The sequence below is a fragment of the Rattus norvegicus genome, chromosome 19 (genome assembly GCF_036323735.1).
Source record: "Rattus norvegicus strain BN/NHsdMcwi chromosome 19, GRCr8, whole genome shotgun sequence".
Classification (NCBI taxonomy): domain Eukaryota; kingdom Metazoa; phylum Chordata; class Mammalia; order Rodentia; family Muridae; genus Rattus; species Rattus norvegicus.
Window position 1 is genome coordinate 67293280 of NC_086037.1, and position 123174 is coordinate 67416453.

The 123174-nt window shown below is 51.5% G+C and overlaps 6 protein-coding genes across 16 annotated transcripts in view; 3 read left to right on the forward strand and 3 right to left on the reverse strand.

Moving 5' to 3' along the window:
* Zfpm1 (zinc finger protein, multitype 1) overlaps positions 1–5870 on the forward strand; it is a 56228-nt gene extending 50358 nt beyond the window's left edge. For 2 of the 5 annotated variants that reach the window (XM_039098006.2, XM_008772649.3), the window contains 6 exons: positions 902–1001; positions 2376–2582; positions 3039–3269; positions 3544–3639; positions 3713–3871; positions 4043–5867. In XM_039098006.2, coding sequence (XP_038953934.1) covers positions 902–1001; positions 2376–2582; positions 3039–3269; positions 3544–3639; positions 3713–3871; positions 4043–5808 — 2559 coding nt within the window. In that variant the 3' untranslated portion in view covers positions 5809–5867. Of the gene's footprint in view, positions 1–901; positions 1002–2375; positions 2583–3038; positions 3270–3543; positions 3640–3712; positions 3872–4001 lie in introns of those variants that run through there. The other 3 variants (XM_039098007.2, NM_001242627.1, XM_039098008.2) reach the window with 3 other exon arrangements.
* Positions 5871–23989: 18119 nt separating this feature from the next.
* Positions 23990–47229, reverse strand: Mlnr (motilin receptor). Of its 4 annotated transcripts, none has more exons than XR_010059959.1 (5): positions 35959–47229; positions 33474–34600; positions 31448–31832; positions 24783–30247; positions 23990–24300 (listed from the first exon to the last, which is right to left on the reverse strand). XR_010059959.1 is itself a non-coding variant. In XM_063277788.1 (5 exons), the coding sequence occupies exons 3-5, from the start codon at positions 33830–33832 to the stop codon at positions 29933–29935; spliced, it is 1059 nt and encodes a 352-aa protein (XP_063133858.1). In that variant the 5' UTR covers positions 33833–34600; positions 35959–44710; positions 45531–47229; the 3' UTR covers positions 23990–29932. The 4 variants fall into 4 exon arrangements, 3 of the variants coding, with proteins under 3 accessions (XP_063133858.1, XP_017456665.1, NP_852029.3); XM_063277788.1 differs by having other exon boundaries at positions 23990–30247; positions 35959–44710; positions 45531–47229; XM_017601176.3 differs by having other exon boundaries at positions 23990–30247.
* A 3913-nt stretch (positions 47230–51142) lies between these two features.
* On the forward strand, positions 51143–95121 carry Zc3h18 (zinc finger CCCH-type containing 18). 4 transcript variants are annotated; one of them, XM_006255758.5, is made up of 19 exons: positions 51143–51276; positions 59245–59846; positions 62998–63082; positions 63838–63909; positions 75185–75333; positions 75549–75641; positions 76280–76437; positions 78663–78780; positions 80187–80455; positions 84796–84987; positions 85681–85806; positions 88702–88806; positions 89105–89248; positions 89472–89537; positions 90796–90956; positions 91072–91271; positions 91672–91765; positions 93856–93952; positions 94248–95121. In XM_006255758.5, the coding sequence occupies exons 1-19, from the start codon at positions 51183–51185 to the stop codon at positions 94444–94446; spliced, it is 3024 nt and encodes a 1007-aa protein (XP_006255820.1). In that variant the 5' UTR covers positions 51143–51182; the 3' UTR covers positions 94447–95121.
* A 5034-nt stretch (positions 95122–100155) lies between these two features.
* Positions 100156–101435, forward strand: Il17c (interleukin 17C). The gene is made up of 3 exons (NM_001191115.1): positions 100156–100182; positions 100401–100723; positions 101174–101435. Exons 1-3 carry the CDS (start codon positions 100156–100158, stop codon positions 101433–101435), a joined length of 612 nt encoding a protein of 203 aa, NP_001178044.1.
* Positions 101436–102863: 1428 nt separating this feature from the next.
* On the reverse strand, positions 102864–110935 carry Cyba (cytochrome b-245 alpha chain). Its single transcript, NM_024160.2, has 6 exons — positions 110845–110935; positions 105930–105999; positions 105464–105538; positions 105191–105274; positions 104279–104360; positions 102864–103159 (listed from the first exon to the last, which is right to left on the reverse strand). Exons 1-6 carry the CDS (start codon positions 110900–110902, stop codon positions 102950–102952), a joined length of 579 nt encoding a protein of 192 aa, NP_077074.1. The 5' UTR covers positions 110903–110935; the 3' UTR covers positions 102864–102949.
* A 696-nt stretch (positions 110936–111631) lies between these two features.
* On the reverse strand, positions 111632–121695 carry Mvd (mevalonate diphosphate decarboxylase). Its single transcript, NM_031062.3, has 10 exons — positions 121542–121695; positions 118236–118306; positions 117664–117778; positions 117182–117328; positions 115859–116058; positions 115448–115522; positions 115044–115262; positions 114418–114533; positions 112787–112895; positions 111632–112139 (listed from the first exon to the last, which is right to left on the reverse strand). Exons 1-10 carry the CDS (start codon positions 121612–121614, stop codon positions 112059–112061), a joined length of 1206 nt encoding a protein of 401 aa, NP_112324.2. The 5' UTR covers positions 121615–121695; the 3' UTR covers positions 111632–112058.
* Between the last annotated feature and the right edge of the window lie 1479 nt (positions 121696–123174).

Sequence of the window (123174 nt, forward strand, 5' to 3'; positions counted from 1 at the left end):
GCCCAAATGGCTGGGAACAGCCCCACAGGCGGGGAGCTGCCCTGGGGGGCAGTAGTAGTCACCCACCCTCCAAGGACAAACAGGACTGGGCCTCTGCTGTCCCTGCCTGCCACCGGCCGTATCTCATCCTCCAAGTGAGACCAAATCACAGCCTTCCAGCCTTCCAGCCTTCCAGCCTTCCAGCCTTCCAGCCTGGGCTGCACAGAGACACGGCCACGTGCGCTTCCTCTGCTGCTGGGCCGACAGCCAGGGTATGGGGGCAGGAAACAAGCAGCTTTGGTGGCCCTGGGGGGCTGAGCCCAGAGCGCTTTCCTTCCAGGTTCAGACTGAGCTGCAGAGGAAGTGTGCACAGCTTCTACCCCGGCCCCTACCCTTCCCCCTGCCTCAGCTTCCTGGCCAATAGGATGGCGAGGAGGGCAGACAGCCTCAGCTACCCACCACCCCTCAGTCCCCAGCAACACAGATGGTCTGGGTTGGGGCAGCCAAACCCAGGGAAAGGCCAGTGCTTTCAGTGAATGGATGGGGTAAAAGTACTATACGAAGATAGTCTCTGTGTCTGTCTGTCTGCCTATCTGCAGGCATCCGGCAGTTGTGTGACATGGGCCATGCCCTTGGTGCCAGCAGCCCTGTGCTGTGGCAGGAAGGGAACACACATCTGCAGGCGCTAGATGCACAAGATCCCCCCTCAGTTATCCCTGCCAGTTCCATGCTGGATCTCTCTGGAGCTTTGCCCCCAGAGGAGACTAGTACCTAGCCTTGAAAGCACAGCTCCCCGCCATGCCTCCAGACATCAGTGTTTGAACTGCACAGGTCCTGCTGCTAAGCCACCACTGCACAACACAGCCAAGCCCATGACACACTCCTGCATAGGCTGATCCTTCCCTGCCCCTCTCTTCCCTAGGGCCCGGCACTGACCCTGATGGTGGATGAGAGCTGCTGGCTAAGGATGCTGCCCCAGGCCCTAACTGAAGAAGAAGCTAACTCCGAGATCTACAGGAAGGGTCTGTGTCTCATGTGCCTACCTCCCTCCCTCCCGTCTAAGGTCTTTCAGAAGTCAGGGTCACTTGACTCTGTCTGATGCAGATCTTAAAAGGACACCAGCTTATCTGGGTGACAGTGACAGTCAGACTGCTTGAGCGAGCGCCCTGAACCCCATCTGAGAGGATGGTGGACAATCTTAGGAGCTGCAGTCCCAGGTGCATCACATCCACTGACACGAGAGCTAGTTGTGGGACTTGGGCGAGTCCCTTGCCTTCCAGTTTGTTGCTCCATATAGGAAATGGGGAAGAGGCTGTGGCCAAATGATTTCATCCTATTTGACACGTCGCCCCCACCGTCCAACCTTCTAAGAGTTAGGGTGCAAAAGGGGTCTTCCCTCAGCTCATTCTGTTTGCTAAAATAAATGTTCTGGAAGTTTTGTCCTTGAAGTCAGCTCCTGAGTAGCCCCTCAGCGGAAGCAGAAGGTATTGAGGGTTGAAGTCAGGTTCATGGCACCTTGGCCAACACTGCAGGGCACAGGGGTCATGTTCCCAGTCCTACCAATGGATGCTCTAGGGACCAGAGACAGCAGCCAGAAGGCAGCCTGCGATAGGAAGGAACACTCCCCGACACCAGATTGGATATGGGCAAGCAATCTGCCCTGTGCACAGTTCTGCCCAAGCAGGCTGACCACAAAAGACAGAGGTTCTTATAGGGCTGATGCTGATAAAGGTGGCATGACCTGGGTGTGGTCTGCAGACAGGGTCATAGTGACCACAGAAATCTTGTGGACATTGATGGGTGGTTTTTCCTGTATCACTTGCCCCAGAATGGGACTTACACAGGCTCTACACTACAGCCCAGCTCCTACTGCCACCTTAGGACACGCATACTCTCCTTTCTTTTCCCACCTTCTGCTGGGAGTGGCCACTGGCTTGGGACTGAGGCCAGCAGCCTCAGGGTTCCAGGCCACAAAGCAGAACTGCTGGCCCAGGTCACCTGGGTTTTGTTGATTGATGCTGCCTTCTACAGGCCACTATGGGAACAGCACCTGGCCCATTCCCAACAGGTTGAAAGCCTGCTTGTTCTGGAGGCCCCTGTGTTGGGACAGCCCTCCACCCCAACCAAGTGGTTACACAAGATCCCCCTCAGTTATCCCTGCCAGTTCCATATCTACCCTTTTACTGGATATGGGAGCTTGCCTCAGACACAGGCTAGCACTCCACAAATCCAGCCAGCCATGACTGTGAACCTGAATGCAGCCACCTCCTGCCCTTTGCCTGGCTTCACCCATCCCTGGCAATATGGTGGGGCCCCAGTATGGGAGATAAAGGGAAGGACCCCATTATAGGGCCAGAATCACTGGAGCCAGCATCATAAATGCCTGTACCCTACAGATGATGCCCTCTGGTGCAGGGTTACCAAAGCAGTGCCTTCTGGTGGACTACTACACGTGCTCCTTGTGGCCGAGCCCCACGGTACTCCCAAACACCCTGTGCAGGAGCCAGAGGAAGCTGGAAGCTCAGGTCCAGTGCACACCGACATCCAGCTGCTGCCCCAGCAGGCTGGTATGGCGTCCATCCTTGCTACTGCAGTCATCAACAGTGAGTATGCGACTCCCTGGGGCAGACTTTGGGTGACACTGAGTCAGAGGGCAGGGCAGGTCCTAGGTGTCAGCATTCAAGAGGTCCAGTTTACACACACACACACTCTGCAGATGAATTCTGCTCCAGTCAGACACTGAACTGAAGGGCAGCACCCAGCTAAGGCAGGTGACCTGAGTGCTAGAAGATTGCACATGGCCTGCTACCACAGGGAGGGTGCAGGCCAGATGAGGAACATGCAGCAGAAAGAGAAGGTGGCGGCGGGTTTTGGGTAATGCATGCCCAAAGGCAGCAGCAGGAGCTGAGTCCCCACGGCCCCTGTGCAGGCACAGGGGAATCCCCAGAGCCTGGTGAGTCCTACAACAAGACAGGGCCTTCAGGGACACAATGAGAAGTCAGTACCTCAGCCTGGGGCTATCAAGGTACCTCATGCCCATGTGTACCCTGCCCTACCAGAGGACGTCTTCCCCTGCAAAGACTGCGGGATCTGGTACCGCAGTGAGCGGAACCTGCAAGCCCACCTGCTCTACTACTGTGCCAGCCGCCAGCGGGCCAGCTCCCCTGTCTCAGCGACTGAAGAGAAGCCCAAGGAAACCTACCCCAACGAGCGCATCTGCCCCTTCCCCCAGTGCCGGAAGAGCTGCCCCAGCGCCAGCTCGCTGGAGATCCACATGCGCAGTCACAGCGGTGAGTGCCTGTGCCTGCTCCTGGCCTCGCTGCCCTGGCAGATCCAAGCTGTGCACCACGCTGGTGCTCAGGAACGCTTATTCTGCCACTCACGCCACGCAGCTCCCCTGTCCCTCTCTACAGCCTAGCACAAGGCTTACCTGTGGCTACATGCACACTTAATAAAGGGCTGGGTGTGTGCCTGGACCCTGGGAAGCATGTGGCTGATGTGAAACAAGAAGGGCCAGGGCCCAGTGTTCCTTCCTTGTCACTGGGACCCATCTCTATGTTCCAGGAGAGCGCCCCTTCGTGTGCCTCATCTGCCTGTCAGCCTTCACCACCAAGGCCAACTGTGAACGCCATCTCAAGGTGCACACGGACACACTCAGCGGTAGGTGGGCTGGAGAGGGCTGGGATGGGGTCTCTGGGGCTATACTTCAGCCTCAGGAACCTGATCACAACAGCGTGGCCTACAGGTGTCTGTCACAACTGTGGCTTCATATCCACCACAAGGGACATCCTCTACAGCCACCTGGTGACCAACCACATGGTGTGCCAGCCAGGCTCCAAGGGTGAGATCTACTCACCAGGGGCTGGACACCCAGCAGCCAAACTTCCTTCAGGTAAGCAGCCATACTGGGGCCTCACTGCCCCTCTGATAAGTGGGAGGGGAGGGGGCTTGTCCATAGGCAATACATGGTGTCCTTGTCAACCCTGGTCCTAAATCCCTTCTGCCTACCACATCCTACCTAGGGCCTGCCCTGGGCCTGACATGCAGCCCTGTGTTCTTATAGACAGCCTGACAGGCTTCCAACAGCATTCGCTGAGGCACAGTCCCCTGGTTCCCGCTGACAAGGCACCCACCCCATCCTCAGGACTGGACAGTAAAGCCTTGGCCGAAGTCACCAACGGAGAGACCAGAGTGCCCCCCCAAAATGGGGGCAGCAGCGAGTCCCCTGCAGCCCCCAGGACCATCAAAGTGGAAGCTGCAGAGGAACCTGAAGCCGCCCGTGCCTCAGGTCCGGGAGAGCCAGGTCCCCAGGCTCCGTCTCGGACGCCTTCACCACATAGCCCCAATCCAGTCAGGGTGAAGGCAGAACTGTCCAGCCCCACGCCTGGCTCTAGCCCTGGGCCGGGAGAACTAACAATGGCCGGGACGCTCTTCCTGCCACAATATGTGTTCGGTCCGGACGCGGGCACAACCACTGTCCCTGCAGCACCACAGGCTTCGGAGATCCTGGCCAAGATGTCTGAGTTGGTACACAACCGGCTACAGCAGGGCGCAGGGAGCTCCGGAGTGGCGGGAACGCCCACAGGCCTCTTCCCGGGGACTAAGGGCGCCACGTGCTTTGAATGCGAGATCACCTTTAACAATATCAACAACTTCTATGTGCACAAGCGTCTCTACTGCTCGGGCCGCCGCGCGCCCGAGGACCCGCCCGCTGTGCGCAGACCCAAAGCAGCCACAGGCTCGGCCCGCGCGCCTGCAGGTGTCGCTGCAGAGCCAGACCCGCCACGCTCATCGCCCGGGCCCGGGCCACGAGAGGAAGAGGCGAGTGGCGCGACCACTCCTGAGGCCGAGACTGCGGGCCGGGGCAGCGAGGGCAGCCAGAGCCCGGGCAGCTCGGTAGACGATGCAGAGGACGATCCCAGCCGCACGCTGTGCGAGGCCTGCAACATCCGGTTTAGCCGCCACGAAACCTACACTGTGCACAAGCGCTACTACTGCGCCTCACGCCACGACCCTCCGCCGCGCCGGCCACCCGTACCCACGCCGGCTCCGGGACCCGCGGCTCCCGCGCTGACAGCTCCGCCCGTGCGCACGCGCCGGCGTCGCAAACTGTACGAGCTGCCCGCAGCCGGTGCCCCGCCCCCAGCAGCAGGGCCGGCCCCGGTGCCGGTTGTATCCTCCCCTACGGCGGAGCTGCCCTCTTCTCCCAGACCCGCGAGCGCGAGCGCTGGCCCAGCCCCCACGCCCTCTCCGGGCCCAGTCCCCGACGGCCCCATTGACCTGAGCAAGCGGCCGCGTCGCCAGACCCCGGATACACCTACTGCTCTGCCCGCGCTGGCCGACTACCACGAGTGTACCGCGTGTCGCGTAAGCTTCCACAGCCTCGAAGCTTACCTGGCTCATAAGAAGTACTCGTGCCCCGCCGCACCTTTGCGCACCACCGCCCTCTGCCCCTACTGCCCGCCCAACGGGCGCGTTCGCGGCGACCTGGTCGAGCATTTGCGCCAGGCACACGGCCTGCAGGTGGCCAAGCCCGCGGCCAGCCCAGGCGCTGAGCCCCGCACAGCTGCGGAGCGTGCTCCGCGCGACAGCCCAGACGGCCGCGCACCGCGCTCTCCTTCCCCTGCTCCCGAGAACACGCCTTCTGACCAGGCCGATCAAGGCGCTCGGACATCCTGCAAGGGCCCGCCTGCGCCCGCTCCTGCACCGGGTGGTGGTGGCGGCCACCGCTACTGCCGCCTGTGCAACATCAGGTTCAGCAGTCTGTCCACCTTCATCGCACACAAGAAGTATTACTGCTCTTCTCACGCTGCCGAGCACGTAAAGTGAGACTGTGGGGCCGCACCACCGGGACCCTTGACACTTAATAAAGACGTTCAGTGTGCTAAGTTCGCTGGCGGGCCGCCCTGTTGTCTTAGATCTAGTGGGCTTCATTCCATACCCCAGCTTGTGCACCCCACCGTTTATTTCCTCCAGGACCTAGCCCATTCCAGGGGCTCAACCGCCCTATGTAGAGTTCTTTCTCTCTGCTTCTAGCTCACCCGTAGCCCTGCCACTATGCTGGCCAGCTGTTGGCATGTTTGGCAGAACCCAACCAACGGCAGTCTAGCCATTGCTTTGCCACTTTGCTTGGTCCCCTGAAAAAGTAAAAATGCCTGTTCTCCAACTCTGTAACTCTTAACCAGAAGCTATGGAGGCTGAAAGTGAACTCTGAAAATACCTCTGGGCACCTGGCCCCTGCTGGCCAGTCTGCCTCACCCAGCCTTAGAAGGTGACCTGCTAATTAATGGGTCTGGGTTTATACGAGAATAAATGTTCCTGAGAGTCCATTCACAGGCCCTGCCCAATTTACCACAAGGGGTACAGTAAAAGCCATACCTTTTTTTTTTTTTTTTTTTTTTTTTTTTTTTCTTTTTTTCGGAGCTGGGGACCGAACCCAGGGCCTTGTGCTTCCTAGGCAAGCGCTCTACCACTGAGCTAAATCCCCAACCCCAAGCCATACCTTTCTAGTAGGTGTTGCTACGAGCCTCCAGGTCAACTAGATTCCAGGGAATTTTGGCCCGCAAAGGGCCCAGAGAAGTCAGGCAGCCTCTTCTTGGGTCCTCTCTTCACAAACGCCAGCCAGATGGGAAGTCCACAGAAGCCACAGACCCTCTCTGTTCTGCCCATCTGCATTATCTGTGACTATGTGCAGGGAGGGCTCTGGTTCCCATTCAAAACCTGATAAAAGGCAAAGGCCTCCAAGTCTGCACACACTGCTCTCTAGCAGTTTAAACAAGTTTTACCTTGGTGTGTGCGTGAAGTTGTTTAAAGGTGATGGGGACATCAGGGAAATGGGCTGGGGAGTAATAGATGCTTTAATGAGAGAAGGCCCAAGATGACGGCCAACCTCGCCCTTGGCCGCATTTCGTATACACTGCCACAGGCTTACCGTCTCATCCTGCCCTGCCTCAGTTTCCATGCCTCTAAAATAGGATTCTGAGAATGAAGGGACCCTGTGACTGTCACCCAGGCTGAGCCGGAGGTACCCTGGTACCGGGAAGTCCCTCTTGTGCTCCGCACCTTGGGATGTAAGAGAGCTACCATGTCTCGGGCAGTGCTGTGAGCAAACACACCCATACTTAGAACTCACTCGGCCCCAGCAGACTTCCACAGATGTCAGCAATCGCTGTGTGCCCTCATGACCCATTCTTCCCCCCAAATCCCCTTGGCCCAAGGGGTTTCCAGCACCTGCTCTATGACCTATGCCCCTCACACATGTGGCCACCAGAGCAAGACAGCCAATGGACACTTCTCATACCTCCCCTGGGTGTCTGTCCTGCTCCCAGGGTGGCTATACTCTACATGAGAGACCTGTCTCAGCCTCCCTTCTAAAGGTTTGCAGGGGCCGTGGGCACTGGGACACCCCTGAGTTTGTCACAGGTCTGGCCATGCCTCTTGACTTCCTGCTGAGAGATATTACCCCAACGTTTCCCTGGGCATAGCCCCCCCCACCATGTGACCCCGCTGCCCCTCGTGCTACAGTGAGGAAGGCACTGGCCCCACCCAATGCACTTTTGTGACTCGCTGTTAGCCTACATCTCATTCCCCCAGTCTGAATGTTCCTCCCGGTGTCCTCTAAGGTCCCCATCCCCATCTCCCCAGAATGCCACACTTCCTCCCACCTTCCTGCTCGTGTACAAGGCCTGGCCTCTGGCCTCAGTCGTTCTGTAAACCCCTTTCTCCACTCTAGCAGAGGGGACGGCCCTCACTTGGCTCCACCATGAAGGAGGGACAGGGTCTTTCTCTGGTCCCACTGTCAGAAGCCCAACCCCTCTCAGTCTACTCTCTTCCTTAGCTACGGGTCTCCACAGATCACCAGCTCTTGCCTAACCATCCTGCCCCTCACCTACAGTTTGTCCCCAGACGCAGACCCCGATGGCAGTCACCATGATCCTCCCAACTGCTTGCCTGTGTGTATCCACACAATCACCCACGCCAGTTCCTTGTGTGTGCAGCCAACACACTGCTGCGTCACCACCTGGTTCCTAGGACCCCGCTCGCTAAGCCACAGTGGCTTCCTTCACCCTCCCATCAAGATAGCCTCAGATCACCATGCTCCTCCCAGTGCCCTGCAGGCAGGACACCCCCCCACGTCTCCCTCTCAATACTCCCCCCTCTGCTGTAGACCTGTGCTGGCCAAGCTGCTGGCACTGAAGCTTGATGGAATCCATCTGCCCTTGCACCACCTCACGATGCTTGGCACATGAGCACCCACGAGATGACATGGGGACAACGGCACTGCCCCCCAGCCCCTCATCTCTGCCAGCTGTACAAGGCCTTGTCGTCACCAAGCACTGGGTTTAGTCCACAGGTAGGGACATGAAGCTCAATGGCGCTGAGCCCCTGCCAGAGCACCTCGGGTACAGCTGGGCTTTAGCCATGTTGGCTGGGCTGCCCCCTGCACTGGGGCTCTTAAGTACCATCTTCCCAGGCCCAGCCATTACCACCAGCTGACCAGGGAAGAGTTGGAGTGGGGACCTCATGCTGCTGCTGGCACTGTCTCCCCTCCAAAGACTCCATATATACATGTCCGATTGGGTCAATATATACCATCCATTGGATCTTCTGGGGACCCCCATTTAGAGCCTTCTCCCTTCCCCAGCAGATGGTGACCCCACCACCCACCAAGTCCTGCTCTAGGTTTCAACACTAGTGGAGACTCAGGACAGTAGAGGGCGGTGATGGCTCATGGAAGCACATGGTAGGCCTGCTGCCGCTTAGCTAGTGTGGCCTGCCCACCACTAAGGGATGCTACAACCCCTGAGGTAGGGAAAGGAGCCATGAGAACCTCAAGTGCGCCGACCCCTTCCCCCACCCCCATGGGTGCCTCCCGGACTCCTGAAGGAGCCCTGGGAGACAGATGAGCAAGGCTTGCGGGCCTGAGACCAGAACTGGGAGCCGAGCATGTGGGCTGGCAGCTCCTCAAGACTGGAGGGTGAGGTTGGGCGGATCCTCAGAGCTTCTGTATCCTCTGAGCCTCAGAGAAGAGACCTGGGTATCCGGGCAGCTGCACAGGTGGGCGCACACCGTGAGCGCCTTCCTTGAAAGGCTCGGGAGCAGACAGTGCCCACTTGCCGCACAGACCACCTTCAGCCTCTGGGGGAGGGAGGGGCCGTGCTGAGAGAGGCGGAGCTGAACTCAAACTCTCATCCAAGGGAACCTGGTCCCTTCCATGGTGGCTGCTCTCTGTCCTACTTTGTCATTCACTCGTCCTGGGCGGGAGCACCAGGAGCCTCTGCCCTCACCCTCACAGACCTGCCAGGCAGCAGCAGGCCAACTGAGGCACGGAGCTGATCAGAGTGAGCTGACTAGGGATTACGGGGAGGGAAGAATCACATCTCGAACGTCTTAGAAGCGACCTGTGCATTCCCGTTGCTCCAGGTTGAACCTGAAGTCCCAGGCAGTCAGCGAGCCGCCTTGGGTCCGTGCACAGGATCCTGAGTGGGAGAGGCACTCATGCAGGTAAAAGTTCCTGATGTTGTGGACGGATCTTGTGCTCGGGGCACATGGCGCCTTCTACCCTAACCTCATCCTGAAACCACTAGCACAACCAGCCCCAGAGGTCAAACGGCCTGAACAAGGGTGCACGCATCTAACCTGGGGTGGAACTCAGCCTCTTGTCTCCAGCCACAGTGGGGCTCCCAGGTATTTCAGGGTGCTCTTCCTGCACCCTCATGTCCACTCCATAGTCTGCTGGAGCCTCATGGATCCCATAGACCTGGGCAGGGAAGCTTGGGCACCCTTGGGGCCCAGCATCTATCTGCTTGCCTTCAGTGCGCCCAGTGTCCATGTCAGAACTGGGTGTTCAATCAGCTACTGCTACACTTTAAGTTCCTATCACCTTGATTATACGTCTTTACACCCTGTCTTATGTACATACGTACGTACGTCTGCTTTACCTTGCTATTTTCCTTGGGACTTATTAAGCCCTTTCCCCAGCCTGCTTCCTTAGAGTTTAAATTTTTATTTAATTTTAGATCCTTTTGGATACATTTTGTTTCATGTGGGTGAGTGTTTGGGAGTGACCGATCCTCATGGAGTTGTATGTAGTTGTGAGCCAACAGGTGTATGCTGGGATATAACTGCGCAGCCCTGGCTGGCCTGGAACTTAGTATATAGACCAGGCTAGCCTTAAATTCATAGAGAATTTAAGACCTGCCTGCCTCTGCCTCCTTAGAAGCAGGACTAAATGCACCGTGGCCAGTTAATTTAGGTTTTTTGTGTCCCATTTTCCACTGTGGGGGCTGTTTTAACACTCTTGCTACATGATGCTACATCCTTAAGCTTAAACGCCTGCACCCCTCCATGACAGGAACCCCTGCATCACCAGAGTGAGCCACACTGTGGCGTTATTGTGGTGGGTCTGACTGGTTTGTCTCTGCCCAGTCTGACCTGGAACTCATGACCCCACACCTCAGCCTCCTGAGAGCTGGCACTGGCGATGCTTTGCTATTCTAGCATCTAGGTTTCCATGACAGCATCTAGCTGCCTTCCCCGAAAGGGCCCAGCCCTGTCTCAAGCAGTCTCTGCCTGGGCCCCCAGTGGTCCTTGCACACCCTTGTCCTTCTAGATTGTGGCTCCCACTCTGGAGACACTTTTCTATTCATGGGACTGTGATGACACACAGGTCCTGTGACCTCTTGCTGCTATAGGAAAGATGTCCCCACCCTGCCCCCTAGAGGCAGAACCCCAGCACGTCACTCCAACTCTGCTGCCTTTTAGTGTCATACAGAGCCTTGCCCAGGTGAACTTGTATCATGTCTCTTCTCTCTCTGCCGTTTGTCTTGCTTCCCTGGTCTCACACATCCCCTCTTCCACACCTACTACGTTCTCCAGCTGGCCCGGGAGCAAAGCGCACACACTGACTTTTCTTCGCAGCCTGTTCTGAACGATTTTATTTTTACCACTCATGTTCACGAGGTGAGAAGAGACCTCATGACAGGTCTCCCTCCAGCTCAGACACTCCTGCAGCCCCTGCAGACCTGTGAGCCTGCTGCCTGAGGCGCTCTGACCCCAGTGTAGTGTGGGGCTCCTGTGGAAGGTTTCTGTGGCTGTTTTAACAGAGGCCCCAGACTAATGGCTTAAACAGCACGTGTGAATTCTGTCATAGTCACAATGCACAGGGGCCCAATGCTGTCACAGGGAGTTTAAGGGTCAGTAGAGTGGTTCCTGCCAAAGACTCCAAGGAGAATCCTCTCCTTGATTTCCACAAGCCTCTAGAACAGCCGTTCTAAATCCTTTGGGGGTCAAAGGACCCTTTCACGGGGGTCCCTAAGGCCATGGGGAAACACAGCTAATTTACATGGCAATTCACAACAGTAGCAAAGTTAGTCGCGAAGTAGCAACAAAAGTAATTTTATGGTTGGGGTCACCAGAAGGTGAAAAACTGTCGTTTTTATTCTCCTGTTGTGATTGTCATCTCTGAGGCTTACTAGGCCTACCCTGGAAGCCTCCAGCCTCAGTGCACCTTATCTAGGCCTAGGATGTTCTCAGTCGCTGAGGCTCGCACTGCTGACTGAGTTCATACTTTCTTGTTCTTTCTGAGCTCTGGCTGGCTGGTTCAACTCAGCTGTTCGGGCTCCAACTCCTCTCCAAGCTGACTGATTCAAACTGGCCTCTCTCTCAGCCTCTGGCTGAATTGGTCTGCATGGCCTCATCCTAACCTTGTCAATCTGTTCTGACCTTTTGGCTCCTTCTCGTTCCCTGGCTCACTCTGTCCTCACCGGTGTCTACCTTGTTCTCTCTGCAACCTGTCTCTGTCTCCTGGTAGAACTGCCCCCCCCTCTCTGTGCTACCCCCTTAAGTAGCTTCCCTCTCCCCTCTCTCCTCCCCAGAATTCTGTTAAATCTTTCTCTGATTTGCCATTTTGTCTGCCACTCAATTAGATCTCACTTTCAGACATGGGTGCTTCCTTCTACAAACTTTACCTTCATTGTTTGAGATTAAAGTGTGTGCTAAGGAATGAGCCACCACAGCTAGAAACAGGGTTTTGGTTTTTTTTTTCCAGTAAATGACACCAATTTTGGGTGTTCACAGTGTAATCATATGTCCTGCAATATCTCAGTATTAGGAAGGTTGAGAACCACTGCTCTAGAAGCTTCTACATTCCTTAGCTAGCAGCTACTCCCTCTTCAGAGCCAAGACTGCTCTCTCTCTCCTGCTCCCTCTACTGATAAGAGCCTTGTCACCCCTCACTTGCCCGAGAGTCTAGAACAGCTTATCCCAAAGTCAGCTAAGGAGGAACATCTAGTCTATGTCAACCCAGTTCTTACTTGAGATGAACCATATACATCTTCAAGGTGATTCTGCCACCCACTTCTCTCTCTCTCTCTCTCTCTCTGTCTGTCTGTCTGTCTGTCTGTCTCTCTCTCTCTCTCATACATTTGCTGCATGTGTCTGAGTTGGTGTCTTAGTTAAGGTTTTATTGCTGTGAACAGACACCATGACCGTGGCAGCTCTTCTAAGGACCACATTTCATTGGGGCTGGCTGACAGGTTCAGAGGTTCAGTCCCTCATCATCAAGGCAGGAGCACGGCAGTGTCCAGGCAGATGAGGTACTGGAGAAGGAGCCAAGAATCCTACATTCTGACTGAAGACAGAAGACTGACATCCTGGTAGCTAGGTGGAGGGCCTCAAACCCCACCCCCACAGCGACGAACCTGCTCCAACCAGGCCACATCTCCTGACAGTGCCACTTCCTGGCCCAAGCACATTCAAACCACGGCAGTGGGCACTGGTGAACCTACACGCCCTGGGCAGTGCCATCGCTAAGGCTCACTGGGCTGGGTTGCAGTCCAGGGGAAGGGGGCTGAGCTGGGGCACACTGTGAAGCCGGGTCACTCTCTAGGACTGTACACCCACACTGCTGGAGGGCACTGCGGTCACATACAGAGTTCCCATTTCCCTCCACAGGGATAAGGTCAGTGTCCCTTCCAGTGTGTCTAATACAGGCAGGTATGATGGTGCTGTGTGTGTGTGTGTGTGTGTGTGTGTGTGTGTGTGTGTGTGTGTAGCTCTCTCCCTACTCAGCATTATGTCAAACTCATCCAGAAAGCGCCTGACAGAGGAGGACAGGGGTGTGGCTGGTTTGCTGTGGAAGGTGACTTTCCATCCCAGCTCGCCAGGATGAGCCTGTGTACCTAGCTGAGTGTCTCTGCTCTTCCTACCCTGCCTTGCCACAGACACCGGGGCTCTCTTCAGCCCTCTAAGAATACTCACTGGATAGGACAGGGAGGGCAGGGAGGGCATCAAGAGCCACGTTGTGTTTCTGGAGCACTCTCTTGGAGCTGGTCAGAGGCTTTGTTGGTTCTTCTTCTTTTTTTTAATATTTATTTATTTATTTATATGTAAGTACACTGTAGCTGTCTTCAGACACACCAGAAGAGGGCATCGGATCCCATTACAGGTGGTTGTGAGCCACCATGTGGTTGCTGGGAATTGAACTCAGGACCTCTGGAAGAGCAGTCAGTGCTCTTAACCACTGAGCCATCTCTCCAGCCCTTTTCCCCACTCTTTATCCCTGGGTTTCACCCCCTAACACTAGGTAGAAGGATGGAGGGGAATTGGGAAAATCCCTGAATCTGAGGGGTTTCTTTTTTCCCCCTTTTGTTTCTTCATCGAGCAGAACTAGCAAACCTCATCCAGCCTCAACTCTTGCAGCCCCTACCATTTATAGACCCTTGGAAAAGTTCCCAGAATCCCAAACATCATACAGTCACAGAAACCACCTGCAGCTGGCAGAACCACGCCTCTGCTGGAGCGTGAGGCAGATCACCGCCAGCTGCCGTGGATATTCCGAAGCAGCCCCACGCCCCACACCTGAGGTTAAAACAAAAGCACATTCTTTCTGCTTTTTAAAATAACCAAAATTCTGGGATTTTCAAAAACGTCACCCTACTCTCTCTTCCCTGAGTAGAACCAGAACCAGTTCATCCAAGTACATCCAGGCAGTGTCAGCATCGAGGCTGAAGCTCACATTGAACAGTATTCAGGGTCATGGAGGACAACCCCGGAGTCAGCTGCATGTCTTCTATGGGTCTAATCAAATCCATTCAGCACAGAATCTCAAGACTTAGAAGCCAGCTGGGGGCTCCCGTGAGACACCCGACTTCCCAGAGGAACCTGGCTCCCATCCGGCCTCACCCATTGTCTGACAGACTCCAGCTCCAGTTCTGAAAGTCTGCCCTGGGGATCCTCTTTCCTAGTGCAGCCCCCATTAGCACTGAGAGTCCTGTCTTCACATCTCCAGGGCTCTACCCGCACTTTCTGGGGGGGGGGGGTATTATTCTTCCACACTCCCTAACTCCTCTTTCAAGGCTGAGGCTCACCTCACAGCCGCACAAATGAGAAGGATACCCCCCACCTGGTTCTCTAGCTCTACCACACCTAGTCTACCCTACCACTGTCCGTTTGCACTGTGCCATCTCCTGATGAAGCCCCATTCTCCCAGCTACACGGGGGGCCAAGGAGCACCATTCTTCCGTCTGCACGGGGTTCTGAGAGCGTCAGTCTCCCAGCAGAGAGCTCTATTCTCCCAGTTGCATGGGGTTCCAACACATACACACAACACTCCAAAATCATACCAATGGTTGTGTTCAGATATATTAGTCTTGGTTTTAGCATATTTCCAGAAATTAGCCAGCACCTAAAGCTTTCCGGGAAACCGAGAACAACTGTCCAGTGTTGAACAGTAGCGCACAAACTGAGGACTCCATTAGCAACAGATTCACTGAGGGAGGTGAGGCAGGCTTAGGTCATGGTGTCTGTGTACACACAGCCCTCCGTAAGTTTTCTGAGGCACCTATAACCAATGACTGAAAACGGGGAGTGCTTCTTTGTAGATCAGAAATTTTCATTTCATACTCAAAGTATTGCAGAGCTGTGCGGGCCTCCCATGTCCTCCCCAGGGGCAAGGGCGGGAGGAGGGTGGCAGAGGCCGGTTGGTGGGTGGGGGGAGCAGTGGGGCGGCAGATGCATGTTGGGAGAGCTGGGGCGGGGAGCGGTGCCACTCCAGCTCCTAGAGGACCCAGTTTCCTTGGTCTAAGGCCACATCACTCCTGTCTCTGCCTCCTTCACACAGACCCTTTGAATCTCTAGCTCTCTAGTTCCAACTCTCCCCTTTATAAGGACATCAGTACCGAGTTAGGTTCACCCTTGCAATGTCCTTAACTCCACAACTTCCTCGGAAACTAGATTCCTGGGGTGGGGGAATCTGTCCCCACCCCCACACCCCCCACACCCCCACCTCCACCCACAGTTCCTGGACCCCACCTGTGTGGACTCACCCTGGCAGCCTGCCTCTATCCCTGCAGGCTCTCTCCTGGCTGGCCTGCCTCCTCCCCACCAGCCTCAGATGTAGGACCCACCCTGTTTGCCCCGCCCTCACTCTTGCCTTCATTACACCTGCTAAGTCCACATTGTCGATAAAACCTGGGGAAGTGGGCGAACATGGCTCCTGTGGGACACTACCCAGGGCTTTCTGTGTGCCAGGAGGACATGTCCCATGCAAATGGACACTGGGCATTTGCCCAGCCCACAGCAGGGCCAGGCCAAGACCTGACAGAGGTTGGACATTCTCCACTCCAGACCCCAGATCCCAGACAAGGATATACTAATTCCTCTCCTAGCACAAAGAGCCCTCATGGTGGTGAGAGCCCAGGAGGAGCTCTGTGCCCTGAGGACCCATGGTTCCTGGATGTACAGTGGATGGGGAGAGGTAGCTCAGGAGGGCCCCACAATAACGAGATTGGACCCGCTATGTCTACTCCCCGTGACAGTGGGCATCTGGGCCGTTTAACCAGAGCGCTCTCAGCTGCTCAAGGTCTGGCTAAGTTAGGCATATCGGGCTATTGCTGCAAAGAGGGAGGTGACAAGCTCTGCCTTTTCATGGTCCCTGTCCCCAGCCTCATCAGGGTGAGAGACCCAGCATGCAGAACCCTCTGTTAGGATTAACCTTGGTTTGTTTAGTCTCTGTGTCTCCGTGTCCCAGGTCCAGGAGGTTAAAAAAAAAATAGAAAGGTTCCAAAAAAAGAGAGGCTGGGTAGATATCAGGAGAGGAAAGAGTAAGGAGGAACTGTGGGGGTGAAGAAGATAGAGGAAGGAGGAGGGGAAGGGAGAGAAGGAAGGGGTACGCGCACACGCCCACTCCCACCCCCACATGCACGCGCACCCACACAGAATTACAGCTGCTCCCTGGAGTGATATTTTTAGCTCTGTCCCCAGAGGAAAGTGAGCCCCTGCCTACACAGGGCAAACAGGTCACCTGACTGCTGCTTCCGCACTGTACCTAACCGCACTGTACCTAATCAAGCTTGTGTCTGTCACCAGCCACCCCGTGCCATCTCCTCAGTAGGCCGAGGGAGGAGAGAGGGAGGCAGGCAGGCTGGGCTCTGTGAAGGAAAATGGGGTCCCTCCTGCCCTGCAATTCACAGTGGGGTAGAGTAGGGTGTGGTGCCTTGGGAAAGCCCAGGCCGTGGGAACACACTCCAAACCTCCATGCAGGGGCTGGAGATGGGGCCCGTGGGCTTACCAGCCCAGCTGACTGCTCTGCAGGCTCAGTGAAAGACTGTTGTGAAGAATAGGGTAGGGTGGATATGATCCAAATTTACTGTGCACAGGTAGGGATTTCTCAAAATGTTATGTATAAAAAATAAGGCTGGGTGTGGTAGCACACGCTCAGGGTGCAGAGGTGCACAGGTTTCTGTGACCTGGAAGCCAGCCCAGCTACCTCGAAAGTTCCAGACCAGCCAGGGCTACAAAATGAGAGACCCATCTCAATAGATAATTAAGGGCAAGATGCTTCGGTGGGTAGATGTGCTTGCTACGGAAGCCTGACAGCCTGAGGTCAATCCCTGGAACTCACAGAAGACAGAAGGCTAAAACTGACTCCACTGAGTTCCCTGATGGCTTCCACATTTGCACTATGACCTGTGTGTGCCTATGCACATCACACACACACACGCACGTATACACAGGTGCACACACACACAGAAATGGCCTTGGACATAACCGCATCTTCGTGACATCTGCTTCACCGTTCCTAGTTACCTTTTGCTGCCTGGTAACAGACACAACCCGACCAGCAGGGTCCCAGTGCCCTGGTGTGTGGGCCGGAGTCTCTAACTCTAACTCTCCCAGTGGGGCTGCAAGCCAATGTATAGCTGCTTTTCCCAGAATCCCTACATGACGTCCAGGGCCACTTCTGGGTCTCAAAACAAACAAAGATACCAAAGCAGAACAAAGTGTTCCTTAGTCTAAAAATGCCACCAACTCAGCATTAGTTTCACAAAGGAGCTGCCACGCTGTCATCTTTAAACCTTAGTACCAGAACTGTTGTTTGTTTGTTTGTTTGTTTGCTGAGACAGGGTTTCTCTGTCCTGGAACTCACTCTGCAGACCAGGCTGGCCTTGAACTCAGACATCAGCCTGCCTCTGCCTCCCAAGTGCTGGGGTTACAGTTATCTGCCACCATCACCCAGCGAGTGTCTGAACATTTTTGCTGAGATCTTTTAAGTGCTTAGTTGAGGAGAAATAAGCAAGTCACTGCTGTGTGTGTACAAGTCACTGTGTGTGTACAAGTCACTGTGTGTGCAAGTCACTGCTGTGTGTGTGCAAGTCACTGCTCTGTGTGTGCAAGTCACTGTGTGTGTGCAAGTCATTATGTGTGTGCAAGTCACTGCTGTGTGTGTGCAAGTCATTATGTGTGTGCAAGTCATTATGTGTGTGCAAGTCACTGCTGCGTGTGTGCAAGTCACTGCTGTGTGTGTGCAAGTCACTGTGTGTGTGCAAGTCACTGCTGTGTATGTGCAAGTCATTATGTGTGTGCAAGTCACTGCTGTGTGTGTGCAAGTCACTGTTGTGTGTACAAGTCACTACTACTGTGTGTGTCAGTGACTTGGTGCTGCACTCGGGAGCACTCAGATAAAGACTCGGGTGAGGCACAGTGGGCCACGCCTGTTGTCTAGAACTTGGGAGGTAAAGAGAGGAGGGTGAGGAGCTCCAGGCCAGCATGAGCTCTGTAAGACTTTAATCTCAAAACTCCAAATGATAGGGGCTGAGTGGATGGCTTGTTTGGTAATGTGCTTGCTGCCCAAGGATGAGGACCTGAGTTCAAATCCTCTGCTACACAGAAAAAAACAACTGAGCTGGAGTGTGCCCAGAAACCCAACCAGGAGAGGCAGAGACAGGAGGATCCTTACCCTTAGGGTGTACACACACACTCACTCACACACACACACACACACACGTACTCATACACACATATACACATGCACGCACACACTTCAGGGAATGTAGGAGGTGTTGAGGCCTCTCCTTTAGACACAAGGACAGTCTTCAGTGGGGACCTAGGCTAAGAGCCAAGCCAGCCCGCCACATCTCCCCTCTTATATATAAGTGTGCAAGAAGGTGTGCTGAAGCTTGGGGTGCTGATCCTGGACTCCTAGTCCCTGCCCCACTGTTAGAAGAGGAAAGGTGGCTTGGAGGTCACCTGTGTCTCTCCAAAGTGTCAGATGGTCAGGAAAGTAAGGGCACAGCTGCCTAAGCCCTGACCACCATGATCTTAGCTCTGGCTCCTTGGTGATCACTCCCTTCCCTACCACAAGCTCTTCTGAACTACAGGATCTTCTCCACCTTAGACACAGCTGTGGACAGCTCCTTCCTCCCTGCCTCCCAGGGCCATCCAGCTGCCCACAATTGACATCCACAGGCAAAGATGCCTTAGGACAAATCAGGCTGGCCCAGGGCCAGGAGTTCCGACCCTACCTGAAAGGCAGTGGACAGGGTCTCTGGCTTCTTTCTAGGATAACATAGGCAGAGGACAATGGCCTTCAGCAGTGGCCAGCAACAAGCTGATTCTCAGAGCCAGCTGGTAGCCCTCAGAGGTGGTCCTGGGGTTCATCTCATTCTTACAGCTCAGAGTCATATGACAGTGAACTCGGCCAGAACAGCCAGGCAGCAGGGCTGGCATCCTAAGCCTGAACTTCTCAGAGGCTGAGAGAAGGCAGGAGATGAGCCTGGGCCCCAGCCAAGTAACCACTCTGGGCCATACAATCAGAGAGGCTGCCTAGACGGTGACCTTGGGAGCACCGCCTGCATCTAAAGCTCTGAGCTGAGGCTTCCTGTGTGCAGAGTTTGTTGGGGGCTTGGGTGTGACTCAGTGTCAGGCAGTTGCCAGGCAGCTCAAGAAAGCCCAGGGATCCTGCTCCAGGACCGGAAAAACAAAACAAAACAAAACAACAACAACAACAAAACAAGCTGCAGTGTTTGCAACATTGCTAAAATTTCAACCCATTGTCTTAAGGCTCTAACCACTTTGTCTCAATTTTGTCTCGGTGAGGCAAAGTGCCAACAGGGGTCACCAAATATTGTCACAGGGGCCAACAGAACTGGCCTCAGCCCTGAGCCCACCAGAGAAGCTTGGGTCCCTGAGCTGCAATGAAAACCAAAGTCTTACCAGGGCAATGTGAGGGGAGCTCACAGCTCATGTCCCTCAGCTGTCTCTTGGGGCATCTTGTTAAGTTTCTTGTTGTTGTGATGGTTGATTGGTGGTTGGTGGTTGGTGGTTGGTGGTTGGTGGTTGGTTGGTTGGTGGTTTGTTGGTTTGTTGGCTGGTGGTTGGTTGTGGTTAGTTGGTTGGTTGGTGGTTAGTTGTTGTTGGTTGTTTGGTGGTTGGTGGTTAGTTGGTTGTTGGTTAGTTGGTTGGTTGTTGGTTAGTTGGTTGGTTGGTGGTTGGTTGGTTGATTGGTGGTTGGTTGGTTGGTGGTTGGTTGGTGGTTGATTGATTGGTGATTGGTTGGTGGTTGGTTGGTTGGTGATTGGTTGGTGGTCGGTGGTTGGTGGTTGGTTGGTTGGTGGTTGGTGGTTGGTTGATTGGTGGTTGGTGGTTGGCTGATTGGTGGTAGGTGGTTGGTGGTTGGTTGGTTGGTGGTTGGTTGGTTGGTGGTTGGTTGGTGGTTGGTGGTTGGTGGTTGATTGGTGGTTGGTGGTTGGCTGATTGGTGGTAGGTGGTTGGTGGTTGGTTGGTTGGTGGTTGGTTGGTTGGTGGTTGGTGGTTGGTTGGTTGGTGGTTGGTTGGTGGTTGGTGGTTGGTTGGTTGGTGGTTGGTTGGTTGGTGGTCGGTGGTTGGTTAGTTGGTTGGTTGGTGGTTGGTGATTGGTGGTTGGTGGTTGGTTGGTTGGTGGGTTGGTGGTTGGTGGTTGGTTAGTTGGTGGTTGGTGGTTGATTGATTGGTGGTAGGTGGTTGGTGGTTGGTTGGTGGTTGGTGGTTGGTTGGTTGGTGGTTGGCTGGTGGTTGGTGGTTGGTGGGTGGTTGGTGGTTGGTTGGTGGGTGGTTGGTTGGTTGGTGGGTGGTTGGTGGGTGGTTGGTTGGTTGGTGGTTGGTGGTTGGTTGGTGGTTGGTTGGTTGGTGGTTGGTTATTGGTTGGTGGTTGGTTGGTGGTTGGTGGTTGGTTGGTGGTTGGTGGTTGGTTGGTTGGTGGTTGGTGGTTGGTGGTTGGTTGGTTGATTGGTGGTTGGTTGGTTGGTGATTGGTGGTTGGTGGTTGGTTGGTTGATTGGTGGTTGGTGGTTGGTTGGTGGTTGGTGGTTGGTGGTTGGTGGTTGGTGGTTGGTTGGTTGATTGGTGGTTGGTGGTTGGTTGGTGGTTGGTGGTTGGTTGGTTGGTGGTTGGTGGTTGGTGGTTGGTTGGTGGTTGGTTGGTTGATTGGTGGTTGGTTGGTTGGTGATTGGTGGTTGGTGGTTGGTTGGTTGATTGGTGGTTGGTGGTTGGTTGGTGGTTGGTGGTTGGTGGTTGGTGGTTGGTGGTTGGTGGTTGGTTGGTTGGTGGTTGGTGGTTGGTGGTTGGTTGGTGGTTGGTTGGTTGGTGGTTGGTTGGTTGGTGGTTGGTTGGTGGTTGGTTGGTTGGTGGTTGGTTGGTTGGTGGTTGGTTGGTTGGTGGTTGGTGGTTGGTGGTTGGTTGGTTGGTGGTTGGTTGGTTGGTGGTTGGTGGTTGGTGGTTGGTGGTTGGTGGTTGGTTGGTTGGTGGTTGGTTGGTTGGTGGTTGGTTGGTTGGTGGTTGGTTGGTTGGTGGTTGGTTGGTGGTTGGTTGGTTGGTGGTTGGTTGGTGGTTGGTGGTTGGTTGGTGGTTGGTGGTTGGTAGGTTGGTGGTTGGTAGGTTGGTGGTTGGTTGGTAGTTGGTTGGTTGGTGGTTGGTTGGTTGGTGGTTGGTTGGTGGTTAGTGGTTGGTTGGTTGGTGGTTGGTTGGTGGTTGGTTGGTGGTTGGTTGGTGGCTGGTTGGTGGTTGGTGGTTGGTTGTTTGGTTGATTGGTTGGTTGGTTGGTTGGTTTTTTGAAACAGGGTTTTTCTGTGTAGCCCTGACTGTCCTGGAACCTACTATATACACCAAGCTGGCCTCCAACTCAGAGATCTGCCTGCCTCTGCCTCCCAAATGTACTACTGATGTGTTTATAGAAAGATAAAAGGGGGATATGTTCTATGGAGGTCTGGGGAAAGGGGGTGCCTCAGTGGGCCCATGCTGAGACATCCCTTCTCTCTGAGGAACCAGCTAAATGATGGTATAGTATAGAATAGAGTTTATTCAGGGCATGAGGAGGGAAGTTAAGAGGGTAGGGGGGAAGAGAGAGAGAGAGAGAGAGAGAGAGAGAGAGAGAGAGAGAGAGGAAGAGGAAGAGGAGGAGGAGGAGAGGAGGAGGAAGAGGAGGAGAAGGAAGAGGAGGAGGGTGAGGAGGAAGAGGAGAAGGAAGAGGACAGAGGAGAGGAGAGGAGAGGAGAGGAAAGGAGAAGAGAAGAGAAGAGAAGAGAAGAGAAGAGAAGAGAAGAGAAGTAGAAGAGTAGAAAAGTAGAGGAATAGGAGAGTAGAGGTCAGGTAGGAGAGAAGGGGAAGAAGAATGGGGAGAGAAGGGACGAAGGGGGAAGAGGGAGCAAGAGCAAGAGAGTGAGGAAGGGGCGAACAGCCCCTTGTATAGTGAGTCAGACACACCTGGCTGTTGCCAGGTAACTGTGAGGGTGGAGCTTAGACAGAATGTGCACAACCACCACCACCCAGCAATATACCTTGTTCTCGAGATCAAATTCACAGAATCTCCCTCTCTGCTCTTTAGCACACGCAGTGAGTCACACTTAGTGATTCATGAATTTGTACGGCCTTCCTCTCTAACTAGGTCCAGAACCTTCCCACCACAGCTTAGGGTTGCTGAGCCCTCAAACAGACATGTCTTTTGGCCCTTAGGGCCCTGGAGACCTCTGTGTTCTAGAGGCTTCTGTCATGGGTGTTTCCCGTTGACGGGGTTTTCACCTGCAGCCCCTGCCATGGCTTCTCACTACTGTGCCCTCTGGAATCTTCTTTGCTGAGCGTGCCTGTACCTTGTTCTTTTCCAGTCTGCACGGTTCTCAGCTGCGCACAGTGACCGTGTTCGTCTTGCTGACGAATATGCTGTCAGTTTTTCTTACTTCCTCTTTCGTTTTAGATTAAGGATGTAGGGTCCTGTTCTGCTGCGCAGGCTGACCTCAATGTCTGACCTCAATGTCATGTATCTATGTCTGCTCCCTGACAGCTCTGAGTCCCGTGTCTGCAGGAAGCCTAACACTGTCAGCTCCTGGACTGAGCTGAGCCTGTCCACCTCTCTGGCTTTGCATTGTCCTCCCTAAAATGCAAACTAGAAAAGCCATGCCTGCTGCAAGGATGTCTCATCTGAGGGACAGAACATGACTGTTTTCCCCAAATGCCTGTATGTTGAAGGTTAGGTCTTCAGTTTGAGGCATGTTGAAAATGCTGGGGTCTAGTGGAAAGAAGTTAGGTCCCCGGGAGGGTATGACCCTGTTCTGTGGCAGAGCTGCAGGCAAACTTCCTCTGAAGGCATCAAGAGAGTGTTCTGGCTGAATGTGCCACGGAAACACTGTGTTCCAGTCCTAACTCAGTAACTGTAACTACAACCTCATCAGGAAACTTTGTAGCTGTCATACAGGTGAGAATGGTCCTCAGTCAACATGACAGGCACTCTTTCAAGAAGATAGGGGACAGGGATACACAAGGTGTGACTGTGCCAGGAGAGAAGAGCCTAGAGCCCGGGAGCTACAACTCAGCAGACAAGGAACCACCAGGAGTTCAGAGATGAGATGAAGCTTCCAAGGCTTTCGCAGGACGCATGGCCTCTGCTGGTGCCTAAGAGTTCACACCCTCAGACTGCAAGCAGCACAGGAGGAATGACCTGCTGTTTTAGACCCTGGTTTGTGGCCATTTGTCACAATAGCCACAGGACACCCAGGGCCTTGAAGTTTTCTGCATCGTTGTGGTTCGTGTGCAGCCTTTATTTTGTGCGTCAGAGGCAGGGCTCCTGGAGACACACCCACATCGGGTCAGGGCCCCTGCAGCCTGTACCTTACAAGACCCTTTGGACACTAGAGGACACCAGGTAAGCTGTGTAGTTTGCCACAGAGCCCACATCATATGGAGAGTGAGAAGACACCATGCGTGTTCCCAGCGGCATTAGCATGTCTGTGCCCTGTGCTCGTATGGGCTGGAGGCTGAGGTCCTCCTTAATTACTGCCCAACTGCTGGTTTTTGAGAGCAAGTTATGGATTGACCAGTCCTTTCTCTCTCTCTCTCTCTCTCTCTCTCTCTCTCTCTCTCTCTCTCTCTCTCCCTCCCTCCCTCCCTCCCTCCCTCTTCCCTCTGTCCCTCCCTCTCTCTCTCTCTCTCTCTCTCTCTCTCTCTCTAAGATTTATTTATTTATTTTTATTTTATTTAATCCTGCCTCTCCCTTCCCAACACTGGGATTAGAGATCCACGCCAACATCTCATAAGTGCTGAGAGGCTCAGTCCCTATGCGAGTGCAGTGAGCATCTTATGGACTGAGCCGTCCATCCCCCTAGCCCCTGGAGCCACAATTTTTAGGCACTGCAAGTGTAGGCCTTTCTTCCCCCACAGCACACCCCCCCACACATGTCGCCACCATAAAGCAAATTAAATGGGTGTTTGGGAGGCAAGGACATTCATTTATTCAATAAAGCTGTGCAAATATACATCACCCCAGCTACAATAAGCAAGATGAAAGCGCTTATAACCTTTCAATTAAAAGATAATTTATGTGCATGCGGAATGGATGGCTGTGAGGAGCCCAGAAGCTTAGCTTAGGGGGAGGGTGGGCCAGCAGAGCCAGTGCAGCCCTGCAGGGTGGAGACTGCAGGCTGGAGCCTGGGGTGGATGCAGATGGGGACCTGCGGGACCCCATGAGAAGTGCTCTCTTTTGTTCTTTATCTGGGCTGCGGGAGATGTTTAGGGAGGCCTTGAGAGAGACAGAAAGCAATGTGTCAGCCAGCTGGAGCCTGGAGCGGCTGGTGTGAGCACAGGTGAGGACCGAGGGCCCTTGCGTGCCAACCCTGTCCCTTTTGTGGCACTGAAGCCCTGGTGGCTTTGAGAGAGAGCACTCCTGTCTTCCTCCACACTCCTGGTTCTCCCTCCCCACGTAGGGGATCCCGCCTACCAACTCCTCTCATCCCCTCATTATTTTAAAGTGGGTCCCCTGGTCACTGCCTCACTCCCAAAGCGGCTTTTTCAGTGCTGAATCTAGACAGCAGGACTCACAACTCGGACTCAGTCTGGATTCTGGTTCTTCTTCACTTAACCTAGAAATTCACCACACAGTGAGTCCTGTGGCTGGACCCCTGGGCTCCTCCCACCTTGCCCTCTGCATCCCTCTGGGGCCAACCCAGGATTTGCAATCTTTCCTGTAACCATCTAGAGAGACCAAGAACCCTGATGACTTACAGAAACTATGAGACGTATTGGTACTGTGCAGACGCAGTTCCAACTTGACTAGCAGATGACTCTCTGTGCCCCAAGGTTCCCGGGATCTGGTCATGATGGAGCACGATGGACCATCACTCTTGCAAGCATCAGGCCACGGGAGCCAGGACAGCATTACTAAGCATGTCAAGCAAATCTCTCCTCCTGGGACCTGCGTTTCCCAGCAGAAAAAAAAAAAATGGGGTTGGAGATTTAGCTCAGCGGTAGAGCACTTGCCTAGTAAACGCAAGGCCCTGGGTTCGGTCCCCAGCTCCGAAAAAAAAGAAGAAGAAAAAAAAATAAGAGTTTTGATCTGCCAACATTTGATGCAGCCGGTGTCCTCGGTGGGCATGACCTATGTGAGCCCAGCTTTCTATAGTCTTTGAGGGGGAGCTGAGCCTCAATTCCTCATGCGTCCGTGCCACTCACAAGCCTCTTAGGGGACATACATCAAGTGTCTCTCGCTTCCTAAGCAGCCACCATCCCAGTGGCATCCAGCACAGCCTCTGATCCGAGCTTATCACATCTGCACACTCTGTCCCTTCTTAGCACTCGGTGTGCTTCGAGGACCTCAGTCCTGCGGTGTCTACTGTGGATTCTCCGTGTGCCCCCACCACCTACCTGGGTCCCACTCGACCCCTTGCCACGTGAGGGTCCCCACCACTTAAGTCATTCGGCTCTTCTCTGCCACAGGATGGAGCTCACGGCAAAGGCCGTGCAGGATGTGGAGGACAAACGTCACAGCTGGACCAAGTCGGGTGCCACAGTCCCCATAATGTTGTACCTTATGCTCACTTCTGGTCCTTCCGTGCCTCCCCCAAATCAAATCACCCCCTCCCCCAGTGCAGCAGCTGCTTTGTCTTCTGCTCCAGTTGGTCTCAGTCAAACCAGACAGCACTGCCTGGGGCGGGGCAGCGGAGTGTCCTCTGTGAGGCATCTGCCCTGTGCTTCCTCCTGGGCCACCCTTCCTTGGTCCCCTTTATCTACCACCTTCCCCAAAGTAGCCTAGCAATGCTTTATGAGTGCTTCCTGCTTCCTATCCCCATCCCCAGAGGCAGCCAACTGGAGCAGAGATGGCCGCCTGGCCAGTCATTCTGAGCTTTCGTATTTCCTGTGCCTCTGTTCCTTGACATGAGCCCTCCTCCCCACACCCTGCCAGACACTGTGAGACAGACAGACAGAACCCTAGCATTCGATCGCCCATCCAAAGAGCAGCGCCTAAGTCCTTGAGAAATGCCCTCAGCATAGTCATGCGTGACTACAATCTCAGCACGGGAGCTGTAAACAGGAGACTCTAGAGTTCAAGGTCAGCCTGGTCAAAATAGCAAGACCCTGCCTTTTAAAAAAAGAAAGAAAGAAAGAAAGAAAGAAAGAAAGAAAGAAAGAAAGAAAGAAAGAAAGATTCACAAAGCAGGCACAGAGGGCTGGAGAAGTGGCTGGGCCGCCATTAAGAGCACTTGCTGCGGGGCTGGGGATTTAGCTCAGTGGTAGAGCGCTTACCTAGGAAGCGCAAGGCCCTGGGTTCGGTCCCCAGCTCCGAAAAAAAGAACCAAAAAAAAAAAAAAAAAAAGAGCACTTGCTGCTACTTATGCAGAGGACCTGAGTTCAGTTCTCAGCCCCCACACTGGGTGGCTCACCACCACTTGTAACTTCAGCTCCAGGTGATCCGACACCCTATTCTGGTCTCTGAGGGCACTGAAGTCATGAGCACAACCCTAACCTCGTATACACATAACATATTAAAAACGAAAGAGGGGCTGGAGAGATGGCTCAGTGGTTAAGAGCACTGACTGCTCTTCCAGAGGTCCTGAGTTCAATTCCCAACAACCACATGGTGGCTCACAACCATCTGTAAAGAGATCTGATGCCCTCTTCTGGTGTGTCTGAAGACAGCTACAGTGTACTTATATATAATAAATAAATAAATTTTTAAAAAAAGAAAGAAATTAAGACAGCACAGGAAGAGTATAATATACCAGGCTGTCTAGAATAAAATCAGTAAGAAAACAGAAGGTCCTTGCCCCTTTCCAACTGACAAGAATTAATGAATGAATGAATGCATCCAGAGGTGGCTGAATGTCAGTCACCTTTACCAGACCCATGCCCCGTGGGGGCTACTGGCCTGCCTCATCCCACACCAGATCCTAAGGCCACTGCTCAGAGGAGAAACTCCACAATACTAGGACGCCATCTGCCTAGAGAGCATTCGCCAACCAACCAGCAACTTTACCAAACAGAGCATTCCAAGCCAAGATTGGGATTGGCCGCTGACCTCATGGTCTAAAAAGAGAAGCTAGGACAGGCAACAGCTTTCCAATAAGGTTGTCTCAGAAGATGGCGCAGTTCTGACCTCGAGAGCTCAACCTAGCCACAACCTGACTGGGCCCTACAAGACCCAAGGTCACCCAAGAAAAGTGAGCCTACCAGGCGTGTAGCAACGAGGGGCAAAATCACCGGAGAGTCTGTGTGTCATGATGGGGTGTTTCAGGTTCTACATTTGACAAAGGTTTCTGTCCCAGTGTCCCAGGAGCTGTCTTGTGCACTGTGAGGAGCTCTCACAGAGCTGAGGGTCTGCAGACAGCTGCTTTCTGGGGCTGACCAGTTGAGCAGTCACCTCCTTCCTCCTCTTCAGACATCTACAGACTGATGGCCCATGTCTCTGCCCATACTTGGGGGCGAGCAGAATTCTGTCCCTTGCCCGTGCACAGTGACATTACTGATTATGCACTTAGTCAGACATGAGTGGGACAGGGAGGAGTTAAAATGCAGGATGCAGGGGATGTAGCATTTCGTGCTTACAGCAGCATGGGTTAGGATGCTGCTCCCTGGTGCACACAAGGAACAAGAACCAGATCCAGCAAGCCAGAGCCCAGCTCCTGTGAGTGAAAGCTCAATGAACCATGCAGATTAGCGCTGCCATTCTGACCCTGATGGACTTCGCAGGTAACTTCTAGGCAGAGACATGTGCACTGCACAGCAAGTTATAACATTTTTTTTTTTTGGTTCTTTTTTTCGGAGCTGGGGACCGAACCCAGGGCCTTGCGCTTCCTAGGTAAGCGCTCTACCACTGAGCTAAATCCCCAGCCCCTAGTTATAACATTTTTGAAGTCATCAGACTCCAAAATCCACCTTGGGGTCAGGAGGGGAGAGTTTGGGGCAGTGAAAGCCACCTTCCAGCTCTACACTGGGTGACCTCTCGGTGACCCCTGTTCTGGTAGAGCTCCATTCTTTAAGTGAACATTCTCTGGGCCTGGGGGTCCAGCTCAGTTTAGCTTTTGCTGCTGTCCATGGGCTGCTGGAACTCTTTCCTGAGGCGGTAGAAGAACGGAGGACCCAACTCTCGCTGTGACACTAGGAGAGAGAGGAGGATTCAGGGAGGGCCAGACGCAGGGATCAAGTGCCACTGGGAGGCGCAGGGGGATGCGTATAGAGCTGAGTCAGCGGGCATCGGCCATACCTGTGGGTTCCATCCCTTGGCTGTAAGCATCATGGACTAGCTTAGCTAAAGCGCGGGCCAGTGTGAGCCTGTCACATAAGTGACACAAGGTGATAGCTGCTATAGACCTCCAACAGATGTGACACAGCCGCGTTGGTGACAATGCTGTGCTTCAAGGGAAAGCGAGATAGGACAGGAAAACATTTGGCACGTCTGACATCAGGAGACCCATGAACAAGAATGGTGGATTTGTCCAGGCCACAGCCATAGCAGCTCACACAGGCAGGCGGGACAGCATGGGAGACCATGGCTGTCCCTATCCTGCCATACCATGTTTGTCCCCCACATTTGTGCTCCCCCAACACTACTTCCCGGTGGACATAAGCTCTGATCCCAGACAATGGTGCAGGAGACAGGACAGATCTGAGGGTCATGTCTGTCTGGCTACATCAGCGAGCCTGGTGTGTGAGCTTCTAGAGTGTATGCCACTCAGGCTGGAGGGAATGACATGGGAGGCCAGACATAGAGTTCAGCTGCCCTGGGCACACCCCCACCTTTGTGTGAGCTTTCCTGCCAAAGTTCGAAATACCCACCAGCCAAGACTCAGTAACCAGAGCCCCTAAAAAGCCACATCTATTTTGGAGCACCTGAGCTCCCCAGAGCAGGGATGAGTCACTAGGACCACATCCAGCCAGGAAGCCAGAAACAGCTTGAGTAGGCTGAGTCACCCAGGCCGACCACACACCCCAAAGCATCCATCCCCCCAATTCCTGCCTTCCTGAGGTCTCCCGTCACAGAGCAAACAGCCCTGCTTGTTGGAACATCCTCGCGACTGAGTCCCTCCACCTTGAGGTCTCAGGACCGAGATAGGATCACTGACCACATTTGCAGGGTGGGACCCAGAGGCCTGCTGTCCTCAGGCTCAGCCAGCGACTGGGCTGTCCCTCAGCAAAGGCTTTTCCTGCCGCCTCGTCTCTGAGTCCGCAGCGCGCCTCCAGTAGACGTGGTATGCAGGGCAGCAGCTGGCAAAGTGGGTTCAGAGAGCCAGGCCTGCACATTTGGGGTCGAGGAGGTAGAGGTGGCCGCCTGATGGCCATCGGAAAGACAAATAGTGATCTCCTTCAGGAACATGCACAGTGGTTGAGCTCACTTGGCAGAGTCTCTTGCAGGGCTGCCCACTGTGATGGAGGACTGGAAGGGGTGCTGAGGCTGGAGATGAACCTCATGGAGCAGCCCAGAGTGCGACGTGACTGGCTGGACACCCGTTCTATGTAAACCCCAGGGTCCAGGGTCCCTGTGTGCACGGACTCAGCGAGGGACAGATGCGATGGCAGCATGGAAGGACATTAGGTGACACCCGTGAAAGGTGCTTAAAGCACTGAGTGAACACGGATGAGGGGATTTGATCCCACAGGCGCTGAAGGCTGGGCCTCCAGCTTCCTCTCTGCAGAGAGGAGAATTACCCACGCAGGGTGCAGCTGAGAACATTCCAGCGCCTTCCTCCATGGTAAAGGAACCTCTGGAAACCCATAAGCAAGGAGCTGCCTGCCCCTCTCCTGATGCCTCCCAAATGCCAACCAAGCCTCAAGCGGGGTCAGGGGCCAGGCGGGAGTCCTCAGAGCACACTGAAGTAGGGCTCATGCTGACAGCCCAGGGGACCTGCTGCCGTGGGACCTGAGACCTCACTGGAGCCCAGCTACATCTTCTCAGTTCCTTCTGAGGTCTCCTGGGCGGCACTGTAGTTACTGGTGAGGACGCGTGCTGCCCTCCGCTGTGGCCCAGCTGCCCTGCACCAGCACAGTTTCAGGAAGGCCGCCCGGAACTTCTGTGACATCAGGCTGTAGACGACAGGGTTGACAGCGCTGTTGGTGTAGACACAGGTGCGGCAGAACAGCAGGACCCAGGGGTCCAGGAAAGGCTGGGCCACAAAGGAGTTGAGCAGTACCAGTGTGCGGTAAGGGGTCCACAGCACGGCAAAAAGCAACACAACCACGGCCAGCATCCTGGTGGCCTACGGAGAGGAAAGGGGAGAACGTGACTGGGAGACGCCCACCAAGCATGGGGCGGAGCTGACCACAGGCCTGCCGCATGTGTCAGATGCCAAAATCAGAAGGTTGGGGATCCCTCGGAACTGGGCCTCAGACAGCACCAGGACGGTCACCACCCTTTCCAGTGTCTTCGTGACACAATTCTGTTACAAAGTCCCTGGCCCCAGATAGGGTCCCCATTGAGACTTTGGGCACCCCTACCTCATTTTCAGCCACCCAACCTTCCTCTCCCCAATCCTGAATGCTCCCATTTTATACCTTCAAAGTCCCTTCTCTGCTCAGCCTGCCACCTCACCGCAGCCTTGACTGTTCCTCTCCCTGGAATGTGTCCATGCTCCCAGCTTGGGTTTCCCCCTTGCCAAGCTCAGAGTTCTATCCATTTGTCACCTGTTGGCAAAGTCCCCTGAACTGCCTGTCCCCTACCTGCTGTTCTCCAGCATCACTTTCTCCCTTCCTGCCTGCCTTCCCACAGGCTGGGGTTTACTTGGTTCTACTGTTGTAGTTCAAGGAGGGCATCTGACAGCCTTTCCATGCTCTCCCTCCCTGCAATCCAACACCCACCTGGCACATATGAGGGCTTAACAGGCATTGGATGGATGGATGGATGGATGGGTGGGTAGATGGGTGGATGGGTGGGTGGGTGGATGGGTGGGTGGGTGGATGGATGGGTGGATGGGTGGGTGGATGGGTGGATAGGTGGATGGGTGGGTGGGTGGGTGGGTGGATGGGTGGATGGGTGGGTGGGTAGATGGGTGGATGGGTGGGTGGGTGGATGGATGGGTAGATGGGTGGGTGGGTGGGTGGGTGAGTGAGTGGGTGGGTGGATGGATGGGTGAATGAGTGGGTGGGTGGGTGGATGGGTGGGTGGGTGAGTGGGTGGATGGGTGGGTGGATGGATGGGTGGATGGGTGGATAGATGGGTTGGTGGGTGGATGGGTGGATGGATGGGTTGGTGGGTGGATGGGTGGATGGATGGGTTGGTGGGTGGATGGGACAGATAGACAGATAGACAGACAGCTGGACAAATGAAGGACCAAGCGACTGTTTCACTTACCTGCTTTCCCCATCACACCCTGTATGTTTTATGTTCTTTTACATACCTGTGCCTTTCCCTGTGACTCTTCCCACATGCAACCCCACCTGCACCCGGGAGGACCCCTAACCTGCTTCCTGGAGCTCTTGGCCCTGGAGCAGTTGCCTGGTGCAGCCTCGCTCTGCCCATGGGGCTGCCTCTCCTTCTGCCAGGCTTCCTGGGACAACGGGCTCTGAAATAAAATCCTCCCGATGAGCCCATAGAGCACGAGGGTCACCAGCAAGGGTCCGATGAAAAAGACAGCGAAGTCCAGCAGGTAGATGGGCAGGTAGAGTCCTCGGGGCACTTTGTAGCCACATTCAAGGCGCTGGTTGTCACGGACATTGAGATCCACCAGGAAGAACCAGAGTAGGCAATAGAGGGACGTGACCCCCCAGATGCCTGCGATGATCCGTTTGGCCCGGGCCACAGTGCACACGGTCTGTGCTCTCAGTGGGTGGCAAATGGCTATATACCTGTGGGACACGAGCGAAGCACGTTGGCTCCTAAGGACTGCTTGGCGCAGGTCTGAGACACCTACCTGTTTCAAGCTGAGACTTGTCTAGGTCATGGTGACTGAGCTGTACTTTGGAAGGGCAGACATAGAGGGCTGTAGAGGGTTAGGGCAAGGACGCTTCAAGGACAGGCAAAGCAAAGCCAGCCTCTAGAGAGGAGCAGAGCAGTCTGCAAATGTCCCATCCTGTGATTCCCATGCCTTCTAAGGGTACCTTTGAGGTCGGTCTAAAGACACCGCATGTGGTCAGGGTCTCCGTCAAAGGCAGAGGGTCATCCTGTACATCTGTCACATCCCTTTATTGCTCACTCATAGGTCCCCGGGGACAATCACATGGTATAGATGAGACATCCCTACGCTGACTTGTCCCCAGACAAGAACATATAGGGATAGAGAAGCGTATGATTCACTGTTTAACTGGGACAGGTCTGGGCTCTCTTCAGATCCTGCGCAGCCCTAACCAGCTACGGAGTTCAAAGCCTCGGCTCCTGCCAACAGTACAGCTGAATTTGACCCAAAATGCAGGCTTCTCGTCAGCATGTTCAGCCACTGGACCGTTTGTCTTTAGGGTGTCACAGTCAGAGCTAAGCAAGACACGGTGGTACATTTGTAATTGCTGGACTCAGGAGATTGAAGCTATGGGGTGGCTATGAGTTTGAGACAGCCACAGCTACAAAGAGAATTCAAGGACAGCTTGCCATCCAAGTATGTATTCCAAATGAAACCCTGTCTAAAATGAACAAGAGAGCAAGCAAAGAAAAAAACCAAGCCGAGGCTGTGTGTCCGGCACATGCCTTTAATCCCCACTCTTGGGAGGCAGAGGCAGGGGGAGCTCTGTCATTTCTGGGCCAGCCTGCTCTCCAAAGTGAGTCCAGGACAGCCAAGGATATAAACCCTGACTTGCAAAACAAAACACAAACAAACAAACAAAAAAGCCAAGCTGGAGGAGACTCAAGAGACTCCATAGCCAAGCACATTAGTGAAGGCCTGTTATTTCAGTTTCTTAAGACGCTGAGGCAGGAGGATCACAGCTTATAATCAGCCTTACGAAGCCCCTGTCTCTTTTAACTTTTAAAAAAATATAAAGATTAGAGATGTGGCTCGCCTAATCCATGGAAGACCCAGGGTTCAATCCCCAGGAGTTGGGATGGTGAGAAGGACCATCCAACTGCCTGCATTCTGGAGAGGAGAGGCGAGGACTTTCCCTGATGCCCTACATAAATCTTGAAGCAGAATAAATGTCCACGTCTGTGCTGGTTCTCCCAGCACCTACCACCGACTCAGCTCCCCTTCTCTTCAGAGTGACCTTAATTTCCCAGGAATTCCTGCTTGAACCCAGGCTCCCAGGATTCTCATTAAGAAAGACAAGGGGAGGACTGGAGAGATGGCTCAGCGGTTAAGAGCACTGACTGCTCTTCCAGAGGTCCTGAGTTCAAATCCCAGCAACCACATGGTGGCTCGCAACCGTCTGTAATGGGATCCAGCGCCCTCTTCTGGTGTGTCTGCGGATGGCTATAGTGTACTCATATACAAATAAATAAATAAATCTTGAAAGAAAGACAAGGGGAAGGAAAAGGGCGTGGGGTAGCCCGTGGGCACTTACCTCTCCACAGTGAAGGCCAGGATGGAGAAGGAGGAGACATTGATGCCCAGGTACTGGAAGTAGGTGATGCCCAAGCAGCCAGCACGTCCATAGATCCAGTGCCCCACTAGGCTGTCAGAGACATTGGGCAGACCCGCAGCCAGCAGCACGAGGAGGTCAGCGAGGGCCAGGCTGACCAGGTAGCAGTTGGTGGGTGTGTGCATGTCACGTGAGGTCAGCACCACCAGAATCACCATGGCATTGCCCACGATGCCCAGGGTGCACACCAGGAGCACTAGGAAGACTGAGACCACCTTGTACTCTGGCAGGCCCAGCGTGGTGTCACCGTGAATGAGCGAGACATTACTGGGGCCATCCATCTTGCTGGTGTTTTCTGTGGTGCCCTGTAGGCCTTGACCTTGGTAAGTGACCGGTGCCTGTTCCTTCTGATTTAATTTTTTTCCTTTTTATTTTTTTTTATGTGCACAGGCACTTTACCTAAATATACACGTGTGTATATTCTGTGTATCATGTGTGTATGTAGTGCCTCTGGAGGCCAGAAGATGGCATTGCATCCCCCGGATTGGAGTTACAGCCACCAATCTGTAAGTTGTCATATAGGTGCTGGGAATTGAACCCAGGTCTCTGGAAGAGCAGCTGGAGAAGCCATCAGGGCTCAGATAGGAAGACCAAGAAAGGAGCCAGTGTAGGGATGAGTATTTGAGAGGCTGTGGTTTAAAGCACGGATTACCCTCCATTGGGGTGCAGAATGGCAGGCATTGAGGAGGGCTGTATAGAGTCAGGGCTGGAGGAGGAAATGCAGCAGCTGTCAGCACAGGAAGATGGATGGTTCTCGGGACACCAGCTGCCGCAGCAGTCCGATGATACTACAATGTGGTCCCAGTCCACGGCTGAAGGTGGGAGGACTCAGCTGACACCCCTGAAGCCCGGAGCAGCAGTACCAGGCTCTGAGCCTTGTGGACTCTGGGTCTCCTGCTCAGGAATGCGAGGGTCTGAGGTTCAAGACACAGGGACTCAGATGAATCACAAGGAGGAGACGGGTGTGTGTTCTGAGAACCACGGAGTAGCAGCTTCCTGGGGACGGCTACAAAGGATTTGTTAGGGATCCCGGTAGAGCAGGCACCAACCTGGGAGCAAAATGGGGGTTCAGCTTAGAGTGCACATACACATACCTGCTACAACTGACACACAGGGCAAACATGCCACACTGCATACAAATAGAACACAAGATAAAACATACTTCATAGACACAAACACATACATCCCAATATACAACATACGCACATGCTACTATATACAACACACTTAGCAGACACACACACACACATACATACACTACACCTAGCCATACACACCCACACACCTCGATGCTTGCACCCTGTCAGTGTGATTACGTGTAGGCACGTGTGGGCCCAGCACCACATAAGCCCTCAGATGACCTGGAGCAGGCGGTCAAGCACATCATGCAGGGCCAGGCGCTTCTGCTCAGCCTGAGGCCCAGTGCCACACAGCACCACTGCAGCACTCAGGACAGGGACCAGAACATCAGAACAAGGCAGGCCTCACGGAGAAACTGTGCCTCCACAGATGCTGCCCACACACTACACACAGCTGTACACATGCAACACAGAGCACATGTCTGTAGCATGCGCCCGTGCCTACATGTGTGCACCGTACCTGTGCACATGGAAGATGCCTACACACACTTGAGCACACATCCATGTGTACACATGCACACACAAAAGTACAAACCAAATCATACCCCACACACACGATGGCTGCCCACACAGGCATTTCAAACCTTATACATGTGTGCATACATGACTTTTAGCCCTGATGTGAAGCCCTGTGTACTGTGCTCACAGTATTGAACACACACACACACACACACACACACACACACACACACACACACCACAGACTGACTCTCCACAGCCTAGGCATATATACTGTCCACTCTCATATGCCCACACAGACACATACATGACACGTCTGCCCGTACAGACCCAATGGGGACATTTCTGAAAAACAACCCTTTCTGACAAGATGGAGGACCCTCGATCTGCAGGATCTAGCAGCTGCTTCAGCCCCGGCAGCTCTCCCTCCAGTCAGCAAGAAGCTGGTTACCAGGGCTGAATCCAGAGACCTCACAGGGCTCTTCCACATGCGGGAGAAATCCATCTTCCACAGCTGCAGATCCACCCCTGACATCTTACCTCCAGGGTTCTCAACCGAAATTCTACACCTCTTTAGCCCTGATGTGAAGCCCTGTGTACTGTGCTCACAGTATAGGACACGCGTGCGCGCACACACACACACACACACACACACACACGCACGCACACACACACACACACACACACACACACAGACACACACACACACATCCCACTCAGTGGGGACCACTGCATACAATGTCCCAGCAAGAACTGTCCCCAACAGCCCCTGGACCCCTAAGAGAAACTTCTAAGGTCAGAGAACTTACCTGGTGAAGACTCAATGAGTTTCCTCTTTCCAGGTCCGGCCAGGTTGGGGGCAGGGGATAAGAGAAAGGAAGGAGAAGGAAAGGAGGGAAGCAGAGAATGAGTGGAAGGAGGGGGATATAAGGAGGGAGGGGGGAGGAGGGAGGGAGGGAGGGAGAGACAGAGAGAGAGAGAGAGAGAGAGAGAGAGAGAGAGAGAGAGAGAGAGAGAGAATTCCCAAGCCTCAATCATTCCGTGGAAGGAAGACGGCTTCATGTCCTGCCGACCGACTGCAGCATCACACATATGCGCGTGTGCACCTCACACAGACACACGCAGCCCCAGCAACTTCTCCCCAGCTCCTCAGTTCCGATTCCTCTGCAGAGCCGGGATATCAGTGTCAACCTGTTCCAATATCCGCAGCCTAGGCCTCTCCAGCAGGGGGCCCCCGGAGGAGGAAGCAGGGATCCCTGTCTCCTCTCCAGCTTAGGTGGGAAGAATGCTCTGTTTATCTGGCTGGCAGGGTTTCCTGCTAGGGAGCAGAGCAACTTTCTACCTGACAGACAGACAGACAGACAGATGGACGGACGGCAAAGAGCCCAGAGAGGAACCTGGAGAGTGGGTCAAATCCCCAGTGGCCAGATTAGACTGCAGCTCCAAGCTGAGTCCCACAGATGAGCCAGCCCCAGTGACCCTGAGAGAAGGGGCTAGGCTGAGGGGAGGGGCAGGGCGGACTCCATCTAGTGGCTCTGAGGAAGCCACTCTCCTGACTGCAGGAAGACTTTGCATTCCACCTTTTGCGGGTGGAGAAGCAGGTACCCACGCTGCAGCAAATAACCCGGATCCCTGACCCCTGCTCTGTAGAGAGGACCAACAAACTCGCTGGCCCTCTGGAGTGAACTTTGGTGGAATTGTGCCTGGGTTTGTCCTTGGGACCCTCGGAGGTGATGTTACCTCTCCTCCCGGGAAGGAATTTTAGCAGCACAAGTGGGAGCTTTGGAAGAGCGATGATGTCACCCATGATACGGAGACAGGACACAAACTAATAAAGTAAGGTTGCATGGGGAGGGGACAGGTTGTTTACACAGAAAGCTTTGGCCTGGTGGTTTGAACTGGTTTATCTGTATAGCGTTTGTGGAAGAGCGACAGAGGAATGGAGGTAATGAGATACCAAACTCAGGGGAAGCCGTAAGTGATGGACATGTCTGTGGAGAAAATCCCTGAATGGCAGGCAGCCTTGCGGGGTGGGAGGAGCAGCAGACCTGCTTGACGGTGGGATTTGCCTAGGGAGTAGAGATGCTCTGAGAACGGATGTTACAAGCCCTGGAGGGGATGCATCAAGGATGGGGATATCAGAAACAAAGGCAGAGGCAGCTGGAAGGGAGACAGGGATGAGGCTGGCCTTCTGTATTGGCCTGAGACTTAGCAGGAGAACCAGATGAGAGAGAATAACTGGAGATGTTGGCCTGTTGCTTTTTATGGCTAGGGGGCCAGAAGGGAAGAGCGCCCCTATTCGATGGTAATACAGAACCCCTCCTGAGACCCCGAAAACAGAACCTATGGGGAAGGAACCTAAAGGTGACAGGACACTCCTCGGGTCCAGCCTGTAACATAAAGGGAAAACCGATGTCTCAGATTGCAGACAGAGGCCTTAACAACGGTCAGTGTAGAAGACTATGTAATCGGAATGCTGAACAACAGAACTAGTGGAACTAGGGAACATTTAGAATGAGCAACAACGCAGGGCTCCTCTGCCACCTGACTGGTGAGGCTTAGGACACGGGGCTCAGACAGCATCGGCCTGAGTGCTGCAGAAGAGAAGAAACTGGGCAAGGCCCATCCTTCCTTGAGACAAAGGCATCACAGCCCAGAGCAGTGCGGCAGTGAGAGGGGTCAGTCCCTGGGGACATGGCGCTGAGGAGAGGCTGAGGATACCTGGTTGTCTATCTATAGCCAAGGTCTCCCTGAATATCAGGGACCAGAAAACAGAAGATAAGATAATCGGGCGTGTGGGAGGTGGTGTTGGATGCCCAATTCACAAGCCCATTGAGACTTTATGGGAGACCTAAGGGAAGGATTCGGCAAGGCTGAGCCTCATGATAGGTGGGAACCTAGTCTAAGTTAGGGTTTTACCACTGTGAATGGGCACCATGACCAAGACAACTCTTTTTTTTTTTTTTTTTTTTTTAAAGATTTATTTATTTATTATATATAAGTACACTGTAGCTGTCTTCAGATACACCAGAAGAGGGCATCAGATCTCTTTACAGATGGTTGTGAGCCACCATGTGGTTGCTGGGAATTGAACTCATGACCTCTGGAAGAGCAGTCGGGCGCTCTTAACCGCTGAGCCATCTCTCCAGCCCCAAGACAACTCTTATAAGGACAACATTTCATTGGGGCTGGCTTACAGGTTCAGAGGTTCAGTCCATTATCATCAAGGCAGGAACATGGCAGCATCCAGGCAGGCATGGTGCAGGAGGAGCTGAGAGTTCTACATCTTGTTTTGAAGGCAGACAGGAGGGGTTGGGGATTTAGCTCAGTGGTAGAGCGCTTACCTAGGAAGCGCAAGGCCCTGGGTTCGGTCCCCAGCTCCGGAAAAAAGAACCAAAAAAAAAAAAAAAAAAGAACTGTGAAGGCAGACAGGAGAAGACTGGTGTCCTCAGGCAGCTAGGAGGAAGCTCTCAAAGCCCACCCTCATAGTGACACACCCACTCCAACAAGGCCACACCTATTCCAACAAGGCCACACCTCCAAATAGTACCACTCCCTGGGCCATGCATATTCAAACCACCACAGACCTATATGAACCAGGAGAGACATTGACCTACCTAAACGACTTGGACCTCAGCATATACCCTGGTTCTTCAAGGTGCTAAAGCAGGTAGAACAAGTGAGAGAGGAGGGAGGCAGGCAGAAGGGTCTTTCTGTGTCTCCTGAACACAGGTATAGCTGGATTTGTGCCACACAGGAATCTCTAGGGACAAAATTCACAGACAACCAAACTCTGGGTTGGCTGGTTAACATGTGGAAAGCCAAGGGAAAAAGTGACCAGGAGGTGCAGTCAATCTGCCTGTACCCCACACTGATAAAGAGTGTCCCTTGGATGGGAGTCTTCCCAGTCACTCCTCTGTAGGGATGGCCAAGATTGAGCTCACACATGAGGGCCACACAGGGTGACAGGAGGTGCCATGTTGAATTGATGACTTATTGATCATTCGTCAATAAATATGCAGATTACATGGGTCCCATTGCACAGAATACCGGAGCAGGACGCAGAGTGATTTCAGTTACTTCCCAAAGCACCGAGGTTGTTGAATGGTGGGATGGGTACGGAGGGTAAAGCCATAGAGATGGAGGGGTATAAACTCGCTTTTGAGGGTGGGCAATCATCTCCCCTCAAGGATACATAATGTGTCACCTCTCCCCTTCAAAGGCACATTCTTGGGGTGGATGCTTTACTAGGACACCCTACAGACTGCTGCCTGGAGTTCCGGCTGATGTCTGAAATGGTAAACATGGGGCAGGGGGAGGTGGGAGCTGTAAAGTTACCCATTGCCCAAATGGTGGCAAGACTATTCAACAGTAGGGGCTTCCTAAGGGTCAGGATGGAACTACAGAAACCAGCCGGGACCTGGAAAGGGCAGAGGTGAACTACCCTGACCAGAGCCCCCCCCCCTTTTTTTAAAGATTTATTTATTTATTATATGTAAGTACACTGTAGCTGTCCTCAGACACACCAGAAGAGGGCATCGGATCCTATTACAGATGGTTGTGAGCCACCATGTGGTTGCTGGGATTTGAACTCAGGACCTCTGGAAGAGCAGTCAGTGCTCTTAACCACTGAGCCATCTCTCCAGCCCCTAGAGCCCTTTCAACAGCTGGTATGACCCATATGAAAGCTAAGGCTCCTCGAGAGTGAATGACAAGGGTCAACTAAGGTGGTACCTCCCATGCAGGAGGCTGCACCTGGCATTGCTCTGCTAAAACGAGCAGCTGGTGCAGGTAGTGGGGTCTCTCCCCAGCAGTGGACCTAGACAGTATAGTGTTAGTACCTCTACAGCTGCTGATCCCCAAGACCAGAGGTCCCCAAAATGATAAAGTCTATTGCCCCTAGTGATAAAATCCTACTGAGGAAGACACCTCAAGCCGTGAGCACAGGAGAGGGAGAAATCAAGCTAGGAACACACTGGCTCACCCTGATGAAGCCTGGTACATTATGGCATCCATTGGGGCTCTGTGGTGGTTTGAGTAGGTATGACCCCTATAGACTCATGCATTTCGATGCCCGCGGAGAGTGGTGGCTGTTAGAAGGTGTGGCCTTGGAGGAGTAGGTGTGGCCTTGTTGGAGTGGGTGTGGCCTTGGAGGAGTAGGTGTGGCCTTGTTGGAGTAGGTGTGGCCTTGTTGGAGTAGGTGTGGCCTTGTTGGAGTAGGTGTGGCCTTGTTGGAGTAGGTGTGGCCTTGTTGGAGGAAGTGCACCACTGTGGGAGTTGCTCAAGCATCCTCTAGTGTGGCTGGCTGCTCACAGTCTCCTGCTGCTTACGCATCAAGTTGTAGAACTCTCAGCTCCTTCTCCAGCAACGTGTCTGCCTGCATGACGGGCGTGCAGAGGTTCAGTCCATTATCAAGGTAGGAGCACGGCAGCATGCAGGCAGGCATGGCGCTGGAGGAGCTGAGAGTTCTACATCTTTTTCTGAAGGCAGACAGAAGACTGGCTTGTAGGCAGATAGGACAAGGGTCTTAAAGCCCAAACCTCAGTGACACAAGTCCTTCAGCAAGACCACACCCACCCCAACAAGGCCACGCCTTCAAATAGTGCCACTCCCTGGGCCAAGCACATACAATCACATTCTACTCCCCACCCCCAAAGTCTGTTCAAACCTATGAGTCTATGGGGGCCACACCTAAACATAAAATAATGCAAAATACATTTAATCCAACTTCAAAAGTTCCCATAGTCAGTCTGTAGCACTCTCAACAATGTTAAAAGTTCAAAGTCTCTTCTGAGATTCATCCAGTCACTTTACTGTAATCCCCAAACAAGACAGGAAACCAGTTGGATAAACCCCAAACTCTGCATCTCCATGTCTGACGTCAAAGCGGACTTCAGATCTCCAGCTCCTTTTTCAATTGACTGCAACAAACTTCTTTCTCCTGGGCTGCTTCTACTCCGTTAGCATTATGCTGTCTTTAGGTGTAGCCCACATAGATTCAAATGTTTGACCAAGCCTTTGGGGGCCAGGGAGTGGAATGTGATGGTTTGCATATGCTTGGCCCAGGGAGTGGCCCTACTAGGTGTGGTCTTGTTAGAGTAGGTGAGTCACTATGGGCGTAGGCTTAAGACCCCCAGCCTAGCTGCCTGGAAGCAAGTCAGATGAAGATGTAGAACTCTCAGATCCTCCTGCACCATTACCACACTTGGCCTGGATGCTGCCTTGTTCCTGCCTTGATGATAAGGGACTGAACCTCTGGCCTGTAAGCCAGCCCCAATTAAATGTTGTCCTTTATAAGACTTGCCTTGTCACGGTGTCTGTTCACAGCAGTAAAACCCTAACACACACACACACACACACACACACACACACACACACACACACACGCAAGTCCTGGCCTTATCACATAGATGAGAGCTGCCTGACGAGTCCATGAGCCTTCAATAAAGTGAGACATGGGGATGTGGTCCGCGGATCCTTGCTACACAGAGCAGAAAACCAGCCCCACAGTGGACTGCAGTGCCTTGAACAGATTCTCCACCCACGAGTCACCCCAACCTCTGTTAACATGGTCGACACCCAAATATAAATTTCTAAGCAAGCCGGTGCAGGAGGTGCAGTACGCTTTGCAACTTTATGCTGACTTTATTTCCCCGTGTGCATCTGTGTAGCCACCACTGGTGAGTTCACCCTCACAACTCGCCTTCTGCACCTGACCTGGAGCCAACCGCACCTCCAACGAGGGTTCAGCACACAGCATACGTCCACATGCCCTGGGAAGACATTCATAGTCCTCAGCCAGACAATACTTGCCAGCCCAGCTATAATGCTCATAGCTGTGGGGACAGCACTAGCCCGTGGAAGTTGAGTGTGGGGCTTCCTAAATTTTCCGTTCAATGATCTCTTTGAAAGCCCAAGAAAATTTTACATGACCTGGGCTTTTCAATATAAAAAATAGGTATATAAGCGTTTACTGATAATCTCAAGCTTATTTTTACAAAGTTATTTGGAGCTGTGGCAATGCAGAGAGCCTGCCTGTTACATACTTGGGTGTACCACTTACACAAAGCATGGCGGCGCATACCTGCAGTCCCAGACCCTTGGCAAGGTGAAGGCAGGAAGATCAGAAGTTTAAGGCCATCTTCGGCAACATGGCGAGTTCAAGGCCAGCCTGTACCTGCAACCCTGCAGAAATAAACTTCTGAATATAGGTAGGAGCTGACCCCACATGGGCCCTTTGCAGCAGTCATTGGCTCACCCAAACCAGTAGCTGAGGCCCTGCAATGCAGAAGCAAGAGAAAAAAAAAGCCAACAGAGGTCTTGGGATCCTCTGTCTAACCTCCCTGAGGTGAGAATCTTGGCTGAGATTTATTTATTTATTTTATGTGTGTGAGTACACTGTAGCTGTCTTCAGACACACCAGAAGAGGGAATCGGATACCATTACAGATGGTTGTGAGCCACCACGTGGTTGCTGGGAATTGAACTCAGGACCTCTGGAAGAGCAGTCAGTGCTCTTAACCATTGAGCCATCTCTCCAGCCCAGCTGAGAGATGTTGAATTAAGTAGATGGGGTTCACAGTGGGGCACGGCCAAGGCCTAAAACTGACAGGACTGATAAACCCCTCCACACCAGAGAGCAGGTCCCCTGCTGACCCAGCCCGGTTCTTTCTCAGAAGTAGAAGTTCCACACATTCTGAGTGAGTCTCTTTTACAAGCCGAATTGACAGCTGGCCAAGCCAGAACAGGGTCAGCCGCAGAGCGGAGCTTGGCTCCTCTGGCACGCCACGCCCTCTGCTGGCCACATGAAGAATCAGTAAGGTGGTCCATTCTAAAAATGCTACCTTGGGACAAAATCATGTCAGCTCCTTTTGACATTTCAGACAGGTAAGGCTGGGCAAACATATATGCAGATGTCCAGCATGCCTTGAGTATGTGGGGAGCGGGAATTGAGTCCTTCAATGTACACTGTCTCATTATAGCCCCCGATTTAGAAAGCCAGCCCCCACTCCATACCCCTCTCTCTGCCCTCCATCTTCCTTCCTCCATATCGCTCTCAAGAGGCAACTATTTTCCACGCTTCTGTCTTTGCAGGCATTTTTCTTTTCTTTTTTTTTTAAAGATCTATTTATTATATATAAGTCCACTGTAGCTGTCTTCAGCCACACCAGAAGAGGGCATCGGATCTCATTACAGATGGTTGTGAGCCACCACATGGTTGCTGGAATTTGAACTCAGGTCCTCTGGTGGAGCAGCCAGTGCTCTTTACCCACTGAGCCATCTCTCCAGCCAGCGCAGGCATCTTTCTTAGCATTAATCCTGATGATATTTTCCCTATGCTGTTTCCAAATTATTCTCTCCTGCCTGTCCTTGAATTGGTCTTCCTGCTTCCTCCCAAGCTCTTGGATTACAGGCATCCACCACGATTGCTGTTCATACTGATGTACCCCAGACACTTGCCTCTCTACACATCATTGACACCCCTGCTGGCGGTCCATCCACGTGTCCACCTGCTCCACACCTCCAAAAATACCCAGGATTATAATGGTTTTTTTTGTTTTGTTTTTTGAGACAAGGTTTCTCTGTGTAGCTACTCGTTTTGTAGACCTGGCTGGTCTTGAACTCACAGAGAGGTACCTGCCTGCCTCTGCCTCCTGCGTGCTAGGATTAAAGTCCTGTGCCACTACCACCCCACTCATGATTATAAATATTCTGTGAGTGTGATTGTCCTGGTTGGTTGGTTTTGCTTTTGTCAACTTGACACAAGCTTGACTTACCTGAGAAGAGGAACTTTGTAGTTAGTCATTTGCTACTTTGTGTGTCTTTTTTCTTCCACTCTTCTCCACCATGTTCCCACCTTTTAACGCCCTAACACTAGAGAAGAAAGGGGAGGAAAGGAGACTACTTCCTGCTGACTGAGGGCGAGTTCTTGGGTAAGTTTGATCTTTGCTGTCAGGATATCTGATTTCTCCTTTCTTCTTTGCACACGGTGATTCAACAACCCGTGGGCATTTATCTACCCTCTGAAAAGTCCCCAGAATTCCAAACATCCTACAGTAGAACTAATTTCAGCTTATCCCCAAGTAGCTTACAAATAAATGAAGCTCAGATTATGGTTATTTTACCTGGCTTTAACAATTACTGGGGTCGCCCCTAATCTACCCCTCTGACTGCAGGCCTGGCTACCTCCCCAGGTACTTGCTGTTTCTCCTGGCCCTGTGCTCAGGGTCCATCTCCTCTCATGGAGGCCTCCTCTCTCCCCCTCCTCCTTCCTCCTTCTCCCCTGGTCTCTCCTCCTCCAAACAGCTCACTCCAAACCCACCCACCTCGAATCCCTCCAGTGATTGGCTGTAGTCAATTTTATTTAACCAATAGTTTTAAGCCAAAGAACAAGTTTGCACCGCAAAAGCTCGTAAACACACTCATCAGCCCAGACCTTCTGCTACAGAATTAGCATCCAGATCAAACCTCAACGGAAAGTATCTGCAGCTGGCAGAAATCACTCCGCTGCTAGATTACCAACGCTGCTGTGGACAGTCCGAAGCAGCCGAATATCTCACACCTGGGATTAAAATAAAAACATATTCTTATATTTCTTTATTTTTAAAAGAAACAGGAATTCCACAATTGTCACTACAAAATTCAACTAAGAGAATGCCTCCATCAGATTGTCTGTAGACAAACCTGTGTGGTGTTTTTGATTAATGACTTGGGTGAGAGGGCTCATGTTACTGTGACAGGCGTCACCACTGAGCAGGTGGTCCTCAGGACTACAAGGAGGCATTCTGAGCAAACCACAGAAGCAAGCCAATAATCGGCATCGCTCCAATGTGTGTTTCAGCTCCTGCTGACTTCCCTCCACGCTGGACTAGAAACTGGGTTGTTGTTGCTGTGTTTGGTTTTGCTTTTAAAGACAGGGTTTCTCTGTGTAGCCCTGGCTATCCTGGAACTCACTCTGTAGACCAGACTGGTCTCAAACTCATTGCCTGCCTCCGCCTTCCGACTGCTGGCTGCGCCATCGCCATCACCCACTGCCAGGCAACTGGACTATATATAAACTATAAGCTGGAATTAGCCCTTTACTCCCCAGTCTGCTTTCCCTGTTTTCACAGGGAAAACAATGACCCTCTGTGTATCTTCTGCCACTTGACTTTTTCAATGTAATTTGAGTTTCATGCCTGCTTCTAAACAGTATCTTATATATTCAGATTCATCTAATTTTAACAACTGTAACATTGTAAGTAGCGTGTAGTATTAGTTACAATGTTGAAATATCTCCTGATAAATCTTTGGGCCATTTCCAGGACTTTTTCCTGTATATTTTATTATAAGATTTTGGTGTCTACTCTTGTCCATGTCTCCTGGACCCCGAGGTCACCCACCAATCTCGCAAGCTCTGAACATCGGAATCGCCTGGGCCTGCTGAATGGAGGTTGCAGGGATTTCTGGTGTGGACCACTCTCTGCCAAGGTCATGCCTTGATTAGCAGGGCTGAGTTGTACACACAGGTGGCACCCAGCCCTGGTGCGTCTGGAGCGTGCCTGAAAAGAATTCCATCCGAGGTGAGACCTAAGGATGAATAACTGTGAATCAGACAGAGGGGTTTCAGGTTGTTTGAGAGGCCCACGTAAAGACTTGATACCTTTAGCTACGGTTTCTACTGCTGTGATGAGACACCATGATCGCTGAGTTGGGGAGGAAAGGGTTTATTTGGTTTACATCTCCATAGCACTGTTCATCATCCAAGGAAGTCAGGACAGGAACTCAAGCAGGGCCGGAACCCAAAGGCAGAGGCTATGGAAGGGATGCTGCTTACTGGCTTGCTCCCTATGGCTTGCCCAGCCTGCTTTCTCGTAGAACCCAAAACCACTAGCCCAGGGATGACACCATGCACAAATGACTGGGCTTCCCCCATCAATCACTAATTTACAAAATGCCCTACAGCTGAATCTTATGGGGGCATTTTTTCCTCTTTTCAGATGACTCTAGCTCGTGTTGACAAAAAAAATTATCCTGCACACCTGAGTACAGGAAAGAGAACATGAGTGCATGGGAAATGGGCCAGGAACACCAGGCCATGGGAGGAGGGGGCATCAGGAGTGTAGGTTTTATTTTGTGGCTGGAGAAGCCCCTGGAGGAGTGACTGAAATTGAGCTCTAAAATGAGGCAGGAGTGAGATGAGGCGACTTTGGTATTAATTCAGGCAAGAACCAGGGATGGAGAGCATAGAGAGAGGTTCAAGATCCAACTGGAAGGCCAACTAGTTCCCTAGTTTATCACCCCAGCCTCTGTTAACTGCATTTCTGCTTTGGTGCTATGGCCACCAACATATAGGAAGTGTTTGTCTCACCATCTCAGAGCTCAGTACGTACGAACTGACAGATGTATGTGTGTGTGTGTGTGGTCCAACACTGGCTGTCTACCAGCACTAAGTCCAAGAATCCTGTAGTTGTCCAGTCCATGAGGCTGGATGTCTTGACCAGCCTTCATCATATGTCGGAATCCTGAAGGCAGAGGCCCTGTAGCCAGTGAACGGATAACCTGCGGGACAGAGGGAGGGCAGGCAGGCCAGGGGCAAGGTCTTCCTACTTCCATGACTTTTATATCAGCTACCAACAGAAAGGTGTGACCCAGATTAAAGGTGGATCTTCCCACCTCAAAAGATCCAGATTCGGGGTGGGTCTTCTGACCTCCAAGGACTCTTACAGGTGCACCTAACCACTTGGGTTTTGGTAGCCAACTTTCTCCTGCTACAGGTCCCAGTAGCGTCGCTACCTTTAGAACCCATCGAGAGGGGAGCTCGTTTGTGGGTCTGTCTCATGCTCTAATCCTTTTTGGAGGTGCCTTGTGCAGCAGGAACACCTTCCTTATTCCTCTGGTGACCAGAAAACTCCACTTCCCTCAGGCTTGCCCTCACCCTGGAGTAAGGAGAGCACTTATAATGCGCACATCCTATTCCCTCCAGGAATCCCTCAGAGCAGGAACATGGCGCATTCTCTGGGAGACACACCGTCACCCTTCTACAGGGAGATTCTTTCTGTTTCCTTGGATAGCTACATCAGATGCAGCCCTGACTTTTTTTTTTTTATTCATTTATTATATATAAGTACACTGTCACTGTCTTCAGACACACCAGAAGAGGGCATCAGATCTCATTACAGATGGTTGTGAGCCACCATGTGGTTGTGGGATTTGAACTCAGGACCTCTGGAAGAGCAGTCGGGTGCTCTTAACCGCTGAGCCATCTCTCCAGCCCCAGCCCTGACTCTTGAACTGTCCCTTCCACACTAACATTTACATAGCACGTGACCCACCCGTCCTTTATCAGGTTCACAGCAACCCCCTTGAGCACTTGAGAACTTGTCTAGAGAGAACACTATTTACCCAGGAGACTAAGTTTCCACACTCTGCTAACTTTTCCTCAAAGAAGCTTGGGAATAGTTTGACAGTCACGAGCCTTGATTGCCGGCCCTGCAACCTTTGGGCTTATGGGTAAAACGGGAGTCACTTTTGGACGACATGGAGGTTGAAGCAGCTCAGCTTGACCACTGTGAACACTCGGGGTGAGGTAAGAACTTAACAGGCTGGCCACTCTTAGTTTTGCTCTCACCAAGAAAAGTGGCTCATCGTGCCTTTTAATGTCCATGGTGACATGGATTTAGCAAGGCATTATTTACAAGATGTCTGGATAGCCATCTTTCTGCATTCCCAGAAATCTGCACAGCTGCTACTCAGTTAAGGTCCCCCGAGATTGCAATCAGCCTTCTCCCTGCTCAAAGCTCTTGGCCCTGAAGCCAAGCCTGGACCTTGGAAGAGGCAGGAACCCAAGTCCATCAGTGCCCAGCTCCGGCCGCCTGCCCAGCCTGTCTGCTGCCTGCTCGTGTTGGGAGCTCCAGGACCATCAGTGGCTCCTGTTCCCCACCTGACAGCTATCATGTGCTTCCCCTCCCAGGCCTATACTAGGTTCATTCTGCGTCTCTACTGACTTGCAGTTGGGATGTGGCTTTCTCCAGAAAGCCTTCCCTTGTGCTCTTGAAGGAGGAGCCAAGCTCCATTTTGCTTGGAAGCGTCTCCCCATTTTTGCCTATCAGAATACTTGGCCTGTGGCTAGGAAGTTGGGAACCTGATTTCTGTCAGTCTTCCCGTGGTGCTGCTGTCTGTTTGAAGAGGCTGAGATTGTGTGCTTGCTTGATGCTGGGTCCCTCTGGTCAACATGGGTCAGAAGGGTGCTGAGTGCACAGCCTGTGCCAGGGGAGCCAAAGGACGCACAGGCAGACTATGAAGTTTGACAGGTCTGGTGGCAAAGCATTCAGTCTGTCATTTGTGGTCTGTCACTGCTGCTTCTAGCACAAATTCCTCTTAGTCATTACCTCGATCAGTTGTTCCATCCATACAATTACACAGTTAACTGTCCATCCACGTACCCATCCATTTGTCCATCCATCATCTTTTTTTTTTTTTTTTTGGTTCTTTTTTCCGGAGCTGGGGACCGAACCCAGGGCCTTGCGCTTCCTAGGCAAGCGCTCTACCACTGAGCTAAATCCCCAACCCCCTCCATCCATCATCTTACCCATCCGCTCCTTCATCCCATCCATCCACCCACCTACCCATTCATCCATCCATCCATCCATCCATCCATCCATCCATCCATCCATCCGTCCATTCATACACACACACACACACATACACACACGCCCACATATGCAAATGACTACTGAATTACTTAGGGTTTTACTGCTTCGAACAGACACCATGACCAACGCAACTCTTCTAAGGACAGCATTTAATTGGGGCTGGCTTACAGGTTCAGAGGTTCAGTCCATCATCATCAAGGTAGGAGCAGGGCAGCATCCAGGTGTGTTCCTTGCACACACCTTTAATCCCAGCACTGGGGAAGCAGAAGCAGGCAGCTCTCTGTGTGCCAGGCTTGCCTGGGCTACCCAGTGAGACTTGATCTCTCCTTGGTATTTACTGAAGGACACCAATCCTATGAGATCCAGACCCTACCTTTATGACCTCATGGAGAAGTTCTGCTTCAAAATCCATACCGACTTGATGCTAGGACTTTACATGGAACTTGGAGGATGGGCAGCATAATTCAGCCCAAATTGTGGAGTCAAAAGTATTCAACTTGTCGTGACTGGCTTCTTTCCAGGGTTCCTCTGTGCTTGTAGCATGTGTCAGACTTCATCCCTTTCTGTGGCTGAATTAACGCTGCACTTCAAGACTATGACCTTTTTTTCTTTCACAAATTTATGGGCATCTGGACTGTTTCACCTTGTCTGAGAAAGACAGGCAGACCCCAACCTTGTAAGACCAAGCCCGGCTCCAAATTTTGTAAGAGCCCAGTACCGAATGAACTCGGTACCCTTTATAAGGTCAGTAGCGAGGGTTAGAGGTGTGGACTTAGGCCTCGAGCGGCAGAGCTCCAATGACACAATCAGTTTAAGTCCTCCCCAGGGAGATTACACTGGGTCACCGTAATCACATTTAACAATTGGGGATGTTTAACACCACAGAAACAGGTAAGAAAATCTAACCCCTCCAACTCCAAAAATCCTTTCTGTGAGAATACCAGGGCCTCGCGTATACTTGGCAGGTGCTGTCTCTCTACCTCAGAGCTACACTCCAGCCCCCAAAACACTTTGGGTCAAGTATTGGTATTTAATATGGCAGAAAGTTCATGCCCTGGGTAAACGAATGCTAAATTTTTAGACCCTGGAGTGTACACACGCACACACCAAGAGCCTCAAATGGCTTTGCCTACCCGGCACGCATCCATCCTGCTCCCCATCTGATCTCATCCAAGGAAACTACCACGAAGGTCCACAGACTGCGCACGCGCCGCTAAGAGTCCCGCTAGAGGGCGGGTCGACCTCAGTGAGCCTGCGCAGTAGGGGAGACTTCAGAGCGCGCGCCACGGAGGCGGGGCCAGCGGAGGCCGGAAGAAAGCGCGAGGAGGGCGGGGCTAGTGAGGGAAGCCCGCCGGCTCGCAGGACGGCCGTCGCGGCCTGATGACGTCGCACAATGGCCGGCCCCCGCGGGTAGTGGAGCCCGTTTGTTCCGCCCGCGTCGTGCCTGAAGCCAGAGCCAGTGAGAAGCGGAAAGGCTGAGGGACGTCCTGTCCACGCCGCCCCCACCCCAGCGGAGCCGTGGCCGCCTCCAGTCCTCGCGCTGAGGTAAGCGGGGCCGGCGGGAGGCGAGGAGGAGGCCGCCCCAGCGGCGGCGGGAGCGAGGCCCGGGAGCCCGGCGCCGCCTCCCGAGCGCTCGGGCGCGCCCCCGGCTGTGCGCAGCCGCGGGCCGAAGCGCGGCCCGGGACAGCGGGCAGGCGCGAGCCCGCTGCGGCCTGGGACGTCCGGGCGCCTTGGCGCGCCGTGGTCTGCCATAGTGAAGTTGGTTTTCCTGAAGCTGTCATTTTCCCTTCCGGGCCACTCGGCGTGGCACATGTTCGCCGCCTACAAAGGGGAGCGAATCACGCAGGTTGGCTTGGGAGGAGGCCGGCTTAGACTATCGACCGTCTCTATGGGGAACTTTGAGCTCTCTGGAGCCTCCTGCAACTTGCTCTCGCAACTTCAAGTGAGCACAGGTCGGACATACCCACTGTGCTCTCTCTAAGAGTCCGGGATATCTTAGAAGTGTAACCTCCACGCCTCTTGGACTGGGAGCTTAGAGATGCCGATTCTTTAGTGTAAAGTAGCCAAAAACGTGTAGTGCTAGAAGGAAATTAAGCTAAGACTTATAGTCTCGCTCCTACTGGAAATTTAGTTTAGCCCGTATACTTTTGACAGCTGAGTTTACTGGGCACAATAACTTTTAAATGAGCTTTTTCTTAGCATTCATTAACGAGACTAGGTAATTCTTCAGACCCACTTGGGAATAACAAAAGAAGGCATTTGGTTCTTCATCATCTATCCCAAGGCAGAGGTTGAGATTCTCTACCCGCTAGGCTAGTTCGCATTTCCCAGCCCCTGAGAGGAGAATGGGAATGATCTTCAGCATGTTTGAAGCCCAGCCAGTCCTGGAACCAATTCAATATGTCCCAAAGCCTGAAACTCCTCTCCAGCTGTAGGTGGGGAATGCTCAAACATGTTAAGAGAAGTTTGGATTTTCTTCCCGAGCAGCCAACAGGTAAGCTTGTGCCTTGCTTGTCTCCAAAGAGATAGCCTGTCATCTGCACACCATCTCAAGGAGACCATCTCCTTATCAAAGAGTTCTTGCAGAGTTTAAGTCGCTTTGGGGGTGGTGTTTTTCAACATCCTGACATTCTTACCTATACATGGATGAAGCTATGAGTGAGGATTTTATCCAGGCATAACAGAACTTAGACATCAACATAGGATCTGCCCTGCTGAAAGTTGTTTCCCACAGCTGAGCATGGTGACCCACAGCTTAACCCCAGCACTTGGGGGAAGCAAAGGCAAGAGGATCTCTGAGCTCAAGGCTAGCTTGGTCTACATAGGGAGTTCCAGGACAGCCAACGCTACAAAGTGAGACCTTGGCTCAAACGAAAAGTCATTTCCCAGAAGTTGTATTTGTATGTTACTGATCTTTCTTAACAAAACCTGCTTGGAGCACTTTTCTCAGTAGTAAGTCGTGTAAAGAAATTAATAGTTACACCCCAGCCAGTCAGTGGTGACCAAATCTTTAATCTCAGAGCTCAGGAGGCAGAGGTAGGTGAATCTATGAGTTCGAGGCCAGTCAGGGGTACAGTGAGAAACCCTTTCTCCTCCCTAGGTCACACCCCATGTTTGACCAAGAATTGTTTTAACCTGTATTGGTAAAATCCACCAGGCCAGGCTCTTAGCAGCTTGTAGCAGTTCCTCTAAGTGACCCAACTGTGAGAAGAAGACCTAACTGCTTTGCCATTAGTAAAGTGGGAGGAGTCACTTTGGCATTCTAGAGCTGCTGCTGAGACTAGCTCTCGAGCTCTGTTACAATGTTTTACAATTTAGGTAACTTTATTAGATGTCTTCTGTTTGCAACAGGTGGCTCCTGGATTAATGGGATTTTATCATTTAGTCAAGCATTTTCCAGTATGTCAAATGCATCAGGGGACAGAGCTATTGAAAGACTGTCATTCCATCCCCTGAACATATTCACCATTGTGGATAGGAGGACTAAAGATTAGCTCTGAACTTCGGGAGTCCTACACTACTGGGTTAGTGGGTAAGAAGATTGTAGACATTGTAGCTGTACTGAGGACACTAGATTCATTGTTTATATGTAATAGCATATGTGCTTCCCTGCGACCAGTGTAGGGTAACACACAAAATTAGTCTTAAAACAAAACACTAACACCTAGAGAGACAGTGGACCTTTTTGGAGCATGACTGGAGATTAAGCTCTCTACTGATTCCCAGAGATTCCTAGCCTAAAGGTACAATTTGGTGTGTGCTTCTGATAAACATTGATTTGTAGTTGTCTCTGAAAGACGTTCATCTGATGTGGCCTCTAGTAATACAGTCCCAGTAGGTCCCATGGGAGGGAAGATAGTGCAGCTCCTTTTCTCAGAAAATCTTTCAGGGCCTCTGTAAGGCAAGTGCACTACAGAAGCCCTGGCCGTGCCTCCTGTGGATGCTACTGTGGCATTGCAGTCTCAAGTGTTCCAGGCAGATAGAGTGCAGTGTGTGATGTACAGGCTGCTGAGAGCCAGCCCTTTCAAAGCTTCCATCATCTCCCCTCACACTTTAGAGCAGGATGAGCATAGTTTTCATCACTATGACAAATACCTGAAGGGATGAACTCATATAAAGAAAATATATAAGCTGATGTAGTGGTGAATACTTTTAATCCCAGCAATCCTAGGGAGGCAGGCAGAGCTCTGTGAGTTTGAGGCCAGCCTGATCTGCATAGAGTTCCAGACAACCAGGAATACCTAGACCTATCTCAAAAAGGAAGATCTATCTCCCTCCTCTCACCCTCACTCACTCTCCTCTCTACATGCACATGTTTTCTATTCCAGACCCCTCTGTCTCCCTCTGCATGGAGACTTTGTTGACCTCTTCCTGTATGGTCCGTGAACTCACCCAAGAGCTGTCCCCAATAAACCTGTTTTTATACTAAAAAAGAAAGAGGGGAGGGAGAGAAAGACAAGGTATATTTGGCTCTCAGTTTGCTGGAGTCTAGAGTTCAGGTGGTAAGGTAGCACATTGTGGCCAGAGCCAGCTGGTGACATACACCTTTAATCACAGCACTTGGGAAGCAGAGATAGGTGAGTCTGAGTTGAAAGCCAGCCTGAGCTACAGAATGAGTTCCAGAACAACCTGGGATTAATAGAGAAACCCTGTCCTGAGGGGAGGGGGGGTCAGGGAGATCCTACACTGCACGTCTTAGTAGTGAATCCTTAGGGACTAAGACTTTTAACATCTGGGCTTTTGGAAATAAGATCTCAACTTATAACAGCCTTCAAATAAACTGTTGGAGTTTGCATAGCACTGCAGTTAGATAAACACAAAAATATACAGTATAAGAAACAAGAGTCCTAACTTAGAGAGGAATTCTGGGGTTTTGAACTACCAGAAAGAGAGAAATTCTGTATATTTGAGCTGGTTTATAACCTGTCATGGGTTGCTCCGAACTCCTCACAGGAGTTGTCTGTCCTTCCCTGCAGACACACAGCAGAATACCTGTTCATCCCACTACTTCATGGCATGTGCCGACAACTGCCTTTACAAATCAGAAGTTGACTTATTCCTGCCGTCAAAGTAACTGTAAATTCACCTGGAGGGTATTAAAGCTCAGTGGCCATGTGCACAGTACACCAGCCTTTCAGGATTCTCAAGTTAATCAGCCTGGCTGTGTCCTTGTGTAAAAATGATATACCAGTGCCTTGATATTTGGAGGGAGGGAGAGGGAAATAGAGCCTACAGGTTTGTAGAGACTCTAGTTTATATATGGTATATATCAAAAAGGATTTATAGTAGTAACTTTAGTGGCTGGAAGTAGAACTAATTCCATTCATGTCTGGGCATACAGGTTCCAGAATATCCCTGAATGGCAATCCTGAGACCTATGCAGTAGCCATATGGCCTCAGTTTATTTACTTGGAAGGTTGAAATAGGGATTAAGAGGTGCGTGAAGGGGGTTGGGGACTTAGCTCAGTGGTAGAGCACTTGCCTAGCGAGTGCAAGGCCCTGGGTTCGGTCCCCAGCTCCGGAAAAAAAAAAGAGCTGCGTGAAGAAACTGAGCACATTGGCACATCCCGTTAATCTCAGCACCTGGGAGGCAGAGACAGGCAGATGTCTGAGTTTCAGGACAGCCAAAACACCACAGTGAGACCTTGTCTCAAAAAAACCAAAAAACAAAAAGCATGAGGCGTGAGGAAATGTGTTTGTTTTCCAGGAGTCTCATGAGGCACATGGTAAATGTGCTGTCCCCATAGTTATCCAATGGAACAATAAGCATGTTTCTCCCAGGGCTCTGGGATACTAAACTGCAGATGGCAGGAGTGGTGTGGGGATGGCGTTTTGACTGAAGGGCTATATCTTCAGTCAAATTCACATACACCGAGCATGTTTCCAGCTCATCGTCAGGTGTCAGGTTATAGCAACCTCATAAGGCAGCTGCTGTTGTCCTTGTAGTTCAGATGACAGCGCTGGGGCATGGCGGGTTTGAGTTGGCCCAAGATTTTAAACCCAGGAAGCAATAGAGCAAGGATTCAGGTTATAACTCAGAAACCCTGATCTTCCCTCCCTCACCAGCCTGCTGCTTGCTACAGTTCAGATATTTAGTTAGGTACTATGTCTCCATTTCTTACCGTAGGATTTCATCTCAGGATTTTCAGAAATATAAAACAAAACACAACTTGTTAGACCTAATTTTGACTGAAACCAAAAGCAAACCAACTTGTGTCCAGAAGCCCAGAAAAGGGCTATGAACAGGTTAGAAGAGGGTCTCGGGAACAGTACACAAGATAGCATGCAGTTTGGCGCAGGGGCCTTACGTGCTACAGTTGTATGACTTCCAAATCAGACAGGGCAGTTGGTTTTGCATAACAGTTGGTTTAAAAGACACCTTCATTATGAGTTTGCCTTTAGATATAAAATGCCAGAGTAGGGATTTGACAGGTTTTACGTAGGGTGTATGAGACTTGATAGCCAGTTCACCAATGCTGACTTCCTATGGTTACCAAGTGTAAACCTTGGTAGCTGGAGAAATGAAAAGTCTCTGGGCTTCTATGGAGACTTAAAAATATACAGTGCAATTAAGACCGCAGTGTTAAGGATCAGATGTTATACACCAAGGAATTCTTGTGTTCAGTATATTGACATATTGACATTAGCCTGACTTAATTACTGACGCTATCGACCACACATACACTAGAGCTTTGCACAAACATTCTCTCAAACTACAGAAAAGCACAGATCCCCATTCTGGCTGTTGTGCTACATGGCATTCACCCCCACCCACTGTATAAGTGCCTTAGGCACCAAGGATGCTCACAAGCACTCTGCAGAGCTCAGGGCTGTGCAGAGAACTTCCAAACTTGTCCTTAACGTGCCGTTGCTCTCACTAACCCAGACGAGCTGCAGTTCACTGTTCACTTCAGACTGGCCTGCTACTGCCATCAGCCTCGTGTCTTAGCGCACAGATATCCTGGGGTTACAAACTGACCTGTGTTTGCTATCCCAGGTAGGACTGACTTCAGTAGTCCTTCCTCTTCAGTGACACTAGATGACCAGAAAATCTTGTCTGCTGTTTATTTTTGAGTCACTTAAGATAAATTGTTTGGGGGTTTGGGTTTTGGGATTTTTGTTTGTTTTTCTTGTTTTATTTGGGTGTGGGGTGAGAGCAGGGTTCCAGACAGGGTTTCTCTGTGTATCCTTGGCTATCACTGAACTCACTCCCTCTTTAGATCCCCTTGTCTCTGCCTCCTGAGTACTGGCTTAAAGGCATGTACCACCACTTAATGTTGATTGATTTGATCAGTAAATTTAAATTTTAATCATTGTGTGTACAAATGACTGATTTTAAATTTCTTTTATTGTATTCAGTTACCCAACAAACCTTGGTTTGTTTTTTTTTTTTTTCTTGAAACTGTGTCTCATATAGCTATGACTAGTCTCAAACTTGACATATTAGGTGAGGATAACCTTGAACTCTCTCCTCTGCCTGTCTTCCAAGCACCGGTATTAAAGGTATGTTCCACCACACCTGGTTAGAAACATTTTGATGCCCACTCTTTTTTTTTTTTTAAGATTTATTTATTTATTTATTATGAGTACACTGTAGCTGTCTTCAGACACACCAGAAGAGGGCATCAGATCCCATTACAGATGGTTGTGAGCCACCATGTGGGTGCTGGGAATTGAACTCAGGACCTCTGGAAGAGCAGTCAGTGCTGTTAACCGCTGAGCCATCTCTCCAGCCCTCCCCCCCCTTTTTAAGATTTATTTATTATATATAAGTACACTGTAGCTGTCTTCAGACACACCAGAAGAGGGCATCCAATCTCATTTTAGGTGGTTGTGAGCCACCATGTGGTTACTGGGATTTGAACTCAGGACCTCTGGAAGAGCAGTCAGTGCTCTTAACCGCTGAGCCATCTCTCCAGCCCCCTCTCCAGCCCCTTTGATGCCCACTCTTGACACTGCATGTTTAAAACAGGTGATCTTTTAATTTTTTTTCTTGTTTAAATTCTTTCCCTCTCTCCCTTCGTGTGTGTGTGTGTGTGTGTGTGTGTGTGTGTGTGTAAGTGTAAGTGTGTCAGCATGTGGAGGTCAGAGGTCATCCTGCAAGTGTTGGCCCTCTTTCTCCATGTTGGTCCCAGAGACCAGCTTGGATTTTCAGGTTTAGCAGGTGCCTTTTACCCACTCAGCCATCTTACTGGCCCATCTTTTTTTATTTTTGAGACAGTTTTTATTCTAAAGCCCTGACAGGCCTTTGACTCAGCATGCAACCCAGGCTATAAGTTTTTCAAAGTCCAAGTTTGGGATCTGGTCTGTAGCTTGGTGATAGGGTACTTTACCTGACATGTGCAAAGTCCTGAATTCAGTCTTCCAACACTGCCCCATCTCAGAAATGCACAAATTGAAAAATATGTTCTCTCTTTAGTAGCTAAGTGTGAGGTTATGTAAAGACAACATAAGGTGTGTGAATGTGTGTGGCTTTGGTGCCTGTAAACACAGAGTGAGCTGAATTCAGTAACTTGTTCCTTTGGCTAGGTACCAAGCAGCTTTTGGTTTTTTTGTTTGTTTGTTTGTTTGTTTGTTTGTTTGTTTTTTAATTGTTTATTTTATGTATGTGAGAGCACTGTTGCTGTCTTCAGACACACCAGAAGAGGGCATTGGACCCCATTACAGATGGTTGTGAGCCACCATGTGGTTGCTGGGAATTGAACTCAGAACCTCTGGAAGAGCAGCCAGTGCTCTTAACCGCTGAGCCATCTCTCCAGCCCGCTTTTGTTTTTCCCAGCCTCAGAATACAAAGCAGACTGAACTCCAAACCTTCCTCCTTTGTGTGTGATTTGGCATCTATTGTTTATGAGATTGAAAGACTGGGGGTTGGGATTTAGCTCAGTGGTAGAGCGCTTGCCTAGGAAGCGCAAGGCCCTGGGTTCGGTCCCCAGCTCCGAAAAAAAAGAACAAAAAAAAAAAAAAAAAAAAAGAAAGACTGGCTAACAGTTGCTAGGTGTGATGTCTACACTTACTCTCAACCTGAGCTTAGGTAGCCACTTTTAAAGCAAGTGCAGCAGTGTACTTTTTGAAAATTGATTCAAGGTGTTGCTGTGTAACAGTGTGGCCTCCATTTCCCAAGTGCTGTGATTACAGGCATGTGCCACTATGCCCAGCAGAGCAAAGTGCTTTCTATGAGTTGAGGAGGTGGAAAAACCAAAAAAAAAAAAAAAAAAAAATTTGCTTCAATAAATCTGGATTCCTAGAAATAGAAGTGAGTTTTCTTTTTCTTCTTTTTCTTTTTTTTTTTTTTTTTCTTTTTTTCGGAGCTGGGGACCGAACCCAGGGCCTTGTGATTGCTAGGCAAGCGCTCTACCACTGAGCTAAATCCCCAACCCCAGAAGTGAGTTTTCTAAAAGGGAAAAGGTTCTTTTATATAAGTATATGATTTAAACGTCTAAAAATAATTCTGTCATAGTTCATTTGTACAACAGACACCTAGATAGCTTTGGTTGTTTGGACTCTGGAGTCACTGGTCCCAGAGCACTGCCTTTGGAGAACAGTGCTGTAGGCTGGGTGAAAGGTCTGAATCGTAGGGTGCAGGGGATGGGGTATAAAGAGGTGACATCAGTGGAAGGCCCTGGGTTCAGTCCCCAGCTCTGAAAAAAAAAAAAAAAAAGAGGTGACATAAAACTGCTTGAGAGCCAGAGTACAAGGAAAGGGTTTAGTTAAAAACTGCAGCTGGGGCTGGAGAGATGGCTCAGTGGTTAAGAGCACTGACTGTTCTTCCAGAGGTCCTGAGTTCAAATCCCAGCAACCACATGGTGGCTCACAACCATCTGTAATGGGGTCCGATGCCCTCTTCTGGTGTGTCTGAAGACAACTGCAGTATACTTATAATTAATTAATTAATTAATTAATTAGATCTCTTTTTAAAAAAGAGAGAAACTGCAGCTGACCTACGGTAAGATCTCATTCCAGGGTAGAAACATTACTTTCAGAAGTCAGTTCCCGGGGCTGGAGAGGTGGCTCAGTGGTTAAGAGCACTGACTGCTCTTCCAGAGGTCCTGAGTTCAAATCCCAGCAACCACATGGTGGTTCACAACCATCTGTAATGAAATCCAATGCCCTCTTCTGGTGTGTCGGAAGACAGCTACAGTGTACTCATATACAAAATAAATAAATAAATCTAAAAAAAATTAAAAAAAAAAAAAAAAAAAGAAGTCAGTTCCCATGAGTCCCAATAGTTAGCTATCCTTGGCAATCCATGGCTTACTTATTATTGCTCCCTTTTCTTCACCTGTGCCAGCTGCAGGAAGGCACAGGGCTGAGTGGAGGCCAGCCATAGGCAGCAGAGTTATGCCCTGGCACTCCACAGGGAGGCATGTGGTTTTTGGAAGAGGGGTTGTGTGGAACAAGGGCAGAGAGCATGTGGGCCAAGAGGATGGGCACAGGCTGAGTCTGTGGTGTCTGTCTTTTGCAGATCTGTGGGTCCTGATGGATGTGGCTGAGAGCCCTGAACTGGAGCCTCACTCCCCGGATGAAGAGCAGCCGGCACTTTCAGATGATGACATTCTGAGGGAAAGTGGGTCTGAACAAGATTTGGATGGAGCTGGGGAAAGGGCTTCTGATTTGGAGGAAGAGGAAAATGCAACTAGAGTACAAAGCCAGGAGGAGATTCACTCAGATGAGGAAGACCAAGCCAGTGAGCCCAAGTCCCAGGATCAGGACTCAGAGGCTCATGAGCTGAGCAGGGGCCCAGCAGGATCCCCATGCGAGGAGGGGGATGATGCTGAGGAAGATGGGACAAGTGATCTCAGGGACGAAGCCTCCTCAGTGACCAGGGAACTGGATGAGCACGAGCTAGACTATGATGAGGAGGTCCCTGAGGAACCAGCTCCTGCTGCCCAGGAGGAGGAAGCTGAGAAGGCTGGGGCCGAGGAGGAGGAGGAAAAGGGAGAAGGGGCTCCTGGAGAGGAAGGGAAGCCTGATGTTCAAAGTGTGGGAGAAAAAGAACCCACAGAAGCTGCCAAGGAGAAGAAGAAAGAGGATGACGATGGAGAGATCGACGACGGGGAGATAGATGTGAGTATGGTGGCGCTGGCGAGAAAGAGCCCTGGCCCTTGAGCAACACACCTGACCCAGGAGAGGCGGGCACAGCAGGCTTTTCAGGCTCCCTCGTGCTTAGAGAGATGGTCAGTTCTGGGCTGGGCCAGGCGTGCAGAAAAATAAGAGCTGTGTTGAGGCGGGGGAAGAAGTGCTCACAGTGGAGAATGAGAGGTAGGCTCATGTAGAAAAACTCAGAGGAAAGCTGCTATCAGAAACGAGAAGATCCCGTCTTTTTTTTTTTTTGGTTCTTTTTTTTCCGGAGCTGGGGACCGAACCCAGGGCCTTGCGCTTCCTAGGTAAGCGCTCTACCACTGAGCTAAATCCCCAGCCCCAGATCCCATCTTTAAATCTGGCCTTAGGGGTTGGGGATTTAGCTCAGTGGTAGAGCGCTCAAGCGCAAGGCCCTGGGTTCGGTCCCCAGCTCCGAGGGGGAAAAAAAAAAAAAAAATCTGGTCTTCATGTGGAGTCATGGGTGCGGAGGTCAGATTTTCTTTGCAGATGATTCTGTTGGAAGTTCAGAGCAGTTGAGCTCAAAGCAGGTGAGGGAGGGGCTGGCTAGACGAGCCAACTGAGGTTTACTAGAAAGCAACTGCTTGCCTGGTAGAAGATAGGTTAAACATCTCTGGGGTGATGTGGGGGGGCACTATCTGGGGACCCCAGGTTCTCAACATGCACCATCCCTACAGCAGCCTGTTGGTCCCTGCATATCTAGTTCATTTTAGGGGTTCATGGGTGGAGGATGACTTTGGCCACACAGGCTGGTTGGTAGTAGGACTTTGTGTCCCAGTGGTGAGTAAATGTGGGTGGGTGGGATGTATATGACTGCAATCATAAAGTCTCAAATGCCTCACCTCTTCTCCCAGCTGTGTAGCAAACAGTCTCCTGAGTTCCCTGTTTTGTTCCTCCATGAAGAACGTTTCTGTGCATGATTTCTTCGTGGTTGGTTGGTTGGTTGGTTTTTGTGTTTCGTTTTTTGTTTGTTGTTTTTGGGGTGGTGGTGGTGGTCTGTGTTTCCCCTGTGGGGAAATTGATCTTTACTTCAATAAAGTTGAGGTTATTGGCTATGTTTTAGCTGTGCCTGCTGTCAGGTGCTCCCTGTTAAATGCCCTTCCTTGTCCCACAGTGAAAGTCAGATGAGGTTGAGAATCTTGATAGAATTATGGAGGGCATTGGCAGTGGGGGCACTGGTAACTGTTATATTGGGCTATGGGTATGGTCAGTGGGGAAATGGATTGAACCAGACCCGCCCTGGACAGCATGCATGGTCTTTGTCGCTGATGTCCCTTGGAAACAGTGTATGGGATGAATCTGCCACTTGACTCTCTGGCTCAACACAGTTCTACAGTACATTTTTAAGTGCTTTTTTTTTTTTTTTTTTTTTTTTTTTTTCTGGAGCTGGGGACTGAACCCAGGGCCTTGCACTTGCTAGGCAAGCGCTCTATCACTGAGCTAAATCCCCAACCCCTATGGTATGTTTTTGTTTTGCCTACTGTGCCTGCTATCCCCATGTGAATGGTTCTGCATCCTATGGGAAGTAGCATGCTACTAAAGGACCCCAGCCCAGCATCCTCCAGTAACACGAGAGGTCACTTCCTTCCTACCAGACTCTTCTTCTAGCCTACAGTACCCTATAGTTGATGTTGTTGGGAAGTCTTGGACACTGGGGATCCTGGAAGTGTATGAGGATCACAATAGCTGAAGATATAACAGGACAGGTGGGCAAGTGGGCGCCATGAGGGATAGCTTTAGTGCAGCCCAGGAGAGCCCAGTAACTCCAAGCCAGCAGCCGCTTTCCCTGGAAGCTCCTCTCCTGGACCCTGTCTCCCTCTTCCTCCACAATGTTGTGTGCATGTGTGGAATTTGTTGTTAAGTCTCTGTAGGCTCATGGGCCTCCACTGATTTTTTTTTTCTTCCCCGGAGACAAGGTTTCTCTGTGTAGCCCTGGCTGTCCTGGAACTTGCTTTATAGACCAGGCTGCCTCAGACTCAGGTCCACCTGCCTCTGTGAGGGTACACCACCACTGCCCGGTTATCCACAGTGATTATCACTTAGCATATCCATTGTTCTTGTCACAGTCTCATGATTGCTGCTTCACCAGACTCCCTCCTCAGGAACAGTCTTCTAGGCCAAGACCTACTTCCCTTCAGACTGCCATGCAGGATGAATGTGTCTCAGGCAGTGTCTCTACATGAGTGTTCCGGGTACATACAATCTGGACTGGGGGCCAGCTGCTTGTTGGCGTTGCTGGAAAAGTTGTTCCCTGATGGATGCTGTGTAGTGAGCATGGGGTCCTGCAGAGCAGGGGCTGTGGCATGGCATCCCTCACCAGAGGAAAGCAAGGCGTCCTTTCTGACCCTGCGGGCTGTTCCCACAGATCCTTGGCTAGTTCCTTCTGCAGGACACGAGGAGCAGCCCGGATGGGTTGACCAGGGATTGCTCCTCCACTTTCTGGCTCCTGGCTTTGTTCTGCTTTTGTCTCCTCATGGGTTCAGCAGGCCAAGGCAGGAGGCATGTTTGCTCACTCTTCCCCTGGCCAAGGCTAGCCAGAGAGCACAAGACCATGGGCGTAGCCTGACTACAAGGAGTCCAGGCTGGTGGGAATAGGTTGGTGAACAGGCCCTGGGCACAGGGGTGGCTTTGGAGACCACTCCTCCTTGGCTGCCTGTTCGAACCCTGGAAATACAACTTGGGTTCTGTCTGTAAAGCTTCTGGGCCACTCTACAGTAATGGTGAGGTGAAGAATGAGCTACAGGTGGTGCTGCCATCAGGGTCACCTGACGTCCCCATGAGAGGCAAGTAGTGTTTGGTTGTAAAGGACATGGAGTACTCAGTTTATACACTGTTACCGTACATAGTACTAAAGATCAAAGTCTGACCACTGCCTGCTTGCAACTGATAGAAAGTCGGGAGCTCGGCTCTGAGTGTCCAGTGGAGCCCGTCATTCCCACAGTACTCCTGTGAGGTTATAGATGACTGGAGACCATCTCTTGTGTAACTGAGCATTTAAGCTTGGGAAGCTGGAAGGTGGATGCTCCCCACACCCAATCCTAAGCTTCCAGCCTAGGAAGAGTGGTATGTGGTGGGCAAAGCAGTCTGCTCACCCCCAGATGACTGTCCTCTGTTCCAGGATGACGACCTGGAGGAAGGCGAAGTGAAGGACCCCAGTGACCGGAAGGTGAGGCCACGCCCCACCTGCCGATTCTTCATGAAAGGTAATTGTCGGCCTCGCCTTCTTGCAGCATCTGTGTAGCCTCTGCTCTCCTGGGGCCATGGTGGTGATCTGTCGTCCTCTGGGCACGCACGCTGTCCATGTCAGTGAGGCTTCGTAGGACTAGGCTACAAGAGTTGGTGGTAGTTGATAGTGTTGGTGGTAAACACTGGGCCTTGTGTTGGCCCTGTCATGGCTTTAAAAACTGCCTTAGAGGACAGCCCCTCTTCTTACCCTGCAGGTGTCAGGCCCACTGTTTACAGCAGACCCAAGGCTGCAGCACACAGTGGCAGTTGTTCCCAAGTGCTGCTTTCTGTGAGGCCAGCTGCCCCAGTGTTAGCCTCCCCTCCTCTGCCAGAAAGAACCACTTCTTAAAGAATGGGTCAGAAGCAGGTCCTTTATTTGTGGGTGGTATTGAAAGGCCAGGGAGAGCGTCCGAAGGCATTCCTGCGAAGGACTAGTGCCACTCGGCGCTTCAGCCGGGGCAGTTGTCTAGATCTGGATTGACCACATTACAAGTAACATGTGCTCTGGCTTTGTAAAGCCAGGGGTGGGGGCGGGGTGAGGTGGGGTTCAGACGTGGAATCAAGAGTCTCCAGTCTGTAAGGCTTGCTTGGATGGTTTGGGTATATTTCTTGTTGAGTGTCTTCCTTGGACAGATAGTGAGGTGTTTTCTCTTGCGCGAGGATGACTTTGCTCGCTTCGCCAGCCTGTGTGTGCAGTCTGAGTTCACAAGAGCTTCCTGTACTTCTCTTCCAGATGTTGTGACACCATTATCCACTCTTCTTCCACCAATACCAAATTCCATACCACTCAGAGGCCAGGTTAAAGGTACAAAATATCCTGTGTTCACTCTCTGTTGTGCCTTAAAGTCCCCTGCGCCAGAGGCCAGACTTCTTTCTCCTGGATCCAGAGCACAGCTGGGACGCCAACAGGGAGGAGGCTTGAGGGACAGAACTGCTGTGGCCCTTTTCTCCTTAGTGTCGTTAGAGCTGGGGAGGAGATACAGGTCGAGACCATGCACTTGAAGAACAAGGACTTCCACAACTGGGCAGTGGAACCCTGTCCTATTCATGGGGAAGGCTATGCCCAAGAAGTGATCCACAGACAGCTCTGTCCCTCAGATCAAGAGATGCCCTGGTGATGGGACATTGATGAAAACTCCACTCAGGCTCACTTCTCTGGTCTTGGGATACCAAGTGAAAAGAGTTGGCACATCTTAAGTTGCACAGTCAACTGTACACATTGGGGGTGGGGTACAGGGCAGTGTGTAGGTATATGTGTTGGTGACCTTCACTTGATATTGCCCCAAGTACCCTAAGAGTGAAGGACCGTGACACTAAATCTCAGTCGTTAGAAGTCTTTAAATTGCTGGTATTTCAAGAAACCTAAGTGCAAGCAGCAGAGCCTTTCAGGGAATGGCACGAGGAATAGACGCAGTCCTCCTGGCAGGGAATGGCACAAGGAATAGACTCAGTCCTCCCGGCAGATGTGCAGGTTACAGCAGCAGGCGTGTGTTCAGCGTGGATCTGTGCTTGGTTCTCATTCTACAGCTCTCAGACTGGGTTGCACAATGCCTTTGCAGTCGATAGCTTGTCAACTGCTCGGGACAGGCCAGCAGCAGCAGCCTGAGTTTCTGGAGCAAGAGCCAGGGGCCCACACCCTGATGTAGTTCTCAGAACTTATAAGCACAGAACAGATGAAGCAAATGCTTTGAAACACAAAGCAGCTCTTTTGGGGGTGGCGTCTGCATGTGGTCCGGTGCTGCTTTAGCCGCCGCACGGGGTGGGCACCCTGCTCACAGTAAGCTATGTTTGGGTTTTCGTGAGTGAGGCCATGCATGCTAAGGTTTCTGCAGTCTGGTGGGAAGCAGCTTAGGTGGGTGTCTCAGAGTTTCTATTGCTTTGAAACCACACCAGGACCAAAGGCAGTCTGGGGAGGCATGGTTGGTATCTCAGTTTACAGTCCCACATCATAGTCTGCTATTGAAGGAAGGGAGGGCAGGGAGGGCAGCAGTGGCCAAGGCAGAGCCATGCTTGCTTGCTTGTTCCCCTTGTCTTTCTCAGTCTGATTTCTTCTGCACCTCAGGACTACCTGCTCCGTGTGATACTGCCCACCCACATCAATCACTTAAGAAAATGTCCACAGGCAGGCTTGCCTATAGGCCAATCTTGAAGCTTATTGGGGCTTCTTTTTAATTGAGGTTCTCTCTTCCCAAATGACTGTAGCCTTTGTCAGGTTGACCTAAAACTAACCAGGAGAGTAAGCATGAACAGTAGCGTTTTCAGGGTGTGCTTAGTTGCTGCTTCCCTTCCTCTCATCCTGTTTATGATGTGCAGGAGGAAAGGAAATGGTGGACTTCAGTTCTCTGGGATGTCTTCCTCGGCATTGCAGGGTTGTTGGGTTTTGTTGGGTTTTGTTTTGGCTGGCCTATGTTGTAGGAATGGTGTTCAGTTGAACTCAGTTGATTCATCATCCAGATTCCATGCTGGGCTCACCTACCACATGCCTGACTTCGGCCACCCTTCCCTGACTGTGAAGGAAGATTCCACACCTCTTTCTTAGGCCTTTTCCCGGGTGCTATTTAGGATCAGCTGAGGGCACCGCTCCCCTTAGTCCCATTTCTATCTCTCAGCACAAACCTTAGCTCTTACATTAAGTTTTCTCAGTATTGTGCAGGTGTGCGTGTGACTGTGGGTAATTGCTGAGGCCAGAAGTATTAGAACCCCCGAGGCTGGAGTTACAGGCTGTGGTGAGCTGCCTAGCGTGGGTGCCAGGAACTGAACTCCTGTCTTCTTTAAGAGCAGTATATACTCTTAACACAGAGCCCTCTTTCCAGCACAACTGTTGTTGTTGTTGTTGTTGTTGTTGTTGTTGTTGTTGTTGTTGTTGTTGGAGACAGGGTTTTCTTTGTGTGGCCCTGGCTGTCCTGGAACTCGGCGGTGTAGACCAGGCTGGCCTTGAACTCAGAGATGCACCTGCCTCTCAATGTTGGAATTAAAGGCACACACACCGTCATGGCCCACATTTTGTATTTCTTTTTTCCCTAGTTGTCCATTTGAAACCTGCATAAGAGAGATTACTGTCTTAGCGTCTCATCTGTCAGTTTAGTCTCAGGCAGATTCTCAAACCAAAAAGCAAGCCTATTTGGCAGAATATCACAAGAATTGTCTCTAGACCAGCTTCTAATATTGTTCCCATAAGCAGTCTCCTAGGCTGGGCCTCTGTAGGCCACATTGCTCTCAGCACTACTAATAGCCTCCCAAGCGCCTACCTAGAATGTTCCGTTCAGCCTGGCTCACAGTATTCAAAAGCTTTCTTACTTCAGGGTCCTAACATCTTGCAGAGTTCTTTTAAAGAGAGAGAGAGAGACAGTATAGTCCGGCCCATCACAGCAGTAGTCCCATCCCCAGCTACTGTCTACCTTACTTCTAATTGCTGTGATGAGAACCATAAACAAGACAACTTATAGAAAAGAGTCTGTTTGGGAGCTTACAGTTTCCGAGGGTGAGCATTAGGGTGTGGAGAGCTAGGCACACCGCCACATCAAGCCCTCTACCGTGCTTGTCCAAGAGAAATAAAAATGTCACCACCTAAAACTTGTGTGGGCATGAGGGTGGTCTTGATTGCCCGGGTCGGTTGATCCAGAGGAGCAGCTGCACATTACATGGTGCTTTAGGAGGGGGTGTACTGGGGAGTGAAACGCAGAGCCTTGAACATCAGTTGAGTACCATGTAAGGAACCTGTAAGGAACTCCGCTGTCACTGTACCCTTTTATATTTCCCACTTTGATAGTAGCATTTCTAGCAGTGTCTCAGGGTGTCTGGGGTGCTGGGCTCACAGATGTTCAGTGATGTGCCCCTCTATGCATTTTACAACTGTGTTTGCTCACTTTGGGATCTCTGTTTTCTCTTCATGTTGATAAATGGAAATGCGTCAGAGTGGCCTATAACCTATTGGAGTCCTCCAGACCATTCAAGGGACTCTGAAATTAGAGCAGTTTTCATAGTGGCAAGAAGGACACCCTCCTGCGTGTATGCATGTGTAAGGCCAGCCTCACCTATGTTAGTAAGGAAAAGCTTAAATTTTGACAGGGATGTTGCTGCTGCTGCTGCTGTTGCTGCTGCTGCTGCTGCTGCTGCTGCTGCTGCTGCTGCTGCTGCTGCTGCTGCTTCTGCTGCTGCTGCTGTTTAATATTAAGACAGTCTGACTCTGGGTTGGGGATTTAGCTCAGTGGTAGAGCGCTAGCCTAGCAAGCGCAAGGCCCTTGGTTTGGTCCCCGGCTCCGGAAAAAAGAAAAAGAAGACAAGGCTGACCTCAAACTCCCGAGTGTCCCTGCCTCTGCACCCCAACCCCGGGGTGCTGGGGTTAAAGGTGTGCACCACTCCCCTGGCTCTAGCTGGCTGTTTTCTAGATTTACAGAGGTGGGGACAATTAATGTGCCATAAAGTGTTCCCACTGTAAATATATATATTCCAGTGATTCTTAGTCAATCTATCTGCCAAGTTGTATATGTCTCACCTGAGTTCAGTCCTTAAGGATCTGTCGCCCTAGTGAGACTGTCAGTGCACGCCCTTTCCACAGTATGGCAGGCAGCCTTCAAGCTAGATAGACAGTGCAGCTAGTAGAGCGCAGAGCTGGGCCCAGATTATGAAGGCTGAAAGCTGCTACTTTGCAAGCAATACTCTGGGGGTCTGGAGATGTGCCTAGCAATTGGCAATGCTTGCTCCTCCTGCAGAAGACACAGGTTCTGTTCTGTCACCCACATAGTGGCTTACAACCATTTGTAATTCAGTTCCAGGAGATCCTGTACCCTCTTCTGGTCTGCACAGGTACCAAGCACACACATGGTACACACATATAAAGACAGAGACAAAAATTCCATGCATATAAAATAAAAGTAAGTAAATATTTTCAAGAAGAGAGAACAGTCAGTGTGTTGGTGTTCAGATCTGTTCTTCCGTACGAGAATTGGACTTCTGGGCATGACTGCTTTCCAGTGTCTATCAGCCTCGCAGGTGACTGAAAAGTTAGAGCAGAGTTCCTGGCACGTCCATTCAGACCAACCAGTGCCCAGGCTCTGTGCTGGAGTAGACTTCACAACCCATAAATGCAGACCTGTGGTGTGACTGAAGAGCCTCTGGAAGGCCTTGCCTCCTGTGCAGCACACCACCCCACCAACATACCAAATCCAGACCAGAGAGCCTTGGCTCTGAGTGTGTGCATTGCCTCAGCATGCATTTGCTCAGAGTAAACTGTGCCATCTCCTCCCAGTTTAAAATATTTCATAGACACATGCTGACATTTTTATATTTAAGTAGATAATTGAAATTTCTTATTAGAAATCATGGACAGGAGCAAAGACTTCCTGGATGACCAGGATTCTCCCAGAGCGGTTCATACAAGCCAGCTTGGGCATTTATCCCAGCTCTGTGATCTCCTGAGAGAAACTTCAGTCTCCTAGGTCTCTGAGCTGAGAGAAGGACACACAAATCTGTCACTGGAGCCATTATGTGCCCTGAGCCACTGGGTCTTCAGTCCTGTAAGGGCACAGATCTGTAGGTCTGAGGTTTGCTCGTTGCTTAAGGCTCAATTATTATATTTCTGTTTGGTCTGCCTTTTTTAAACAAGTGAAGCACTTTGACTCTTATACACGGGCTGCATTTATTTCTTGTTTGCAGCTGCTTAGACTAGCTGAAAGAGGACCACTTTGTCACAATGTGTACTCTGGACCAAAATGAGTGTTTTGTTTGTAAAGTGACAGTGTAAAACTACCTTTGCTGTTCTGACGACTGCTTTGCCTATGGTGGAGCACATGCAGCTGATGATAACTGATCCAGACAATAGATCACAAGCTTAGAGGCCATTTCTGGACCTAGGAAGCACATGCATTGCCTCGTGCACATAGCTACAGTGTACTTGCTCTAGCTGGCATCTGTTAGATTGTAGAATCTGTTTGTAGAGATAGATCTTGGCTGTTGGACATGGGGACTGTGGCCAGCAGGTGATGGGGCAGCCACCTCCTGCCATCTGTTTAGCGTCGTGATTGCTGCTGAGAGATCTGCTATGGTCATGTCAGTATTACTGATGCAGTTTTGGGTCTTTGGCTACTCATCACACAGGTTCATTCTTCTTAAATTGCTTAGAGACAAGCAGTAAAGATCAGGCAAGAGTATATAATATATTCAAGAAAAATGGGGTGGACGTTTGGTGACTACATGCGTGACTCCCCTTTAAGTTGGTAACTACTTGTGCACAAGGTTCTGGTGATAGGGGAAGATAGGGAAAAGGAGACAGTATGTATGTAGCCCAGCATTCTCCTGAGTACTGGAATCAAAGGTCTGCTGTTAGCCAGCCAGCTCTACTATATGCTCTTTAGAGAATATATTCTTTATTCACATAAATACCTATTTTTATTTCGTTTTACCATAAAATATTTCTCATGTTAAATAGTATCTACATGTTGAATTAATTATTTAAGAAATAGACCTCAGCAGTGCGTTCTTGCTACCCACCCCAGTGGTTTATGTTCCTGAATGAAAGACACACAGCCTTTACATTCTGATATGCCTTAAATAGTGCAACAGCTGGGCCACTTTCTAACCTGCACATGATTAAGTCATCTCCTGCCAATAATCCCCAGTTATTGCTTACTAAATTCTATATTCTACCTTGGCTGCCCTGGACTCAGGCCAGCCTAAGTAGGCTGCACTCTCCTGACTCCTTCACATGCCAGCTGTGCCTCCCAGTCCTTCACTCTTCACTCTGCTCAGTCATGGTGTGTCTCCTCCTCCTCCTCCTCCTCCTCCTCCTCCTCCTCCTCCTCTCCCTCTTCTTCCTCCTCCTCCTCCTCTTCTTCCTCCTCCTCCTCCTCTTCTTCCTCTTCCTCCTCCTCTTCTTCCTCCTCCTCCTCCTCCTCCTCCTCCTCCTCCTCCTCCTCCTCCTCTTCTTCCAGCATGGTGGATCTCCTTCTCCCACATCTCTCTGTCCCAAGCCTGGCAGTCTTAAAAGTCCCTCTGTCTACCCTGCCCAGCCATTGGCTGGTGGCATCTTTATTTACCAATCAGAACCAACTGGAGGCAGGGTCCCTCAGTGTCTTGCATGTGGAACCTCATGTAAGGAGTTTTGGGGACCCAAATTATTATCATAATGCAAGCAACATTGGGCCAAACCCACTGTATTTCCCCATTATTGTCCAATTAAAAAGGCTCTTTTCTCATATATACACTAAACATAATTATAACAATTATATAGTTGGATGTCTGAGAAGGAATTAAATATTACTTGAGTATGTAGGAAGCATAAAGACACAGCTTCCAAAGCTTATACATTTTGTAGAGACAGCTGACTACCTGGGCAGTCTTCAGTATCCCTCATAATGTTGGGAATATCTGTCTTCAGCCTTCTGGCCCAGAACCATCTGACAGACCTTAAGTGAAGCAGGAATTATGAAAGGACTGACTTGCCCTGTCTTGGCAGAGCTTAGTGATTGACTATCCCGCATCTGTGTGTTCTTTTTTTGGACATTAATTGTGTACAGAATGAAATTAGACTATTTCTTACCCAGTGGCCAGTTTGTCACAATTGAAGCAACTCCAGTTGGAGGTACTGATGCTCAACATCATCTTTGAAGTGGGATGGGGTGCTGTCAGGAACACACATGTCTCCTAGTCAAAAGATCTGTTAATAATGAAATGATTTTAAATGCCATATTCTCTGGATCTCTGATGCTTTGAAAACTATATATATAGTCTTTCTGAACTGTAAACCTTGACTACTCATAGCTACTTACTATTTGAATAACATTGAAAACACTTTATTGTGATTAAATCAGCATCTAATATTACCACAAGTTTACTATCTGGCCCTTAACTTGCATTACTTTAAAAAAAAAAAAAACTTGCATTACTTAATCATCTTAAACAGTTTGTAATAACAACTATTAGAAGTACTAGGTCTGGGGTGGAGAGATATCTCAGTGATTATTTACTGCTCTTCCAAAGGTCCTGAGTTCAATTCCCTGCAACCACATGGTGGCTCACAACCATCTGTAATGAGATCTGATGCCCTCTTCTGGTGTGTTTGAAGATAGCTACAGTAAAATCATATATAATAAAGTCTAATAAGTCTTCTTTTTAAAGTACTATAAAAAGAATATAAGGGGGGTTGGGGATTTAGCTCAGTGGTAAGGCCCTGGGTTCGGTCCCCAGCTCCGAAAAAAAGAAAAAAGAAAAAAAAAAAAGAATATAAGGTCTGAGCCTTATCTTCTTTAATGAGTTGCACAAGCACAATGCCCATCTAAGTAACAAAATTAATTTAAAATTTTGTATTAATATACAAAGATTTATATATTTATTTATATATATATAAATATATTTATTTTTATATATTGATCCTTAAACCTGTGTCAATATATAAAATCTGTACCAGTGTAAGAAATTATGGCTTCAGTTCTACATCAAAAAGTAAAGGTTTCTACCAGTGTAAGATTATGACTATAAAATTTTTGTTTGAGTTAATTTAGTAATCCATCTCCATATATCTAATTTCTTATATTACTCTAGCCCCCATTTTTCTTTTCATCCCCCTCCCCTTTACCTAAGAAAGAAGGATAGGGAAGAGGAAAGATAGAAACCCCCAAATCTAAGCTCTCTAGTTTCCTCCCTGTCCAAAATTATGACTATTTACAAATTATCCCTTAAAGTGACAACCTACCTATTTATAAAATAACCATAACCAGACACCCAAAGCCAAGGAATCAGGAGGATGACTCTCCATAGCTTCTTCCTGCTGAATTGGGGCAATGAATTTTTTTTAATGGGTGGAGAGGGGAGAGGAAGGGAGAGGTCTACCATGCCTGATAAAATTGCAGAACAGAGCTTCGGCAGCCCTCTGGGTCCAGAGCAGCCAAGATAAAACACAGAATTTAGTAAGTTGTAAACTTGGAACTATGGGCAGGAGGTAGATTCTGTCAGCAGTGAAGGTTAGGCAGTAGCCTAGCTATTGTGCCGATTAAGGCCTATCGAAATATAAAGGCTGGGGGCTGGGGATTTAGCTCAGTGGTAGAGCGCTTGCCTAGGAAGCGCAAGGCCCTGGGTTCGGTCCCCAGCTCTGAAAAAAAGAACCAAAAAAAAAAAAAAAAAAAGAAATATAAAGGCTGTGTGTGTCTTTTATTCAGGGACCTTAAGCATTGAAGGAGGTAGTAAACCCCACCACCGGAACTTACTAATTATTTAATTCAACATCTACTCAAGCATAAATATTAATAAAAGAATTGTTGAGATATGGACCATCTAATTAAGGGGAAAAAGTTGAGAACCCTTTGTGCAAAGAGAGCCCTCTGAAATGCAGAGTAGCCAGGCATGGTGGCCCACACCTTTTATCCCAGCCCTCAGGAGCATCTGAATGGTACAGGTTCATCTCCCCTGAGTTTGAGGCCAGCCTGGTCTGCAAAGAAATCCTGTCTCAAAAAAAAAAACAAAAAGAGGGGGCTGGAGAGATGGCTCAGCGGTTAAGAGCGCTGACTGCTCTTCCAAAGGTCCTGAGTTCAATTCCCAGCAACCACATGGTGGCTCACAACCATCTGTAATGGGATCCGATGCCCTCTTCTGGTGTGTCTGAAGACAGCAACTGTGTACTCATATACATAAAATAAATAAATCTTTAAAAAAAAAAAAAGAAAAGAAAGAAAAACTGGTCTTTCTGGAGCCATCTTCCTCATTACTTAGGTGGCTAAGGGTCAAGACACTCAGCAGGAACCTGACTTAGCTCCCTGAGACCTGGGTTCTGTCACCCTGACTGTCAGGGACGGCCTGCACCCTCTCCTTTTTCCCTCCAGTGTTTTCTTTTTCTGCCCATGTGAGTGGTGTGAGATTTGACAGTGGGTTTGGGGTTGGGTTTTTTTTTTTTGTTTGTTTGTTTTGTTTTTACATTTTAAAGCAAATAATAAACACTTACCTACTAACTGGGTGTGAATTTTAGGTATATGTATATAATAATATATAATCATATACTGATACTTTCTGGTACTTCCTGCCTGACTTTTCCTAGTACGCTTTTGTTACATTTAATTACGTAAACGAGGCTGAGAAGTGTGTGCATATGGAGAGTTGGCTGTGAAGAAATGGTGGTGTGTGTGTCTGTCTGCAGATGCCCAGCTTCATTAGTCATGTTCCAGGGTACAGTGCACCTCATTTAACCTCCATGGAAGGCCTCAACTACGTTTACGAATGCAAAAATTATTTTGTCATTTTTGTACTTGAAGGGACACAATTTTGAGTCTATTTTGTGATTTCTTTATTTTTTTTTTTTTCTTTTTTCCGGAGCTGGGGACCGAACCCAGGGCCTTGCGCTTGCTAGGCAAGCGCTCTACCACTGAGCTAAATCCCCAACCCTGGTGCTTTCTTTATATTAGTGTGCTGTTACTTTATATTAGTGTGCTGTTACTTTATATTAGTGTGCTTTCTTTATATTAGTGTGCTTTCTTTATATTAGTGTGCTGTTACTTTATATTAGTGTGCTTTCTTTATATTAGTGTGCTGTTACTTTATATTAGTGTGCTTTCTTTATATTAGTGTGCTTTCTTTATATTAGTGTGCTGTTACTTTATATTAGTGTGCTTTCTTTATATTAGTGTGCTGTTACTTTATATTAGTGTGCTGTTACTTTATATTAGTGTGCTTTCTTTATATTAGTGTGCTGTTACTTTATATTAGTGTGCTTTCTTTATATTAGTGTGCTTTCTTTATATTAGTGTGCTGTTACTTTATATTAGTGTGCTTTCTTTATATTAGTGTGCTGTTACTTTATATTAGTGTGCTTTCTTTATATTAGTGTGCTGTTACTTTATATTAGTGTGCTTTCTTTATATTAGTGTGCTTTCTTTATATTAGTGTGCTGTTACTTTATATTAGTGTGCTGTTATTCTGTGCTGGGTTGGCTTCACCAGAGGCTAAGTAGTTATGGTATTTAAAGATGAAACTGGCTTTTTCCTAAGTACCAAGTAATTATTTCTACTTAACTACATAAAGGAAAACATGAGTTGTTAGCAAAAATGTTCAACTGGGATATGTTTCAGATTGAATGTAGTTTTAAATTATTTAAGTTTATATGTATTAAGCTAGGAAATATGTTTAAATCTTAGATGCTTCTAATAGTGTGTATAGAACTTTGTTCAGTGTTAATGATGCATGTATGTACGGACGAAACAAACGCACTGAAACACTGAGTAGCTCCCTCAGTAATCCTGGGCTTCCTGATTATGTATGAGCAAAGTATAGAATTGTAGTTTGTTTGGTTTGATAAATTAAAATAGCTTAATATCATACATTTAAGGGCCAGAAATGACTCTAAAATGGTTGGAGAGGGCCACCCTAGGACAGAGCCAACAGAGATTTGATAATACTTGAGCTTCCCAGTTATCTCTACCTCAGCGTGAGTCAAAGCAGATGTCCAGGCACCACCAGAGCTCCCTAGAGGCTCCAGTGTTGTCTCTCCCCTTAGCTCTATAGGCTCTGTGGCTTCTCTGCTTGAATCAGTGCTCAGACAGTGATGTGCCCAGTGGTCCCATGGTCTCCAGATCTGAGGATGTCCAAGCCCCCATTAAAAGGCAGCGTAGCACAGTGGACCCTCCTGTGGTGTAAACCTCTCTAAGTGTTTATAGTCCTGGACACAGTGTAAAAAGTCCTTTCTACTGTACTGTAAGGAGTGGAGACACAAACTGTACAGGTTCAGGACGACACAAAGACTGTTTTTGATGTGTGGTGATCCACAGCTATAGAATCCGCAGAGTGGCTGTAAATAGGCCTGGGAGTCCATCCAGGCTGGGCTCTCTCATCAAGGGAAGGGTTAGCTCATGGAAGTGCCTGGCCTGAGCCATTGGCCCAGACCTGCCCTGCTCACTTCTGTAAGACTGTGGGATACCTGTGTGCACAGAGAGGGAGGTGGGCTGGGCTGTCCAGGCAGAGGTCCGTGACCTATGTGGGCAGGAACAGGTCGATGGCTGCTTCCCAAGATGTCAGTAAGTGTTGTGCTGCACACCCCAGCTACTGCCCTCCAACAGTTGGCTTTTTTGGTGTCTTTTCTCACTGGACTTTTGTTTCCCTAGGAAACTGCACGTGGGGAATGAACTGTAGGTTTATACACCCTGGAGTGAATGACAAGGGGAACTACTCCCTCATCACCAAAGCGGAACCCTTTCCACCCAACGGTGCCCCGCCTCTTGGACCTCACCCACTGATGCCTGCCAACCCTTGGGTGCGTGAACTCCTCTGTAGTTGCCACCAGATGGGGCACCGGAGCTTTGTCTGAATCTTGGGCTGAAAACAAACTGGTGTTCCTCATGGAGAAGGCATCGTACCTGAGAGTCAGGCTGTGTGGCCAGCTGGCTTGATTGTTAGGTGTTTTGCCCCATTTCTTAACAGGATTTAAATTAAGTCCTTCCTCAATATCTCCTTCTTATTTCTTAATAGGGTGGGCCAGTAGTTGATGAAATTTTGCCTCCACCCCCTCCAGAGCCCCCAACAGAGAGTGCCTGGGAACGTGGACTCAGACATGCAAAAGAGGTAAGAATTCTTGCAGTCCAGGAGGAAAAGCACACTGGTGGCACCCCAGTGGACCCAACAAAACTGCCATAGCTTTGATCCAGAGATAATGTGGAAACTCAGTGAAACCTCAGAAGCTATGAGGACATTTCTGGGCTTCTTTAAGAAGAATGAGGAGTAATATTTAGCCATCTCAGCCCAGAGAGACCCTCCGTGGATGCAGACTTAATATTTTTAAGTGTTTCTGGCCATGACCCCAAGCAGTGAGACAATGCCCCCCACACCCAGTGTCTACTCTCGATAGGTCTCTCAGGACCCCCGTGGCCTACCCACCGTGGCCTCCAGTATCCCACTTGCAGCCTTGTCTATAGACACCCACCCTTGTTTCCTCGGTGCCCAAGTTCTCTCTCCTGGGAGATTGAAATAAAGGCCTTGCTTACACTTAAGTCTTCTGGGGCCCCCTGTGCTGATCCTGGATGGTCTCTTGTGCAAATGAGTCATAGCAGACCCGTGCAGAGAGCATCCTCTGAGGCCTGCAGAGGAAGACTGAGTCCTATATTTGCCATACCCTTTGATGCAGTTTTCGGGTTCCCTGTGTTCCTTCCAGTGGCTTTGGAGGTCCTTATTTCACACTGATGTCTTTCTATCTTTGGTGCTAGGTTTTAAAAAAAGCAACCATTCGGAAAGAGCAGGAGCCTGACTTTGAAGAAAAAAGGTTCACAGTAACCATTGGTGAAGACGACCGGGAATTTGACAAGGAAAATGAAGTCTTCCGAGATTGGAATTCTCGGGTCCCACGAGATGTCAGAGACACGACGTAAGGAAGCCTCTGCTTGCCCTGCCCCATTCTTACCCTGCCAAGAGTAGCCAATTCAAGTCCCCAGGGCACTATCTGCATACTCTAGATTTTGTGGAGGACACTGTAGTTCCAATGCTGGGAGGCTGCCCTGAGGAGTCCTCCTGAGGTGTCTACAGGCTTGGTGCTGAATTATACCTGTGTCTCCTCACCTCGTCCTCGGCTGCTTGGGGAATGAGGTTTTTAAAAAAGATTTATGTTGTATGTGTATGTATCCACAAAGGTCCCAAGAGGCATTTGGACCTAGAGCTGGAGTTTCTGGCTGTTTGAGCTATCCAACACAGGAACTGTTAAGTAACCCGTGATCTCTGGGAGAGCAGCAAGCAAGTACTCTTAGCCACTGAGCCATCTGTTCAGTCCCTTTCTCAGACATTTAACGCTGGTCTTTTAAAAAAAAACAATCTCAGTAGAGCTTGTTTTGGCACACCTTTAATCCCAGCACTAGGGAGGCAGATGGATTTGGGTTTGAGGACAGCCTAGTCTACAAAGAGCAGTCCAGGACAGCCAGGGCTACACAAAGGAAAGAAACTCTGTCTCAAAAAGAAAAAGAAAAGAAACAAAAAGCCCTCACTAGAGAAGTTGTGTGGTGCAGAGGACTAATGTCGATCCAGGCAGGGGAGTGCTGTGGCCTTGAAGGTGCTCCTTCTCTGCTTCTTCATCAGGAGCTCCTAACCCTATTGGGAAGATGATGGGCCACATGTCTGTCTGCTGAGGGTGCAGGGTATGGGCTTAGGAATGGGAGGAGTTATAATCCACGCATCCACACATGATCCAGCCGACTAACCATCAGTCTTGTGGAAACTGGTCTCTGCAGTCCTTACCCTGTCATTTCTGGCTCCTTGCTGGACAAGGAGGAATAAGTGGCTGTGCTGCCTAGCCACCTCCCACCTCCACCCTGAAACACACAGGCACACACACACACACGCACACACGCACGCACGTGGGGGCTGCCCTGGAGCTCTGCACTGGGTAGGGCAGGTGCTGAGTCCATGCCTGTCCAGATGAGAATCAGCTGAGAGGGTGAAAGGGCAATTTGGTGAATGGCACAAGCTTTCCCTTCTGTGGTTTGGGTTACCGGGTTTAGAAAGACTGAATAAAAATTCCAAAAGTAAGCAGCTTACACATTCTGGTGAGTTTAGTTACATTGTTACGGTTACTCTTTTAGTTAATCACATATCTTCCCCTTGTTTATAAACTTTCTCACCAGCATAGTGGCCTGATTTCCAGGTGTGAGTGGTGCCTATCTGCTGCCTTCTTTCTGCAGCCAATGAAGCACATGTACCGTGCTGCTATCAAGCTTCAGAGGATGCCTTCTTCCTTGTGGGGTTCCTTGGCTAGGCTCCTGTCTCTTTGTCATGTAGCCCAGTCTGTCAGTGGATCTATCTAGCCCAGGAATATACTGGCTGGTTTTGAGCTGTGCTAATGAACCAGTGCAGGATGAACTGGCGCGGTGATAAGGAGTCTACTGTCCGTCCTCTCACTCAGTTGTTGCTTTGTGATGTTCAGGGTGACTGTGTCCTTCCCAAGCACCTTCCGGCTGCTGTTGCCAGTGGTTCTGTGCCTCTGCACTAGCTGTAGTGAGGGGCTAGGCTCCATGTTAGGCTTTTGTCCTGCCTTACTGAAGTGAGCGGTTTGCGTGAGCTGGCTCAGTCATGGGCTGTTTAGGTGTGGTGCCACAGGACGGCAAGTGGAGAGTTCTGTGGGCAGGTGGGGATGGCTCTTACTGTATCCTAATGCTCAGAGGATTCCTCGACGCTTCTCTCCAGCTTTGGCCTTAAAAGTGCTGCTGCTGCTGCTGTTACTGTTTTGCGTGTGTACTTGCATATAATGTATGGTGTGGAGGTCTGAGGATAGCTTTGTGGAACTGTTGATGGTTTCCTGGGACCAATCTCAAATCATCTGCAGCAAGTGTTGTCACCCTCTGGCATCCCTAGAGTGCTTTAACCAGTGCTTCCATCTCCCTGAGAAAATACCAAGTCCTGTTTGGTTGAGTGTTTTCTTCAGGAGTGGGTACAGAGGGTCTGTCTTTGTCTTCACCCGTGGATAGTCCCAGACTTAGATGCAGACCACTTAGCCGTGGTGTCTTTTTGTTGTGTGGGGTTGGATCCTGCTGGCTTGTCTTTATGTAGAATGTGCTGTAGCATTCTTAAGTGATACGATTTCCTTCTTTTTGGCTCTTTTTTCAGACTTGAGCCTTATGCAGATCCTTATTATGACTATGAGATAGAGCGTTTTTGGCGTGGTGGACAGTACGAGAATTTCAGGGTGCAGTATACAGAAGCAGAGCCGTATCATAACTATCGCGTAAGTATGATTATGTGTAAACTTTCCTCTTCCCTTAGACGGGGTCTAACTGCGTACCTTAGGCTAACCTCAAATTCATAAACCTCCTGTCTCAGCTGTACAGTTATCGGTGTGCTTCCTCGCCTAGCAGCAGTCAACTCATCCTGGGCTGTATTTACTGTGAGCTCACTCAGTTAGCAAAATGTATTTAGCCATGGTCTTGAATTTGAGCCCAGGTTGGTTATATAGGCAGCCACTGGCTAGGTTTGTGATCGTCTGATGTCCTGTGGGCTTTCTTGGAATCATTGTTGCCATGGTTTTATAAGGTTAGCTTTGCTGGTAAATTGTCAATGCCAGTTTTCAGGAGACTGTCACCCTCACGGGTGTGTCGCTTTTAGAAGTCTCCTGACAATGTCTCACTTGTAGCCCCCATTCTTGCCCATCTCATTAGCTGGTTACGGACGTGGCTTTGACTGGCCTTGCCATGTTGGTCAGGTTAAGACTCCAAGAACCTAGTGTATACAAAGCTCTGTGTGCTCCAGACTACCTATTCTGTCTTCACTCTCAGCCTGCTTGGGAGTCTGTCCTGGGAAAGGCCTCTGAGGAGCCCTTGAGTAATTATGTGCTGTGACTCGAGTACCCCCCATCAGCCGACACAGCACTAAAGAGAGGTACTGGCCCCAGGAGCCCATAGGTATGAGCTATGCAGACTGCCCTATAGCCCAGAGTCACAGCTTCCTTTCTCCTGGATGTGGGGTGCCTGTTGCAGGTACTTGTTCTCTGTTGAGTCTAGTGAGTCCTGGTAGGCATGCCGCAGGAGCCTGCATGGTCTCGGAGGTCTCCAGAGGCCCAGGTCCCATTAGCTCTGCCATTATTGAACTTCTTGGGTTTTAATGCTGAGAATATTAAAGCAGGAAAAGAAGGCAGCAGTGGGGAACTGCAGTAACGGTATACATTCTTCCTTCCACTGCAACGGGGCTTTCCTACATAGACAGCCATTCTAAGAATGAGCTGGGAGGGCCTGTGGTATGGGCTTATACCAGGCTGGTGTTGGCAAAGTTCTGGATTTATTGGTTGGGGTGACTTCACTCTTAATTTGTATGCTTGTTTTTAATCTGTGTGTGTCTGTGTGTGTCTGTGTGTTGTGGTACTGGGAATTAAACCTAAGTACCTAAGACTCTGGACATATTTGGTCAGTGTCTTAAAGAAGGCTCTCACTTGACCCAGGCTTGCCTTGAACTTGAGAGCTTCCTTCCTGCCTTAGTCTCCTAATGCAGGCCTTTGCCATCAGACACTGCAAACTTGTTTTAAGGAAATTCTTGGGAAGAGCATGGCCTCCTGAGAGCATCCTCCTACCTGCTCCCTGTTTTCTCTCTGCTTCTACCAAAAACATGTAATCAGCATCTGTATTTGGCTTTTTAACCCAGGACCGAGAGAGGGAGCGAGAGCGAGAGAACAGACAACGGGAACGGGAACGCGACCGAGAGCGTGACCGAGAGCGCGAGCGCAGGCAGAGAGAGCGCGAGCGGGAACGGGAGCGGGAACGGGACAAGGAGCGGCAGCGGAGGAAAGAGGAGTGGGAGAGAGAGAGAGCCAAGCGAGATGAGAAGGACCGGCAACACCGAGACCGAGACAGGGACAAGGACCGGGACAAGGACAAGGAGAAGCCGAAGCCCCGGTCCCCACAGCCACCGAGGTAGACTATCCTAAGCCCCATCTGTCAGCACGTCTTGCCCTTGGCCTCTCCATGAGATCTTCAGGCAACAGTTCCTTGGCTCCCTGAAACAGCCTGCCTGTGTAGGACATAGTGTGGATGTGGCACCAGTTTCTTCCTCTTAGGTTGTAGTTGCAGAAAGCACTGTGGCCAGTTCCTTTGTGTCTGTCTGTTGGTGGACAGTGGGTTGTTGGCACTTTTTGACAGTTGTAGCCATGAATGTGGTGTGCAAATGTGGATTTTCTCTTTTTCTTCTTGGGTTACCCATGGGAGGAGCTACTGGTTCATCTCATAACTGACAATCTGACAGACCATTTTCCAGAGAAGCCACTTCGTCCAGTTTTCCTAAACCTTCAGCCTGTAGTGCTGCCACAGCAGGGTAGATATTCCCTTCGTGTTCTCGGCAAGGCACAGGAGCAGAGGGGAGTCGTGAGATGAAGAACCCAGGGCAGCGTGGATAGTGTCATGTCGGAAATGCATTTTAGTGAACCTGGCCCACCACCTATAATAACACAAGTAACCTTGTTTTGGTGTTAATCTCTATGTAGGGTAGCCTTGAATTCATGATCCTTCCTGCCTCCGTCTTCCTGCTGCTGGGATTCCAGGCATTTGCCACTGTGCCAGGCTATGTTGGTGTGGCTTTCCACCAGTCCCAGGACACATGGGTGTAGGGCTGCCTTTGCTGTCATTTGTTACCAGTTCTGTGTCTCTGGTTGCTGCCTCATGAGAATGGTCAAAAATACATTTTCAGGTTTTGAATCCAAGTGGTGGGTTGTGGGAAAGCCAGCCTTGCTTCAGTCCAGCCCTGCAGGTTGGGACTGAGCTCAGGCCTTCTGAGACAGTCAGTCGGCTGGTAATTGGAGCTAAGGGAAGCACACAGATAGCACTTTGCCCTTGTATTGTTTCTGTGTTTGGTTGGTCTAGTTTGGTTTTTGGTTTTGGTTTTTTCTTTTGAGATAGCGTCTCACTATGTGGCTATAGCCATCTTGGAACTAGGAATGTAGACCAGGCTGGCCTTAACAGTGATATGCTTGCTTCTGCCTCCAGAGTGCTGGGATTAAAGGCATATGCCATCTTGCCTCTAGGTTTTATTGATGTCTCAGTAGATTGGCATGTGTTTGCCTTCTTTGTTCTTTAGGATACAGGGTGGAAAAGTGGCAGGAAGAAATACTTAGATCCCCGCTGTCTCATACATGTAGGGCTGGTAGAGAGGATCAGACAGCAAGTGTTTGGGAAGAGGGTGCAATGGCAAAGCAGAACAGAGAAAACCTAGGACTTTCGCTCCTGGGGAACTTCCAGAGGGAAGAAAGACTTACTGAGCTTGGAGGGTTTTAGCCAGTAGAAGTCATCCTGTGCATGATGCATGGGCATGAAGAGGTGCCACCCACTGAAACGAGGGCCACTGCATACGCTGTGGCCAAGTGGGACAGCCCCGGGGAACCTGTGCAGTTTCCTGGGAGATAAACAAAAGTGTATGTTCCTTGGGTGTTGGCAGATTGAGGTTGTAGGGAAGAACCCACGTGCTGTGAGTTCCCTCTTCCTGTCTTTATTAGCTGTTTAACCCTCCTGATTTTAGAAGCAGCTTGCCATCGGTTGCTTTTTATTCTTTGACCCCAAACTTGACAGCTGGCCAAGTTGGAGTTCCCAGACAGGTGGGGTGGCTGCTTTGCTCATCAGCAGCTCACTTCCTCGTGCCACCCTTGGCCTGTGTGCTGTCGTCATCCTCAGCATTGACTTTGACAGCACACTGACCCTTGCCCCACAGAGGCTCCGGTGGCCTCTGGATATGGTGCTGTGCAGGAGGGAGATCAGAGGGTGCTGCAGCTGCACGGAAAGTCAAGGTCACAGGTCACCTGTGCCTTTGTTTTCTCCTCAGAAATATCTGTAAAGAGCAATGTATCCTTGCCCAGTAGTTACCTGCTGTAGTTCCTGACCAGCGTTTGCACACTGAGGCCCCAATACCACATGCGCATCTAGGCACCTGGGAGACCTGGGAGAGCACGGGTGGAGAGACGTAGCCTCCCGTGGTTTTGAGTTCTGCCTGGCTTTCTAGGTCTGATGGGATATCTGGGTGGTAGTTCCCCAGCAGTTTTCTCAGGGTGTCTTGGGAAACAAAGACAGAACCTGTGTCACTGCAGACTCCAAGCCTGGACTGTCCTCACTCAGAAGACTCAGGTGCCAGCCGGGAGGGTGTTAGCCTTGGTGGCTAGACTTGTTGACACTCCAGACACAGCAGTCTTGCAGCTTTTTCCTCTAAATGTTAAATGAACATTTTTCTCAGGGAATTTGGTAATGAATTCTTTTAAGGATGGTTCATCCCGTCATTGTTCCCAAATGCTAGCCAGGGGGCTCACATTGGACACCTATGGCTTCATCACATAAACTTCACTTGACCTTGGCTATTTCTAGCTCTGCCTGAGGATCACAAACTCCCACCCCACTCCCAACCTTCCCATCCTACCTGTTACTTACCCCACATTCTTTGGCTTTTTAAACTTCAATGTCTTTTCTCCCCTTTGGCAATTAAACTCATGCTACACAAATGTTAGGAAAGCACTCTACCATAGAGCCACAGCTCTAACCCCTTAAAGTCCCTTTTTAAGGGAAATCTGAGATCATTGCTGCAAAGTAAACACCAGATCATGTGCCTCAGGGGAGTCACTGGGATAATAACATCTAAAATAAAGTTGGGTGTCTACAGTAACAAAACTGGACACACTGTGCTGCTACTCTTCCTTTCACACATGGGCATAGTGGACAGGCCTCCCCCTTGGAGAGCCTTGAGCCAGCCCTCAGATGCTCATGCTACAGGGATGAGAAGATTGAGGCCGTCCGCAACACTGTTCTCCACCTGCTGAGTGAGGTGCATGGTCTCAGTGGTCTCTGGTTTCTGTTTGTAGAGGTAGTGAGGGGCTCTTCCTGTGAAGTGGATTTGAATACTGCATTGACTGCATCTAAAGAAGAGGGAACTCTCCGCTACCAGGGTATTCCTCGTGGAACGGCTGCAGCTAGCCAGTTGACCAGTAAGAGGCTAGTGATCCTGGTGTCAGTTCCTCTTAGGTTTTTTGTTTATTTGTTCTGTTTTCTAATCCTATTTTATTGTATGTGTATGGTATTTTGCCTGTATATATGTCTGTGCACCATCTGTGTACAGTGGCAGTGGCAGCCAGAAAAGGGTATCAAAGATGCTATGTGGGCCACAATGCTAGAACTAGAACTTCCTGTGGAAGAGCAGCCAGTGCTCTTAGCTGCTTAGTCGTCTCTCTACCCACCCAGCCAGCCTTGGATTTAGAATGAGAACATGGAGGAAAAGCCATGACCTAGAGCCGCTAGGTTGTCAGGTTCTCCCTTCCTCCCTGCCTTTCTTTATCGGCAGCACCTGGCTGCACCTGGGCACGAGCTTCTGGGGTTAGGACTGAGGTAACGGGCACATGTGTTGTGGTTAAGCCTTAGCACTGGATGTTGCTCTCCCCTGCACTCCTCAGCAGGTAAAAGTCCTGGTGCCTGCCACTGGCCGGTGACCAAAAGGAGTTCTGAAAGTATAAATAGGCAGTGTTTTTGTGTCCATGATGGTAGTGCAGCCTTCCCCAATGCCTCCTTCTCTAGCCTCCCGAGCACTTGAGGCCAGTGCTGTGGGGGAAGAGCCTGGGATCCTCATTCTCTCTCTGCTTTAATCAAGTTCCTGGGCTGCAGTTGAACCAGACTCTTTAAATGTAAAGACAAGGCTTAAGGCATGGGCTTGTTAACAGGTGTTTAAAAACACGATTCTTGTTGCTTTAATTTCATGAATACTGTGTACCTACTGTGTGCCAGCACTAGAAATAAGCATGTTTGAATGAGGTGAACTCTATTCCTGTTTGACAGTACAGTCAGAAAGATAGAATTAAATAATGACTCCTCTAAAAATATTTACTCTTGGGGGAGGGGTGTTGGTCGGCTCTGGTTTGGTGTTTTTTGGTTTTTTTGAGGCATAGTTTCTCTGTGTAGTCCTTGCTGTCCTGGAACTCTCCCTATAAGCCAGGCTGGCCTCAAACTCAAAGATCTCACCTGCCTTTGCCTCCCAAGTGCTGGAATTAAAGACATGTGCCGCCACCACCAAGAAAGTACTTCTTACCACACGTAAGAGTAAATGGGAATCCTGCTGGTTTCTGGAGAGAATCCGCTGTAGGGTAGAAGGTGTGCCATGTCTCCTCTCTCTGACTTTCTTCAGCATCTCTTACATAAGCTGTCACTGACCGCCCTGGCTTTCCAGTCTCTTCTCAAAGCAGCCTTGCTGGGGGAGGGTAGCGGCCTGAGCACTGAGAGCCCCTCTGTGATTCTAGCCGTCAAGCTGAACCACCAAAGAAGGAGACCGCCTCTGTGGGGCCACAGGTGAAGCGAGCCGATGAGTGGAAGGACCCGTGGCGCCGATCCAAGTCTCCCAAGAAGAAACTTGGTGTGTCAGTCTCCCCAAGCCGGGCACGAAGGCGTCGCAAGACATCCGCCTCATCAGCTTCTGCTTCCAATTCCTCCAGGTACAGAGGGCACCAAAGACTGTGTCTTGGTGACATTCACTGGCTGCCAGTTCATGTGCATGTGTGTGGTCACTACCCAAGGACAGGCTAGGATTAGGTAGGACTGATACCAAGTATTGGGCCAAGACTTTCAGTGCTCCAGAACTTAGTAAGTAGGACGGGTGACCTAACATGATATAGACACTGGCTGTCTGCCAGAGTCATACAGTCACTCAAGACGGGGAAAGCCTCTCAGATCCTGTGGGAAAGACTCTGGGTTGCTGACGAGGAACTACACACTCTGCTGACCAGTCACCTAGCTCTTGGAGAACTTCCCTTAGTGACTCTGAACTCAGTGTGTGTGCGTGTTGGGTCGGGGGACAGCTGTAGACACTGAGGGGAGGGAGTTCCACAGGAGTCTGGGAAGAACCTCCCAGACAGATCCAGGAACACAGCCATGGGAACACCAGGTCAGCTTGAAAACTCACACTCTGGCCTTCTCTAGCAACTCAAACTAGCCTCTGAGTTACCTGCTCCTCCTGGGTGCCCAGTCCTGGTCTCCACAGCATTGCACTGAGGGTGATGGCACTGCGGTGTCTGTGGAGCTATGCTGTCTCACGGCACTAAAAGAACAGCGGCTCACGCATCCCAGCGCTGCGGTAGTGAAGTAGGCAGTAATATTCTCACTGCCTCTGCTCTGTCCGTCGGTCACAGGTCATCGTCACGGTCTTCATCCTACTCTGGCTCTGGCTCGTCCCGGTCCCGGTCCCGGTCCTCCTCCTACAGCTCCTACTCCAGCCGCTCTTCCAGACGCAGTTCCTTCTCAGGCAGCCGGTCCAGGTGAGTCCCAGCCTGCTTCCAGAATGGTTTTAGTAAACTGCACGCTGAAGAGCAATTTGGACTGCAGGTGCTGGACCAAGGACCTGCACCTAAGGTGTCTCTGTTGAGTGAGTGGCAGGTAGAATATGCAGTGTCCATCTTCCCAGAAAGCCCTAGGAGAGTCAGGCAGGGTCTTCTGAGTTTTCCCCATTGAAGTAGATACTTCTAGAGCTTTAGGCAAAAGCTCTCCCAGCACATAAAGACACTCCGTTCACCCTGACCTGTCCCCACAAAAGCTTGACAGCTTAGGATCTCTGCCAGTGGAAGCTGCCCTTTACCTCAGTCAGGCCGTGCTCAGCGGTCCATCCCTGAACTGAGTTGATGCTACATTGTGTGCCCTCCCTGCACTGCCGTCACCATGAGCTCTTGAGAAGAGGCAAACCTTCGGCATGGTGTTCGGTAAAGTGGAAGTGTTTATCCTGGTCATTAACTGTACACATAAGGCCATGCAGCTCACTGCTTTGGGACATATCACTAGGCATTTTTGTGGGATTAAAATGTTCTCTATTTCCTTAGTGTAATCTGGTCCCTTCCACTGTTACCCCTTCCTGGCATATGGTCTTGCTTTTATTTATTTTATTTTATTTTATTTATTATATTTATGTAAGTACACTGTCACTGTCTTCAGACACACCAGAAGAGGGCATCAGATCCCATTACAGATGGTTGTGAGCCACCATGTGGTTGCTGGGATTTGAACCCAGGACCTCTGGAAGAGCAGTCGGTGTTCTTAACCACTGAGCCATCTCTCCAGCCCTTGTTTTTATTTCTTTAAGGAAATTGAGATTTAATCTCTCTTTGGGGACAAGGGTCTCACTCTATAGCCCTAGCTGACCTGGAATTTGCTATGTATGTATTAGATTAGGCTGGCCTCTAACTCCCACCTGCCTCTGCCTCCTGAGGGCTGGAAGCAGAGAAGTGTGCCGGCACACCCAACTGGGCTTGCTTTAGTAATGAGAGGATTAGAATGCAATTCTGCGGTCACCGAGGCTGTCTCATGTGATGCTCACTGATGGTTTTGTGGGGTGTGGAGTAAATTACATGTGGGTCTGTTTCATGACATTGAAACTCTTGTAAAATAGCAGGCAGCCGGGAGGGGAAAGTAGCCTAGAGACGACTGTGTGGCGGCCATCCATAGACGTGCTGACACAAACCCCAGAGCACAGGCATTGGCAGGTTCCTTCTGCAAGTGTCTGCGCATGGGGGATGGAGTAGGAGTGAGGGGGTACGGTAGAGAGAGGAGACCATGGGCCCCAGAGTGGGAAGGACAAGGAAAACCTGTGGGAGGGAGTCTGAGACAGAGAAAGGTCACCTAGCGCACTGTGTGAATCTGGGGCTGGAGAAGTGGAGAACAAGGGGCCTTTAGAAGTTTTGTACTCAGTGTGGAGAGAAAGTTGTATGTATGATCTTTGTTTTGGGCAAGCAGCTAATGATCGTAGCAGAAGGTAGCCAGAAAAACACTCCATGCTCTAAGGTTAGGACCTTGGGTCAAGGAGGCAGCTGCAACAGGACAGAGAGGCACGGACTCAGATATCTGTCCGTAGGTCTTTCTGGATACTTCCCGGTAAATGCAGCACAGAAAGCAAGAAGTCGCATGGGTCCCATAGCAGGCAGGACACAGGAAGTACATGGCAGTGTTTCAGGTGTACCAGTGGGAACACTCCCCATCCCATCAGTTGCCCCAGAAGCTTCATCATGTTCTCATCATTGATCATTTCCGCAGGAGGCATGCTTTTCCCAGTAGCTTAGCCTCACTTGGTGTACATACTATCCTCCTGGAGACCTGTGGTTCTGGGCGTCCTCCTTTGAAGTGAGGAAGGAAACCTGTAGTCCTAGCCTTGGGGCATTGCAGCTGTCCTTCCTGAAGTTCATCTGTAGTAGCCCCTCCCAAAGGCACACTCAGGAGGACCTGCTGAGGAAGAAGTATAGGCTGAGGAAGGGGAAGCTGGCATGTTGCCACAGGCTTGGAGGGTTCCTTCTGGTCCTCCTATAGTGCTTGCCCTTCTGGTCCTCCTATAGTGCTTGCCCTTCTGGTCCTCCTATAGTGCTTGCCCTTCTGGTCCTCCTATAGTGCTTGCCCTTCTGGTCCTCCTGTAGTGCTTGCCCTTCTGGTCCTCCTGTAGTGCTTGCCCTTCTGGTCCTCCTGTAGTGCTTGCCCAAGAGATGAGGCAGCAAACAGGAGCCCATGCAAATAAACGCCAGGTTTTCCCGGCATCTGCCTTTGAACGTGAAAGCATAAAGGACTGCAGGAGCCTGACCCATGCTGACCCCCCACCTAGCTCAGAGTAATAGGTATTCATTTGGTGGCTTTTGAGTAGCTAACATAGGCCAACCCAGTATCTTTCTTCCTCTTGACTAAAGTGTGACCTCACTGTCAGAACTTCATCCTGGAAACTCCGCCTGGGCCCAGCACCCTTTCCTGGGCTGCTTCTCTGCCCTGCTGACACCTGACACTGGGGTCATAATCTCCCCACTGTACTCTCCCTGCTTTTATCATGCTATCATGACCTTTGTGCTGTGCTTGTGCCTGCTGACCAAGTGCTTGGGACCCTTACCAGCTCTGCCACCTCCCAGCTTCTAGGTCAGATTCCACACTTAGCCAAACCCATAGTCACCCATTTGGTTGGCCCCATGCTAAGGCAGAGCCATGTGCCCTCTCCTGCATACAAGCACCCATCTCTGAGCATGCACGCTACCCTTTTCTGTTCTCTCCTGAGTGTGTGTTGGATCAGATGGTAAAGCGGCTGAGCATGAACCCAAGTTCTCTGTGGATCAGGACCATTTCCTAGGGGATGCGCCAGCTCCAGCCAATCAGGGATCTGCCAACCTCGTCCTCACACTCTCTTTGTTCCCCAGGTCCCGGTCCTTCTCCTCGTCCCCATCCCCATCTCCCACACCTTCCCCACACAGACCTCCAGTCAGAACCAAGGGGGAGCCGGCCCCGCCTCCCGGGAAAGCAGGGTGAGTCCTGAGCCCCTCCACAGGTCACTGTGGTGCTCCACCTCCGTGGGGTCTCCAGGGCTTCCAGCCTTCTCCACTCTCCCCATCCCATGCTTGAACTAGAGTGAGCAGCCTCCAAGGGGCAGCAGATATGGCTCCCAGGTGGGCGGAGGTGCGGGCTCAGCACCTACACTCGGGTTCCTGTGGCATGGGACCTTGGCAGTCATGTGCTGTGCCTGAACTGCAGAGCCCTGAGATGTGGGTGTATTAAGCAGGGACCCTGGCCCTACCCTTCCCTGACCCTGCTTCTGCCTCACAGGGAGAAGTCAATAAAGAAGCCAGCCCCGCCCCCAGCCCCACCACAGGCCACCAAAACTACTGCACCTGCTCCTGAGCCTGCCAAGCCTGGAGATCTCCGAGAAGCCAGGAGAAAGGAACGGCAAACCAGGACTCCCCCAAGGAGGTGAGCAGTGTGGACTTACAGCAGTCCTGGTACAGTTCTCCTTGTCCTTGGTGCTGCTGGGTATAAATGCTGACGAAAACTGGAGACCAGGAGGTGGGTACATCCCCAGAGAAGCAGCAGGGAGCCGAGGCCCAACCTGGAACAGGCCCATTACCAGCCTGGTGTGCAGGAAGGCTCTCTCCATGAGGCGCCTCTGAGGAGACCTGTGCTGCTTGTGTTGCAGGCGGACGCTCAGCGGCAGTGGCAGCGGCAGTGGTAGCAGCTACAGTGGCTCCAGTTCCCGATCCAGGTCACTTGCTTGGTCCTACTCCCTATTGACCTTTTCCCTCCCTCACCAGGTGGGCTGACCATGTCCGGGGCTCTTCAGTGTCCAAGAACACAGCTCAGGGTGACCATGGCCTCCCTCCCTTCACACAGGAGCACCTTCCTAACCTGAAGGGAAGAGCCCTAGACTGGTCCTTCTACCCAGCTGGACAAAGCTGAGGCCGGTCCCAGGTTCTCTGCCCACAGAGAACTGAGGAGAGACTGGGTGTTCTCTGGGCCTGCCGCTCCCTAGTGGAGGGAGTCAGCCCTGAAGTAGTTGGGAGGAGAGAGTTAAAAGAAAGAGTTAGAAGGTGGAGTCAGCTTGGTGCTTTTGGAATCTGGTTGATCATTTTTCCTTCTATCCTTGAGCATCAGGGCCTTAGCTTTTGTCCAAGGCTTTAGCAGTCTAGACTTTCAAAGACCTGTGGGGCTTTTATTTGTTGGCTTTTTGAGACAAGGTGCCCAAACTCGCTCTGTAGACTAGGCTGACCTGGAACTCATGGAGATCCACCTGCCTCTGCCTCCCAAGTTCTGGGATTAAAGGTGTGTGCCACCATGAACCCTTGGTTCTGTCTCTCCCTGTCTCTGTTCCTCTGTTCTGTCTCCTGATGACCTTAGAAGAAGCTGGTTGGTGTTTGTGATAGACACGTCATGGCTCTGCTGGTCAAAACTGTATCACCATCTACTCTCCCCATCCCACTCCACCCCTGTGCCTTGTAGAGAGTAGAAAGTGTCTTAGCAGTCACACTAAAGGGGAAACCCAGGGCCTTGCGTTCTGTTCAAGTGCCCTATCACTGAGCTGCAGGCTCTTGGTTTTGGTTTGAATTGGGGGTCTTTCTGTGTTGCCCAGAGGGGCTCCAGCACACCTCCTGCTGCCAGCACCCCTGGTGTGCCATCCTAAAGCTCATAGAGATCTGCCTCTGCCTCCTAAGTTACCAGGACTCTGAATTGTGACTGTTGTGCACCATCGGCTTAAAGTTGTGCCTTTATCACTGCTGGGTAGGGCTCGGTCATATTTCCCTTCCCAGCACGGTGTCATCCAGGTTAGTGAAGCAGAGACACATAGCTGTCCCTTCACTGTGTATTACGTCTGAAAGTCCCCTGAGATTTCTTACTCTGTTTGTGCATTCCGTAAACATGGAAATTGGGTAAAGACAAGCTGTGGAGGCCCTCCTGTCAGCCTGTAGCCCGGCCGTCTTGCAGTCACCGTGGGGCTGAGCGCACAGCTGTGCTTGTGTGTCTAGGTCTCTGAGTGTGAGCAGCGTTTCCTCGGTGTCCAGTGCCACCTCGAGTAGCAGCTCAGTGCACAGTGTGGACTCAGATGATATGTATGCAGACCTGGCCAGTCCTGTGTCATCAGCCAGCTCTCGATCCCCTACCCCAGCACAGACCAAGAAGGAGAGAGGTAGGCAGACCCCTTGCTCTTGGGGTGCAGGCTGGGGGGTAAATTTCAACAGAGACTTTGCTTTAGGCCCAGTCCTTGTGCACAGGAACCCATGACTGAGGTTTGTCGTTGATAGGGAAATCTAAGAAAGAAGACGGAGTGAGAGAGGAGAAGCGGAAACGGGACCCATCCGCACAGCCACCCAAGTCCTCCAAAGCCCCCGCAGGTGGGAAGGCCTCCCAGCAGGCAGCGGCACCTCAGCAGGCGGCCCCTGGGCAGCCCCAACAGGGCTCCTTTGTCGCTCACAAGGAGATAAAGCTGACATTGCTGAACAAGGTGAGACAGGGGACAGGCCTGCATTCCTGGGCCTGGGTGCTGGGGACCCGGCCCAAGGGACCTCGCACATCCAGGAGTGCAGTCTATGTGCCTGTGCCTGCAGCCTGGCCAGCCTGGTTCCTGACCCCACCCCAGCAGCAGACATCTTCAAAGCTCTGCACATGTCTGGAAGGGCCAAGGCCTGACATGTTGGGATCCTGCAAGGCACTTCCTCATGCAACACAAAGGGCCCCACCACATGGTGGCAAGAGCCACAGAACTGCTTTGGAGGGTCAGGGGTTCAGCCAAGAGGAGGCTCATGGGAGCAGAGGACCACTCGCCACTATCAGCAGATACACCTCGACCCTCTGCCTGGCCAAACAACCATCCAGGCCCTACCACCCTCACTGTGCTGTTTCAGGCGGCTGAGAAAGGAAGCCGGAAGCGCTATGAGCCCTCAGACAAGGACCGGCAGAGCCCTCCTGCCAAGAAGGCCAACTTGTCCCCAGACCGAGGTGAGCCTCCGAGGTCTAGTGCCTGAGGTCATACTGTGGGTGCCACATATAAGCGTTCTGCCCACCTCAGGGCCTTGACCAGTTTTGAAAACTATGGAGGAACCTGGGAACTCCACTGTGTGTCTGTCATGAGCACTGGAATGCTGGCGATTACACCAGGTCTGGTCTCTTTTAAAAGCTCACCAACTCATGATCCTCCTGCCTCCAACTCCAGAGTGCTGGGATTATAGGCGTATGGTGGGCAAGTTTTTAAGTCTTTGTTTTAAATAACAGTATGGGGATGTGGCTCAGTGGTAGAGCACAAGATCCTGGGTTACAGAGAGTAAGTGTCTGCATCCTGACACATACAGTTTGTTAGTAATGAACAACCTTCCAGGATACAACAAAACGGGGAGTTGGGCGGGGGGGGGGGGGGGGGTCAGGTAGGCAGCTCAGCTTGGAGAGAGCTTGCATAAAAGCCCTGGTTTGGTCCCCACACCACATTAACAGTGTTCTGTAATGTCAGCACTGGAGAGGCAGAAGGGTTACAAGTTTAAGATCATCCTTGGCTACACAGAGTTCCAAACTAGCCTGTGCTGCATGAGACAGCATGAAAACAAAAGTCAGGGGCAGCAGCAGTGAATGGGAGTGCATCTGCTCTTTCTAGTCAAACCCTAACACCCGCTGTTGTAGTCAGGGTCATTATTGCTATGGTAAAATACCATGACCAGACGTGGCTTGGGGAGGAAAAAGTCCATTTGGCTTACACTTCCACACCACTGTTCATCATGGAAGGAAGTCAGGACAGGAACTTGGGGTTGGGCCTGATGGAGAGGCTGTGCTTAGTGCTGCTTCCTGGCCTGCTCAACTTGCTTTCTTATAGCACCCACGACCCCCTGCCTAGGGGTAGCACCACCCACAGTGGGCTGGGCCCTTCTACATCAATTACTTATTAAGTCAGTGCCCCATAGGCTTACCCAGAAACAGCTCTTAGGGAGGCGGCCTCTCAGTTGAGGTTCCCTCCTGTCAGATGACTCTAGTTTGTGTCAAGTTGCTGTAAAACCCAACCTGCACACCCCAGTCAGTGAAGTCTCACCCCAGGCCGACCCAGCTGTGCCTCTGCACGCTGTGGGGACAGTGGCTCTGAGTCACTGTTTAACTTTGGAAACTAGAGAGTCTTGGGGACCCTCTAAGTCTCCCAGGACACCCCACCTTAAGCCCAGCAGGAAAGATGGGGGATTCTCCTGCCTCACTTTGATAGCGCAAAAGCCAGTGTTTCCTCCTGCTCTGCAGCAGGCATAAGGAGGCTGCTGCGGGGCTCATCACAGGCAGGTCCTGGGCCCATGACCTTAAGGCTTTGTACCCAGGGGAAGTTCTTTCCTCAGTCAGAGCCATGGCCACTGTGTCACCTGGCCTGGTTTGTGCTCAGGCCTTGCCCTCCTCTCCCCGCTGCCTAGCCCCAAGCTGGACGGAGTAGAGCTCTCCATGGTGCCTTGGCTCCAGTCCGACACTACACCTGATTGTCAGTGTGCGGAGAGCAGGCTCTCACCATAGAGAGTGCCCTCCATGAGACAGGCCAGCTGCAGGCCGTGTGTCCTGGCTGCATGGACTCTGCTTTCTGAAGTAACACTTGCCTTTTGCCTTTTTCCTGTTTTATTTGTCTTTAATATTTATCTATTAGTATTTTTATATACATTGGTGTTTTGCCTGCATGTATTGTCTGTGTGAGGGTCTCGAACCCCTTGGAACTGGAGTTAGAGTCATGAACTGCCATGTGGGTGCTGGGAATTGAACTCCGGTTCTGTGGAAGAACAGCCAGTGCTCTTAACTGCTGAGCTGTCTCTCCCACCCTGGCTTTTCCTGTTTTTATTCCTTATAGAAAGAGAAGTGTGTCGGTCAGCTTTGACTTTTTGAGCAGGGCCTCGTGGTAGCCCAGGCTGAATCTAACCCCACTGGGAACCAAGGACCACATTCAACTCCTGACCCTCTGTCCTCTAGCTGCAGTGCTAGAACTCTCGCTAACCACATGGTCACTTTGATACTTTGGACCAGGGTTCTCTGATAGCCCCAGGTACAAAGCAGTGGTTTCATTCTGTCCCCTTGCTGGCCAGGTTCTCGAGACCGGAAATCGGGTGGAAGAATGGGCTCCCCGAAACCAGAGAGGCAGAGGGGCCAGAATGCTAAAGCTCCTGCTGCCCCAGCGGACAGGTGAGTCTGCTTGTGTCCCCCTCAGGCTCGTCCTGGGCAGGTGATAGGCTTTAGGAGTGTGGGAGACATGGAGGCAAGGAGGAAGGACAGACAAGAGCAGTTTTAACTCCACTTAACCCTCAGACTCAGTCGGACTCAGCTGCACCTTCCCGCCTTGTTAAAGAGCCCTAGGCCAGGACCAGTGGATCTCAGAGTGGCTATGTAGTGGGGTGACAGAAGAAGCGGGGAGCCCTGGCTACTCACCCCAGGGCAGGCCCTTTTTCATCTTCTGCCTCACACCTTCTCCATCCTACAGGAAGCGCCCACTGTCGCCCCAGTCTAAGAGCTCCAGCAAGGTCACCAGTGTGCCCGGCAAAGCCACAGACACTGCCACAGCAGGCACTAAGTCAGGGAAGGCCAGCACATTGTCCCGGCGAGAGGAGCTCCTTAAACAGCTCAAGGCCGTTGAAGATGCCATCGCTCGCAAGCGGGCCAAGATTCCCGGGAAAGTGTAGTGGGCCCAGCTCACTCCCTGGAGTAGACTCTTCAATGTTTTTATAAAAATAGGGTAAGCGCGGCCATTTTGGATTTTCCAGCCAATGTCTTATTTTGGCTGTGATTCTTTTTAAAAATTAAAAAAGAAAAAAAAAGTTTCTCAGCTGGAAAAGAAGCCACACACAAGATGAAGATGACGCTGAGTCCCAACCTCCCCACCAGACTGAACCAGCTCCTTCCAGAATAGTCTCCACGGACAGATGGACAGATCAGCACTGAGCAGGGAGCACCAACTCTATGTAACTTAAGAGCTGCGGGCACACGGGCTGGACTCACCCTTCTGCCTCGTTTCTCCAGGGGGCCTCCTGGGCTGCAATTTTCAGCAGTCTCCTCTCTAGGGACAGGAAGGCTGAACACTTCCTGGACTACAGGCATCCATCCTCCCTCCTCCTCCCCCGGATCAGAAGTATATATATATACATATATATATATATATATATTCTTGCCTAAAGTCTGATTGGGAAATATTTCCTGTCTTTTATTTTAAGCATCAAATTGTTTTAGTTGATTAAAAAGGAAAAAAAGAAAAGACAAAAAAAATAAAATAATACAGGCCAAGGGTATTGTTGGGGTGTCTGTCCAATGTGGAGGGTCTTTTTTGAGCGATCTCCTAAAATAAAATATTTTGATAAGCATTCTTGGTCCTGGTGATGTCTGCTTGGGTCTCGGCTGCCTTCCTACTGGGCACCCATGCTTTGGCTCACGGTGGGCAGAGCCCTCCAGGAGAGCGGACGCTGTCTGTTGCCCCGCAGGGAGCCGGTGGGCACAGACTGCTCATCGTGAGCCCCTGCAGTGTTAGGCCTCAGTTTTCCCATCTGTGGTTGAGCCAAGAGCAGCCCAGTTCCTGTCATTGACTTGGAGTGATTCTGGAGCTACCTCCCTCCAGCGGGTCCTGGCTGGGCAGGGGCTGTAGACACGGTTGGGCTGACCCCACGCTACGGAGCTGCTTGTCATTCTTGCTTTGAACATGTCACCTGGCCCTGACCCAGGCATGCATACGTTCAGGTCCAGGATATGCAAAGCCTAGATAAGAACACTTCACTCCCGGGTCCCTCCAAGGCCTTTATTGTTCCTGTGAGAACACTTGAGTAAGGGCGAGCCGGTGCCCACAGCCCCAGAGAGGTCAGTGCCACAATGTCTTCCTAGGCAAACGATCCTGTGGTGTGCCCAACCTTATCTGTTCCATCACCACCTTCCAGGAAGTACCCAAAAGCCCCCCGAGTCTGGAGGAGTTGAGAGGACAGCCTCAGGTGTCATTCTCAGAGATGTCTTGCACCTCCTTTGAGATGGTCTCATTGGCTGGAACTCACCACTAGGCTGGACTGGCTGGCCTAAGACCTTGGGACCTCTCTATCTCTACCTTCCCAGCACAAGTGACATTTTTCATGGATTCTGAGGATTGGACTCTGATCCTTCCTGTTGGCAAGGCCAGCTCTACCAGCTGAGCTGTCTCACCAACCCCCAGCTCCAGTCTTCATCCAGGCTAGGCCAGTGTAACCATTCCCTACTGCCTTGCTCCTGGGTCAGAGTAGCAGCCAGCCTTGCTGTTGACTGCACCCCAGGCACAGGAGAGAGGCAGCCCCTGCCTAAGACCCCCCTCAGAGAGACCTGAGATCTCCAGACCTGCCAAGCTTGCCTGACCCAGACAGGGCAGAATCTGTGTAGTGGGCTGAAGTGTGGTGTGGGCGGGCCTGCCCAGCCAGGGCGGGTCTGCCCAGCATCCTTCCTCCTGGGTGCTTTTCCAGTCTTGCCCAACCTGGGACTTCTGAACGAACCTCAGGAGCAGGACTACCTACCTCTGCCTCCATGCCTTCTGGCGCCCACATCTACCCACTCCCCATATCCTTCCTACAGCCAAGGAGAGCTGCGTTCAGATTCCTCAGGCTGCCCGCCCAGTGGTTAAAGTGAAACACAAAACAAGCGGGAAGGGCTGGAGGGATGGCTCAGCGGTTAAGAGCACTGACTGCTCTTCCAGAGGTCCTGAGTTCAATTCCCAGCAACCACACGGTGGCTCACAACCATCTGTAATGTACTACTCACATAAAATAAATAAGTAAATTTTAAAAAGAAGAAAGGTGGGAAGACAGGCAGGTACCAAGACTGTCCTGCTGCCATCTTAAGACACGCATGGAGGGCTGGAGAGATGGCTCAGAGGTTAAGAGCTCCGACTGCTCTTCCAGAGGTCCTGAGTTCAATTCCCAGCAACCACATGGTGGCTCTCAACCATCTATAATAGGATTCTGGTGTATCTGAAGACAGCTACAGTGTACTCACTCTACAGTGTACTCACATAAAATAAATAAAAATCTTTAAAAAAAAGGGGGGGGGTTTGGGGATTTAGCTCAGTGGTAGAGTGCTTGCCTAGCAAGGGCAAGGCCCTGGGTTCGGTCCCCAGCTCCGAAAAAAAAAAAAAAAAAGACACCCATGGAATGTCTGCTCCAACATGGGAGCTCAGAGGCCAGGATGCTAGTGCCAGCCTGGCCCAGAGTCCTTTGCATTTTAAGAGATGGAGATGTCTGGTTTGAAGCCCTGCTTGGGATTAGCTGGCCACAGGACCAACAAGGAGCTGCTGTGAGCCAAGGCAGGAGGTCTGGTCAACTCTGCTGGGTTCCATTTGGAAACTGGTCCTAGCACACAGATCTCAGCCTCAGGACCTTCAGCCTTAGGACCTGTCAGGAAGCAGAGTAGTACAAATTTGAACAACATATTTGTTGTACTGCCTGGGTTAATTTGCTGCCATCCTGGGCCTCAGTTTTTCCACCTGAGAAGTAGGTACCCTGGAGCTCCTGAAGAGTGTACACATGGTAATAGTTGGGCATTGTCTCCAAAGTTCATAGTTCATGCTCCCATTCTCTCCTGGGCCTGAGGTACTAGGCGGGACAGAGACAGAGGTGTGGACATCAGGGGACTCTCTTCCTGGGCACTTCCCTGACAGTGGCCTTTCCATAGGGAGCCATGTGGCCCCTCTGGGCTCCACTCTGGGAGAGGTAGCCCTGGGGAGAGATGGCTGGTCTAAAGCAGGGCACTGTGGGCCTTTCTCCCTGGTATTCCTCTCTTGTTTTCATTTCTGTCGTAAACACAGACATAAACAGACACACACCAGAGACACAGACACACAGATACACGACACACACAGAGAAACACACAGGCACACACACATAGAGACACACATACATACAGACACACAGACACAGACAGACACAGACACACAGATACACACATAGAGACACACACACACACACAGACACACAGATACACAGACACTGACACACAGACGTACAGATACATGACACACACAGAAAAACACACATAGAGACACACAGACACATAGACACATACACATAGATACACAAATACACACAGAGAGACACACAGACACATACACGCAAATACACAGATGCACAGACAACACATATACACAGACAGACACACAGACACATACGCACACACCGGTTTTCCTTCCCTTGCGTTCCTCCTCCTTTCCCAGGACACTGGGTGCTGTCAGACAGGTTGTATACAGAAAGACTCCAACCAGGGAAGTGGCCGGAATCTCCTGACACATCCCTCTCTTCCAGGATATAGCTGGCCCAACTCTTCCCTCACCTCAACTCTACCTCCTTCCCACCTGCATCTTGAAAAGTCTTGTGACTCACAGACTCAGAATGCAGAGAGGCCACGGGAATCATGTCAGGGTTCTCATTGGTTAGCCAGAAAAATCGAGGTCTGGGAAACACCACCCCCATCCACTAGAACATTCTCCAAGGACCTGCAGCTACACCTGGACGTGTGGGAGTTTAAGTGCATGTTGGTGGGCTTGTGTGTGTGCCAGGGAGAGGCCTGCAAGAGAGGGAACTAGGGCTGGGCTTTGCACAAAACACCTCAGCGCCAACTTCCGGACCCTTACGGACATCTCCGAAGGAGCTTCCTTGGCTCATTTACTCAGTCTCATCCCCTACCTGGCCTTTTATGTGAGGGGAGGGGCTGGGAGTGTCCACCCCAGATTCTGGGAACAGGCTGGGAGACTGGTGACAGCAACACTCAGCTTCCAGTGATTCAACTGACCCCAGCCAGTTGGCAGCATGACACTGCCCTCGTGGTGGCCTTTCAAGTGTGTGAACAGAGCTGTCCCTTTCTCCCATTGGGCTGTCACTCACTGGGCATCCTGATGTGCCCCCTTCGCTCTGGAGCTGGGCCACAGCAGATGCCACACCATAGCCTCTGCCCTCAGGTTGATACTGCTTGTAGGTATAAAGACTGATATCCAGGGTTGGGGATTTAGCTCAGTGGTAGAGCGCTTGCCTAGCAAGGTCAAGGCCCCGGGTTCGGTCCCCAGCTCCGAAAAAAAGAAAAAAAAAAAAAAAAAAAAAAAAGACTGATATCACAGCTACACTCCCTGGCTCCTTCCCCACAGCTGGACAGGTCAGACTCTAGCAAAATCCAGGACAGACTTTGGAGGTGGTCAGAGCTCCAGAGGGTCCCAGGGAGGAGGAGGCTTTCCCAGAAAGGCATTCAAACCTAAGGCATTTAGAACATCCCGAGATCTGGGTCCTCCTTTTAGATAATCAAAAGCACCCCCAGTACCCAGCTTCGTGGGACTCAGAGGGGGAGGGGGCACTGCAGGTGGCTCCAGGCTCAACCGAACTTCCATCAATGGCTGGACTCATTTCCGGTACACTTACCTCCCGGGCCCCAGGATTTTCACTTGGGATACAACTTTTGGAGATGGTCTGGAGAGAAGATTCCGAGGTTAAAAGCACTGGCTGCTCCAGGTTCTGTTCCCTGCACCCTCTGGCCATAGTTCCAGCTCCAGGAGATCAGGGGTCCACTCCTGGCCTCCAAGGGTACCAGGCACATACGGGCAGACAAAACACTCATCCACGTGTTTTGTTTTGGGGGTGGTTTATTATTTATCTGCTTTGTTTGTTTGTTGTTTATTGACACAGGTTTCTCCACGTAGCCCTGGTTGTCCAGGACTCCACTCAGTGGACCAGGCTGGCCTCAGACTCAGATCTGCCTGCTTCTGCCTCCTGAGTGCTAGGATTAAAGGTGGATGGCACCATAGCTGGCTCACACAAAAGTTATAAACCTGTAGGGTCTCCAATCCGAAGGGTTTTCCTTGGCACCCGTCTCTCCTGCCTGTACAGGGGAGGGGTTCGTGGTGAACTTAGGCAGGAAGCACAGCCTCAAAGTCCATCCACGGGTCCAGGGACTGAACCTTACAGACTCACAACAGGCAGGAAGTAACCTGTAACCCCCACCCCCCCAGTGCCAACCCCAGGGTCCCTGCGCTCAAATAGTTGAGCTGACACAAATCCAAGCAGAGAGCCGTTCAGCCGGAACCCCTAGTTCCTGGTTCCAGAGTGTCCCACCAGGTGGGGCCCCATGTTTTCCTGGCCACTCCACGGGAAAGAATCTTTGGGTAAAACGGGTGCCTTGCAGGGGTTCCTAAGTATCTGTGACAAAAGGGTAGGTGTGGCCGGGCAGGGCACAGGGCTGTTCTCAGGACCTACCTGGACAACTCTGTGATGCAAAGGGACAGACCCAGAGGAGGAAGCAGTGCTGGATTTTCCCCAGGTGTGGCCCCAGGTATAAAGAAGCACACAGCCGGGCTTCACCGGGTACAGCACTGGGACCGTCGCCAGGTGTAAAGCTGTTCCATGTCTACTGCCATGGCCACTGTCACTGCCACTGTGATGGTGAGCCTCGTGCCTTTCCCAGCTTCGTGATGACAGCCCATCACCTGCCTACCCGGAGGGGTGGATGCTGGGGCCTTCTCTCTAAGCCTGGGATGCCTTTAGGCTAAACCTGTTTGCCCACTGACAAAGGGAAATCTAACCCCATCTTTTCAGTGAGATTGGGAGGAAGTGGGTGTTCTCTGGGCTTCCCCTAACCATACACCTGCCTTGCTCCACAGTGTCTCCTGCTTCTAGCCTGGTTGCCTACTGGGATAACCCACCAAGATCCCCCATTCTGGGGGAAACCCCGAAGCCATAAGACGACATTGAGGTGCTACTCGGCTGAGGAGCTCTCTCACGGGCAGGCTCCTCCGCACCTGCTAACTCGAAGTGCCAGGTGGGAGCAGGCCCTCCCTGTGGCCCTAGTGGCCAGTCTGGAGGCCACAGGCCGCAGGAGACAGCAAGAAGGACCTCTACCTGGAACACAGTGCCCCGTGCTGCGGCCAGAGGAGGTGCTGGAAGCTGACACCCACGAGCGCTCCATCTCACCATGGAGATATCGGTGAGGGCGGATGGGGTCCCCGCTGGTGGGGTGGTGGGTGGCTCTATTCCTACTCCGCAGCCTCAGATCTCTGTCTGTTCAGTGTGCACACTCACCCCAACTTCTAAAAACACATTCCCCTGAGAAACTGAGGCTTGGGCCAAGTGAGACCATAGCCTCCACTAAAGCCTGCTTCTGTGTCCTCGGAGGCCACAGGAGAGGAGGGGGATGGGGGAGTGGGGTGCAGGTAACATCGTTTATCGAGCACCGACAGAACGCCAGCCTTCTTGGCGCCTGCACCTTTCTGTCTGTAGCATTCACGTTCTGAACTCTTCAGACTGCAAATCCCAGTGCAGCGCCAAAGAGAAGAACAGGGATGCTGAGCCCACCGTGCGTGCTGCTTGTGAAAGAAAGCTCGGAGTGGCTCTGGGTCGAGCCAGAGTGAGCATTCTCATGGTTCCCTCCCCACAGCATCGACACAGATGAGAACCGCTACCCGCAGAAGCTGGCAGTGGCGGAATGCTTGTGTCGGGGTTGCATCAACGCCAAGACGGGTCGCGAGACCGCTGCCCTGAACTCTGTGCAGCTGCTGCAGAGCCTACTGGTGCTGAGACGACGGCCCTGCTCCCAAGACGGTGCCGCAGACCCTACACCAGGATCTTTCACCTTCCACACTGAGTTCATCCGCGTGCCTGTCGGTTGCACCTGTGTTCTTCCCAGGTCTACGCAGTGACGACTTCTGTCACAGTCCCACCGTGGTGCAACAGGATCCTTCCCCGACAGACATTCCAGGCACCTCCGCAGAGGACATCTTCTATTTATGTGTATTTATTGATTATTTATTGACTCAAGAGTGCAAGCGGAAGCTATACCCAGCCCTTTCCTGTGATCCATGGACACTGCCCGGATCCAGGATGCTGGTCTTCTCAGGATTGGGGAGGTCAGAAATCCCCACGGTCTGGAAGGACCATTTAGCTTGCCCCTACCGCCAATGGGGAAACTGGGCGTGGTTTAACGCACACCAGGAAACTGAAGGCTGGAAGGTAGCCACAGGTCTGCAGTCAGCCTGGTCTACACAATGAGTCCTGGGGAAGCCAGACGGTGGGGTGGGCCAGCCTGAAGGAAACCGGCTTCCTCTCCTTGAACCTGGGTCTATGTCACCCAGAGCTCCTGCCTGATGAAACCCTTCTGCTACCTGTTTTTTTTTTTTTTTTTGGTTCTTTTTTTCGGAGCTGGGGACCGAACCCAGGGCCTTACGCTTCCTAGGTAAGCGCTCTACCACTGAGCTAAATCCCCAGCCCCCTGCTACCTGTTTTTAAACAATTATTTATTTTAACCGTTATTAAACTGACAGAGTTCAGTGTCTCCTTCATTAACCCCTGCGAGTCTGGTTTTCTTCCCTCCTGGCCCTGTCCACCGAGTGGGTGCTCGGAGGGTAACTAAAGCCCCAAATTCCTTTCCTGAGGTTGAGTGGGTCCTGCAGTGGTGGGGAGGGGCTTGAACACACATCTCCGGCAGAGCCATCAGGCCTGGGTCTCTACCTTTCTACGGGAGGCAGCCGTGGTCCCAGGCAGTCCTTCAAGCTCACATCGCACCTCCTAGTCTTTGTTATTACTTTGACCATCTCTGCCTAAGGCTAACCCCTAGGAACGACCCCCTGCATCAAGACAGACATTCACTGCCACAACATACCTTTCCAACATGGACCTCCCAGGCCTTTTCCCCAATAGGGACCTAGGGCTGCAAAGCCAAACTGGAGACCTAAATTCCCACTCACTCAGAGCCAGGAGCTGCCAGGGTAGCACACAGTACTCTGACTTCACTGGGTGAAGGGGACTGAGTACCAGCAGTGGTAGCACACAGTACTCTGACTTCACTGGGTGAAGGGGACTGAGTACCAGCAGTGGTAGCACACAGTACTCTGGCTTCACTGGGTGAAGGGGAGTGAGTACCAGCGGTTTCCACTATGCTTCTGGAAGAACCAGACCTGGACTAGGCTCAGCGGCCCCCTCGAAAACATAAGCCACCCAGGGTCCACTGGGCAGCGGCCAGGCCTTCTATGACTGACTGGCCTTTGGGTCGCCAAACAGGACAGGGAGTGTGTGATGCACTGCTGGCCACAGTCCCTCCTCCAGCCTCACATGAAGAACTACTTGTCCATACCAGCTATTAACCATGTTTATTACAGTGGGCATCACCACCCTCTGGGAGCAACACCTTGGAAACTCAAGCAGGAGCCACTGAAGGTCACACGACCTCATCTGTCACTGGAATTGGGTTAACCTGGGGTCCTCCTGCCGAGGCTGCCTCCTCTTCGGCCTCACTTGGCTTCTTGCGGACCTCCGCTGGTGGCCGGGGTGGGGGGTTGGTAGGTGGCTGCTTGATGGTGCCTCCAACCTGCGGCCGCTCCTTGGGTTTAGGCTCAATGGGAGTCCACTGCTCACCCCGGATGGCTGCCTGGGTCAGAGAAGGACTATGTGGGGATGCCAAGTGTACCTGGGTCTTAGTCCCATGATGGGTGTGGCTTCTATTAACTGACTGGCCCAAGGCCACATAATCAGGATCTGAGGCTACCTGACACCAAACCCATGCCAGGAGGGCCCTGCAGTTGAGGAAGCAGAGAGGCCCTGGGCTTTGTAACATTTCCAGAAGCACTTCCAGGCACGGATTCCATGACCCACAGAGCTTCTGCATTCCCTCTAAAGGCTACCCACCTACGTTACAGCCTCGGTAAGGAGGCTGTCAAGGGCAAGCATCCAGGGCAAGCAAAGAACTTTCTGGAAATAGTGCTGTTATCCCTCCTACCCCCCACATTCCATGGTGACCGGTTCTCTGAATCTGGGGGTGTCCGTTTAAATTTAGTATCTCACCCAGCAGCGGCGGCACACACCTTTAAGCCCAGCACTTGGGTGGCAGAGGCAGGTGGATCTCTGTGACTTTGAGGCCGGCCTGGTCTACAGAGTGAGTTCCAGGACAGCCAAGGCTGTTACACAGAGAAACCCTGTCTCAAAAGGCCAGAATTGGGGTTGGGGATTTAGCTCAGTGGTAGAGCGCTTGCCTAGCAAACGCAAGGCCCTGGGTTCGGTCCCCAGCTCCGAAAAAAGGAAAGAAAGAAAAAAAAAAAAAGGCCAGAATTAATTAGGAGGTGGAAGCAGGAGGATCAGGAAGGAGTTCAAGGCCATCTTCAACTACACAGCCAGTTTGAAACTAGTCTGGGCTTCATGAGGCCTTGCTTTGTCTCTCAAAATAAAAATGAATGAATGAATGAATGAATGAATGAATGAATGACACTTCTATGTCATGAGCTCCTGGGAAGTCCACCTAACACACCCTAAACTCAGGCAGGTTTGGATGAACCACAGGCCCACACCAAGGCTTGGAGGTATGACCTGGGCCAGCTACGCTGCCTCTCCAAGTTAGTCTTTTTATCCCCCTGCCCAGTGGAGCCACAATACAGCTTCAACAGGGAAGTGCCCAGTATACACCGGAGGAGCGAGCTGCTACGAGAGCCAAAAGCACCAAGGACATGAGGGTGGGCTACGGCAGGGAGGCTGACTATTGAGGACATCCACTTACCAGCAGGTAGATCACACTGGCAATGGCCAAGCAGACGGTCCCCAGGATGGTGGCCAGCAGGAAGCCTGCAGGCACGGACAGCCTTGAGGTATGACAGGAGGAAACAGAGATCAGTCAGAGAGGTCTCAGAGGGAGATTCCATCCCCAGGGCCCCGGATGAGCAGGGATCAGCTCTGCCCACATCCAGCTTGGGTTTGGTGTAAGCTGCTCTCTGTGGTGATGTGTCCTTTGATTCAAGCCTCAGACATCTTGTTGGGGAAAAGGCCTGAGGTGGAGTGTGGTCACATGGGTGTGTCCCAAAACTGCTGGTGTAACAGGCCCAGCGCAGGGCCTACAGCTCAGTTGCTATAAGGTTTGGGACCTTCTGCCCTCTCTAAAAGCTTCGCTTTTCTTTCTTCTAAAAAGATTTTTATTTATTTTGTGTATGTGAGTACACTGTCACTGTCTTCAGACACCAGAAGCGGGCATCAGATGAGCTACCGTGTATTTGCCGGGATTTGAACTCAGGACCTCTGGAAGAGCAGTCTGCTCTTTCCTTTTTTTTTTTTTTTTTTTTCTCCAGAGCTGAGGACCGAACCCAGGGCCTTGTGCTTGCTAGGCAAGCACTCTACCACTGAGCTAAATCCCCAACCCCGCAGTCAGTGCTCTTAGCCACTGAACCATCTCTTCAGCCTGAGCTAAGCTTTTTCTATCTGGATAAACCTCAACGAAGAAGGGGGCTTGGGGGGTTGGGGATTTAGCTCAGTGGTAGAGCGCTTGCCTAGCAAGCACAAGGCCCTGGGTTCGGGACCCGGCTCCAAAAACAGAACCAAAAAAAAAAAAAAAAGAAGGGGGCTTGGGTGGACGATGTTACAGACCCATGAGGTGTTTTTCTAGTCTCCTGTTCCCCGGGGGATGGGCAGAGAGACTCACAGTAAGTGGAGGACAGCCCGGACGTAGTAATTTCTGGTGAGGGGCCCGAACAGCTTCACCACAGCGGTCAGGTACTTCTGTCCACTAGACAGCGGGAAGACAAAAGATCAGAGGGTCAGCACCAACCGCACTCAGAATCCCTGGTCACTCCTTATCCGCCCCCTTCCAGGGTTCTAGGTCCTTTTCCTCCTGGGCACATGAGGCCTTGGGCTGGAAGCTCTGGACAAGTCAGTTGGCTCTGTGGGGGCAGGTCCCCAGGTAGGAGTGACTTACCACCGCTCCATGGTGGAGCCCTTTTTCCTCTTTCCCCGGGGGTACTCCAGCAGACAGATGAGCACTCCTGCAACACTGAGGTGAGGTTAAGGAAAGCCACGCTAGGCCTAGGCCAGGGTGTACTACTGCCTACAGGTAAGTCGAGGCACAGCTCCTGCCCCATACCTACCCTCCACCCCGTTCAGTTCTCAGGCACTGTCCAGCAAGGTGGGGCGGAGGCGATGTACTCCAGTCCAAACCTTGGGATCTTGGGCCTCAGCTCCATGTTTGCCCAAACCCCACCCTCTGTGACCTTTGGAAGTGGCTGTCCAGCCCTGGGCCATGGCTTCTAAAACTGCAGACAGGGCTGGCCCTGCTTCCGGAGGCTGTGGCGGAACAGCTTATGTGTAGTGCTCTTGTAAATTCACACACTAGTCCTGGAAGCGCTCTCATCACCTCACCCTCCTGGCCCCCAGTAGAAGGATACATAGAGTAAGCACCAAAGTACCACTGCGTGAAGCGTCCCGCAGTAGCCACGATGCCCCCTGTGATGAGGACTAAAGATGGAGGGTGGTGGTTAGGACTCACCACCTGCTGCAGGAGTGAGCCAGCTTGACCTTGCCCCTGGACTTGGGACCACCTCCAACTCTCTGCCTACTGGAGCAGGGCACTGTACGGCATGGGGTTCAGGGACAGAGAGGACACTCGGGGAGGTGGCCACAGCAAGCGGGACTCCATTAGCTGTTGGTGCTACACTCGGGTTGGAATGTCAACTCTTCTCAGCTACGCTGTTACTTCCTGGTCCTTCTGTACGTAGTACATACTGAGTTCCATCCCCGTCGGGGGTAGGGGGTGGGAGGTGGGTAATAGCTGGGCGCTGGTGGCACACACCTTCAGTCCCAGCACTCAGGAGGCAGAGGCAGGCAGGTCTCTGTGAGTTGGAGGCCAGCCTGGTCTACAGAGGAACTTCTAGGATAGACAGAACAACAGAGAAACCCTGTTTGGGGGCGGTGGGGAGGGGGACGGGGGGAGGGGAGGGGGAGGGGCACATTCCTGCAGTATCGAGCTACCCTCACCCCCACTAATGTCTCGGCCAGCCCATCCAAGACTTCCTTACAGTAGAATACACACGAGTTAGGCTTGGTTCCCCCATGGGACCACACAACTCACAACTTCCCTCATTTCAGGAAGTTCTTTCTTGTATCTGTGTCTTTGGCTCAGATGACGTTGAAGTGATGCGCTCTGTAAATCACCAGTGGCTCATGCTGGTTTTGCTGTCGATACCGGATGGTCTGGAACTCCTGGTCTCCCTCCCCCGTGTGCTTGGGTTGCAGGCAGGGACCACCACACCCTGCTTCTTAACTAACTTTTAAAAATCGATCTCGTGTTCTAGTATATGAAATCAACCACGATTTACTGATGTGCTTCTCCCGTCTTTGGGATTTTGAGGGCTTCTGATCTAGGGCGATGGGTAAAGTAATGTGATTGTGCCTTTACACTTTCCTTGACCAATCGTAAGAGTGCATGGAAGGTATTTTGTGGAATTGGCAAGATGAGGGAGCGAGGAAAGGCACTTGCCACCACCAAGCCCGAAGACCCGAGTTCATCCCGACGGGATCCATCAGGAGAGAACGACTCCGTAAGTTGCCCTTTGACCTCCATAGGCTTACTATCTTAGCACCGTGGTGAACAACTATAATCGGAGTACTGGGGAGGTAGAGGCAAGATGGTCAGAGTTCAAGGCTAACCCCATGAGTTTGAGAACAGCCTGGGCTACAAGTGATTGTGGCTCAAACGAACCAGTGAAGGCTAGAGAAGTGGCTAGGTTGGTGGGGTGCTTACCTAGCGTGCACGAAGCTCTCAATGCAACCCCCAGGACTGCATAAACTGGACATGGTGGACTGGTAGGTAACCTCAACACTTGGAAGGTGGAGGCAGGAAGACATGAGTTCAAGGCCAGCCTCCCTTACATAGTACGCGCCAGGACAGGCTGGGATACACGAGTCCCTGAAATCCTAGTACTTGGGAGATGGCTGTGAGAGGACCAGGAATTCAAAGTCATCTTCTGCTACAGAGTGAACCTGAGACCAACCTGAAACCCTGTCTCAAAACAAACGGATAAATAAAAGCTAGGAGTCTGTTGTAGGCTTCGGAAGACCGTGATGCACCTGGCGTAAGGAGCATCTGAAGATGTCGGTTACGAAAGAGCTGGAGAGATGGCTCAGTGTTTAAGAGAACCGCCTGCTCTTCCAATGTATTGTTTTCTTAGCTAGGTGTGGTCATGTCTGCAACCTCCACACCCCTGAGGCTAAGCTAGAAGAATCACAGATTCCAGGTCAATACTATTTCAAACAATAAGCAAAAATTAAAAAAAATTTTTTCTTTCTATTCTAGAAGTTTGCAGTAAGTTTTACTCAGACTAAATATATGTGTGTGTGTGTATATATATATACATATACACAACATATATATATATATACACATGTATATATATACACAGCAGATAGATAGATAGATAGATAGATAGATAGATAGATAGATAGATAGATAGATAGGATAGTCAGGATCTTTCAAAAGTATGGTGATGTCTTTCCTATTTTTCAATTTGAAATGCACAGAGTCAAGTTCTTCTTTTCCCTGTCCTGACATCTGAAAATTAACTTCCCAAATCTTTAAGGCTACTTTATTGTAAGATTCTTCGTGGCCGTGGGTGGACTTCAGGGAGCTTAGTTTGGCTTTTGCTCCCGAACTTGTTTCTCGCCTGGCAGTTTCCGTTCTCTCTCACGCACCAGCCCGGCTCTGGATTCAGTTTCCCGCTGGCTACAACTCATCCACTGGTCACCTCTGCACAGAGGATCCTGTAGCTGAAACTCTGCAGGATCTCACCAGAGGAGAGCTATTATTTCCTCAGTATCTGATTACTACTACCCTGTCTCCTGGCATCTATGATCGACCTGAGAACTCTAGCCTGGTACTAGCCCATGACATTTTCTTTCTTTGTCTAATTTCACTTCAATGGGTCTGGGAAGGGATTTTTTTTCCTATTCATTCTGGGGGTGGGGGAGGAGACTTCTTTTTCTCTTCTGCCTAAAGTCTTATCATCTCTGGGTAATGCTTGCATAGCCTCCGGCCCTCCCCCACGCTGTGGAACTCAGCACCTCACATGGTCACTCTGCTTGTACAATGTATGACACAATTTCTATGTAGAAAGCCCCGTGTCCATGTGGTTCCTCTCAGCTCCCTTCTGCTTCCTTCTTCGGGGCGGTGCGTCTGCAGGTCATCCACTATACCGAGACCTGATCTGCGTGTGTTGTAGAATCCCCGTTCTCAAACCCAGTTGGCTATTTATCTCCTTTGACATCCAAAGAACGCCTTTCCCCCTTTCCAGGGGGAATCAGCACCCTTGCCCTGTGGGTGTCGACTCCTCACGGGATTCACTTCCTCAAACACTGAGCGTGAACTCATGGCAATAGGGTGTGTATTCCACAGCAGCCCCCTGGGCTGACTTGAGGTCTCTAGCTTTTGCATCCATGGTGGAGGCAGCCTCACTCTAACACCTTCCACAGGCCCAGGTCTCGGGCTTTGGCTGATCATGCCTGACCCCTGGCAGCAACGGCTCTTTGCAGCTGGAGGGACTGATGGCCTATGGGAATCTTGCTAGGGTGGTGACTCCCACCTTCTCCAGCACAGAGACCCTGGAGCAGCCTCAGGGAAAGTTGGAACACTGTCCCGGGTATCCCCAGACTTCAGGTCCCTCTCTATCTTCAAATCGTATTGGTGTGTCTCTATGCATGGTCTGTAGCTGGACTACATATTAACCTTCCTGTTTCGCTGGTCAGCATTAAGGGTGCGTTCTGCAGCAGGGAAGGGTGCTTTGTTACACATTCACTTGGCCTGCTACCCACAGTCCTTAGGGTGTCATGTCCTCACTGTGAGCAGGGGTTAAGAGCACCGGCTGCTCTCACAGAGGACCTGAGTAAGGTTCTCAGCACCCACGTCAGGCAGAACCCCGTGTAACACCAGCTCCAGGGAATCCGACACCCTCTTCTAGCTTTTGTCTCCAAGCGCCTCACTTACGAACATGGTCAGACACACAGGCACACACATAATCTGTGTGAGAAAATAAAATGTTCAAAACAAAACAAAAAAGTGTGCTTCTGTTGATTGGGACCTAGACAGTTCAGAACCTCCCCGGGACAGTTGTACTTTCCAGTAAAAGAGAAAAGCCAGGGGAAGTCACACTTGGTGGAGAAAGTGGCCGTGACCTGTGACTTCTTGAGCTCTCCTGAGCACCACAGGAGACTTGTGTCAGCCTGGACTCTGAACAATGGGCTGAGGCAGTTCGCAGAGACCTTGTGCACGCATGAGGACAGGAGGCACTGAGAGGTTAGCTCTGCACAGGAGTAGCCCCCGCCTGGTCTTCCCACCCCAGCTTGTGTCTGTCACCTCTACTTCCTGGAGGAAACTTTTGAAAGTGTCGGTAGTGTTCACAATACAAACCACCACTGACAGGAGTCTGGGAAGGGGAAAGAAGGGAGACAACATGCCCACCATTCTCAAAAGGTTTCAGTTTCAAGACCTCCGGTCCCGGCATGGGAGCTTCCGGCTGGACTGAGACGATTTCTCTATTAGCTCCCCTATGCGCTACTCCAGGGTGAGTGGAGGTGGGTCTGGGCCATGATCCTGCCCCTGCAGGTCTTTCCTGGCTACCTTCGGCTTTGAAGCATTTCTGCAGTTTTCTCTGTCTCAGGCCTGATGCCTTGGTCTGGTCTATTCGGTTCCTTTCCCGGTACAATGAAGCCCACTGCCCCTTAGGAGACCTCTCAGACAATCCGGACTGTTCAAGCCACGGCCAGTGTCATCCTGACTAAAGACTAGTGTCCTGCATCTTAACTCGGCAGGCCATAAGGGCTAAGATCACTGAGTGATGCCGAGACTCTTGTGAAATAGTTTCTGCGCACACTCAGCTTGTGGGATGGAGCCCTCTGCTCCTCTAGGATGAGCTCGGTTCCTATCCCAGGCAGCTCCAGGAGAAACCACAGCCCTAGTGACCCCAGGGCCAGAGTCCCAACTCCAGGCCAAGTGGGCTGTGCGCATTAGAGGGTCTTCCGGGGGTTTTCCTAACCCAGCGGGAAACCACCGGGTGAATGCCTCTTCCCCAGCGGCAAGCAACTTCCTCCTCTGAGGTCCCAGCACGGACCGAACAGGGTGCAGGGCGGGGTCGTCTCTAGAACAGGCCGAGCTCGGCCTGCAGCAGCCACCACCCGTCCTGAGCCCCGAGGCCCCGGTAGGTCCCTCCGAGGCTCCCTGCTTGGAGGTGCGCAGAACTAGCCCATCCTGCTTCCCCCGCGGTGCCCCAGAGTTCCTGAGCGACCCCTCCACCCGCAGCCCACTTCACTCACTCAGGCCAGATGCCAGCGCCTGTTCGTTGGCCCACATGGCCCACTCGATCTGCCCCATGGTGAGGACCCAGCACACGCAGCCGCTCGGTCCAACTCTGCAGCCCACTCCGCAAGTCCTCTCTGATCAGCCCGCCCCCTGCTCAGGCCCCGCCCTTTCGGGCTGTGTGCCCCAGAGGCCTCCTCTGCACCTTCCCTTTGAGCCTTGGTGGGTGGGACAGTCTCCCCACTGGCGTTTCTCTTCAACTGGAATGTACCAGGGCTGCTTAGGACTGCTTGTGACTTGTGACCAGTATCCCCAGGACCACGGGAGTAAGGCATTTCACTCATCTGCTCCCATGGTTATCGGATAAAGGCAGCTCCCTAAAAGGAGGATGAGGTTACTTCCCACCCACTGTGAGCTGGGGCAGGTGTGTCCCGGGTCACATGACTAAGGGGTGGGGCTGGGAGGACCGTGGTGTGCAAGGCTGGGAAAACCCAGAAAGCAGGGCACAGAAGACTAGTGCTCGATTGTCTTCCCTCTGGCCTAGACCAGCTCCAGCAGCTGTATGTTGGGGTATGGCTTAGGGTGACAAGGAGGTAGGAGACTCTGACAGGGGGGTTATGGGGGGGTGTGTGGCTGGGGCTGGCTTGTGGACGGTGGGAAGTGTTCCTGGCAGGACCCACTTCAGGCCCCACCTCTCCACTACATAGGGGAACTGAACGGAATCGCAGGTCTCGACCAGCAGATCAGTAACCAGTAGATCAGGGACCCTAGAAAACTGCTTTAGGAAGAAACTACAGCCCAGACTGGCAGGCAGCAGTGGCACACTTTATTCCTGTGGTCATCGGGTCCATCGACTGCACCTTCGTGGTACATCCACACCCACAATGGACCCTACCTGTGGGTTCCACAGCCCCTACCCTCACCAGGAGGCTTCTCAAAGAAACTGTGGCCTGAGTCTCAACAGAGGCACTGCTGTCTGAGCCCTCATCCTTCACGCTTAGAGGCCCTCGGGGGCATCTTCGGTGGGAGAGACGCCGACTCCTCTTCCCTAAGGTCGGCTAGCCAGCAGGAAGGTGAGGCACTTGAGAGGGGTCCCCGGCTGCCCAGACAGCTGCTCATCACAGGAGACACCCCTAGGTGTCATCAAGCAAGCCTTTGGACGTGGCCCATCAGCACAGGAGCTCCCGAGCTCCCGGGAGCAACCCCTTTCTCCAGATGCACATGGGAGAGATCAAAGGTCCCGCTGTGGCAGGCCATCCGGGCCTAGCAGATGATGGTGAGGGTCGTCTAGGACTTGAGGTCCTGGTCCCACCTGGGGGAGAAAAAAAAAATCAGTGTCCAGTCACGGGTTACAGCGGTAACCACTGCTGCAGAGACCTTACAGGCCGGAGATTCTAAAAGTAGGATTAGGTTGGGGCTGAGGTGTGTCCCTCCCTGGTAAGCCCACGCCAGCTTGTGTAAGCTGAACCACTTGGGCTGCCTGGTGCTCCTTCCTGACTGGGCTACATCCTGGGGGTCTTAGGGACCCCCATCACATGCCTGGTGTAGAGAGAGAGGACTCGGAGTGAGCCTCTTTGAGTAGGATCGGGAGACAGGGGGATGCTGGCCTGCTTGTGGTGGGGTACATCCTAAGCAGAGTCCTGGGGACCTCAACACCTACCTATGCTGGCAAGCGACGACTTTTCATCTCCTCTCGGTCCCGTGTACCCAACCCTCGCATCCCAGCACACCCCACTCTCCTCCTCTACGTTCGAGATGTCCCTAAGTGACCGCTGGGGGGTTGGGAGGGGAATGAGTAAACCAGACAGTGTCTGATGACTCGGACGACCAGCATGTGTGTGGCTACTTCTGTGCCATGGCTGATGTAGGGCGTCTGCCTCCTGCTTGAGACACAGTGGGGTGAGGGAGCCTGGGCACTCCAGCAGGTCAGGAGGTGCCTGCCGTGGGGACTGGCCTCACCTGAGTGGCAATGATGTACTGAACCCCACCAGGGCTGGGCTCCGTAGCCAGCGAAGTTTTCAGCTCATCGGAGAGAAGAACGGGTGCCACCTGCAGCCCCTTGAGAAACCTAGGCAATGATGGCAGAAGTGTGATCACGGTGTTCGGGGAGGGCCCAGAGGGTGAGGAGGGTGGGGTCTATTAGGAGGTTGGTTGGTTTGTTTGTGGACGATGAGAACACCATGAGTTTGAATTGCTGAGTGGCACGCGCACACACATTCAGACCGGTCCCAGAAGACAGACCCCTGCCAGGAAGAGACAAGAAACGACACGCACAGGCTCCGACTCGTTCAATATGGAAGAAATTGGGGCTCTGCTTAGATCCTACACTTCAAAGTGTCAGATATCGAACACCGCACATCAGAATGCGCCTTGTGCGTTTCCAGCCACTTCTGGGCTGGAGAGGTGGCTCAGCGACTGGGAACACTTGTTGCTCTTGCAGGGGACCCCGGTTAGGTTCCCAGCACCTGCGTGGCAACTCACAACCATGTTTGGCTCCAGTGCCGGTGGATCCGATGCCCTCTTCTGGCCTCTGAGGATACTGGATACACAGGGAGCACTGACATTCACGCAGGCAAACATCTTAGACACATTTATTTTTTTAAAGTCTTAAAATGTTTTAAATAAATAAAAAAGCTCAAGTCAGCTTTAGCTGAAGAAGGGCCCCTAGGCTTCCATAAATATTATTACTCTCCTTTAAAAAATGTTTTTTTTCCGGGTGGTGGTGACCCACACCTTTCATCCCAGTACTCAGGAGGCAGAGGCAGGTGAAGCTCTAAGTTTGGGGCCAGCCTGGTCTACAGAGCAAATTCCAGGACAGCCAGAGCTACACAGAGAAACTGTCTTGGAAAAAAAAAACAAAACCCGGTATGTGGGGGGGGCGACAGATGGATGGACGGACAGACAGACAGATGGGATGGGGGTTTGCGGAGGGGAAACCGGGAAGGGGGATAACATTTGAAATGTAAATAAATAAAATAACCAATAAAGAAATATCCCCCCCCTTGGGGGCTGGAGAGATGGCTCAGTGCACTAAGAGCACTGACTGCTCTTCCAGAGGTCCTGAGTTCAATTCCCAGCAACCACATGGTGGCTCATAACCATCTGTAATGGGATCCGATGCCCTCTTCTGGTGTGTCTGAAGACAGCAACAGTGTACTCATATATAATAAATAAATAAATCTTTAAAAAAAAAAAAGAAATATCCCCCATGTTTAGTGAAAGAAATCATTCTTTAAAGTTTAAAAAAAAGAAAAAAAGATAAAAATAATTTAAAAATTCAGATTGCCTTTTTGAGATAGCATCTCACACTGTAGTCCGGGCTGGCTGGGAATTGAGCTCCTGCACAGGTGAACGGGTGTGAGCCACCTCACCCTGCTGAAATGTCATTTCTTAGAGGGGGGGGATATGGTGTTTGTTCACACACCCCCACCGTGTGGCTATCGGGGGAGTTTCAATGCTGCCACGCGCCGTGGCTGTGTCCCCGGAGGATGATTCATGTGCCTAAGAGCTCCAGGCTTAGCGCCGTGACTACCGTTAGTTCCTAGAATGTTCTGTGTGTCTCAAGGCAGGAAGGAGGGGCGCACACTCACTTGTCTCCATTCGCAGCAGGGGGGAAGCTGTGCCTTACTGCCGCCACAAACTCGGCCACGGTGTCCTCCAGAGTGAAGATCACAGCATTGGGGCCCGCATCAAATGTGTACGCCACCTGGAACCAAAGCGCATCTCCGGCTGTCTGGTCAGCACCCTCGGCTCTGACCCTCTAACCCGCTGGGGAACCTAGGGCCTCCCAGAGCCATATTGGGCCCAGGCAGTCAAACCAAGGAGTGGTGTCAACCAAACACCCCGGTGTGAGTCACCTTTGCCTGGGGCTCAGCAACCAGGCTGAGAATTAGGCAAGACACAAAAACACAGAACAGGGGACTGGGGATTTAGCTCAGTGGTAGAGCGCTTGCCTAGGAAGCGCAAGGCCCTGGGTTCAGTCCCCAGCTCCGAAAAAAAAGAACCAAAAAAACCAAAAAAAAAAACAAAAAAAAACCAACACAGAACAGACCAGAACTGTGGGGTGGAGCTTGTCGGTGCCGTGTCAGCATGGTCTTGAGGCCCATCCTGGAGGCCACCCGCACCCTCCTCTGTCTGTGCTTGAGTACTACAGCCCCCATCCTTTGCCCTCGCTGGAGATGGCCACCCTTTGCCTGCACCCCCAACGCCCTGTCACCTTCGTCTGCCCATGGTGGGCGTTGAAGCGGTGGACTAGCTGGATGATGCGCCTGGAGGTGTCATTGAGGTAGGAGATGGGCGGGAAGGTGTCGAGGCAGGTGGCGTGAAACTGGTTGCTGTCCTTCATGGTCAGCTGGGCGAAGGCCTGGAAGTCCTGCTCTTGGATGCAACGGGTCATCTCCTTCATGCGCTCAGGCACAATGGACTCAGCCCGGAACTGCAAGGTGGGCGAGCGGCTGGGTGGGTGGGTGGGCATACTCTCTGCCAGCAGGTCTGGGCCCAGGACCTCCGGAGCCATCCACCCACGGGGGGGAGCCCGACCTTGGGTACTGCACTCCACTCTTCCCGCTGCAGACTCGCCTTGGGCGGGGCTCTGGTCTCTACCGTCCCCAGCAAGCCTACCTTGAGCAGGGTACTGGTCGCCACGCTGGTCTGCATGCCCACTGTGCTGCCCGTCGGCTTCTTCTCTGCACTCACCTGAATGGGAGGTAGCACTGGGTCCCCGGACACGAGGAACCCAGAGCCCCGGCCTATCACTTGGCCCTGTCCCCTGCCGTCCCACCCCTGAAGTCCTCAACAGGGAGGGGTGATGTGGGTAGGCGTCTGGACACATCATGGAAGCCGGCGCAGCCCTGCCGAGTGGGAACCACTCCTGACCTCGCCACCTACGGCCATCATAAGCCTTGGTCTGTTCTCTAGCCCCCCGCTGGCCTAGGGTCCTGGTGAAGTCTGCACGGCTACAGTCCTTCCATTTCTAGCCCCAGCCCTTGCTAAACAGCCATTCCCCCACCGACTGCGTGCCCATCTACTTACCACAAGGATAAGAACTCGGAGCTGGGGCCAGTGCCACTCTGGGGCTATCTGCCGGGCGATGCTGTCCTTCCCATCGGCCTGTTCCCCCATCTGCCACTCCACGAAGCCCCCGTAGAGGCTGCGGCATGCGCTGCCTGAGCCCCGCCGGGCCACTTCTGAGAGGTCTCCCTCAACCCCGTAGACCCGGGCCAAGGTATAGGCTGAGGGTACAGCAAAGGCACAGAGGCGGGGGAAGGGTTAATGTGCTGTACAGGCCAGCTCTGCTGGGAGCTCCCTCCCCCACTGTACGGGAAAGCAGATTCTGAGAAGGCAGAGCTGGGGCTCTGGTGTCTGGGCTGGCATCTCTGGGCTCCACCTCGCTTCACTGAGTATTGGGTTTGGAAATGCAGTCAGTCTTGTAAACCGCCTCGGGGCTTGGGGTGGGGAAGTTTCTTTGAGGAGCTGCACCCAAAGTGGAGCACTGAGGGAAGAGGAGGCACTGAGAAGGCCACCAGGTGAAAGCCTGAGACACGGGAAGGCAGTAGGGCGAGGCGTTGAGGGGAGCTTGCTGCTCAGTAGCATGGGGCCCTCTCTGAGCCCAGAGCTCTTGAGAAGGTGACTGACTCTGCCTTAGGGCTCACCTACACCTCCAGTTCAGGACAACACAGGAGCCAGCAGGACTGGGAAGTCACTGCCCCTGGAGCTAAGGGGTGAGGGCTAAGCTCGCCACTGTGGGCTACCGGGGCCAGGAATGGGATGCCACACAGTGGCCCAAGGCAAGAAAGCAGTGATGGGGGGCTGGAGAGATGGCTCAGTGGTTAAGAGCACTGCTCTTCCAGAGGTCCTGAGTTCAAATCCCAGCAACCACATGGTGGCTCACAATTATCTGCAATGAGATCCGATGCCTTCTCCTGGTGCCATGAAGACAGCTACAGTGTACTCACATACATAAAATAAATCAATTGGTAAATAATTCTTTAAAAAAAAAAAAGAAAGCAGTGATGATATTGGTGGAAGAGGAGAGTTCCTGACCATCGGTCAGACAGCTGGAAGGCAGCTATGCCTGAAGCTGGGCCAAGGCCTTGAAACTCTCTGGAAGAGCCAAGAAACATCCCCTGGCCCCCATGACTCAAGATATTTTCCCCCTTCAGGTGGCTTCTGTCACTTGTGTCACTTGGGAGCTGAAGGGCCCTCACACAAATGCCCAGTCTGGTGGTCAAGTGCATTCTGGGAAAGGCCAAACTCAGAGCCTGTAGTGGTGGGAGCCCTGGAGGCTGACAGGCCAGAGAACCTCCTACTACCACAGAGCAGAACTCAGGTCCCCCGGTGTCTATGGGCACCCACCTAGGCAGGCGTAGCCGGCTGCTGAGGAAGCCAGGCCTGCAGCGGTGGGGAAGTTGTTCACTGACGCCACGTGCACCTTATAGCCGAGGCTGAGGGGCAGGGCATCCCCGTCTCCCGTGCTCCTTCGCTTCCGAGCCAGGCGGCGAACTACAGGGCAGACAGCACAGTGAGTGACCTTGCTGGTTGGCAGACCCACTGAACCTACTCGTTTAACTGGGGCTGGGAGAGGGGAAAGAGGAGAGGCTGGGAGAGGGGAAAGAGGAGAGGCTGGGAGAGGGGAGAGGCTGGGAGAGGGGAGAGGCTGGGAGAGGGGAGAGGCTGGGAGAGGGGAGAGGCTGGGAGAGGGGAGAATATGGCTGAAATCTGTGACACAGTAACTCTCACACGGACTTCCTCCTAGGGTGCTCCAACCCCAGCCCTTCTCTGTCTGCTACCAGGGGCTTCCTGTGGGCACTCAGCACCCTGCAATCACCCCAACTCACTCTCTCTCAGGCAGGCCTGGAGCCGTGGCTGCCCCACGTCCTCCTCACGACCGTTCAGCCAGATGCGGTCCTCTGTGAAGTCCTTGCTAATGGCCGCAGTTGTGGTGGTTTTTAGCTGGGAAGAAAAACAGGGGTCAGTGCTTGAGGACGAATGCCCGCCAAGCATCCCTTTCTGCCAAGGAGATCTTTCCTACCTAGGGCCAGTGTGGCTGTCCCCACCTGGGCAGGGACAAGCATGTAGAAGGTCAGAAGGGCTACTGGGGTCACCCTGGCTAGGAAGCAGAGAAGTCGGCAAGCCCCTGGGGCTAGCTGCACTGGCCTGGCCTGCGCTACGTCGGGGTGTAAACCGTCTCACCCACAGCAGAACCACGGGCACCTGGTCCCTCTTGAGTAAAGGAATCAGCTGTAAAACCATCCCTGTGTCTGGAAGTGTGGGTTTTTGTGTGTGGATGAGGAGACAAGGGAAACGTGTGTTGGACAGTCAACAGGAATTAGGACACGGGACTGACTATGGTCCCATGGGAAGCCACCCCATTCCCACCACCAGAGCAGTCAATGCGGTGACAAGTTACCTGGTCCTGGTGCAGCGTGACGCTCAGGGAGGAGTTGATGGGCAGGATCAGCGCTTCATCCCGCTTTCCCCCTGAAACAACAACCGGGAACCAGTGAGTTCCTGGCATCCCATGGTACTCCCACAGTGCCCCCTCTCACTACACCACCTCAGGAAGACCTCCTAGATTGGCTCAGGTTCCCAGAGCACAGCGGAGGGGAAGGGGCAGCCCTCTTGTGCCTCACGCTTCCCCCATCTTTCTTTCATTGCCCAAATACAGCCGTGAGCATTTGCTAGGAACCACGGTGCCTATCTGGCTAGCGTTCTATTTCCTCCTCCACCTGCTGGTCCGCCCAGAAGAGCCCCGTTCCTGACCAGATTGCAGACAGTACCAGTCAGAACGGCCCTCTCTGCCCAGTACTCCGAGCCCCACGTGTGACACCAAACACAGCCAAATCTCCAGAAAGCCTGAGAAGACACCTGCCGACGTCCACGGCTCTGAGCTTGTATCACACTTCTGTTGGGCATCTGCGCATGCTTGGCTAATATGGAGGTGTGTGGCCGGGCGATAACAAGAGTAACACTGGGCAGGTGATTTCCCTTTGCCACCTACAGACATCTGCACGCAGGAAGCTCTCCTGGAATCACAGGGCTGCTCTGAGGAACACAGAGGGGATGCTCTATCCTCTAGAGCCAAAGCCCAGCTGTTCTACACAAGCCATAGGACTCTGGGCCCTCTGCTGCAGGCATGACTAGGGTGCATGACTTTAGGTACACTTATCTGGGTTTCTTCCTGCCCACCGGTCCCAGGTCAGCGACACTTGAATCAAGGGAACCCAGGCAGCTGGGTGAGGCAAACTTTTCGCCATAGGTTGTTTCAGCCCGGCTCTCATCCCAAGGTCCTGGTAGCCTGGGAGCTCTGGACTTCATCCACACAGCTGATGGATGTTTCTCCCAGCCTGGTCTGCAGTTTCCAGAGGAGGCCTGATGGCTCCTTCAGGAAACCTACAGAGCCCCCAGCAGGAACGGGTGTCCTGTAATGTGAGTGGACCCCCTCTATCTGCCATAAAAGAGGTGGTGCCCCTCCTCCGCCAGCTAAAGACTTTAATAGGACTTGAGTCTCAGACCGCAACAGAAAAACATTAGATCTCAGCCCAAATCATGCCACAGCAAAAGGAGGATCTCGCCCTGAGACAAAACCCAAAAGATACTAACACTGAGGTGTCAGTGATGCCACAACTGCTGGCAAAGGCTTCAAGGCAGCCACCATGAAAGTGCTCCAGGCAGCGACCAGAAGCAAAGAGGATGAAGTAAGAAATGGAAACCAGAGAGCCAAGAAAGCCAGGAACTGAAACAAAAGCTCAGGGGCAAATTTAAAACAGACAGATGCAGTGAAAACCCAGGCAGCTGAACCGTGACTGGTATCCAAATGTCAGTCAATCGCAAAACACCCCAGCACGACAACACGCAGAATAATGTCACAGCTTTGAAATGAATATTTGAGCCAAGCTTGGTGGCACACCCTTTAATCTCAGCACTTGGGAGGCAGAGGCAAGTGGATCTCTGTGAGTTCGAGGCCAGCCTGGTCTACAAAGTCAGTTCCAGGACAGCCAGGGCTACATAGAGAAACCCTGTCTCAAAAACCAGAAAAACAAAAACAAAACCAAAAAAAAACAAAAACAAAAACAAAAACAAACAAACAAACCAACAACAAAAAAAACCCCACAAAAAATACAAAAAAAAGAGAAAAAGCAAAGCAAAAACACTGTTCTTCAAAATTTTCATTCATGTACACAATGTATCTTAGTTATTTTCACACCCACCCACCCCCCATTTTCCCTCCAATTCCTCCCAAGGGCCCTGGTGTTTGTGTTTGGTTTGAGGCTCTGTGTTTTGGACCTAAGGGCTCTCACACATGCTAAGCACCCCGGACATCTTATCAACAGGAAAAGATATTTGATAAAAATAACAGCCATTCGTGGTTTGGGAAAGAATTACCCAAAGAGAAATGGAAATCAAGGGGGTTGGAGAGATGGCTCTGCGGTTAAGAGCACTGACTGCTCTTCCAGAGGTCCTGAGTTCAAATCCCAACAACCACATGGTGGCTCACACCCATCTGTAATGGGATCCAATACCCTCTTCTGGTGTGTCTGAAGACAGCGACAGCGTACTCACATACATGAAATAAATAAATCTTTAAAAAAATTTTTTTAAAAAAACATAAATCAAGATGGTCCCTGCAGCCCTGGTGGGATACAATCTGGGTACTGCCACCCCAGGGAACCCACAGATCCTAAACAGAATAAAGGACTGCACTTGTTCTCCCAGAGGTGCTCCAGGGCATTCTTTCTTGGAAGGACGAAAGTTCACCCTAAAACCTGCCCATATATGTGGGCAGCACCTTCCTGGTACCAGAGCTCCTGGGGTTGCCAAGCAACCATGGGCGGTGACATCTTGCTGTGTCCACCTGGATAATCTTCCGGAAAAGTGTGCGGACAGAAATGAGGCAAACTCAAGAATCTACAGGCGGTGTGAATCCACCCCCAAGACCAGTTCTAAATGACCACGGTGGAAGGAAGAGCAGGGAGGGGGGTGATGAGAAGCCCTGGTCCCTGGCGATACTTCCCCAGTTGACAGGTGTCACCAGGGAAGGAGGAAGAGCAAGAGGCTACTCCTCAGAACCGTGGGTGCAGCGGCCACTGTGTCAACAGGCAAAGCTTTGGAGTGACAATAGAGGCCAGGGGTACATATAGCATGTGAGGCTAAGGCTGGCCCACGGAGAGCCCCGCCTCTCCCAGCAGCGAAGAGCCTTAATTTCACCATCACAGACAAGTAGTGGTGTACCCCTCTCCAGAACAGATCCCAACCAATCTAGCAGCGATAACCCTGTCTCCAGCCCAGCGCTCCATTGATCCTTGCACTAGGTAACGCCCCCTTCATCCTTGAGCTATTTTCCCAGCCTTCTCCAGCCCAGCTACTCCAGATTCGGACATGGACCTTTCGCTCTAGCCCTAGGACCCTGAATCCCATCAGCAGTGACCCTCACCTCCAGCCCTGTGCCCATCGATCACGGCAGCTGTGGCCCCGGTCTCCAGCTCCCAGGACCCCCGATCCTGGTTGCAATAACCCCCGTTTCCAGCACTGTACCCATAGATTCCGACGGTGGTGATCTTCCCCCATCCCAGCCTGGAGGATCCCCTTCCCCAGCCCAGCTACTCTGGAACCCGACCCTCCAGCCCAGGGATCCCCCGATTCCAGTCCCGGTGACTACGGCCTCCAGCTCTACGCCCCGATCCCGGTCGAGGTGACCCCTGTCTCCAGCACTCACAGTATTTGATAACCGCGATGTTGACCGGCGCGGTGCAGGTGACCATTAGGTCCTGAGGCTTTTCCGAGGCCATGACGAGAGGCTGGAGTACCGAGCTACAGAGCCCAGCACCGGTTCCCCCGGTGTCTACAGTCTCACGCGCTGCCGTACGATTGGCCCGCCGACCGGGCTTCTCCCGTGCCGTCCAATAGGCGACGGGCCGAGCCCATGATCCACTTTTCAGCCTATGGACAGAATCGAATGATGTGCGGCTGACGCTGAGCCCGCCCCCGGAGCCTCTAAGCTCGTGGCTGCAGGCGAGGGGCGGGGTCTGCTCAGGGAGTGAATCTACGCATGCGCCTTATGTACAGTTGGCATCTGCGCAGGCGTGGGAGGCCGCCTCGCACAGGCGCCTCCTTCTCGCACTAGCCTCGCAGACTAGGCTGTGTGACCTTCGGGACTGCGGGGCCATCTGCTGCTGAAACAGCGGAGCTGAAGAAGGATGCGCTTTCAGCTTCTCGGCTACACGCAAAGATCACTAGACCGTGAATCCGGAGGGATCCTCGAATCCGCAGCCCAAGGTCGTGCCCGAGCCCCACATCCTGGAGTCTCTTACATTCACATTCTGACTTCTCTTGTGACAGTCTCGAGACTCCTGCTCCCTCAGTCTGGGGTCTTACAGCCTGTCTGAGCCATCCAGCTTGCCTGAGGTGTCCAGCCGCCAGCGGAAGTGCTGCATCCGAGATGAGCATTTTTAAATGCCGTCCTCTCTCCCAAGCTCCACACAAGCAAGGATTTTGTCATTTTTTTTTCATAGCTGAAATGGATTCGGCACATTTTTCTGAGTCATCTTTACGTTACAGTTTAGTGACATTTAGTTTATTTACTTGGTACAGCCATCACCTCTGTTTCCAGAACTAACCACTCAGCGACAGAAACAGATATAACTTCCTAATTCCTCCATCTCCTCTGAAATTTCGTGGCTTTTGAATGGCTTAGAGTTCCGAAGATGTGAAGTATCCGATACCCAGGCCACCAGTTCTGTTCCTAGGAATGCGAATGGTACCAATTCTTTAACAGTCTTCTGGCTGGCATTTTACACACAATGAATGGGAGTTGCTTTTTCTTCCACGCTGCAAGTTTTCTACTGAATGTCTTGAACAATTTCCAGCACCACACCAAAACGACTTCCTTGTTTGTCTAGACCGTCGGTAATTTATTCAAGCCGTCTCCCTTTGAAGCCATGCACTTTCCTTGCATTTTGTATAAGAATGCTTCCGTAGACAGATTCCTAGAAGTGGAAGAACCAGCCAAGCAGCTATGTGCCTGGGGCGACGGTGATAGCTGTTGGCTGACTGCCATCTTGGAAGCTGGATCGATTGCTCAGCAATCTCCGCTAGGGCGCCAGTGTGTGAATAGGCCTTCTGCGCTACAGGAGACAGCCTGTCAGCCTGGCTGACGGCTGACCAATAGAATCTCACTGCTGTTTCCTTGTGGCTTGTTAGGCGGTTATTTTCCATTTCTCTTGCAATAACTTTTCTGCATCACACACACACACACACACACCCCAACAGGAAGGTGGTAGTGCACACCTTTAATCCCAACACCCAGGCAGCAGAGGTCAGGTGGATTTCTGTAAATTACAGATCAGCCT

What these genes read in the sequence shown, in the direction of transcription:
- Mlnr (XM_063277788.1), bottom strand. Translation starts at nt 33,832, where the DNA reads ATGGATGGCCCCAGTAATGTCTCGCTCATTCACGGTGACACCACGCTG. An exon ending in CTGGCCTTCACTGTGGAGAG is followed by an intron (nt 31,833 to 33,473) that starts GTAAGTGCCCAC and finishes CGTGTCCCACAG; the next exon opens with GTATATAGCCATTTGCCACC. An exon ending in CCAAGAGCTCCAGGAAGCAG is followed by an intron (nt 30,248 to 31,447) that starts GTTAGGGGTCCT and finishes TCCTCTCCGTAG; the next exon opens with GCCACCAGGATGCTGGCCGT.
- Zc3h18 (XM_006255758.5), top strand. Translation starts at nt 51,183, where the DNA reads ATGTCCCAAAGCCTGAAACTCCTCTCCAGCTGTAGGTGGGGAATGCTC. An exon ending in GACTCAGACATGCAAAAGAG is followed by an intron (nt 75,642 to 76,279) that starts GTAAGAATTCTT and finishes CTTTGGTGCTAG; the next exon opens with GTTTTAAAAAAAGCAACCAT. An exon ending in CGGTCCCCACAGCCACCGAG is followed by an intron (nt 80,456 to 84,795) that starts GTAGACTATCCT and finishes CTGTGATTCTAG; the next exon opens with CCGTCAAGCTGAACCACCAA.
- Il17c (NM_001191115.1), top strand. Translation starts at nt 100,156, where the DNA reads ATGGCCACTGTCACTGCCACTGTGATG. An exon ending in CTGTCACTGCCACTGTGATG is followed by an intron (nt 100,183 to 100,400) that starts GTGAGCCTCGTG and finishes CTTGCTCCACAG; the next exon opens with TGTCTCCTGCTTCTAGCCTG. An exon ending in ATCTCACCATGGAGATATCG is followed by an intron (nt 100,724 to 101,173) that starts GTGAGGGCGGAT and finishes CCCTCCCCACAG; the next exon opens with CATCGACACAGATGAGAACC.
- Cyba (NM_024160.2), bottom strand. Translation starts at nt 110,902, where the DNA reads ATGGGGCAGATCGAGTGGGCCATGTGGGCCAACGAACAGGCGCTGGCA. An exon ending in TACTTTGGTGCTTACTCTAT is followed by an intron (nt 105,539 to 105,929) that starts GTATCCTTCTAC and finishes ACCTCACCTCAG; the next exon opens with TGTTGCAGGAGTGCTCATCT. An exon ending in CCAGTGTGATCTACCTGCTG is followed by an intron (nt 103,160 to 104,278) that starts GTAAGTGGATGT and finishes TCTCTGACCCAG; the next exon opens with GCAGCCATCCGGGGTGAGCA.
- Mvd (NM_031062.3), bottom strand. Translation starts at nt 121,614, where the DNA reads ATGGCCTCGGAAAAGCCTCAGGACCTAATGGTCACCTGCACCGCGCCG. An exon ending in CATCGCGGTTATCAAATACT is followed by an intron (nt 118,307 to 121,541) that starts GTGAGTGCTGGA and finishes TTGTTGTTTCAG; the next exon opens with GGGGAAAGCGGGATGAAGCG. An exon ending in AGTACATCATTGCCACTCAG is followed by an intron (nt 112,140 to 112,786) that starts GTGAGGCCAGTC and finishes TTTCTCCCCCAG; the next exon opens with GTGGGACCAGGACCTCAAGT.